Source organism: Ursus americanus, chromosome 35, assembly GCF_024610735.1.
Source record: "Ursus americanus isolate L20-20 chromosome 35, mUrsAme1.1.p, whole genome shotgun sequence".
Taxonomy (NCBI): domain Eukaryota; kingdom Metazoa; phylum Chordata; class Mammalia; order Carnivora; family Ursidae; genus Ursus; species Ursus americanus.
Genome location: NC_142161.1, coordinates 27,727,115 through 27,871,293, shown reverse-complemented (window position 1 = coordinate 27,871,293; position 144,179 = coordinate 27,727,115). Strand labels below are relative to the sequence as shown.

Genomic DNA, 144,179 nt, shown 5'->3' with positions numbered 1-144,179 from the left:
AAAAAAGATAGTTCCTTTCAGTAACTTTAATACCAGAAAAATATTATACTGTCTCTATTCCTAGGGATCTTTGAGTATCTCACCTGGAGGTCCTCCACTGAGATAATTCTCTTCATGATCACCATGGGCAGAGGTGAAAAGGCCAGCTGAATTCGTTCCAGTTGGCCACATGACAAGAAAATCCTGATACTTGATAGGTTTCCAGATCGAGAAGACCAGAGATAAGATGGAAATAGTACGCTGTATGGAATAACAAGGGATTTGGAGTCAATTTGGGGATCCCACTTAGGTTTCTGACACTAAAATCCTCTGTGGCTCGTATTGTCTGAGTCCCCGTCTAACCATCTGAAAATGGGCCTAATAATATCTACATCCTAGTTGAGAAGTTTAAGAGGGAGAATGCTGCAAAGAGCCAGTATGATGTCTCTCAAGAACAGGTGCTCAGGAAGCCATAATTGCTATTGGGTCTATTTCTTTTCCAGAAGAAAGAACACATGTTGAATCCATATTTCTAATAGATGACTCACCAGATGATTTTCAAACCTGAAGGAAGGCCAAGAAGTCGCTCTTGTGTCATATTTCACTCAGAAATCATGTTGTTGGACTGGTGAGGATGATACGATAGCAACATCATCACTAAGAGTGGGAAGCTTCTAATTTCCATACGGCCATGTTGACCCCTTAGCTCAGGGCCACCAGAAAGGACAGCTGGGGGGGGACCATAGGCCAAGTCTGCCAGGTGTGGCTGGGGCAGGCAGAACTCTGGCTTAAGGCTCAACTCCTGTCTAAGTTATTGTAATGCTCTTCACAAATAAAGTGCCATTGTGTGTGAGCCCTGATGTAGAAAAGGTTGAGAATTTCCATTGAGATTCCCTCTCTGACCTTTAGGATATGCAGCAAAGTTACATTTAATTTGTAAACATGCAGGGACTTCCTGGTTTTCTTTTCATTATGACTATGGCTCAATTCCCCTGTGGTCTAAGAATAGAATCTAGTTAATTTCAGGGTTTAAAATTAGTAGACTTGATTCATAGCCTAACTTATTGTCTATTTGGGTAAAGAGTCTATGACCACTTGAAAATATTGTATTCTGTACTTATTAGGTAATGTTCCATATAGGTCAATTAGGTCACATTTGCGACCAACGTTTTGTCTGCTTTTTCTATCAGATACTGAGAAAGGTATATTAAAATCTTCAAACAATGCTGCTCTATTCAACATTGCATTGGAGAATCTACCCAGTGTTGTAAGGCAAGAGAAACAGAAAGTATAAGAATTGAGGGGATAATTGTGACTATTCACAGATAATAGGATGGTGTACATAGAAAATCCAAAATAGTCTGTAAATGCCCTATTAGAGTTAAAAATGGAATTTAGAAATTTGAGATGGATTGTAGCTTCACATTGGACAGTTTCTGGAAGAAAATGTAGAACATGTCAATCTTGGGGTAGGACACAGGGTGCACTAACCACTTAAAAGAATTCAGTGGGACTTCATAAAAATGGGACATTTCTCCTTATCTTATGACCATTAAGAAAATGAAAAGGTGAACCGCAGGCAGGGAAGTAAAGATTTGCAATACACACACTGACAAAGACTTGTCAATAAAGAATTCCTACTCATCGACCATAAAAAGACAGTCTATTTAAAAACAAATACTTCACAAAAGATTTTCTGATGGCCAATAAGAACAGGAAATGGTGCTCAACAGGAGCTTCCAGGCCTTTTCTAAGACAAAAACATACACACAAACCAGTATTCCCTATATGGATGACATCCTTATTACTGAGGACAATTTGGAGAACAGATGAGCATCCAAGTAAAGTGATGAAATTTCTTACACTCAGAGGATGGACAATTGACCTAAGTTAGGGCTGAGGACCTCAAACTACAGTACAATTTCTAGGCATAATTTCATCCTCTGAAGGCAGACAACTATCAGACCACGTCATATACCACATAGATTGCTTACCAACCCCTACCATAAAGGAAGATCAGAAACAGATAGGACTGGTAGGAAAGAGCAGAAATCACATGTGGGGATTATCCTGAAACACACTGATCACATAACTAGTGTAAGGAAGTGTCGGAAACTGACATGGACAGAGACCCACGAGGTAATTCTTTGGGAAATGGTGTCTGAAATCGTCACATTGGTACCAGCTAATGAGGGCTCACAGCATACCCTAGGGTTTGCTCACAAGGGTTTGCAACACCATCGCTGAGGACTGAAACTCTTCAAGACCTCAAAGCTTACCTGATTGACTATTGGACTAAGAAATTCCCATGTTCTGAGAACAGATACCAACTAATTGAAAGGTTCACCTGGCCTCTCTCAGAGGCCCTACAAGAAGCTGAACCATTCACTGAAAATCAATTACACACACACACACACACAACCTGTCATTTGTCTACTTCGCCAATTACTTAAACATTCAGGATTCTTCCTACTGTTTATTTTTTCAGATTGATATTTGTACTCACATGAAATGTCATCATTTCTAATTAACACTGATTCAAAATAGAGATGCATTGACACGATATTCACAAAATGGAACTTCACTGTTGTAATTTTCAATATAGTGTTTTTTAAAGTTCATACATATTTTAGGTTTTTGGTAACTCATACAGGAGAAAATCAGCATTGAAAAACTCTAAATACTGACAATGAGTTTTAAGCCTAGAGAACAAAAATTGTCCAATTTCACAGATAATAAGGAACCAAAGGGAAAGCATGGAAGTTGTAGTCTAATAATTTTACACATATGCATCCTCTATTATTCTACTACTGAGGGGCATGTTTATTACCACTATACATGCATAAATTATCTTCCACATGCACCTGCACAGGTATAATGAATTACTACAGTAGAATGAAATATCTGGAAACTACTTGGCGGCATCTGTAATGAGCAATTAGGTTTTGTTCTTATGTTTGATTAACTTCCACTGTCTGTCCCTTTAGACAATGGACCATAAACAGAAGGGGGAATGAACCATGAGAGACTATTGACTCTGGGAAATAAACTGAGGACTTCAGAGGGGAGGGGGTGGGGGATTGGGATAGGCTGGTGATGAGTATTAAGGAGGGCACATATTGCATGGAGCACTGGGTGTTATACCCAAATAATGACTCATGGAACACTACATCAAAAACTAAGGATGTACTGTATGGGGACTAACATAACATAATAAAAAATTATTATTAGAAAAAAATAAAAAATAAAGTTTTAAAAAAAACCAATACAGCTTTTCCATTTCAAGAACAATCACAATTGAGAAGACACTAACTTCCAATTCCTAAAGCAACACACGGACTGAGTTCCATTTCACTCCCCTTTATTCACATTCTCTGTGGGCTCTAAGCTATTTCCCTACCTCCTTTCCCGCTGAGCAGGGAGCCCAATGCCGGGCTTGATCCCAGAATCCTGGGATCATTATCTGAGCTGAAGGCAGACACTTAACTGGATGAGCCACCCAGAAGCCCCACCCATGTTTCTCTTAAGCAAAAGGACACTTTCTCATGATGACTTCACATGACTTCACATGGTACCAGAGATCTGCACTTTGCCTCCAGGAGGTTGGAGATGAAGGCTATTGCAAACTCTCATGGTGGTTTCCCAGATACAATGACCTGCCTGGTGACAGTGAGCCCCTTATGAGCCCACGAGAGGGGGCTGTGACCTCAGCTGTGGCTGTCCTCAGGGAGAATGAGGATCAAGGACAAGCCAGAGGAGACCTCATCTGTCTCTTTTATATTTTCATATTGTGGACAGTGGACAACTAGCTGCCTACAAGTCCCCAGCTAACTTAGTCTCAGCTGTGAACAACCCAGAGGTTTTACAGAACACTTAAGATTTTGTCCTCACAAGCGCACAAATATTTACATATAGATAAGTAAGAGTGCAATCGGTTCCTTAATTTTAAATGTAAATATGTGAATAAATTCTTATTTCTAAAAAAGATTTATTTATTTTAGAGAGAAGAGAGAGAGAGAGCACAAGCAGGAGGGGCAGGAAGAGGGAGGGAGAATCTCAAGCTGCTCTGAGCACCCAGACCTAAGCAGGGCTCGATCTCATGACCCTGAGATCATGACCTGAGGTGAAACCAGGAGAGGGATACTTAACCGACTACACCACCCAGTTGACCTAATGAATTCTTAATTTCATTCATAACCAACTGCTATGGGATCACAGAGCTAATAATTAGGCACATTCTAATCTTTAGCATGAATACAGAGGAAGACAACCAAATTCTACCAAACTTCTAATGTGGTGAACGGTGACAAAAATCTCAAATCCTCTAAAACGCTCCTCAGGTTATATCCATAGGTTTTAATGATGTGCTCAAACAATTTCAAAAATTATCTCTTTTTAATAAAACATACATGGTTTACTTAAAGTCAACTAGCCTTTGCATTTAAGCTCCAAATGGTTTTGTCCTTACCAGGATAGTTAAAATCATCACTACCGAAAAATGGAAGGAAGTTGTTGGGTGGTTGTAGCCGTTTCTCATAGATTGGTAAGTTCCGGCTTCATTTATCATATTTAGCCTGAAGAGATCACCTACTTCCTGCTACACACCTTCTTCCATTTGAATTTTCTCAGTTATTCCCATACCAGTTAGATTCCATCCTGAGAGTTACAGGGAGAACTGGCAAAGACACTGGACTCTGGGTGTCCTGAAGAGAGAGGGAATGAGCTGCTACTAACACTTTGCATCCAGGCCACGCGCCCTGCTGCCGCCTTACACTGAAACAATATTTCTCACACGGAAGTGCTGAGGAAATGATGCAAGTTACAAAGGACTAGATCTTCCTACATAAGTTCAAACACAGGACAAACAAATAGTTGTTTATGAACTCACATATGGGTGATAAGGCTAGAGTTACAGTCAAAAATTATAGTCACAACTAAAAATGATATCAAAATGCAGATTATAACAAAGTCACCATCGAAGGGAAGAGAAAGATATGGAGTTGGATAGAGGCCATCTGAGGTTCTATCCAGGTTCCTTAACAAGGGTGTCAATATATTGGCCCTTCACTTTTTTATGATTCTTTATTATTTTTTCTCAAGAAATACATTTATTTAGATTCTCTTGGTCACACACAGATATGAATATGTCTAATGAATATCACATTATACATCACGTCACTGTCATTTATGTGTCTATGACTAGAAAAAACCCAGTACATTGGTTTTACATAGTCTTAGTAGACAGTCCAGCTTAGGTCCTCAGTGAAAGCTTGTTGAGTGAAATAACAGCACTGTCAAATGATTGTCTAGTCCATATTTAAACCGACAATCTCTGATAAATCTACAGATCCCTTCATGATGTTGAATGTTCACCATCACGGTGTTACAGGATTTGTGTCCCCTCAGTGCCCGGGTTCTTGGTCATGTTGCTTCCAAGAATGAAGAGGTAGACCAGACGAAGGGTGGTGGGCTGCAAAGCAAAGTTTATTGAGCAAGAGTACAAAGCTCCCAGAGAGGGAGGGGACCCAAGTGGGTTGCACCCGGAGTTTCTACGTTTAGGGGTTTTTATAAGCTCTTTTGTGGAACTTTCTTAAGCGAGCAGGGTGTGCTGAGTTGTGCCAACCAGGGCTTTGGTCACATATCTGTCTCCCTATTAGGTTCATGTCCACATGCTGATGGGTTTTTATTTTCTGACATCTGTGGGCTTAGATCTTAAATGCCCCTTGTCCGTGATATGGACAAATGCTTTTGTGGTTAATTGTCTTATTTTAGGGCTTTGTGCAGAAGTCATTCCTGCAAAGGCTGCAGAGCAGAATGTCAGGGTTGTCCTAAGCTGCAGAATAGGATATCAGTGCTATTTTATTTTAACTGTCCTGACTCCATATTTTCTTGTTGGGGACCCTGACCCTGACTACCTAACTGTCCAACTAACTCCTAACTTTCCCCCTCTGAAGAAGTGACCCTAACTGCCGGTAGGGAAAGGGGGTGATGACTGGTGTAACCGCTTCCTGCTGGTTGGGGGCCTTGTTGAAGAATGGCAGTCAGGGTTTCATCCACAGAGGTCTGTCCAAATGTGCTCGGTAGAAGTCAGTAGGGGCTGTCTCCATTTGTGGCTGCATAGACAGGACCATCTGTAGCCTGATGGACTCTAAACGAGAAGAGACAAATCAGATAAGGGCATTTAGAATACAAAGTGTGGAAAGGAATAGAAGGGAGATGACTAATAGTGGGGCTCTTACACCAACAACACAAGTCAGGTGGTCTCTCATTTGGATTCCTCAGAACCTAGTGGCCCAAATAGACGACCTCTCCTCTTTGTGCATGTCTCTCAGGGCACAGCTGTGAGAGAAGGCATAAATAAATACAGTTAGACATGTGGTAGCAGAATAATGGTCTCCCAAAGTGTGCACATCCTAACCCCCAAATTCAGTGGCTGTGACCTCACATGGTACAAGGGACTCTAAACATAACAGTAGAGAGGGAGGCAAGATGGTGGAAGAGTAGGGGACCTCGTTTCATCTGGTCACTTGAATTTAGCTTGATATCTATCAAATCATTCTGAATACCCACAAAATCAGCCTGAGAGGTAAGAAAATATGTCTGGATCTCTACAAGCAGAAAAGCGACTGGTTTTTTGCAAGGTAGGATGTGCAGAGGCATGAATCTGTGGGGAGATATTGGAAGATAAACAGAAGGGGGAGGGAGTCTCCATCAGCTGGCTACCAAAAAGTGATATAACAATAGAGAGCAAATGAAAACCCTTAGAAATCTGCTCCAGTGAGAAATATCCCTTCCTGAAAGGGGCTCAGGGGATGAAAAGGGCAGAATTCTAGGTGGGTCATTGTGGTCTCAGGATCCCAGGAGATACAGAAAGAACAGGGGTACCTGAACCAATACAGTGCCCAAGAAGTGGAGCAAAGAAACTGGTTGTGGTCAGTAAGCCCAGAAGGGACTCTCAGCTCTGGTCACCATAAACCACAAGATGGCCTAGTATGAAGACCACTCTCTTCCTGACCACCCTGTAAAGGACTGGAACTTGCGGGCTGTTTACCATCCTCTGGGAGGGGCAAAAAGTCTTCGGAGCAGGGTGAGCACAGGAGCCCACAACCACTCACAGTCCCAAAGACACAAAGTGCAGTGATGGTCACGGGTCCCTGGGACTCCCCTGGGGAAAGACTGCAGTAGACACAAACCACGGGAGTCTGAGAACTTTGGTGCACACAGAAGTGGAGACCCTTTCACCTGGAGGGTTTATTGAAGAGGAGGGACCAGGATCTTGCGGCTCTGGGCCAGAGATTCAGGCACAGCCGTTTTTTTTTTTTTTTATGACCCTCAGAATGGTGGAAAGCTTCCAGGGAACAAAAGCCACATAGACGACCAGCTCACCTTCTTGCACACAGAAGTGGAGACCCTTTCACCTGGAGGGTTTATTGAAGAGGAGGGACCAGGATCTTGCGGCTCTGGGCCAGAGATTCAGGCACAGCCGTTTTTTTTTTTTTTTATGACCCTCAGAATGGTGGAAAGCTTCCAGGGAACAAAAGCCACATAGACGACCAGCTCACCTTGAGCTCACATAGACGACCAGCTCACCCCTGACAAGGGGTGGGGCAACTCCGCTGAGGCACAGCAGGCCCCTCCCCCAGAAGGTGGCCTGGATGAAACAAAACAATCATGACCTGATTTAAAAATGGACAAAGGGGGGAGGAGTTAAGATGGCGGAGGAGTAGGGGACCCCTTTTTCAGCTGGTCCCCTGAGTCGAGCTGGATAGGTACCAGACCATCCTGAACACTCACAGAATCAGCCTGAGATGCAGGAAGATACATCTGGATCTCTAAAATTGAACATCTCCAGCGATTAGTATTGAGGTACAAAGCGGGGAACCATGAAGCCACGCACAGATATCGGAAGATAAACAGAAAGGGGAGGTGGCTGCCGCGTTCAGGCGCCGGGAAGCGGTAACCACCTGCACTGGGGACTGGCACCCACGAGAGAGCAGACTGAGACTGTGAGCTGGGGAACGCGTGACCAGTCTGAAAACCGGAGCTCCGGAGTGCGTGCGAACCACACTGAGATGGAGCTCCGGAACGCGGGGGGGGGGGGGGGGGCGGCTGGTGGTGTTAGAAACGCAAACGACAGAGACACACCAGCCCTGGAAGTGAGGGCAGGGATGCCGGGTGTGGGACGCACATCCTGGGACACTGCAGGGTTGAGCAGCACCAACAGAAACAGAGTTAAAGTGGCCAGAACATCAGTGGAGAGCGGTCCGCGATCCCTCTGTTCTGAGACAGAGGCTGAGATCCGGGCACTGCTGCTCTGACTCTCAGAAGAGGCACAGCAAACCACCAGGGAAACCTGCCAGAGAACAAAAGCCTGGAAATACCGGCTCACAGTGTGCCCATCCCCATCTCCCCTCGCAGGGGACGCAGAGACTCTACCCAAACAGGGTTGCCTGAGTATCGGCGCGGCAGGCCCCTCCCCCAGAAGGCAGGCTGAAAAATTCAAGAAGCCCACATCCCTAAGGTCCCTATAAAACAAGGGCACACAGCCTGGGTCCTGGTCAATAATTTGGGCTCTGGGCAACCCCGTAACCACTCCTCATCAGAATGACGAGAAGGAGAAGTCCCCCCCAGCAAAGAAAAGACAATGAGTCTGTGGCCTCTGCAACAGAACTAATGGATATGGATATAACCAAATTATCAGAATGGAGTTCAGAGTAACAATGGTCAAGACGATGTGTAGGCTTGAAAAAAATATTAACGAAAATGTTAATGAGATATAGAATCTCTAAGGGCGGAAATGAGAGCGAATCTGGCAAAAATTAAAAATTCTATGAATCAGGGGCGCCTGGGTAGCACAGTCGTTAAGCGCCTGCCTTCGGCTCAGGGCGTGATCCCGGCGTTCTGGGATCGAGTCCCACATCGGGCTCCTCTGCTATGAGCCTGCTTCTTCCTCTCCCACTCCCCCTGCTGTGTTCCCTCTCTCGCTGGCTGTCTCTCTGTCACATAAATAAATAAAATCTTAAAAAAAAATTCTATGAATCAAATGCAGTCAAAACTAGATGTTCTGACGGCCAGGGTGAATGAGGCAGAAGAACGTATTGGCAAACTGGAGGATGGGTTAGTAGAAAAGAAAGCTAACACAGAAACTGGGCTCAAAAAAATCCAATCTCAAGAATGTAGGTTACGGGAGATTACTGACTTAATGAAATGTTCCAATGTCAGAATCATTGGCATCCCCGAGGGAGTGTAGAAAAACAGAGGTCTAGAAGAGATATTTGAACAAACTGTAGCTGACAACTTCCCTAATCTAGCAAGGGAAACAAGCATTCATGTCCAAGAAGCAGAGTGGACCCCTCCCAAGCTCAACCATGAAAAACCTACGCCACGTCACGTCATAGTGCAATTTGCAAATATTAGATCCAAGGATACAGTACTGAAAGTGGCCAGGGCAAAGAAATTTCTCACATACCAAGGCAAAGTTATCAAAATTACGTCAGACCTGTCTACACAGACCTGGAATGAGAGAAAGGGTTGGGGGGCATTTTTAAAGCTCTTTCAGAGAAATACATGCAGCCAAGGATCCTTTATCCAGCAAGGCTGTCATTCAGAATTGATGGAGAGATAAAAACCTTCCAGAATCGTCAGTCACTGACCAATTTCATAACCACGAAACCAGCCCTACAGGAGATATTAAGGGGGGTTCTATAAAAGTAAAAAGGGCCCAAGAGTGATACAGAACAGAAAGTCACAAACTGTAGAAACAGACTTTACTGGCAACATGGCATCATTAAAATCATATCTCTCAATAATCACTCTCCATGTAAATGGCCTAAATGCTTCCATAAAATGCCACAGGGTTGCAGATTGGATAAAAAGACATGACCCATAAATTTGCTGTCTACAAGAGACTCATTTTGAACCTAAAGATACATTCAGACTGAAAGTAAAGGGATGGAATACCATCCTTCAAGCCAATGGACCTCAAAAGAAAGATGGAGTAGCAATTCTCATATCAGACAGATTGGATTTTAAACTAAAGACTATAGTTAGAGATACAGAAGGACACTATATTATTCTTAAAGGATGTATCCAACAAGTGGATATGACAATTATAAATATCTATGCCCCCAACAGGGGAGCAGCAACATAAACAAGCCAACTCTTAACCAGAATAGAGAGACATATAGATAAAAATACGTTAATACTAGGGGACCTCAACACTCCACTATCAGCAATAGACAGATCACCTAAGCAGAAAATCAACAAAGAAACAAGAGCTTTGAATGTCATATTAGACGAGTTGGACCTCATAGATATGTACAGAACACTACACCCCAGAACCAAAGAATACTCATTCTATTCTAATGCCCATGGAACATTCTCAAGAATAGACCATGTTCTGGGACACAAAACAGGTCTCAACCGATACCAAAAGACTGAAATTATTCCCTGCATATTCTCAGACCACAATGCTTTGAAATTGGAACTCAACCACAAGTAAAAATTTGGAAGAAACTCAAACACTTGGAGACTAAGAACCATCCTGCTCAAAAATGATTCAATAAACCAGAAAATCAAAAATCAATTTAAACAATTTATGGAGACCAACGAGAATGGAAACACAATGGTCCAAAACCTATGGGACACTGCCAAGGCAGTCCTAAGGGGAAAATACATAGTCATCTAAGCCTCACTCAAAAGTATAGAAAAATCTAAAATGCAGTTTTTATATTCTCACCTCAAGAAGCTGGAACAGCAATAGAGGGACAGGCCTAATCCACGCACGAGAAAGCAGTTGATCAAGATTAGAGCAGAAATCAATCAATCAGAAACCAGGAGTACAGTAGAGCAGATCAACGGAACTAGAAGCTGGTTCTTTGAAAGAATAAATAAAATTGAAAAACCACTGGCAAGACTTAACCAAAAGAATAGAGAAAGGACCCAAATTAATAAAATTATGAATGAAAAGGGAGAGGTCACAACCAACACCAATGAAATTGGAAGGATTATTAGAAACTTTCATCAATAGCTTTATGCCAATAAATTAAGCAATCTGGAAGAGATGGAGGCCTTCCTGGAAACCTATAAACTACCAAGACTGAAACAGGAAGAAATTGATTATTTAAACAGGCCAATTAATTATGAAGAGATTGAGTCAGTGATTAACAACCTTCCAAAAAACAAAACTCCAGGGCCTGATGGTTTTCCCAGGGAATTCTACCAAACATCCAAAGAAGAAATAATACCTATTCTCCTAAAGCTTTTTGAAAAAATAGAAACAGAAGGAAAGCTACCAAACTCATTCTATGAGGCCAATATTACCTTGATCCCCAAACCACGCAAAGACCCCATCAAAAAGGAGAATTACAGACTGATTTCCCTAATGAATATGGACGCCAAAATCCTCAACAAGATCCTGGCTAATAGAATCCAACAGTACATTAAAAGGATTATCCATCATGACCAACTGGGATTCATCCCTGGGATGCAAGGGTGGTTCAACATTCGCAAATCTATCAGTGTCTTAGATTTTATCAACAAGAAAAAAGCCAAAAATCATATGATCCTCTCAATAGATGCAGAAAAATCATTTGACAAAATACAGCATCTTTTCCTGATTAAAACCCTTTAGAGTGTAGGGATAGAGGGTACATTCCTCAATCTCATAAAAACCATCAATGAAAAGCCTACAGCAAATATCATTCTCAACGGGGAAAAGCTGAAAGCCTTTCCCTTAAGATCAGGAACACGACAAGGATGCCCACTCTCGCCACTATTATTCAACATAGTACTAGAAGTCCTTGCAACAGCAATCAGACAACAAAAAACGGTTTAAAAAGGTATCCAAATCGGCAAAGAAAAAGTCAAACTGTCTCTCTTCACAGATGACATGATACTCTATATGGAAAACCCAAAAGAATCCAGTCCCAAACTACTAGAAGTTATAGAGCAATTCAGTAATGTGGCAGGATACAAAATTAATGCTCAGAAATCAGTTGCATTTCTATACACGAACAATGAGACTGAAGAAAGAGAAATTAGGGAATCCATCCCATTTACAATAGCACCAAAAATCATTCGTTTCCTTGGAATTAACTTTACCAGAGACGTAAAGGATCTATATTCTAGAAACTACAAATCACTCTTGAAAGACACTGAAGAAGACACAAAAAGATGGAAAAATATTCCATGCTCATGGATCGGAAGAATTAACATAGTTAAAAGGTCCATGCTACCCAGAGCAATCTACACTTTCAATGCTATCCCGATCAAAATACCAATGACATTTTTCAAGAACTGAACAAACAGCCCTTAAATTTGTGTGGAACCAGAAAAGGCCACGAATCACCAAGGAACTGTTGAAAAGGAAAAACTAAGCTGGGGGCATCACATTGCCAGATTTCAAGCTGTACTACAGAGCTGTGATCACAAAGACTGCATGGTACTGGCACAAAAACAGACACATAGACCAATGGAACAGAATAGAGAACCCAGAAATGGACCCTTGGCTCTTTGGGCAACTAATCTTTGATAAAGCAGGAAAAAACATCCGGTGGAAAAAAGACAAGTCTCTTCAATAAATGGTGCTGGGAAAATTGGTCAGCTACATGCAAAAGAATTAAACTTGACCACTCTCTCACACCAGACACAAAGATAAACTCTAAATGGATGAAAGACCTCGATGTGAGACAGGAATCCATCAAAATCCTAGAGGAGAACATAGGCAGCAACCTCTATGACATCGGCCACAGCAACATTTTCATGACACATCTCCAAAGGCAAGAGAAACAAAAGAAAAAATGAACTTGTGGGACTTCATCAAGATAAAAAGCTTCTGCACAGCCAAGGAAATAGTCAAAAAAAACTAAGAGGCAGCCCACAGAATGGGAGAATATATTTGCAAATGATGCTACAGATAAAAGACTGGTATCCAAGATCTACAAAGAACTTCTCAAACTCAGTACATGAGAAACAAATAAATCATAAAATGGGCAGAAGATATGAACAGACACTTTTCCAATGAAGACATACAAATGGCTAACAGACATGAAAAAATGTTCAAAGTCATTAGCCATCAGGGAAATTCAAATCAAAACCACACTAAGAGACCACCTTACGCCAGTTAGAATGGCAAAAATTGACAAAGCAGGAAACAACAATTGCTGGAGAGGATGTGGAGAAAGGGGATCCCTCCTACATTGTTGGTGGGAATGCAAGTTGGTACAGCCACTCTGGAAAACAGTGTGGAGGTCCCTTTAAAAGTTAAAAATTGAGGGGCGCCTGGGTATCGCAGTCGTTAAGTGTCTGCCTTTGGCTCAGGGCGAGATCGAGTCCCACATTGGGCTCCTCCGCTGGGAGCCTGCTTCTTCCTCTCCCACTCCCCCTGCTCGTGATACCCTCTGTCGCTGGCTGTCTCTCTGTCACATAAATAAATAAAATCTTTAAAGAAAAAAAAAGTTAAAAATTGAGCTACCCTATGACCCAGCCATTGTACTACTGGGTATTTACCGCAAAGATACAGACGTAGTGAAGAGAAGGGCCATATGCACCCCAATGTTCATAGCAGCATTGTCCACAATAGCTAAATCATGGAAGGGGCCGAGATGCCCTTCAACAGATGACTGGATTAAGAAGTTGTGGTCCATATATACGATGGAATATTACTCAGCTATCAGAAAGAACGAGTTCTCAACATTTGCTGCAACATGGACGGCACTGGAGGAGATAATGCTAAGTGAAATAAGTCAAGCAGAGAAAGACAATTATCCTATGGTTTCTCTCATCTATGGAACATAAGAACTAGGAAGATCGGTAGGAGAAGAAAGGGATAAAGAAAGGGGGGGTAATCAGAAGAGGGAATGAAGCATGAGAGACTATGGACTCTGAGAAACAAACTGAGGGCTTCAGAGGGGAGGTGGGGTGGGGGAATGGGATAGGCTGGTGATGGGTAGTAAGGAGGGCACGTATTGCATGGTGCACTGGGTGTTATACGCAACTAATGAACCATCGAACTTTACATCAGAAACCAGGGATGTACTGTATGGTGCCTAACATAATATAATAAAAAAATATTATTATAAAACAAAACAAAACAGGTCATGCTAATTAAGTACCTACCTTAAGTCCCTAAGTATGTGTTATATTCATATCTTATTTTTTCCTCACAACAACTCATCCCCATTTTACAGGGGAAACTGAGGCATGGAATGGTAACTTGCCCAAGTCAGCAGTTAGCCAGGTGTTGAACTCAGTGTTTCCAAATCTAGCACCTATGCTGCAAAGCTATGTCTCCCCTCCCCCTCCCCTCTCTTCTGATTCACTGAAGTTTTTCGTTTTTTTATGGATGTTTGCTAAGAAAGCCAAATGGATGATGAAAACTATTAATGAACATTTGTTTTAGCAAAGTTGTATCCAGGACTTAACTATGTACCATGTTACAAATCATTCTACTAGGACCAGGAATGAACGGGGGGGGGGGGCAAGGGAGACATGCGGCCCACGCCCCTAATGAATGTTTTGTCTCCTTGATGGGAGGAGGTGCGGGGGAGAGAGGCCATGTGAAATAAAAGTAGCAGAATATAAGGAAGGGAGGGGGCACCTGGGTGGCTGTCAGTTAAGCGTCTGACTCTTGATTTTCACTCAGGTCATGATCTCAGGGCCATGAAATTGAGCCCCGCATTGGGCCCTGCACTGAGAGTGGAGCCTGCTCAAGATTCTCTCTCTCCCTCTCCTTCTCCCCTCCTCTCTCCCTCTCTCTAAATAAATATATATATATATAGGGAGGATACAGCAGATATGGGAGGGTGATGGGATAGTTTGACCTCACAAGGAAGGTAGGTGTGACTTCTTTGCTTTCACAGCACACTGAGGAAACTGACACTCAGAGACCTTAAAGACTTTATCCTGGAACACTCAGCAAGCCAGCAGGAGAGGTAAGAGTCTAGCATCTAACTCTGAAGCCCACACTCTCCCCATTGCACCATACAACTCCCTACGCCTGAGGGTGTTGAAGACCATGTCCTGAAGAGCCTTAATGTTGCCCTAAGAAGCTTGGGCTTTATTCTCTAATGGGTGGAAGTACCCACAATGCCCCCTCAGCTCTAAATTTAAGAGCATCACCCAGGAATTTCGAGCAGGAAGCAAATCCCACTGGTTTCCCTCCACGGATCCATATATCCCCCCCTCCCGGGTGTCCAGTGAGCTAACCAACCATTTCCTTCTTTCATGCAAACACGGCAGCTGGGTGAGCCGCACCTGCAGCCCCTGCTGTGTCACCCGCGATAAAAGGGTCAAAGCCTGGAATATGACTTCAGACTATAATTTAAGTTAATTAAGATTTTTTTTACCTAAATTACATTTTAACATTTCATGACAGAGCTGTCAAGATTCTATCAAAACTCTATCAAGCAAACAAAAGAGGATAATTATATTTTCAGACACATGTAGTCATCACTCTGCTTGGCTTCTTATAAAAAGACTCCTGTCTTCCTTCACATTCTCATTTTCAAATGCTCTTCCTCTTTCCCACCCACCCTCAGAGCCTCAGACTATACACTCTTAAACAAGTGGAAAATATACCAAAGGAATGTGTAACTCAGGGAATGCAAGTGTTTCTCAGAAGGAGCAACTCTAATTACAACTGCATCTAAAGGAAGTATCTCTTAGTTGGCAAGAGCATCCTCTCACTAAATAGACTCTGATTGGGGATGGAGAAAAGGCAGGATATTAAACTCCTCAAATCAAGAGAACAACGAAGAAATGACAAGCTTCCTACTAGAAGCCGAATTTGCTTTTATCTTGTCCCAATAAGACAGGGAGTTTGTCCTAAGGCCTTTGAGATACCAAGGGAAGAATACTGTCTATTTTGGGTATTGTTGGACGCCTCCTTCTCATTCACTTCACTCCTCCCCTGAACATTATGAAACAGTTATGCTGGTCGGGCAAAAATGACCTTACTAATAATCTTACTCTCTTCAGGTTAGGATTGATTCAGGACTGGGTAGGAACCTTCAGCCAATCAGTGCATGCCATCTCCCCTCCCCCACCCCAGAAACCAATGGGGACAGGGGCACGCGACCTCAGTGGGTCCCATCAGAGTGGAGCCCACAATTTTCGTTGGATGGTGGCGAGGAAAGAAATGCTCTCCTTTTGGACATGTGGGGGGAACAGCACTGGGTCTGGAACTACTGCAGGCATTTTGCTACGAATGAAGGAAGCCCGAGGACAAAGCCAACACACTAAGGAGGGTGAAGCCTAGAGTGTTGCCAGAGAAATGGAATAGGAATAAACTCTGAATGAAAACTGACTCTCAGCCAGTGTGAGGTGGGTATTCTTTTGTTTGCAACCAAGAGCATCCTAACTCAAATAATTCAGTGCTTTGTGTGACCACAGCCCTTTGGAAATCTAACATGGACCGTGATCCTTCTTCCTGGAGAAAGAAAGCCACATGCAGAAAAGCTCCCAGAGAATTTAGGGGAGACAGGGCCACAGACTGAGAGTTCCCAGCAGACTGGTTAGATGTTTAGGCTTTGGGGTAGGACACTCTTGAGTTCAAATCCTGACTTGAATTCAAATCCTAAACTGCATTACCTGGGGTTGCCATACGTAATTCTTCTGATTTCATTTTATTCCTCTATAAAATGAGATTAATGATAATGCCTACTTCATAGAGATGCAAAAATTGAATAAAATTACAGATATCTTGAGATTAGCATGCTGCACAGTCACAGCCAGAACACTAGCATCGAGCAAGTAGGAATAGGACTTCAGGGGCCCCAGAGAGAAAGCCCTTTAGATAAACATCCATGTCACATGTTCAGGCATGCACAAAAGTGCAGCCCTGCCTGCTCTGAAAATATGAAGCAGGTGATCAGGCACTGGCCTAAATTTTGGGGAAAATCTGACCTTTTGGGCCAATACACAGCTTCGTCATCAGAAAAGTACCTTGACAGTGCTCAGAATTATTGTGGGCCCAAGGAGAAAAAAAAAGATTCGATCCTCCTGAGGGAGAATACGGAAGACTTGGTTAACTGTGAAGTTAAAAAAAAAAAGTAGAAAAGGAATAAGAAAGGAATATAACTGCATATCTCCTATAGTCTTTGGAACCCTAAGAGAACAAAAGTAGCAATTTCTCACCCCAGCTGGGCAGAAGTGACTCACTGGGCTGTCCTTTACAGGCCAAACTCCAAAGTTTCTTTTAACAAGGAAAGACCTTGGGCTCCACAGGCATGGCCACTCTATCCAACACCGCTCTCTGCTGTTCCCCTCACGCCCTGCCCACCTCCAGCACCTGCACGCCCTACTCAACCCAGAGGGTTTCCCCAACACTCACATTCCAGCAGAGTCATAAGGCTCTTCAAATACATCCCCTTGACTTTTGACTTAGAAATATCAACAGAAATGGAATATCCAGGGCAGAACCAGGAGGAGCACCATCCTGGGACATTTTAGAGCTGACATGGCCCATCTGGTTAATCTTTCACTGGGGTCCTCTATTCCTACCTTCTACTTATTTTTCTTTCTGCAACAAAACTTTGCTTCTTTTTCCACTCCATTTTCCGAAGTAGGCCAGCCGCAAATAAGCACTTTTTGGAGAACAAATGCAATCCCATCGTTGCATTTCCTGCATTTTTCAGTTATGTAGACCTCAGAGCAACTCCCAGTGAGATGGCCCGGTCCATGGACCCCTCCTCACCACGGGGTTGGCGGCGGTGCGGGGGGTGGTGAAGACTGGACTGGGAGGAATTATGTCCCATCCCAGGCAATTATCCCTATTAAATCAATTCCTTCCTAAGAATCTTCTCCCTCAAGACACCTTCACAGCTCTGGGTAGGGATCACAAATTAACAAGAAAAAGTTAAAAGCTGTTCTGACTTCCCACATCGCAGCCAGTGATGACTCAGCCACAAAGTTCTGCTCCCTCCTAGAAACAACTGAGACCACGAAGGCAACAGGAAAGAAATGCTGACAGAGACCCACAAAGCCCGCTGCAGTTTGGTAAAACGCCAAGCCAGCCTGTAGGCCTTATGGAAAAAGAGAGCCGATGCGACCACAGTTGGCACTGAGAATGGCCAAGCCACAGGGCTGATGATGGTCACCGGCTCACCGAGGAAAACGTAAGTCATGGCTGACTGACAGGAGCGGGGGTCGGGCAGCCCTCAGGGGGCAGCTGCATTATCTGAGGCACACCAAGAGCTCACCCTGAAAGCAGACATTCCACGAACTATGGGCAAGCACTTGAAGAAGCAGGATTCAAAGCCTGTGAAGATTTTAGACAAAACCCTTGGAGATTTTTGTAAATTAATGAGCACCTAATATGAACCTTTTCTTAAAACACAGGATAAATGGATAGAGAATGGAAAATATTAATGCATCAAAATACTAATGCACTATAGCTCAGTCCTGGGGTGGGGTGGGACTGGGCTTTCCTGCCGCCACTGCTTTGGGCAACCTTGAAAGGAAAGAAGATAAACAGGTGACAGAATCTCCACCAGACCCAACTAGCACTAAGGGAACCCCCCTCCCTTTGGGCCACAGGCCCTAATGACCCAGATTGAGGAGAGGGTGTCACACCTGGTCTGGGCCGGTGATTAAGGAGCTCAGTCACATTCCAGTTTGTGTAGCATGGGTTGGCATGACTACAGATGAGAACACCCAAGTATAAGCAGCAAGGCCTTTCCCTATGCACATGAAACAAAGGCCTTCAGGTTTAGCCTCCTTGAAGAGACGGCCCATGATCTGTCTCCCAGCCAAACACAGGTTTATGGGGGGTAGGGCGGGCTCTCGGGACATCCAACTAACTGGAGGATCCAATGCCCTCTGATCCCTCGTGCCCTTCCTGCAGCAGGTAACTTGACAATAAGCTGAGGAGAACATCCTGAGGCCCTGTCTTCCCATCCCTACAGCTGCATGCTCCTCCCCACCGCTCAGCCTTGACTGCTGAAGGAGCTCATGCTCCCAGAGGATGGGCATAGTGGAAAACATAGTAAAGAGAAGATGATGCCAAAAAAAATAAAAATCAGAAAATGTACGATAATACTTCTGCAAGGCTGGTTACTCCCACTTTTTAGAGAAGAAATTGAGGGGCACCTGGGTGGCTCACTGGGTTAAGTTTCTGACTCTTGATCTCAGGTCAGGTCTTAATCTCAGGGTTATGAGTTTAAGCCAAGCTGGCCATGGATCCTACTTAAAAAAAAAAGAAAAGAAAAAAAGAAGAAGGAATTGAAATAGAGAGACTGCTATGCTGAAGTTCAGAGCAACTAATTTTTCCTCCAGATAGCAAGTATATAGTAAATAACCAATCCACATAGAATTATTGATATGCTCAGCACCAGGCACTATTTTACCACCAAGCTACTCAAGTTGAAAAATCCCTCTTTCTGACCTAAACCTCCTTTATTTCTCACCCTACAGCTCTCTAATTCCTACTAAAACTGTCCTCACCTCCTCTGGGCCTCCATTCTCTAGATCCTTCTCTTGTGTCCTCATCCATCAGTGTCCTTCCGACTTCATTTGACCCCTTCCCAGCCTGGACCCATCAGAAAGGACTTCAGCAGGGCTTTCCCCTGAACGTTAGAACTATTTGCAAGCTACCTCCTGTGGCCAGATTTCCACTCATCAAATCCGGGTACTCTCACGTTTCCTCCTCCCCATTCTTTAGCTGCCAAGTGATGTGGGAAAAACACCAAAGCACACAGGTTGCATCCCATGTGCCCATTCTCTCTAAACCCTGGCTGGGTCCTCACTCCTTACTGACAACCTTTTTCATTAACTTTTCCTGTCTCCATGTACCACTTCTAACAGCACTGGTCTCCTCAGACACATGTGACTGCCTTCATAGAGAGACAAACTCATTTATTATTCTGAGAAGATTAGTAGGTCATTGCTTTACTCAAAATTCCCCCGTATTTTTTACTATGGTTTTGCCTTCTCTCCTATTTCAAAGAAAGAGGTATTCCTCTTCCTTTCTATAAAGTTATCCCTAGGCTCCTCATCTTCCAGCTCTTCACCTTCTCCAGGATCTGACTCGACCAATTTTGTGCTTTCTCACTTGAGACTTGTCTCTCTGCTGCTACTGTATTCCCCATTGCAAGAAATACATAACTTTCCCGAAACTGTACTTCAGCTATTCCTTGTAGGGAGACAGAAGTCCCACAAGAAAAAACAAAAACCCTGCTGATAGAGAGCTCAAAATAAAGTATTAAAATCCACAAATGAGGGGCGCCTGGGTGGCGCAGTCATTAAGCGTCTGCCTTCGGGTCAGGGCGTGATCCCAGCGTTCTGGGATGGAGCCCCACATCAGTCTCCTCTGCTATGAGCCTGCTTCTTCCTCTCCCACTCCCCCTGCTTGTGTTCCCTCTCTCGCTGGCTGTCTCTCTCTGTCAAATAAATAAATAAAATCTTAAAAAAAAAATAAAATCCACAAATTAAATTAATAAACCACTAAGAGGGAATGCCAGTGGATGTAATACATGGGGGAAATATCGTTCCTAGTTTCTGACACAGACTACCAAGTTAGTATATCTAAAATGATTAAGATACTTTTTAAAAGAATGGAAATCATAAATAAAAGTATGAAAAAGGACAAATTTTTAAAAAAGGTTTTATTAATTTATCTGACAGAGAGAGAGAGAGCATGAGCAGGGGGGAGGGGCAGAGGGAGAAGCAGACTCCCCACTGAGCAGGGAGCCTGATGTGGGATTTGAGCCCAGAACCACAGGACCATGACCTGAGCCAAAGGCAGACACTTAACTGACTGAGCCACCCAGGCACCCAAAGGACAGATGTTTTTAAATGAAAATTTTAGGAATGGAAAATACAGTGTTAAAAAGGAAAGTTCAAGAGATATAGCAGATTTAATAGAGTTGAAGAGAGCATAAGATAAATGGGAAGTAGATCTAAAGAAATCATGCAGAATACAGTACAGAGCTCAGTTCAGAGAGAGGGACGCTAGAATGTGAAAGTCTAAAATACATCTCCAGAAAGAGAGAAAAGCCGGAAAAAAGGTAAAGAAGGATTTGAAAAGACAATGGTTAAGATTTTTTTTCAGAACTGAATGTTTAATTCCTTAGGATGAAAAACCACCCAAATGCTGAGAGGATAAATAAAAACAAATCTACCAGGAGACACATTGTGGTAAAACTGCAGAATATCAAAATCGATAGGAAACCTTTTGAGCAGAGAAGAGACAACTTACTTACAAGGGAACGACAGGTTGGCAGCCAGCTTCCCACTGGCAACCGCAAATTCCACAGGAAAATGAAACAGTGTTTTCATACCATTGTGAGAAAATAACTGTCAACTTAGACTCCTACACCTGACAAACCCAAAATTCAAGAAGGAGTGAGAGGAAAAAAACGTGTGTGGACAAAGACAAGGAAGCATTTACCACTCAGAGACCCTCACTGAAATAGCTCCTAGAACCACAGCCCACGAAGGAAATGTAGTCCAAAGCAAAGGAGCAAGATGCAGGGTGCGATGAGTGTCAGTGTCTAGAGCAATCAGTCTAAGCAGATTTGCCTATAAAGAAAACAACTAGAATGTGAAGAGCTAGCAGGAAGTTGGAAACAAGATGCAAGAAAACAGCAGGCACCAAGAACGTGAAAACGGGAGAAGAGCAGAGTTTAAAAAGTGGGAGCTCCCCACTCTGCTAACTGAAATAAGCCAGCCACAGAATGACTAATACGTTGTGATTCCACTTCCACAGGGTCCTGAGAGTAGGTAAAATCAGAGAGGCAGAAAGTAGCAAGGTGGCTGCAGCGGGGTGGGGAGGCTGGGAGAGTTGCTTAATGAATACAGACTTCTGGTTTGACAAGACGTGTCCATCCTGGACACGGATGGTGGCGATGGCAGCATATTATGAATGTATTTAATACTACTGAACTGTACACTTAAAAATAGTTAAGAGGAAAAAAATAAAACAAGACAAAACCGAGAGGGAGATCAACCATAAGAGACTCTTAATCATAGGAAACAAACTGAGGGTTGCTGGAAGGGAGAGGGTGGGGGGATGGGGTCACTGGGTGATGGACATTAAGGAGGGCATGCAATGTAATGAGCACTGGGTATTATATAAAACTGATGAATCAACAGGCTTGTACCTCTGAAACTAATAATACATTATATGTCAATTAGTTTAATTTAAATTAAAAATGCTAAAAAATAAAAATAAAACATTCCAGGGAAAAAAATAGTTAAGATGGTAAATTTTACATTATATGTATGTTACCACAATAAAAAAAAATGGGGGGAAATAGTGGAAGTCCTTACACTGCTTGGGAAATGCTCACTTTATACTTAGGTATTGATTGCAAAAATTTAAAGATTACCACCAACAGAAACAAAAAAATATAACTTTCAAGTTAGAAAAGGGGGAGAGAAAATAAAAAATCAGAAGTAAGGACAAAAAGAGCGAAAAGAATAGCAAAGAGAAAAGAGAGTAACACAAAAACAGAAAATTAGATGGAAGTTCCAAATATATCAGTAATAAATGGAAAAAAAACCATTAAAACCACTGGTTATAATATAGTCTCAGACTGGCACTTTTAAAATTCTAACTGTATGATATTCGTAATAGATTTATCAGGCAAACAGTAGCTGCAAGAAAAGCCAGTGGAGCCTTGTTCGTATCAGGCAAAATAGAATTTAAGGCAAATAGAATTATTCATAAAGAAACTAAATGAACTGAGGGTTTTAGAGGGGGAGGGGTGGGGGATGGGCTAGCCCAGTGATGGGTATTAAGGAGGGCACATATTGCATGGAGCACTGGGTGTTACATGCAAACAATGAATCATGGAACACTACATCAAAAGCTAATGATGCATTGTATGGTGACTAACATAAAAAAAAAAAAGGAAAAAAGAAACTAAATGAAAAGGAATTTTGGAGGTGGGGGGGAGATAGAATGTGCCTGATTCTGTTGTGCTGAACAATATGGTCTCAAAATATATAAAGCCAAAGGTTACAAAATTCCAGGAATAAAAAGGAAAATCACAGGGGGAGATTCCAATATGCCTTCCCAGAAAGTGATAAATCACCCAGACCAAAAATTGGTAAGACACAGAAGATTCAAATTACAATTATCAACATTGACCTAAAGGCAGTATAGAATCCTGAATCCCCAAAATGCAGCAGAAAGACATAATTTTGAAACAATGGAACAAAATGTATATCCAAATAATTTGAGTTAACAAGTCACAGTAGGAATTATTAGCATAACTTGCTAATATATATATCTTATCTATATTAGCTAATATATGTAACAACTTGAATGTATATATGTGTGTGTGTATATATATATATATATATATATATATGATGAGCTAATCATTGAAGAAGTCAAAAAAAGGAAAGATAAAACTCAAAGAGAGATGAATGTATACAATAAAGACAACAGGAAGAAACAATAGAAAGGAATGAAAAACTAAGTTTTTTTCTGAAATGGCATATCAAATAGACTATTTTCTGATAAGACTGGTCAGGAAAAAGAGATGGCACAAATTAATCAAGGTTAGAAATAGAAAGGATAATTATTTCAGGTGTAATAGAGACTGAAGAAATAACCTAAGTAAATGCCATAAATCCAAATTTTGAGAACTAAATCTACAATTTTTGGACAAATTTGTCAACATTGACTCAACAAGAAATAAGTTTAAATATATCTATGTATTTTTTAAACAGCAAAAAAAGTATCTATACACATTCCCAGGCCAGATGAGTTTATTTTATTTATTATTTTTATCACCAAAGTTTCAGTGAACATATATCCTAATCCTATATAAGCTATATTGGAGAGTAAAATAAAAGAGACATTTCTCAGTCACCCTTTAGATACTATCACAATGTAGATACCAAAACTACACAAAGAGCATCTAAGAAATAATAGCAATGGGAAGAACAGCAGTTGACATACAGTGAACGTTCACAAAGCACTGGAAACTAATCTAAAAGCTTTACTTGAGGGGCATGGCGGGGGGGGGGGGGCGGTCAGGCGGTGGAACTTGGGACTCTTGCTCTTGGCTCAGGGCAGGATCTCAGGATCCTGAGGCTGAGGCCTGCATTGGGCTCTGGGCTCAGTGCGGAGCCTGCTTGTCCCTCTCCCTTCCCCTCTGCCCTTCCACTCGCTCATGCTTTTTCTCTCTCTAAAATAAATAAATAAAATCTGTAAAAGTTTTACTTGATTATTTCGTTTAATATCTATGTAGTAGGTGTTACTGTTAACTCCACTTGGAGAAGACGGAGAACAGAGAGTTTGAGTAACTTGTCTAAGTTAAGGGTCAGGAAGCGACAGAACAAGAGCTCAAGCCCAGCACGTGCTCACTGCACAGCCTGCAGTCTTAACCATCATGTTATAGTCCCTCCTGTTTACATCCATGTTCCAATAAGTAAATACTAAAGAATGTACACCAAATGAACATAGGTGCAGAAAATAAGTATTAGCACATCTGGTCAAGCCATGTTTATTTTTTAAACACACTTAATAAAACTGGAAAACCACCCATGATATTAAGAATAAGAAAACATTTAGAAAACTAGGAATAGGGGCACCTGGGAGGCTCAGTCCGTTAAGTAGTTAAGCACCTGCCTTCAGCCCAGGTCATGATCTCAGGGTGCTGGAATTGAGTCCTGCATCGGGCTCCCTGCTCAGCGGGGGTCTGCTTCTCCCTCTCACTCTCCCTTGGTGCCTTGCCCCCCTCTCTCTCTTTCTCTTCCTCTTTCTCTCTCTCTCAAATAAATAAATAAAATCTTTAAAAAAAGAGAAAAGAAAACTAGAATTTGCTAAAGGGTATCCATTAAAAGCATACATTTTATGGTGAGACTTTGATTTCCCATTGCATTCCTGAAAAGACACAAATTTCCTCCATCCCTGTTTCTATTCAACATTGTACTGGAAACCATATAAGTAAAATAGGTCATTAAAAAAAATGAAATGCATAAGGATTGGAAAGAAAAAAATAAGCTGATTTTCAGACTATATTATTATATACATAGAAAATCCAAGAAAATCTCCAATATTAGAATTGAAAAAGATGCTTCAGAAAGATTCCTAGATAAAAGACAAAAAAAAATTTTTTGAACTCTTTTTCTTTTCATAATATCCACAAAAATATATTCACTCAGTAAAATTTTTTGAGTATCCAGGCACTGAATCGTACACTGGAGAAACATGTGCAAGTCTTTCACTGGAGAACTTAAACTTTCCTGAAAGATAGATAGAAGACCAAATAAATGGAGAGATATGGACAGGACTCAATATTCTATAGAGATAACTCTCTCCAAATTAATCTACACATTCAGTAAAAATGCAGTAAAACCCTAAAATAATTTTGATTGGAATATGACAATATGATTCTAAAATTAATATAAAAAAATCATAGGAACAAGAATATCTAAAACAATTTTAAAGAAGAAGAACAAGGCACAAGCATTAGCCCTGTAAGATAGCAAAATTTATTTTCAAGTTACATAAAGTAAGAGAGCAAGTTCTTGGCACTAACAGTCACCGAGAGGTGGGAGTGGGCAACCGCCCCAGGACACAGTCCTATGGGCCCTGCACTGACAACACACCTACTGTCAGCTTGATCTTGCCAAATCATAAAATTGAGTTCTCTGCTACCCGCCATGAAGAGCTTTTAGAGAAAACAGAAAATGCATTAATTTCCATGTGTGGACAATGTAAATAGCTTTTGGCAATAGTCTGTAAAACGGAATATCAAATAGAAGAGTCTTTGAGAATCCCACGCAGAACCGGCAGCCTGATCAGGAGACAAAACAGAAGTTGAGATCTGCCCTGGCTGGGCAGGGAGAGACACTTGAGAAATGAAGGCCAATCATGGCGACCTTAAATGGCCTTTGTTAATAAGACGGGGTATGCTTCAGAAAACCAAGAGGAGCCATTTGCCACAAAGTTATTCTGGGCTAAAGGGCAGTGGCATTAATTCTACTCCTTGCAGGGCAGAATCAGTCTTTTCATTTTCTCTGCTCTCACCCTCTTCTCTTCAAATATCTGGAAGAGATGACATGGGGTTGATCCCTTCCTTGAGGCTGAAAAGTAATAGTCAGTGAGTCCAATTAGGGCAAGAACTCAGTTTATTTTGGGCATGAATATTACATGGGATCTATGACAGATGAGAGTTCTTATTTCTTTCTATTAGTGGAGTGATTCATAACAGCAAAGACAGGGCTATCCCTAAACACACAGGGATATCTTTAGTCCCTTCTCTTGGAAAAGACCAATACTGAGCATGTCTCAATCTCCGCCTCTCTCTCAGTCTCTCTGTCTGCAGTGCACATACACAACATATACTCTATACCCTTCATCTAAGGAAACCAAGCTGCCCTAAGCTATGAATCGACAGTTCCCACTGATTCCAGCAGGAATTGTGGGCAGGACTTTGGGAGCCAGAATGTGACCCATGTCCTATTAATCAGTCCTACAGCATAGGAATGGAATTTGAAGTTAACAGAAGAGTCCTGTGCTCTAACTATCTGCTCATTGACTTCAATTCCTTCACATGACAACGAGAACAGCCAGAGGACTGGCTGCTCGTTAGCAAGACTCCTACTTCTAGCCCAGAACCCCCATCTTTTGGTGCTGCCGCATATAAAAAGCATTGGTCAATAGTCCCTCTCCCCAGTGTCTACTATATGACTGCTCTTTGATTAGGCTCTTGAGGTCAGAGGACCCCAGCAACCTCCCCCAGCCCACCTGGAAAAGATAGTTCAGTGTGTGGACACGGACCACTCTACTGCAGGCTCAAGACCAAATAATGCAAGAAGTAGATGCACAAAGCAGACAGCCTCCTTTCTGATGAACAGTTCTCACTTCAGAAACATGAAGGTTAATATAGGTCATGCAAGAGCCTGGGAGAGCCAGAGTAAGAGGCAGGAATGAAAACTACTCACGAGGTTGTAATGACACAGGCCAGCCCATATTCCGACTTGAGTTGCTCCTCTTGAGTAAAGCTGGCATCACTCCATCAAGTCCAACGTACTAGCTCTGGTTTGCTCAGGTCTCCGAGTTCACACAATGACTGAGGAATACTGGCATTTGATGAGTCATCCATTTCTTCATTCTACATTTTACTGAGTGCTGGAAACCAGGTACGGTGCTAGGCTCTGAACAACCCAGGAGGGAAAAGAAACATAATTGCGATGCAGTGTGATCAGTGGCTAGACTAGATACATTCGTGGTGCTGGGGTAGGGTGCAGATAAAGTGCCCCAGGAGAGTGGCTTTTAAGGGGGGGTCTTGAATGATTAGTGTATAGGGTATATTGCTGATTCCTCTCCTGGTTCTTTGGTGTATTTCCCCTTCATCAAAAACAATTCCCAAAGCTTTTTGGCATCACCATAAAGATGAATCTTCAATCTGTTTTTGAAACATTTCATTGTACCAAAATGAAACAATGACTCCAGTAAAAGATGCTCCATTTCTCTGAAATGAAGCAAGTATCCTGAATCTTTAACTGCTTAAAACATTTCAAATCACAAAAGTAATACCTTTTCCATAGAAACTCTGGAAAAACCGGAGAATGACAAGGGAAAAGTAAAAATTACCAAGCATCCAGGTATTAGAGAAAATATCACTGTTTTGGTATTTGGTTTTATTGTCTCTGAACAGACTATTGTTTTGGTTTGGTTTGTGCAAAACTGGGATCACATACTGTACACATAATTTTTTAACTTTTTTTTTAACTGAACATTCTATTCTAAGCAATTGCCACATCCTTAAATACCACTTGAAAATAGTACTTTTAATGGCTTGAAAATGTTCTATCATATGGATAGGCCACAGTTATTTCAGCTATGTCTCCACTGGTGGTAATTTATGTCACACAAGTTCTCTTGCTCTCCATGCTCAATGAACATAAATCTATCTGTGCATCTAGGATATTTCCTTACAACAAATTTCTAAAAGAACCCTAACTGGAACAAAGGTCATGCATATTTTTAGGATTCTTGCTACATGCTGCTGAATTTCTCTCCAGAAATATAGGCATAGTCCCTACTACCCAGTGGGTATTTAATAAATATATATTAGGGTGGCTCAGTCAGTTAAGCATCTTCAGCTCAGGTCATGATCCCGGGGTCCTGGGATCAAGTCCCACATCGGGCTCCCTGCTCAGCAGGGAATCTGCTTCTCCCTCTCTGTGTCAAATAAATAAATAGAATATTTAAATAAAAAATAAATTGGGGCACCTGGGTGGCTCAGTCATTAAGCTTCTGCCTTCGGCTCACGTCCTGATCCCAGGATACTGGGATCAAGCCCTGCGTTGGGCTCCCTACTCAACGGGAAGCCTGCTTCTCCCTCTCCCACTCCTCCTGCTTGTGTTCCTCCTTCTCTCATTGTGTCTGTCAAATAAATAAATAAAATCTTTTAAAAAAAATTAAGATTCAGCTAGATAAATAAATAAATTTATATATATATATATATATATATATATATATATATATATATATATATATATAAATCAATGAATGAATAAATGATATTTACGATTCTCCATAATATTCTTTCTAGAAATTGCCATACTCGAACCACAGGAAACTACATAAACTTTGTGGGATTGAAAAAAGTATTGGATTAGGGGAACTAATAAACTAATAAAATTTTAATTACCTGTGGGAAGAATAGACCAAGTAGTATTTCTAAAGTTGAGCTATGTATTTATCGGATAGAAAATTGGGTTAGCCAAAATAACATCGCAAAAGAACAATTATTGTCATAGGAAAACATGAACTATGTATCAAAAGTAGTCTCCAAAGTCCTAAGTATATGATCCCATTTTTGTGGAATATCATACGTATGTACACATACATAATACATTGCACATAACATTAGAAAACCAAACACCAAAACATTAACAGTGATTCTCTCTGTGTGCTGTATTATGGATCCTTTTTTCCCTTTGTGTGTGTGTGCGTTCTAACTCTTGTGCATGAAGCATGTGTTACTTTTTTTTGAGAGAGAGAGGAGAGAGAGAGAATCCTAAGCAGGCTCCACTCCCAGTACAGAGCCTGACACAGGGCTCAAGCTCACAACCCTGAGATCATGACCTCAGCCAAAATTAAGAGTCGGACACTTAACAGACTAAGCCACCCGCACACCCCTACTTTTTTTAATTAAGGAAAAACAAATGTTTTTAAATGCTGAGTTACCATGGAACTAAAAGAAATGTTTTTTACAGCTAGAAACCGGACTTAGAGACAGTAAACAACATGATAACTAGGCAGGTCTTCCTCTGAAGGTCTATGAGTCCCCGTGGCTGCCATAACGAAATACCATAGACTGGGTGGTTTCAACAACAGAAGGGAACTTTCTCACAGTGTTGGAGGCTAAGGTCTGTTAGCGTGGCAACTTCTCATGAGGACTCTCCCTCGCTTGCAAACAGCCACCCTCTCCCTGAATGCTCACGTGGCCCTTCTTTGGCGTATGCTCTTGGAGAGAGAGCAAGCTCTCTGATGTCTTTCCTTATAAAAGTAACAATCCCATCATGGGGGTCCAACCCTGACAGCCTCATCTAACCCTAATTACCTCCCAAAGACCTCATCTCCAAATACCATCACACTGTGGGGTAGGGCTGCAATGTATGAATTTTGGAGGGACACAAACATTCATCCAAAGCAGAGGGTATCCTCCAGAGATTAACAGTGTGATAAATTCAAGTTTACGTTTTTTTAAATAAAATACTTAGAAGAGTGCTAGATGATATAACACAGGGAAAGAAAAAAGCCATGAACAGGATACAGTCCTGTCCATCAGAGACACATTCTTGTAGTGGAAGACAGAATATGACCACCAGTGCAACAGAATTCTAACAAAAATACATACTAGCACATATTGGAGTGAAGAAGGGGAACATAGAGCGCTCTTAGTCTGGGAACAATCAGGAAATGTTTCTAAAAAGAAGTGAAATTTAAGCTGAGGTTTTTGGGGGGAAAAAAAGTAGGACGAGTCAAGAGTGTGGAAGTCTGTGCCAGACAGAGGGAACAGCTTGTAGCAAGGCGCAGAGGTGCTGGAAAACATCACTGCACACATGTGGGTGGGGGGGGTGAGGCAGGAGGGGCTCAAGGAAGAACTCCCATCTCTAACGTACATCTGAACAGAGATTCAGTGAGCTCAACTGGACTGAACTAGTGTGCCATGCTAAGTTCAAACCTTACCTCAAGAACCATGCAAAACACTAACTTTTAAGGAGAGAGGAGCAAGAAATGACTGAAGATTGAGAAATATCCCTCAGGTAATGAAGTGGAAGAGAATGGTTTAGACACCATTTTATAGAATGGAGAAAGAAAGCTGGTTTAGAGGTTCTCCTAAAAATTCAGAAGAAAAACGATGAAGAGCTTGACCCAGGCACAGATATTTATCAGAAAAATAAATGAGGTAGTTATTATCAAATAGCCAATATGGTTCCAGAAATTTCTGTGGTAAAGCTACAAATTTTATGTGGTTGAGGTACTTAATGACAAAAGAGGTGGCCATATGGTTTGTGTGGGACAGTCCTGGATTTCACAGCACAATTATTCATAGCACCCCTTTCCTTTTCAAGAGCATCCCAATTTGGGTAATAAATTAATGTGCACCCTACAGTGACTCCCCTCTCCCAGCTCCGTGAGTACCTAGTCTGAAGGCCCTACTGTAGACACCACTCCTTGGATTCCTCTTTGTTTGTTTTCACCATCTTGCCACCTTCCAGATCACACTTTTGGCCACCACAGAAAAAACCTGCCTCTTTCTCTGGACCCCAGGATCAGCCTTTTTTTAAGATTGTCTGTCTTACACTTATCTAAATCCCCCCGTTTCTGACCACACAAATTCTCTGGATGAAACACTTCCGTTATGGATCCCAAGCCTGCTTCCAAATCAGCTGCTTCTGCCCAAACTCTTCATTCTTCCTTTATCACTGGCTGAGTGCCCTGGCCTTTACGGCCCCAGGCATTTCACTGGCTACACTGCCCTTCATTATACCATCTTGGGCCCATGGATCGTCTAAACTAAAATGTTAAATTCCTTCCCAACTTTGCCTCACATTACCTGGTCCTCTATTTGGCCAGAGTCTCAAACTCCTATCACAGACACCTCACCTTTTTCTCCACCATGGCCAACCTTTAGTGGGCATGTTAGTCTGCCACGTGACCTCCACTCCCTCATTCAGAACTAACCAGAATGTAAATAGTTGTTTATGGGATGATTTTTATAGCTCTTTATTCCTCCACTTCTTTGTATATTCCAAATTTTCTACAGTGTATAATGAAATACATTTATTTAAAACAAAAACAATTTACCTTTATTCCCTTCAAAATTCAACCACGCTTTCCTCTCACCTTCCAAGTCCCACTGAGGCTACTTACCTCACCACCAGGAGCTTTCCATTTAGGATGAGATTTGGCTAGGATCAAGGGCTAGCCATTGTGCCAAGCTCTCTGCTAGAGTCTTCTCACAAACTTTTTGGAGAAGAGCTAGCAATTTGAACATAACGGCAAAAGAACCCTATTTCTGACAGTAAATACTTTTGACTCCCTACAAAAGTTTAAAAGGTTCTAAGAAGTTTAAAAGAATGGGTAGAGAAAGGGCAAAGATCAAAGAAATAAGAGTCGGTTACAGTGGAATGTTACTATCGATCCAGAGATGAAAGCACCATCGTTGCTATGCTCTCCAAAACATCGACTATCAGAGCAGAATTCACAGACCAAGTAGACTGAATGAGGTGGAAGGCCTGGATTAGAAAGGGGGGCAACTACATTAGAGACAAGATTACTTAAGCGACACACCGATCAACCAGTATATTACAATGTGTATTGAATCATCTTTGTGTAAATGGATCACAGTTGCAATGATTCAGTGTTGTGAGATAAAGTTTTGTGTACCTACTGACCTGAACCAGGGCCTTTCAGTTTATGCTATGAGGCTACTGCGTGAAGAGAGGGGAGGGTAGAAACAGGTAAATGGCTAAGTCTCCTGCCTCCTACTCACATCAGCCAGTCTTTGTTACCTTAGAAGATAAAATGTATTTGAAAGCCACCAAATAAATCGGCATGAAAACTAAATACATGAATAAATAAATAGGTTTTGTTATGGAATGCATAGCCTAACACTTTTCATAGGACCAAAATCTAACTAAACATGCATCACCTTTGGCATATTAACCAGCACGTATGTTTTTGTTCTTGCTCACAGGAAGTAGAAATATTTCATTGGGAGGCTTAAAAATGCCTCTTTTTAATAAGCTCATATTCACACTTCTAATCCACATATGAACTCATCTACTTTCACTAAATAAATTCCTTGAAGAGAGGGGTCCCTTCCCTCTCACTGCCTCGTACAGACTTCACAAATAGGATGTTCAATAGATATTTGCCGGTTAAAAAGAACACTGAAGGCAGAATACATTTTTAAAATACATAAGCAAAGAAATTCTCTCATAGACCCAAAAGCAACTTGAAAAATATGTCCAGGGGTCAAATTGTTATCTACAAGCATAGAGAGAATGCTAATTATCAGGATAATGATTTTGCTGTAAGGGTATAACAATGATAATGAAGTCCACATACCATGACCCCAGTTGACAACACAAACATCTTAGGAGGTGGTAAAAACAGAGCACATCAGAGTAGTTCGCCCTTACGTTAAGGAATTATACCAGCTCATTACCTTCTAAATGACTGTGGTAAAAAATGCTTCCCATGCTACATTTTCTCTTTATGTTAAAACACACCCACCCACCCCCTCCAACACACTCACCCTCCGAATCAAAGGGTCAAGTTAAGCCAACCTCATTGTCTCTGTGATGCCTTTATATATAATGATAAATACAAATGAGATGAGAGGCTTATCTTGGTTCAGTCCATAGGAATTAAAAACTAACGAACAAGGAAGCATGATGGTTGTGCTGACTGCCTCAGACACTGGACCTAATATCTCACTTAAAATTTCAGAGTACCAGAGAAAACACCACCTGCACTGATTCTGTGGGTTCAACGAAAAGGTCAGATGGAGCATGACCTTGTCTTAATAAGCACTTGAGAAGTATATAGGGAAGACAGACAAAACTCACACAGGAAATTAACGGGCCATGTTGGTGTCAGCCGTCTGCGCCAGCCGTCTGACTGATGCTGTGAGGAAAAAGTTATAAACCGAACGACGACTTGGTGACCTGCCCTGGCATAATTAAATTCATGACTATAAATTATGCATAGTATTATTTTATAAAGCCTCTCAAAAGCAAGCGGAGTAAGGGAAAAACAGCTTAGTTGCCCATGGACAATTTTTCTTTGATGCCCGTTTGAATAAAACAAGAACCTTTTGCTGGATTTATAACGTGACCGTGTGACTCGGGCAGGGGACGGATTAAAGGTGACATGACAGGTGGCGTGTCGTCCGTGCATGGGGAGCGTCACACTGACAGCGCTGCCTGCGGGAAAAGGCAGAGGATGTGGAAAGCGACTGTGCAGGAAGGCGGAGGTAATGGAGCTCAGCGACACGCTGGGTATTTGTGAAGGAGAACTTCTTCACGGGGGATATAAATCCAATCTGTAACTTTCCATTTTTCTTAGTATGTCCATAAATTTAACACACTATTATTTGAAAAGTAGAGTCACAGTAGATCTGAGATCACATTATATCTTGTTCAGCAAGCTCTGTGAGCCCAGCAGGGGTGGCTATGGATAGCACACAGGGGGCCGGGGATGGGCCACCACAACAGGTCCGTGGAGGCGTCTGCCACGGAGCCCACACACTGTCCTGTTCCACAGCTTCTCTCACACCGAGTTACTTCATCCACGTCATCCTCACCATGCTGTTTCCACACCTTACACTTGTCAATCTCTCCTTTTTATGCCCACAAATAATTTCGCAATCCTGTTTCTCAGCTTTTTGCCTTTTCAGTTACCTCTCTTGAGAGTAGGTTTCCATTCAACAACCAGTGTCCTCTTCACCCTAATCGTGGGAAATGGTAAGGAGATATTCACCTGCCCTCAACGGAATAGCGCGAGAAGAGGATGTGAATCCAGGAAAGAATGAGTACCAACAGAGAAGAAAAGTAAGCAATGGCTTGAAGAGGGGGGGGAAATCCACCTTTATCCTGTTAGACAACTTCGGATGCAAACCTGGAAGAAAGCGGCCACGTTCCCGTGAGTGTTTCAACATGGCTGGAATAGCGCAAAGTAAAATAAAGCTAGTTATCACTGATGAATGTATGCTATTTACCTTTAGTGCCTTTTTCTGAACTCAAGCAATGCATTTCCAATATTTATCATTAGGCTGATTTTTATTAAAAGTTCAGAGAGACTCTGGATCAAAAGTGCCGTGCCCACTCAAAATATTCATAGTCCTGACTTTAACAAATGAATGTGAAAGGCTGCACGAGGTAAGCCCAGAATTCAGTGCTCAGTTTGATATCCCAGAATGCTATCTGTGAGAACGGAACAGATTGGTGAGGCTGTGAGTGCCGTTGCAGACTGTAGTAACAAGTGCATCCCATCTCTCCCCATAAGGCCTTCTGGGGGATGCGTTACTATCCTTCCACATTTATTACTCGTATTATGTTCCCAGCTAGAGTCTCGGAGGCTCGATGGTCGAGTACACAAAGTGCTGCTACAACAAGCAGGCTGATCTCAGACAGTTGTGTGTGTCTCTCGTTCATGGATGACAACTAAATGAGCAGAATGTCCAACACCATGCCCACTGTTATTGGCTTGATTTATCATGAACCACAAGACTTTTTTTCCTGGCCCTATAACAAGTCTAACACCAACAACTGCAGTGAACAGTAAACAGCACAGGTGTAAGAACAGAGAGTAATTTCTGTTTGAGAGGCAGAGTCAGGTGTACCCAGGGCAGGTGTGCCCAGAAGGCACGATTCCAAACCAAAGCAGGAGAGAGCATGTGGTGGAGTGGGTTTGAACGAGCAGCTAGTCCCCTACTGCCATCCTCTAAGTCAGAACTTTTTAAATTGCCACTTGCTTAAAGCCACATCAAGAGTCTTCCCATGATTCTCTCACCTCCCTAGATTTCTATTCTTGGGACTGGATGCAAAGCCAGAAAATTGAAGGGATTCCTTCTCCTCTCTATAAACCACCAACTAGACAAAAAATAGAACCTATTCACCAGTTACTCTTCTCTTCTCAAAGGGCTTTATTTACATGGCTTTATCAAGTGAGTTATAAGAGAAAAGGCTTCGGAAAGTTGGCCAAACTCAGTAACTATCTTTTATGGTTTTATTGGAGTTAAACAGTTGGAACAGGCAGGTAGCATATCATCAGGAAGGATGCCAGGCTGAAACTACAAAACCTCTTGGTAGATGTCTTGGTCCTAATATACAAACATTGAACCCAAAGAATAAACAAAACTGCAAGGTTGCAGTTTGAGTTACTCAATTTATTCCAGAATCACAAATACAGTAAGTGATTAAGGAAAAGAATAAAGTTTCTACCAGGATGTGTTGGACACAAATAGCTCTTGCATTGTGCGTTACCCAACTGAGATTTCACTATGATGGAACTTCTTGACTTCCTGGACCACTGCTCACCTCCTTAATGCTTTATTTAAGAATAACAGCAATTCAAACTATCACAAAATGACCCATTGTTGTTTCTTAAGAAAAGAGCAGCTCTTTGTTTCTAAAATGCTCAGTTATGCAATGAATGACTTTGGACTTGCAGGGAAATGTTCACCTCATTATGTGATACAATTGTAGGACATGAATCCAGCAGGAGTGATTAAATCTTAAACACAAATGTGGAACAATTGCTCAAAGAGCATGCAAAGTCCTTTGTGATTAAATTAAGCAGGGATTGGAAAAATAGTGTATAAGAATAATGGCTCTGCCTGAAAATTTTCTGGGAAAATCAACATATCACAGAATCTCTAAATTGGAAGAGACCTTAGATGACATTAAAGGCAACCCTCTTTGGTAGAGTGACCACTTTATTCAGGTTTGCCTGGGATTTTTCTGATTTTGGCACTCAACAGCCCAGGTCTTAGAAAACTCCTCAGTCTTGGGGAACCTGGGTGGTGCAGTCAGTTAAGCATCCGACTCTTGGTTTCATCTCAAGTCCTGATCTCAGGGTCTTCAGATCAAGACCTGCATTGGGCACTCAGCAAGGAGTCTGCTTGAGGTTCTCTCTTCCTCTCCCTCTGTCCCTCCTGCTCATGTGTACATGCTCTCTCTCAAATAAATAAATAACTCTTAAAAAAAAAACATCCTCAGCCTTGAGCAAACCAGGTAGTCACTCTACTCTTTGGATTCATAAATCCCCTTGATGACATGACCTACAAGAGACTTAACTTTCACAGGGTTCTGCTCCTGATCATGAGTCAAAGTCAGTGGCCCTATAACCTATCCTTTTTCTTTCTTCTGTAGCAAAATAAATTCCCTCCTCCAACTGGTAGCCTTCTGATTATCTGAAGACTACCCCTCCCCATCCCATACTTCTCCAACCCAGTCTCTCCATTCTCTGGGTTAGATTTACCCAGCTCCTTCATCTACTCCTTGACTGTTCTTGTTCCATTGGTGACCAAATGACTCTCCTCTGGGTAAGCTCATCTGTCAAGGCCCCCAAATGGTGACATCCCAAACTGAGTTCAGGCTTCCATGCACCATATGAGTAGAGTCCTTTAGCCCTCCCCCTGTCCTGGGCATGATGGGAATGTGGACATTCTATTAGTTCATCTGGCTACCACATCCCACTACTAAATAACAGTACAATTTATGTCAACAGAAGGCCGTGGAGATTTTTCATACATGTTGTTGTTCGAAGACCTGCCATCCTGTAGTTATGCAATTGGTCTTTAGACCCAAACATTGCACATTGATCTCTTAGAGTGAACCCATTATTCAGCCCAGAATTCCAGCTTTGAATAATAACTCCATCACCCAAATCATTCACTCCCCTTCTAGGTTCATGTAGTAGACAAATGTTTTCTGGATGTCAGCATCTGCCTTCACTGAAATCATTGGCAGGAATGTTTACTAAGTCAGGGTGTGGGGCCAAATCATTAGTGTACGCATAGCTATCTGTTGCATAAAGGCGGGTATTCATATGGGTCCTTTATTTTGAAATATTCTTTAGAGCTTTCCCTATTTCCAGATTTTAGAAGGGAAGCTGAAACCAGGAGAATGCAAATACACTATAGCAATGCTTTCTTCATTTTCAACCACACCTGCCTTCTCCTTTACCTTTAGCCCACATATAGCCCTTCAGTGTCTCCAAACTTCAGTAAGCGAGTAGGATGGAGTTCCCACCATGAGCCTCGGAACGGAGCAGGGCTCTGCAGGCATCAAGTGGGAATCATTGGTGCAGTTCATCCAGTGTCCCTGACTACCCTGTTCCAGGGACATGTTAGGGTTTCACTTGCCCACCTCTTTTGAAGTCAGGCATAGCCACGTGACTTGTTTTAGCAAACTACACATATATGGAATAATAAGTGTTACATCCTGGCAGAAGCTTTAAAAGCCGCTGTGTGGTTTGCCCTGTTTCCTTCCCACTGTTGTTTTCATCAGGGATGTGGGGGAAGATGAAAAGCCTTCCATTAGCCTAGGTCCCTGAGAGGACACATGATCAGAGCCCCCTGCTGGCCCACATTAGACATGCAGGTGGAGTAGGAAAGAAAGCCCCTGAGATTTTGGACATTTTGTGACTGCTACATGATTCACCTTGACCTGACTGTTACACTGAGGACACTGAGGATACTGAGGGTCTGAAAGGGCAAAAGGAAGGCATCGGCATAAACAGCAAGTACGAAGGCTTGAGATGGGAAAGAGCAGAGCTAGTCCATGGAACAGAAGGGCCACTGAGCTGGAGCTCAGAGGACAAGGTTTAGGATGAGGACAGAGAAGAGACAGGCTCTGACCATACAGGGCCTTGGATGCTGAGGTGAGGTGTCGGTACTTCATTCTGTGCCCCGTGAGAAGACTTTGGACCATGTAGACAGGTGATCTAACCCTGCTCTGCTTCCCGTGTGGAGCAAGCACTGTAGGGGTGGTGATGGAGGATGTAGAAGCAATTGGCGCAGCGGGGTTGCCATGACCTCAACCCAGAACCCAAATGTGTGGAGAAATTAGACTTCCACTTGGTTGAGAGCCGATCTCTTCTTGCTCACTAGCTCCTATCAACTATAGCAAAATAAAAGGAACAGGGAGATTACCCTTAGACCGACACAGTGATTTAAGGAGTCTTTTTAGTAAAACTCAGCCTATTTGGTTAGACATGGTAAGTCTCTAGATTTTGGCCCCACCCCTGCCCTCCAGGATGGTGTATGGAGGGAGAGAAGCATGCATGACCTTATGGATTTGGGGGAAAAGAGTCCTCAAAACCATGCAGGGTCCTCTGGCTCCCCAGCAACGTCCCTTGTCCCCCACGTCATTAGCCTACAATGGTGTCATTAGGGGCTGCAGCTGAGGCTGAGCTGGTCTACACATCTTGGTCTACACCAAGCTCTCAGCCGGGTGGGACTAGTAGTCACCTCTGCTCTCGCTGGCATTACAGGCCCCTCTGAATGCCTCGCAGCCCCTATCTCAACACGCCCACAACCGCGCTGGTGGCTCGCAAGTCCATGTTCATGCCTTGGAAGAATAGAGGGAGGCTTGGGGATACAAATGAGATCCTCACTCTCTCTGACCACATCTCTGAATTTACTTACTTGGGATCACCCTCCAGGCTGGCCAGGAAGACCAGTCACAGGGCCTCCGGGTGACTTCTCCCAGTGTCCCAGACTAGAAGCCGAGGAGGAACCCCTCTGCACTCTCTCCAGGTATTTAGTTCACTTCCCTCTCTCTCTGGGCTGCAGCCCCCAGGGAAGATTAAGAGTCCCTCGCTGGCCATTATCTCCTGTTCTCTTTCTGTCTTCCTCCTCCAAAAATCAATGTGGGCAGGTATGCAGGCTTCATTACCATAGCCCCATCATCTGAACAGCCTTCTCACTCACTCAGCATGAATGGGGAATAGTACAGACGTTCGATGTGTTACGGGAGAAATTTATAACCTAGTCTTTTAGTCCTGATCTCTGCTATGTAAATGGGCACTAAAAACATTTATAAAATCCTTTCTCTCCCTACAGACTAGCTTTCAAGGCTACTGTCTTTCTGTACAACCCTATTTTTTTATGTCAGAAGCCAAATCTTAGCTTTTTCAGCATGTATTCTTTTTTTTTTTTAAGAGATTTTATTTATTTGTTTGAGAGAGAAAGAGTGAGTACAAGTGGGGGAGAAGGGCAGAGGAGAGGGAGAAGCAGGGAGCCTGACTTGGGGCCTGATCCCAGGATCCTGAGATCATGACATGAGCCATAGGCAGATCTTAACCAACTGAACCACCCAGGTGCCCCTCGGTTTATATTAACCAACTGAACCACCCAGGTGCCCCTCGGTTTATATTTCTTTATCCCCTCTCTGAGCAGGTATATTTGGGAAGAAGAGAAAAGCACATTAAATTTTTCCAAGTCATCGCCATCATTACACCTGTTAGGAATCTATCTTAATGGTCTGGATGAGAGAGAAACATACCACGCTGAAGTGAAGTAGAGAGCAGGAGAGAGAGAGCAAAGTAGGCATATGCAGGAAATATTCTGGAATTAAAATAGAATCGGCTGAAGGATGAGATCATAGGTGGTGAAGAATATGCAGGACCAAGAAGGAGTCCTAAGTGATAACAGACAGATTGTCCATTTGGGAATACTAGAGAAGAAACAGCTTTGGGGCAGGAAAAGTCAAGGATTGTTTTGCACCCAGTAAATTTGAAATTTCAGTTAAACATCTCAGTGATCATGTCAAACAGGCCACTTAGCAGGGCCCGGAGACGACGACCAAAACTGAAGTCAGTTTTGCGGGGGGAAGCTTCCGTAGGCCAAGCCACATTAGGACAAGGGGGACAAGAAGAACAATCCTGACCCAATCCAAAGCTCCCTCAAGGCAAGCTCTTAAGATTCAGCATAACATTTAAGGTCCAGACTCAGGCACTGCAAACCCTAGATTTCAGCTATAACCACAGAGGAGAGAGAAAAGGTGTATGTGGGAACTAGGTAATCGTTTTTGTACAGACTTTTATCTGAGAGAAAGTAACAAACACTTGGGATCCTTCATCGTGGAGATCATGGAGAAACAAAGCACTCCCTAATAACTGACCTTTCTATCAACAAAAGATCTTGTGATGGACCAGTTTTTCAGCCCAGAAGCCACCCAGAGAGTGGGCTCTCTGACTACCCAAAACGAACCTGTGGTTTAGAGTTTCACCATACACCCTAACATTTCTGCTGTTGGGTAGGAATAGGGGAAAAAAGAATGGGTAGGCTCCTCTAACTGAATGGGGGAGGGGTAGAGAGCAGTGATGGGGGTGAAAGGACCCCCAAAGAAATATCCCCAATTCTGAAACAAATATCTGTCTGGGTTCCTTCAGAATCACTCTTTTGAAACAGCAAGGCACCCCTCCACCATAGGAGAATGGAAAGCTGACAACTAGAAGACAGATATGCTTAATTAATAAGGGTTGAGGGAAACCTACACGGATGTCACACAAAAGGAGCAGGAAAATAGAAAATGATAAAGAAGACATGATTCTTCAAAATCAACATGTTTGTATAGGTAGGGTAAAAGAGAAAGGGAAGACAAGAGGGAGAGGAGGGGTAAGAACAAGGGAGGAGAAAGTTCTTTTTCAGGACCGATTACTATTCAACTATAACCCTCTTGCTCCCTCTGGAGGTCAAGGGTGTGAATAACATGTCTGCAAAAAAAATCACTACTAGAAGCCTCGGCTTCATTTGGACGGCAATTTTCTTCACTCTAAAATAAGTCAGAAAAAAATAATAAAATAAAATCAGTATTAAGATAAAAGGACAAAATAAGGGCAAGAAATAAAATTTCCTCTGGCTTTTGGGAACTTTCCATATATTCTGAAATTTGAAGCCCAAAAATTTGAGGTGCTTTGTAAGCAAAGCTAGGGTAAAGCCCTAATCAAATACTTAAGACAGGCCTTAATAGGATGGGGAAAAGGTACAATACGGCATTAGCCTACATTAATCTATTTCCCCAAACAGTTTCTTTTGTAAACAGGAAGATTCTTTAGGATGGTGGGGTTTTTTTAAAGGTTTTATTTTTAACTAATCTCCTGACACCCAACACGGGGCTTGAACTCACAACCTCAAGATCAAGAATCACGTGCTCCACCGACTGAGCCCGCCAGGCGCCGGTAGGATAGCGTTTCTCCTCACATCAATGTAAAGTCCTCTTGGAAGGGCAATGTCTGGCCTTTGTTTCAGATTTTTTGTATTTTAACAAGGATGTCATTGTCACCAGGCAACTCTGTACTCCAGATGTAGGTATCCGCGAAAGTTAAATTACCTCCTATTTCTAATGACTAGTCTGGCAGTAATCACAGTATTACAATTTGTCTCCCAAGATCTAGCAGCTGAATCAGGAAAACAAGTCAAGGAGCCAAAGGCAATGAACCTTCATAAACCGAGTGCTCACGAGGCCTTTCTTCAAGGTCCCAACACACCAGTTCCAAACGAGCAGCCCTGAGACTCATTTCAGGAAGCTTCACTTCAGCGTAATGATTTTATAATACAACAGAGACGGACTCTGATTAACATTTGGGCAGGAGCAATGCAATGCTTCATAGCTGTGGGTTCAATTTGGGTAACGGTGTTTAACAAATACATAGCCAGAAGGTAAATTGCTCTGGCTTAATTAACTATTCTTTCAGAAGAACAAACACCAGTCTGGAGCATTATCTGTGGCCACAGGCAGTGAGTAGATAACATAACACCAACCACACCACGACAAAGTGCAAAAAGAGCAAAAGTGAATTTTTAAAGGTGATTTGATACTATTTAGTATATGCTAAAAGTGACATCTCAAATCACTTTTGAATGGTGTCAGGACAAGGGAGCCATTTGGAACAAAAGGTAAAATCAGATCTGTATGACACTCCATACAAAAGAATGAACTCTAAATGTATCAGATATCTGACAAATAAAACTATCCAGGTACTAGAAGAAAATACGAGGAAATTCCTCTTCAATTTTGGTGAGAAACAAAGACTTAAAATAAAGAGGCAATAAAAGACTGATAATCTGACCACATAAAAATAAATACAATACATAACAAAAACAAACAAACAAAAAACCCACCCACAATAAACAAAGACAGAAGACAACTGACTGGGAGAAAATATTTGCAAGACATATCTGTAATATGTAAAGAGCTCTTGAAAATCGAGAAAGGACCAAAAACCCAGTAGAAAAAAGGGAAAAAAGATATAGAGGCAATTCACCTCCAAAAAATAAAATAGTCCTTAAAAATGTGAAAAAAAAATCAGAGAAATATAATTAAAAAAAAAACAAAACAGAATACTGAGATACCATTTTTATCTATCAAAAATTAGAAAGTATGATAATACATTCTGTTGGCAAAACTGTGGGGAAATATTCTTATAAATTGCCGGTGGGAACGAAGATTGATACAACCCTTTGTGGAATGAAATCTGACAACACTTAACAAAAGCTACAGATGCACTTAACTCCTGCCCCAAAATCCCGCTTTTAGGAGTCTGCTCTGAAGATAACCCTCCAGCAACACAAAATGAATAAGCACAGGAGATTCACTGCAGCACTGTTTGTGACTCAAAACATTAGACGCAACCGAGACGCTCAGTGCCATCAGCATGGGGGTCGCTGAATAAACGGAGACACCCCCACGGTGAAACACTATGCAGCCATAAAAAAGAAGGGAGCTCTCTGTGAATGTACAGGGAGTGATTTCTAGAACATATTAAATTTAAAAAGCAAAGTGAAAAGTATCTACAGTACACTACCTTTTGTGTAAAACAGAGGGGATACAACGATATCTATGTATTCATTATACATATATTCATCCATTTGTTCAAAAGAAATGCTAAAAGGATAAACCATAGATTAATGAGTTTTGCCTATAGAAAGTGAGGGGGGCACCTGGGTGGCTCAGTCGGTTAAGCATCTGCCTCTGGCTCAGGTCATGATCCCAGGGTCCTGGGATGGACCCCACATCAGGCTTGCTGATCTGCGGGGAGCCTGCTTCTCTCACTCCCTCTCCTTGCTGCTGCCCCTGCTTGTGCTCTCCTCTCTCTGTCAAATAAATAAATAAAATCTCTCTAAAAATTAGCATTCTGAGTAATAAATGTGGAAGGGATGAAGGAAACAGAAAGTCACCATTAGGCAAATACCGTATGTAATAACTATTGCATAGAAGATCCATCAATGGATGATAAAATCAGGAGGCAAAAGTATTACGAGAAAAAGGATATTTGCATAGTCTCAAAGTATCTCCCTACAAGATACTAATTACAAAGGCAAAAATAGTTACCTTACAGGGCAGAATCCTGGCGCACAACATCTTAAATAATCAGAGTGAACATCCCCAGAAACAAGGGACAGCAAGATCGCGTGCCCCGGACAGAAGGGTACAACATAACGTCTGTGGTGTTCTCACAAAGAAATACATCCACTCACATCTAATCGTCAGAAAACATCAGACAAACCCAAAGTGGGGGATATTCTAGAAAATAACTGACCAGCACTCTCCAGAAGTGTCAAGGTCGTGAAAGACAAAGGAGACAGAGATGTGACAAATACATGCCGCGTGTGTGTGATCCTGGGTTGATCTGGGGCCGAGGATTACTTCAACCTCAGTGGGAAAACTGCTGAAATTCCAGTAAGGTCTACACATTAGTTAAAAGTCGAGTGTCGATGTTAATTTCCCTATTATTCTGTTGCGTAAGCATCAACATGAAAGAAAGCGGGGTAAAGGTTATATGGGAACTCTGTTATTATCTTTGCCAGTCTTTTCTGTAAGTTCACATTTATATCGAAAAAAGAAAATTTTCAAAGGATTATTTTAAAGCGTTTCTGTTAAGTGAACGCATGTCTACGTGGCACATTTCCGGAAGGTATTACGTGTGCGATGCCTTATTACGACTGCTGGAGGTAAGCTCTGCAGATATTGATGCGCAAAATCTGTAGGAAGAGTGTTGGAACCCAGAAGAAAACATCAGCAGAATAATATCTTGTTTAAAACACTGTAAAATGAAATACAGCCTATTTGTTTAGATTTGGGGAAACAGGAATACGAATGTGCTAAATGTGCTATTTCCACTGGCAGAGACAGAACCGTAACTTTCAAGTCAGTAAGTCGTCACTAGATGCAGAGTTTGCGCTCAGGATCAAGTTTGCAAAATTCTATTGGACACCTCATTCCCACGACTGCAAATCCAGCCTTCACCAATAGGAAGCAGAAACCAGTGGATAAAAGCTTCCCTTTCTTGTCCCCGAGCAAACAGTTCTGAGACACATTTAAAAGAATACCCTAGCAAGACTGTACACGAGTCACCCACAGGAATGGACCCCTCAATAATGTACCACCGTATTAGTTTGCCCTCCATCCCTGTTCAATTCCCCTGGATCCTTATTGCTCAATGGGGTCACTTCCAAAGGAACTTCCTGTTTACCAGTCTTTGTCATGGGTTCTGCTTTGAGGGAGTGTAGGGCAGGGATGGTGGAGACCTAAGCTAAGATAAAGACACATTTGCCCGTAAGTACAAGTTACTGACGTAAATATGAAGGAGATAACAATCAGTGGGAGTCTATTACTAAGTGCATAAAATACCATTAAAGATGTTCACAAATGAGAATTTTATCCATTAAATGATGTGTTCCGGATGGAGCTAGACTGTGAGGTAACCCTTGAGGAGTAATAACTCTTTGAGAGAATCACAGAATGAGCAAAGAGGGTATCCCACATCCATGGACAGACAACGCAGGACCCAAATCAAGCTGAGTTTTCTTTAGCCAACATGGAAAAAAGATTGTTGTAAGACTGCAATCAGCACAGCTCAAGGACTTATACACACGTGCACTCTTGAAGATGTCTATCACTAGCCAGCAAAAAGATGAAAAATGAAAGCATTTTTACCTGGGAATGAGAAAGGTGTATTTCAGGCTTGTTTATAGGAAATGTTAAGTCCTACATTTTTTAAAGGAGAAATTTCTTTTGTGGAATACCAGATAGGAAATATTTGATTTATACAAAGAACAAAAAAGCAGAGGAGCCTAAAAGAAATAGAATTTAGCAAAATTTCCATTTAATTTAATAAAAATGAATTTGGCCCTCTTGATACTTGAAATAATTTTTAACAAAGCAGCTACCTAACGATTTATGCCAATCACATCCTTTTATATTTGGCACACAAAACTTTTGTTGCTCTTTTCCCCATGTTTCCTTTCCTCTAATGTTTGTTTTCTTTAAAGATCTATAAGCTATCTCCCTTAAAAAGAAAAAGTAGAATTGTGAACTAAAACTATGGTTAACCAGTACCCAAGTTTCTTGCCAGTCTGAAATGTCAGCTGGAAAAACAGTCAGCCACTAAGCATGGCACATTTTAAGCCCAGTCTTCGAGAAATCCAGCGAGTTTTTGTTTATTTTTTTAAAGATATTATTTGTCAGAGAGAAAGAGCACAAGCAAAGGGAGAAGTGGGCAGAGGGAGAGGGTGAAGCAGGCTCCCCACTGAGCAAGGAGCCCGATGCGAGACTTGATCCCAGGACCCTGGGATCATGATCTGAGCTGAAGGCAGAGGCCTAACCGACTGAGCCACCCAGGAGTCCCTCTAGCAAGTTTTTAAAGAACTGCAAGGGAGCCACTTCTCCGGGGATGAATAGCCAGCCCCTCCTAGGTGTGGTAAACACATACAAAAGGATGTTAGTATAAACAAAAAAGAAATGTTAACATGAAAAATAAAGTCTGACTGAGAGACTTCACTATTATCACCTCCACACTTAACATACCTGGTAAGGATGACTTTCAGTATTTAAATTCCAACCCCGTAAGACAAGTTTTCCTCAGTATGTCAAATCATGTTGCTTTCATTTATCTTTTTCAGTTTCTCAAACTATGGGATGCAAGCTTTTGGGAAATCTAACTGCCATATACAGTTACACAGTTTGTGCACTGCACAAATGTACCTTATGCCAAAAGGGATGTGAGGGCCAAGGAGGGTTGGGCCCAGGAAAATGCATGAATATAAATATGTATGTAAAACTGTATGTAATTTCAGGGGACCCCAAACCCTATGAAGTCCAGATCACAAGTTCAGACCCTTCTGTTCTATTGGTTTCTACCCAAATAAATGAGGTTTGCATTTTACCATATTGAAAATTTATTGCTGAGTCAGTCCTACCTCAGGCGTAAAACTAATTACAAATGTGCCCTTTCCAAGGTAAAAGAAAATTTATCTTTACCAAGTTAATTAACTATTTTGTCCTTTGTTACAAAACACAGATTTTTATCTGAATAAGATCTTAAGACAGTAACTCTCAAGTATTTTCATTTCTCTTTTGCTCCACGGAAAGGTCACTCTCTGGCCTTTATAAATTTAATAAAGAGCTACCACTATGGAAAGCATATCTAGGAGTAAAATCTCAACATTTATAATTTTATGATATCTACTTTATATCATTTTTAAGTTTCACTAAAATGAGCAGAATTTATCAATTGAATCAATCAGTTATAATAGCTTAACTGAATGAAATGACACAAGAACATACCTTTAGATACACACATTCATCTGCCAAACCCAACTGATCTCATAAAAAATATTTGACAATAAAAGGAACAAAAGCATCACACTTAATTTCAGGATGCAGCTATAAATTTAAATTCAATTCTGTGTCTGTGACATCACCACCCCATGCTTCAGTATACGAAAGTCCCCAATGTAATAGCTACAAGACCTTCCACAATAAAAAGTTTTTGTTAATCTCTGATTCTCTCAAAACACTACTAAAGTAATAGTAAAGAGATTTTTTTTTTTTACATGTGTAAAACCCACAATACCAACAAGAACAGGAGAGTACTTTTGTTTCAGGCAAAGTGATTTAGTGGAATGGAAAACTTGAGAAAAACTCCTGGGATACTTAAAAGTTCTGGATCAAATGGTTTGGTTTTTTTTTAAGTCTCTTCATATTCATGGCTGGGCATTATGAAGAAACACACTCCATAGGCCAAAAATGAAGCAAGAACTTAAGTGAGACAGCTAAGTATAAGAGCTAACAGTTGCCACTGATGTTTCTGATCAGTGCTAGTGGGTTCCAGATTTTTGTCTTTATACAAACAAGGGCACTGGAGAAAAAACCTAGGACCTAGGATGCCAGGTCAGAGGAGATAAGACCCGCCAACAACTCCCTCGGAAATAAGATAAACATAGAAGGAGATAGGAAGGAAATGTGCCTATTTTACCTTAGCTCTGGGAGCAGGAAGATGCCTCTGGGAGTCTCTCCACAAGCTGGCCCTGCGCACAAACAGCATCTGTAGTACCTTTGGGGGAAACAACTCCAAGGTGAGAATGTAAAACACTCCCAAGTGGCCAGCAGAAATAAATGCAAATCCTAGGGGAGGTACCTTAAAGACAGGCCCCCAAGAACTTACAGATAAATTATGAAATTAAGATAAAAAATCCAGGGGCGCCTGGGTGGCGCAGTCGTTGGGCGTCTGTCTTCGGCTCAGGGCGTGATCCCGGCGTTCTGGGATCGAGCCCCACATCAGGCTCCTCCGCTGGGAGCCTGCTTCTTCCTCTCCCACTCCCCCTGCTTGTGTTCCCTCTCTCGCTGGCTGTCTCTATCTCTGTCGAATAAATAAATAAAATCTTTAATTAAAAAAAAAAAAGATAAAAAATGCTAAGACCTAAGAAAAAACAAACCGGCATACGTGACTGACACTCAAACAGAACCCAACCATATCACAGACTCACAATGACTGGAAATTAGTACACTGACTATATTTACATATAAAAAGATAGTACTTAAGAGTATGAACAGGCATATTTCCTAAGTAGAGTGTCTAGAAATTTAAAATATATAATTAGATTTAGAAACTCTAAAGAGATGAAATGAAGATTAGACATTGTTGAAGAATCACTATTAAAGATAATTTAGAAGAAATTATTCAGAATGAAGGAAAGAGTAGTAACAGATAAAAAAGGAAATTTAATAGCTACTAAGAACAGAGGAAAAATGTCTAACACACCTCTAATAAGACTAACAGAAAGGGGCTAATAAATAACATAGCAATGAAGCGATATTCAAAAACATAACCGCTAAAATTTTCCAAAACTGACAGAAGGAACAAATCCTCAGATTCGAGAATCTCGACGAACCCTAAAATGCTTCAATAAAGAGATTCACAGCTAGACATTACAGAACAGCAAAGGGTAGAGACCCTAACGCAGCTGGAGGAAAAGATGACCTCAAAGAAACCAGTTTAATAACTGGCTTCTAGAATTCAGAAGACTTACTCCAGAAAGAGGTAAAATGGACCCTCCCAAAAAATGGTCTGGGATACAAAAACCAACGGTGAGCAAAGCAAGTGGAAAATGCTTAAGAAAGTTGAAACTACTATTGTATAACGCATTGACAACCATACCAAAATTGTGGGGTTAAATAGAGAAGTAAAATAAAAAATAATAGTATATAATTCGGGTGATGGGCAACTATACCAATTAAATTTTGAATCTGTGAAGTTAACATGCTTTTTAGAATTTTGGGGAGCACAAAAAACTTAAAATAGAGAGCATCACTTTCAATGAAGAAAGATGGGATTTAAAAGAAAATTTTAACAATCTCTATCCAAAAGAAAGGGGAAAATATGTATGTGAGAAGAACACTGACAAAGCACAAAATAAGATGGTGGAAAGAACTCCAAAATTAGTAGTAACCAAAATAAATAGTAAAGACTAAACTCCTCAGTAAAAGAAAATGTCCATATCCAGCCACCTGCGAGGAGTCTGCTTCTCCCTCTCCCTCTGCCTGCTTGTGCTCTCTCTCTCTCTTTCTCAAATAAGTAAATAAAATCTTCCAAAAAGAAGGAAAAAGAAAAGAAATCCTTTCTTGCCAGACCTCTAGCTCTACAGTATAAAAAATGTTACCTGATTTCATGCCCCAACATGAGGAATTCCAATCTCTCTAGTGAACAGGGTACCAATATTTCTGGGACTATTATTAAAGAGTTATTACCACTTACTCAGAAAGTCTGCTATGCATTGTCCCCAATTTCCAGGAAAAGTAAAAAGAACAAATGGAATTCTGAAACTCGGTTTAGCAAAGCCCTCAGAGACTCTCCAAGTTCTACGGTTTGAAAATATTCTGATTGGCTTTAATGACTCCTCTGGGGTTCATCAACTCTTGCCTTCTGAGTAATAGGCCTGTTCGAGCATCTAGGAATATTACATCTGATTCTAGAGTCCACATGCTACCAGCAAGGAGACATAACCAAATATTGCAAGGGGCTCATACAATACATCCAATCTTACCATTAACAGGTATGAGGAGACTTGCTCAGAATCCTCCTGAATTGTGCACAACCTAAAACCCAAAGATTTGGCCTTCTGGAGGAGACATATTACCCATGAACTGGTAAACCATACAACCAAACTAACTGTCGGAATTATACACATTTTCCTTTGGGAGGAGCCACTCCATTTCCCTTGATTCCATTTCCTTGAATGAAATCTGATAACTTTCTAGGTAACTAACTCAATCCTTTCATTAGGCAGCTTTTTAGATGCCAAAAAACACACAGATAGCCAAAAATCTAAATTCCTCTATGATATTATATGTAGGAAAAAAGGTTCTGGTATCCACCAAAACTAATATTTGGGACCTTTTGTAGGAGCTAGCTTTGGTATCTGAATTTTCAGATATAGACCCTGGAAGGGAACATATGGTAGAGATTTGGAAGCTGTCTCACTTTATCCAGTCTTACAGGTAAAACACACTATTTCTTTCACTTTAGATATGCCTAACTGATGATCTTGACACTATAAATTTCAATACCTGCAGCCAGACCACTCTTAAGTGGCCCCAAAGCATAAAAAACTATTTTACAACCCCATAGGGATCTTCTGACCAAAAACAGATGACTGGGTGGCCACCAGTAACTCCATTTGTAACATAAAATTGAATTTGTAATACAATTAGATCTGTAACATGAAAGGCTATTGGCTACTAACTGCAATCTAAACAAGGAGCTGTGACCATGGCAAATGGACACCTGTCCTCAGAATAGTCTGATATCAGCCACTCTGACTCATCCATTTGCCTCTTAGAAAAAGAAATTGGGCAAATTAGCAAAAGGAGAAGGAAGTGGGCCTTGTTTTGAAAACTGAAACCTTAACCACTCACAGCGGATTCTAGACTGCTTTCTTTTCTCTGCCAGACTCTTTATTTCACTTTGCAAGAGGCCTAAAAATAGCAAGACATCTTACATGCTGTGGTTAAGAGAAATAAGCAGGAGAGCTAATAAACAAATCCGCTAAGGCTGTAAGGTTCCACCAAGGTAATCCTCATCCAAGATTCAGGAAATTGAACTGAGTAAGAGCCCATTAGATACAATATTGGTGTCTTGAGAGGAAACATGTGTTGTTTTAGGGGAAAATGGTGTGATTATATCCCTGCAGACCTCTTCTGGCATCTTTAATACTTATAAAGAGATCTGATAAGCTAATGAAGAAATCACAAAATTAGGTAATTTGGCTAATAATCTCATGTCCGTTACTGCAGACTCATCACAATGGAAATGAAAACTGTTCTTCCATCTTAATTTGGGTACTCTTGGCTCAGGGTTTAAAAGGTACTCTACAAACTCTCCTAGTGTCTGTTATACAGGGGCTCAGATGGGCGATAGCAAGTTTTAAATGCCGCTGTGCAACTGCTGTCCCATTGCATAATTAAACAAATGATCAACGAAAAGAACAAAAAAACCCTAACACTATGGATGTTGAAACAACCATCTGGGAACCACGATGCCACAAACAGCAGTGAAGATCTGTAGTAAAGATTGTGGGACCACATCCCGTTATGAATCTTTCGGCTCAGACCAAAAAATGGCAATAAGGGGGTGATACTGAGAACTGAAACTATTTGCAATCACACATCTGACTGTCAATATTAACAACTTCACTATTCTACTGTCTTCATTCACATGGCATTAATATTCTAGGAAACTTGCCCAGAAAGCTAAAGTTGAAAATAACTTGATTATTCAAGAACTTCCTCCAAGCCCTTTATCTCAACACTAGACTATTCAACTTCCCTCAGCAAAGTATATACTCCCTTCTTAGAACAGGAAGCATTGAATGACTATTTACTTCTCAAGATTTACCTTAAAATCCTCGTCCCAAATTTGTTCAATCATAAAGACATCAAATCAAGAGACCCACCTTAAACCAGACCCCAAAAGAACTCAAATAACCTGCCTTTGCTCTCCCTCTCCAGAACACAGTATACTGAGACTTTGCCAATGAAGTGACTGTCCTAACCATAGTAAAGAATAAACTCAGCTTTGCTTAATCAATAGGATCATTTAGGTATATTTTCAGGAAGCTAGCCTTCAGCAATTGAGTAGGAAGCTTAAATTATGAGGTACCATGAAGAAAAGCCCCATATAAGATGAGGGTAACATGGTACCAAAGTTCCTACACTAACACTCCCCCAAGTGTACTTTAAGGAGAACTAATGCCTTGAGATGTTTAAAGAATGTTAATTTAAAAGAGGTTCTACGTTCAAATAAAGGGAAGCATCAGGTTAAACAAAGGTAAACTGGTCTTGTTGGTGTAGCGATTTAGTCTGTACTACGAATATCCAGAAGGAACAGCATATACAAGCTTTCCCTAACTCATTCTACCACAAGACTCCATGAAACAGATTGTGGGACGAGTGAGCTAAAGATAATCTGAGAAACACTGAACTCTACTAAAGTACGTGACCCTAGGTTCAAGTCTTAAATCCACCCCTTAATGGTTGTGTAACCTCAAGCAGTTCCTTTGGCTTGAGTTTCAATTTCCGTATCAGTAAAATAATACTTGCCTTTTGCACTCATTAAGGATGTTGTGAGTCAAATGACACGAAGCTTAGGAAAGCCCTTTGTAAACTCGACAGCAGTACACACAAGTGGGCTTTTTTTTTCTTAAATATTTTATTTGAGAGAGCGAGCTTGAGGGAGCACAAGCAGGGGAAAGTCAGAGGGAGAGGGACAAACAGACTCCCCGCTGAGCAGGGAACCCCACCACAAAGACAACGCAGGAATGCAGGGCTCATCCCAGGACCCTGGGATCATGACCTGAGCCAAAGGCAGCCGCTCAACCAACTGAGCCACCCAGGAGCCCCCTGAGTAAAGTGTTATCAATAACTCACAGGAGAGAGAAGGTAAATTCATGGGGATGATGAGACAAAGTATTATTAGTGAAATAAAATGGAAAATAGTCCAATAAAAACTGTTTCGTGCAAAGTCAGAGCTTTCTTTGATTGTCTACCTTGAGATCAGTGGTAAACAACTAAATAAATATACTGAGCAAACATTTACTGAGCTCCTGTAGTGCCAGATCATGAATGTGATTGACAGAAACCTAACCTGGGTGCTTCTCCTTGTTACCAGGTATTGTAATTATGCTATAACCAGAAAAAAACAATAAGGCTACAGAACCTGTGTACCTAATGGTACACTTTCTATTCCTTAGCACCAATACCAGATTTAAATGATCTCCCTATATGAACTGGTGGAAATGTTAGTGACGAAGCTAAGATTCAATTATTCTCCTTGACGATTCCAGCATAACAGAGATGCAGAAAAATGAGGTTACTACAGGCTTACATTGTACGGTAATACAAACCGTGACCTGACAGATCTCCGATAAGCAAACAGCCCTGCCGGATCAGACTTGGGTTCTACTTAACAATGTGAACAGAGCATTTAAGCTTACAGTTGTATAACATGGCCTGGCTTCCAATAACTTCCCTCAGAAAAAACTTTATGAAGAAAGAAGAAATCAACTGCGAGGACACCGGAATTCTTACTCTCTATTTGCCCTTCATGAGCTGTCTAGGGAAGAAACTTCAGTTTACTCATCTTGAGTGGTTCCCAGATTTCAAAATTTTATGGTCCAGTAAAATTCTCCAAATTTAAGATACTCACAAGAGACTGTCAATGCTTAACTTTACCAAGGTAAGGTCATTTTTAAAAATCTGTCATTTTTAATTTTAAAACATTAGGAAGGATACAATCCCAGAAAAGACAGTCCTTTAATGAAAACCTCATCACACGGTCCTGTCTTTGTATACTATGACTTCTCTGTGAGCTCATATCCGAGGGTGAGAATAGGTAACACATCATTTTACGCAATTTGCGTACCTCCAGATTAAAAATCAGCCTGGAGTCTGGAGCCATTTAACAATATGGACTCATACATAAACACTGAAATTAACTAAACATTTTTACATGCAGCATATAACTCAAAGTTAGCAAGTAGTCTGGCTCCTCCAACAATGAGGAATCAAAGCATACGCTGACAAGGAGCTCAGACATCAAAAAAAGCAACTGCATTCTGAGGTTTGCAAAATAAACACTTCAAACTCCAGTGCAAGTCACAGTCTATTACTCAGTAGGGTTATTCGGCTGGAATCCCGTCATGAACATCAGATTAAGAAACACTCCATACCAAGCTGTTTGCACATGCTAAGTTATGACTGGCGTCTTCACATACATTCTCATTTAATCTTGACAGTGTACACACGATAAACTGAGAAAAGAGAGGAACATTCCAGACGTCACCCTTTACTACCTCCTCCTCTATTTGCTCCTCCTCAAACGGCATAGAACGGCAAAATAATTCCTTACTATCTCCAAACTTACATTGTTCTCATTCTTAGCAGAAAACTCAATTACTGTCAAAAACGGTAACTAGAAATTTGCTCACTAAACACAAAATCCAAATAAGAGGATTTTACAAGCCCAACAAGGCTATTTTAGGCTCAAAGCCTGAGTTAACACTGAATAGCTAGCTATACTTACACTCAACACACTATTTTTTGCTTCCAGGACTTCACCTCTAATGCTTACAGATCCTGACATTTATGTAATAAAATGAGAGAAAAAAAGATAGCTGCCAAAAAAGGAAAACTATACTCACTTAACCTTCCACTACCAAGTCTGTTTGGAGTTCATGTCTGACTTACCCCATTAATTAGTTTCAACCACATATATAAAGGTCTTTTTCCTGACCTTGGCTGACCTTGGAAGGTCAATAGGGAGAAAAGTAAACCACAGCTTGAGGTACACAATCTGAAAATGACATGGAATTGAGGTGAATTAAGCCAAATCAAGACCCCATTGTTCACAGTCCGGAAAGGTGACAACCATGCTGATACTTTAGTTACAAGTAATTGAAAAGCCTTATTCAACATGGTAAGATAATAAGGAAAATTATCTCTAATAACAAGATGTCCAGAGGTAGGATGTGCACTGGCAAAGCTCCTGATTCTCTTGGCTCTGCCCTCCTGTTTGTTCATTTCATCCTCAGGCTGTGAGATGGTCATCTCCTTTGAGTCCTAATTTTTAAGCAGAGACCTTACGAGAAGAAGCCCCTACATCCTCACTGGCTCAAACCAGACCACATATTCGATCACTGTTTTGGATTATCTTGTGTCTTAATAATCCAAACCCAACCCTAGTAGGTGAGGAGGGAGTCAGCTTGTCTTGAAGCACATGGCTGCAGAGAATGAGATGGAGAACAGAAAATCCGCATTCTGCTGGGAAGGATGTGAATGTTAGAAAGTAGAGTGGACATCAGGGCTTATGACAGTGAAGGCAGAACAGCCTTTTCTTTTCCTGCTCCCCCATCTCAGACTGAGGACCAGGATGGTGTCTAGTGACACCCACAGTTTACTGTCAATGTGAACAACTTGACTATTCAACTGTCTTCATTCCCATGGCATTAAAATTCTAGGAAACCTGCCCAGGAAGCTAAAGTTGCAAATAACTACATTGTTCAAGAACTTCCTCGAAGTAATTTATCCAACAACTAGACTACTCGACTTACATTCATGTCACAAAAATGAAAAATCAGTGTACAGAGAGGTGGTAGGCACATTCCTACTCAGGGGCACAAACAAGACTTGTGCCAAGTCTCCACACAACAGTATGCTGCCTCAAACTATTTTCAGGGCTCAAGGTGATGACAGTCAGGTTTTAGAGACAACTCAGGAACGCAGTGACTCTCTTGTTAAAGGTAGAGAACTCCAGAAATCACTTAAGTCATAAATTGAGGCCAAAGGCTGTATTGTGATTTGCTCTGTGTCACTCAGTCAATTGGTATAATAAATGTGAGAACAAATATTACAAGACAGAATGTAATTTAACTGCCAAGGAATGATGAAAACCTACATTTTAGTTTAGTGTGTGGGCCAGAAAGGACTTAAGGGATTTGAGCTGACTCTTAAACCAACAGACAGAATGTGAGACACGTTCACTGGAACAAAAGATTTGTTAAAATAGTTTCAGGGGTATTAGTTGGGTTGGGGCGGGGGAGATAAAGTTGATTGCATTTAAAATTTACAACAAAGTATATAGTATACATGCTTCTGTGGAAGCCGAAACATCTGAAGTTTAGAGAAATTTTCTTCGGAATGCCCAGGTAGCAATAAGCTGAATCCTCCTAAGTACTGGACTTGATACATTCCAATCTACTAGTAACCTTATTTCTGTGACATGCTGTATTAAAAACACTGAACCTAGGATAGTTTTTTAAAAATAATTACTTCAGTTATTCTTAAAAATTAAGTATTTCACTCAGTTCAAAACTGACTCTTAGAAAATTATATTCAGATTTGAAAGAAATTTCAGAGAATCAAACCTCTATTTGGTCAATTGACTTCTTATATTTTCATCTTTCATATTTTCGTTTTCAGGATACAACCAGTCTGAGTTGTCAAAACACAACCAAAATAGGTGTAAAAATAATGTCACACATAGCCAAGTGGGTAAAAAGGATAGACAGAGCTGATTTCATTAATGGCCACAAAACTGATATTACCACCATTTGTAATTAATGAGTTGAAAGAAACAATCATTAAAAGAAAGGATATATTTTAGATCTGTTCAAGTATATAATTTGACCTTACTACTTATATATTACCAAAGTTCCAATTTAAATGTATTGTTCTAGTTTTGATGGTTTTAAAACAAATGCAAAAGTTGCTAGATATACAATACAAATCTAAATCTACAAGATACTTAAAATTTTACTTTAACAATTACAAAATTACTCAGTAGGACCACTCATTTAAATTCCACCCAAGTCAATTATTTTGTTAATAAAAGAGCCTTATCAAAAGTAATTTGTTTTTTTAATTCATACCTCACTAAAACTGGAAAAAATAATTTATTGAAAGACTTCTACCTTAAACTTGTGATGGATCAGAATATCCTGTAACACTAAAATGAGTAAAAACGTTTATTTCAATGTTAATCTCATAACGTAACTGCATCCATGACTATGCCTTTGGTGCACTCGGCTGAATAAGGACACAACCAACTTGACGGAAAACTGCTTTCAAAAGCATCATTTACAAATGAAACTGGGCTACTTTCTCATACCATACATAAAAATAAACTCTAAACAGATTCAAGACGTCAATGTAAGACCTGAAAACATAAAATTTCTAGAAGAAAACATAGGCAGTAATTTCTCTGACACTGGCCTTCGCAACATTTTCTAGATGTTTCCTCAGACAAGGGAAACAAAAGCAAAAATAAACTATTGGGACTATCTAAAAAAAAAAGAGCTTTTGCACAGCGAAGGAAACCATCGACAAAGTGAAAAGGCAACCTACTGAATGGAAGGAGTTACCTGCAAATGATCTAACCAGTAATGGGCTAATATCCAAAATACATAAAGAATTATACAAGTCGACACCAAAAACACCCAAACAATCCGATTAAAATGGGCAGAGGACCTGACCTGACCAATTTTCCAAAGACAACATCCAGACGGCCAACAGACACGTGAAAAGATACTCAACATCACTCATCCTCAGGGAAATGCAAATCAACACCACAATGAGGTATCACCTTACACCTGTCAGAACGGCTAGACTCAGAGAGACAACAGATAACAAATGCTGGCAGGAATGTGGAGAAAAAAGAACCCCGGTGAATGGAAGCTATCATTACATGCACAGGACTCTTCATTATAACTCTTGTCATTCTTGCTGATTATCTAGGCGGTATGTGGGAGAACTGCATTTTCCATTGGAGTGATCAGATTTTACACTTCCATGGTAGCACTGAGTAATTAATGGGAGTGGGAGCAGCGGGGCGCAGAGTTCTCCAGGATGCTGATATTGCACCTTAATCTCTCCTAAGCTGCCATATGGAGTACCCTTAGCCCAATAATGGAAACAAAGGGGTCTGTTAAAGGTAAAATCATCCTGCATAGTTTCTGTGCACCACTGGTGTGAAAGAAATTGATTATTCAGATGTCTGGAGTGACTGAAGAGTCACTGGAGAGATGCGGGAGTCCTGGTGAAATACAAGATCAACTGTTTTCTGAAATATCATGGCTCTACCCATTCGGGCTACTTTTAATTTTCTACATATATAGTATTTTCTAGATCACTTAGAAACTTAAAATCTATGTCGTGTATACTAGAACACTAGAAAACAGCATGCCTGATTAATGAGTACTATTGTCCTCTATCATCTCAAGTAACAGAAAAAGAGGTGTAGGACTCTAGCCTTTTGACTGTACAGACCAAGAACACACACAGTGACACAATGATTCATCTGAACATCGTTAAATACAAAGTAATTAAGCTTTTCTAAATATGCAACCAGAAATCACACTTGTATCCAGCTTTAGTGACGTGCTTAGAAAAGTTTATTTTGTGCTTAGACTATTTTCCTAAAGCATCACAAAATTATTATACATCCAAAACTCTTCAATGGTAGAATATTTAGTATTCTAAAGGCAAGGCCTTTCAAGAAAGCTGTTGTACATTATGATACTGTAGAAGTCTACTGGAGTCACACAGCAGCAGAGTCTAGACAAAGGGGACATTACAGAAATTGTCTATTACATACAGGACAAATGATTCACTCTGAGTTACGGTTTATCCCCTTCTTATAGATAATACAGTTCTTACTGCCACCCAGCACCCTTCCCCACTTTTGCCGTAAGGTGAAAAACTCTGTGCTCTAACTCGCTGAGGAGTAAAAACATCTCAAATGTCCCATCCTGCTGATGCCCACCTGTGAAATACTACACAATAAAAAGTACAGCAGAATATGGATTGTGTGTGTTCAAAATGTAAGAATGCTATGATTTTTAAACATCAAGCATATACAGACTTTGTAAAATTAATTAAGAATTTCCTGTGTGAGGATGAATATACACTGGAAACATACACTATAAGATACTTTTTCCTGAGTAGAATACTAGCTTTATTTTATATCAAATTAAGTTTCTATGAACTTTCAGAATTTAAAACATCAAGGCTTTTCCGCAACATCAAATGAAAATCAGGAATGTTCACCTTCATATCCAAAAGAAAAAAAGAAGTTCGAGCAGAGTTCCACAGAATGATACAAAATCTGAAATGAACGTCCAAAATTTAAGTGATCGGTAGACAGCTCTTCAATTTTAAGGATCCCTCAGTAAACTTCGGTTTGAAACAACAAAAAGGGACTATTTATTAAAGAATGAAAAACACTTCCAGAAAATTATCCAATTTGGAAAATAAAAAATGTAACCCATGGTTAAGTACAAATCATACAGAGAACAGAGGGGAACAAAAAAGGTAACTGACCTTTACTGGAATCAAGACTTACATAAAAACTTCCTACATCAGTAGCATATCCTGTATTATCACATGTAGAAAACTGTAATTAAGCAAGGTGGTTCTTATTAGTTGCATAATCTAAAAATATGAAGAAATTTTGGACTATATCTCTAAAATGACCAGAGTTGTCACTGAAATACACATTTCTTGAGACAATGGGCAGAAAGTTCCCATTTATGGGAAATATGTTCTTTTTTTCACACAGTGAAACTGAGAAAAATTATATCAAATGAGAAATCTTTTTCTCCAAAGTAATCTCCTTAAATACCTCAATAATGCAATATTTGGGAAATGTAATCTTTCAACTAAGAAAACTTGAAACAGATTACTAAACACGCTCAAATCTTATTGCTTGGCACCAGATTTTTCAAAAGTTAAAGAATTGTTTAAACCATCGTACTGCCATTCTTATATCCTATTTCAAACGTTTTTACGTAGTGCTACTTTTATTTTCTGAAGGTAGTCTGTTCAATCTGATGACAATCTCGACTGAACCCTGCAATGTACAAGCATGTCACAGCTCACTTCAAACCAAAAGAAATGATCAATCTTCTCTTTTTGCCAAAATAGTATTATGATATTAATAAAAATTAACTAGGATCTATCTGTGGCCAATGAAGGACCCACAGGACGTTGTCTTATGGCATTCTGTGCAAAGTCTTTCTTTGTTCCTTCTTTACTTCCTGCTTCCTCTTCTGACACATCTTCTTCATCAGCCTCTTGTTCCTCCTCCACTTTTTGCAAAGGTTGAGAAGATTCTGGTAATAATTTTTCTTAAAGATAAAAACCAGAGGGAATTAAGAGGTACGAACTTCCAGTTATAAAATAAACGAGTCACTGAGATGAAAAGTACAGCATAAGGAATATAGTCAGTAATACTGTAATAATATCGTTTGGCAACAGACAACATTCATGGTGAGCATTAAAAAAAAAAAAAAAAGATCAAGACCAAAAATGGGTTTTTTTTGTTGCTGTAATACATTTGCACTGGAGTAAAATCAAGACACAATTCATACACCCATAAACTGCTTTGCCACTTATTTATCAATCACAAGGTCAGATTTCCAAAAGGAAAAAGTTATCTTTAAGAGTGACGACATAAAAGTGAAAATTGGTTTGAAAGATCCATTTTACTTACCAAATTTATTATAATTACCTGCCTGTTTATAACTGAACTGAAATAAACCAAAATTAATGCTGTGAATGAAGATGCTGTAAGAAAATACACTGCATTCAACAGAACCATCTTAATTTGCTATTAAATCTTCCAGTGAACAAGTACAACTGAAACAAACTCCAACACTACCCTTGTTTCAGTTCCCAGGTGAACAGGAATCAGACATTTACAACTGAAGGTTATATTCCTACCCAGGTTGTTTCCAAGGAGTTTCACAAATGTTCTTCCTTACATATATAACTTTATTAAGACATAATTACAAATAATAAAATGTACAAATCTTAAGTGTACAGCTCAGTGAATTTTTAACTCTGTCCACACACACACACCCTTTCCATTTTTTTAACAAGGCCTACTGATAGATAACTTAAACTTGGAACACACCACGTTACTGAGAGATACAGAACACAGAATTGGGCCAATGAGCTTCAGCCTGTTCAGTGATCCTAGACTGCCCCTAACCTTAGGCAATCCAGAAGAGAGTAGGGAGACGCAAGGGTGCAAGGCAGAAGAAAACACCGGAAGCAACTACCACATGGTAGACAATCTGTCGTTTGGTCTGGCATCCCTCTTTCTGTTGGGTTCCTTGTACCACATCCCATGTAGCTGTGGTGAGCACTAGAGTTCACAGCAGTGGTTCTCCCAGGGGGATTCTGCTGCTCACTCCACCACCCCAGCCAAAAGAACAGTCAGCAATGTCTGGAGATATTTTTGGTTGTCACAACTAAGAGGAGCGGTGTTACTGCCAAGCAGTGGGAAGCTGCCAAACATCCAACAATGTACAAAAGACAGTCTGTCACAATTAAGAATTAACCAGCCCAAATGTGAGAAGTGGCCAGGTTGAGAAACGGCAGTTTACAGTGACGATACCAAACAAGTGAGCTCTCTACACCAGCGGAGTGCACCAGAGTTTTTCTAAAAGATAGGTGGGTGCAGGGGAAAAGTGTATTTTCTTCTTACTCTGGATTGTGAGCTACAGCTTTCTTATCACTTTAACGCTAAGGACTGGAAGGAGCCAAAAATGGCTTTCCAAGCTACAGCACGGAAAACTAAGCAGTTCGGAAACACAACACCTTAACATTTGAGCCCTAGGATCCAGCCATCTCTGCTCTCAGACTTCCTCGCTACCTTGAAGCAATAAACTTCTATTTCGCTTAAAGCTGGACTGAGTTGGGTCTTTCCCTAGCAACTCAAAATCTAAGCTAAATACATCCTGGAAAACAACTCAGATCACGTGGCCTGCTATAAAAGGGGTGGTATCCCATTCAAGTATGGGTTACTATCTATCAGTCGTGCCACAGATTACTTAAGAGACAAATTTGTTGTTAATGTTTTTCAAATGATATAAATATTAAACGTACATTCAGCAAATTTTAAATTGTCTTTTAAGGAACCATTTCTTTCCCTACAGGTCAGTGGCTCTTGTTGGATAAAATGATTCCTTCCCCTGTATATGTCCTTTTCAGTATTGATGTAACGATCTAAGAAATGAGAAGATAACCTGTCAGTTATCAGCAATCTCCACTGAGTTCATTTCACGAGCGCTGACCTCAATAAATCCTAAGTCATGAAAGGCAGCACAATGAAAATGTCATGCCAACAGTCTAATTTAGGCTCTATTCTCCACTCTGTCACTTCTGTGTGACCCTGGAAAAATAGTTCATCTCTCTGAGCCTTTCTTTCCTCGACCACAAAATGGAAGAGTATCACTTATGAAATCTAGAGTGTTACGGAAGTGGGATGAATGGGATGGCGTAAAGTGAAAGTTCTTTATAAACAGCAAACTGGAGGGCTTCCATAGCACTGCAACTTTCAACATTAAATGCATGTTTGAGAGGCAATTATACTAAGACAGACACCAGTGAATACTTAATTATATAAACGCGTCTTGCAGTACAGTGTCAATGCCACTCCTAAATCAGCTATGGGAATTACTTTTCCCAATATCCTACCATAAAAACTTAGACTTGGCTAGCATACAAAGAAAATTCTTCAAATGTGGTCACTGTAATAATGAATGACTTCAAGAGCAGAACATATTCAACTTCTGATTTAAGTAAACTCAAATGGATCCAGGAATATGATGGTTCACATAAAATGACATCAGATCAATGTCATTAAATACCTACAAGTTATATGCAGTGTTAAAATTCTCCACACTACAAAAACCAAGAAAGTAACTATGTTCCAAATCCACCAGGTTGTCATTCTTAAATGAAATAAATATCCCCCTACCCCTTCCAATATAACCTACTACTCCACATTTAGAAAGCTAAGCTGGAAGGGGAACCTATTACATGTGTGATTGCATTCGCAGAAATGAACAGAATTACAGTGAATAAAAAATAAACACTAAAAAATATACTCACTGGAAGGGTATGGCTGTGGTCTGCGCCTTTTTGAAGGAAAAAGGCAATCTGCCACAAATATCATACACTGCAAAAATAAACACAAGAAATCTGAATGTATATGAAAGAACTAGTTTAACTATATTAAATTATCAGATGTAAAAGTTTTTTTCCCCTAGTACTCTGAAAAATAAAATACTTACGAGTCCTAGTAATAGTCCTGAAAGCAGAGTTGCTAAAGCAAAAACTGTATAGGATCCCCAAACTGGTAATCCAAGGTCTTCAATAAAATAGTTATGGCAAGTCTGAAATCAAAAGAAAAAAAAAATAAACTAAAAACCTCATTGTTTAAAATAAACGGGTAGTGTCAAAATGTTTAAAATAGAAATAAAACTTTAGCCCATACCCGGATCCACATAGATAGCTGAAAGAGGGCAGACATACTACTCATCCTGAAAGAAAGGAGAGAGGACTGAAAAACTGAGTAAGACACACAATTCTGAAGTAAAATGTGCTCTGTCTTCTAGTTTTCAGTCTACAATTTCCCCAATGTGACAGATTTTATTGCTGGTAGTAATCAAGATTAGTGATACATCACTGATTTCAAGCCTGTATTAAGAAGTCTTGTTAATGGGGTCGCCTGGGTGGCTCAGTCGTTAAGCGTCTGCCTTTGGCTCAGGGCGTGATCCCGGCGTTATGGGATCGAGCCCCACATCAGGCTCCTCCGCTATGAGCCAGCTTCTTCCTCTCCCACTCCCCCTGCTTGTGTTCCCTCTCTCGCTGGCTGTCTCTATCTCTGTCGAATAAATAAATAAAATCTTTAAAAAAAAAAAAAAAAAGAAGAAGTCTTGTTAATGAAAATTAAGTTTTTGAATTGCTGTCACTATGTGATGTCCTCATAAATAAAACACTTGATAACTTTTTTCCTTTTCCCTACTGCTTTGATATTAGCCTTTTACCTTTCACCTGATGATTTCTCTAATATACTCTGAATAACAGCTTATAAGCTCTATAGAACCAGTTAAAGTCAAGTGTACTGTAAGCAAATGGCAACTCTTATTGACCCTTAAAATTCTCCAAAGAATGAGCAGAGATGGGAGCCTGAAGGAAGAACTGAGAGCACTTGTTGAACTGATCCTTCCCACCTAAGAATTACCCTTTTGAATTAAAATTAAATAAAACTTACAATAGCATTAGTTTGATATACTTTAATGATATACAAACAAATTACACAGAAAATAAATACTAAGTAATAATATAAATAAAAATAATTATTATTTTCACATAAACCCAATAGTTTAGACAGGCATTTAGAAAAAAGGCATGCTCCAGAACTAAAAAGGGTTTGTGGGTTCCCGACTGCTTCCCTCTAGCGCAAGCGTTGCCACCAACACACAAACTAATTCACACCTAAGCCAAAGTTCACGAACTCAGGATGACCTAATTCATTGCCCATCATCGGGTGGGTGAATGTACTAACACTGGAAGTACCTCTTATTCAGACCGCCAATACAAAAGGCATGGACTGCTGGACCCCTGAGGACTCAACAAAGACTTACAAGCAACTCCTTCTTCTGCTGGAGAGGGGAGAAGTTATTTATGCGACTTCAACTTAATAAAAATCAGTCGTATTTTCAGTTCAACATAGAAAGGTGGTTCAATCATGTTACTTCTGTTGTTTAAATTGCAAAATGGGAATAGGAACAAGAACTGAAACATAAAGCACTGCGTAGCCTCACTATAGTCAGCACTAATTAGGTTCTATCAGGAATATTAAGTGCCTTATCTGGGTTGGCGTGTTGGTTCAGCAGGCGGAATCCTGACAGATACAGGACAATTCAATTCAGAGATTTTCACAGGAAGAGAGGTTAAGGGAAAGGTGCTAAAGACAAAATTCTATTTCAAAATACCGCTTACGGCTGATCTTTCCTCCACTCCCAGAATCCATAGTATTTTTAGCTCTTATACCATTGGTGTAACAACCCTACATTCTCCAAGAGCAAGTGTGGTGAGGAGACAGGAAGAGAAAGCTTAGCCACACCAGGATGAGTCCATGGGGACCTCAGCAAAACTCAGTATTTCCAGATGGCTCTCAAATGACCTGTGAGGCCTTACACCCCAGGAGCTAGCAGGAAATATGCTAGCTATCTCCAACCCTTACTACTCCATATATCTAGCTATTTATAAAGCCCAGGGGTTACTCATGCCAGTAAGGTCACTTGTTCAACCATACGAGTCAACCAAAACACTATCAGATGGGTAGAGTAATTCAATCACATTAAGAAGTGAAATCTAAAGGTAGCCAGAGGAGGTATATGTCTGAGGCTTCTCATTCAAATATTAAGCTCAAATGATAACTTTACCCTTGTATTGCTCATGAAGATGGATTAGTTTTTGATGATAGAAATGACCATGATCTACAGAGCTAAAATATTCCTGAAAAGGCTCCCAATTCTAGTGAATGCCTCCTTCTAGCTTAACAAGAATCAACGTATCTGACTTAGAAGAAAAGTCAACCTAAAAATATCACAGTAAATATGAATGTACCTTAAGGGCCCAAGAATTAAAATCCAGTATAAATGCTTTATTTCCACAAAATTAATTGGTCCAATTAATTCTGAAATAAGTAAAAGAAAAATCCTCATACTTACAGAACAGAACCTGGACCAAACCATGATGAAACAGGTTCAATACTCTTCCACTCTTTCTCACTTATAAAGTTTATGAAGTCCTTCTTAGTCCTTGGGCCCTGATAGCGCCTAAATTCACCACCTTTACAACTAAAGAGGGTCAGAATCACACATTAAGCAGAACCAAATAAATAAATTTTGTATTTGTTTTGCTATTTCTTAAACCTCATTTTACAGTCAATCCTTACATTCAAAATCATTAGTAATGCACAAGTAACAAATTATACTAATTGCCTACTCAACATCTTAGATCCAAATTTGTTTAAACAATGGGGTTATAAACAATCATAAGCCTTAAGACTGTTATTACCTTTACAAATAATATAACAATGAAACACCAGAGTTATACGTCAATTATAACTCAATAAATGTGTAATGCACATATCAAAAGAATAACTACATGAAAAGTCATTAATATAGTGTCTGGTACTTATTAATTATTAGCTATTTTTAAGCTACATAGGTTAAAAATTTAAGGCATTTTTCTGGTATTTTCAGTCCTAATCACATCATCTTAACCATGCTACTTTGAACTGCTAGAGGTATCTGGTCAGATTTCCTTTCCTCCTATTTCAGTGATTCTATTTACAATCTACTTTGCATTCTTCCTGACCGCCCCCTCCCTACCTCCCATTCCCAATGTATGGAGTTCTCATAGGTTCAAAAATGCTCTGTCTGCTCCCATTTCTTCACTATTTTCAAACTACCCTCAATAATACTGCCAGTCTAATCCCATATAATACTTCTATTTTTACTGCTTAAGTACAAACACTTTCAAGAGCTTCCTACTACCTATAGTAGGGTTAGAGGATCCTTTAGCCATCCAGAGCCAAAGACCACAAGAAAGCCCCCACTCAAAAAAAAAACAACGTTTTTATAAAGGCAATGGCATTTGTGCTGTTTTTCAAGAATAGGCAGGAGTTCAACGGGCCAAAGATTGGGCATGATAAACAAGTGAGTTAAAAAAAGGACAGGAAATTCCATATAAGTTCAGGGGGTGTTAAGAAGTGAGAAGGAAAATGAGAGACACAATCAGAACCAGTTAAGGGACATGTGGAGAAAAAGATTGAGTGAAAAGGGACAGTGCTACTTATGGTGACAGAGAATATGCCTACAAATAGACACAAGGGGAGTAGGGATGAATACAAAGGTAGAGGGAGGGGCGCCTGGGTGGCTCAGTCCTTAAGCGTCTGCGTTCTCTGCCTTCGGCTCAGGGCATGATCCCGGCATTCTGGGATCCAGCCCCACGTCAGGCTCCTCCGCTATGAGCCTGCTTCTTCCTCTCCCACTCCCCCTTGCTTGTGTTCCCTCTCTCACTGGCTGTTTCTATCTCTGTCAAATAAATAAAAAAAATCTTTAACAAAAACAAAAACAAAGGTAGAGAGAAACAGACATAAACAAGAAAAAAAAAAAAGAAACAAAGAAAAGCGAGATACAGACACACAAAAAATTGCCAGGTTGCTTCCAAACTTTAAATGAGAAGTACCTCCTGGCATTCAACCCACCAGCTAGATGAACTTTAAGGTACAGGGCAGGTACAGGCCTACCTCAGAGATATCATGGTACCACCCCAGTAAAACAATTATCACAATAAAGAAAGTCACAAGACTTTGGTTTCCGAGTACATAAAAATATTTACTATACTGTAGTCTGTTAACTATGCAGTAGCATTATGTCTAAAAAAAATTTACATACCTTCATTTAAAAATATTTTATTGCAAAAAAATGTAAACCAACATCTGAGCTTTCAGCAAGTTGTAATCACTTATTATGGGCCACCATAAGAAACAGAGTATTGAAAAAGTTTGAAATACTGCAAGAATTACCAAAATGTGACACAGAGACACAAAGTGAGCAGATGCTGTTGGAGAAATGGTGGATTCACTTGACACAAGGTTGCCACAAACCTTCAATCTGTAAAAAACTGCAGTCTCTGGGAAGCACAATAAAATGAGGTGTACCTGTACAGATCTGAGATTTCCTATCCCCGGTTTAGAAGATAAATTCAAACTAAAAGACCTGATACTGAAGACTAAACAATCTTGCTCATTCTGACTTAGCACTCAATCATTTCACCTGCTACTGTCCAAAGACTGAGCTACAGCCCTCTCTTAACTAATTTTTGAACATACCATAACCCAATTTATGACTGTTCGTGAGATTATTCCAAGGATGAAACACTTACTTCTGCACTCTTCTGAAAATTCAGGGTTGTGTTTACATCCCCATATTCTCCAGGAACCACCCTAGCCCAGTGATTTTTCCCTTACCAAACTTTCTACAGACTTAACACTTTAACTCTGGGCTCATAATCATTTACTATGCTATATGGTATCACACTATTTCATGTGACCACCGCCCTCCAAAATAATTACAAAGCTCTGAGACCAGGGGCTGTCTCAGATCTCATCCATCTACCTAAAGACACCTAGGAAAACGCAAAACGCAAAATGAGTCTTACTGAATATAATGTTCCTTAAGCATGATCCAGGCCAGAGGCCTAGTATTCTGATTATGCTATGCTGCATCCTTCTCCTTAACTACAGACTATTTAAATACTTACTGATAAATAGTAGGAAGAGCAGTTATGATAAATCGTCCACTCAGCCCTAAAAATGATAAAGAAAGATTAGAAATAAATACAAGAAAGAACAGAGAGCAGGTTTTATATGAGCCAACAATCACCACTTAAAAGTCGATTCTGAATTATTTAAATACTAACGGGGAAAGCATATGAAATTATACCTAAAAATAGCTGAGCTTTGTAGCAAACAATGAAAAAAACCCCAGTTATGTAGTGAAAGCAACTTTAAAAAAAATCAACCCTATTGCACATTATCTCAACTAAAAGTATGTAAAAGCTTGAATACTGAAGATATCTGTGAAAATATATTTATATATATTAACATTTGATCAATTATACCACTGTATGATAAGACTATTAGCTATGAGTAATGGGGCAGCACACTATAACAGTAGTCTTAGAAAGGTCTAAAATCATATGAAATTGCATTTGACATTCAAAAGACAAAGGCAGAGTCTAATGTGTTGTTAAAAATGGAAAATATTTTGAACCTTTCATAAGATGAGCAATAACAAAAACAACATTATTAACCATGTGTTAGGCAATAATATAACTAAGGATTATTCTCTCTATGCCTCAGTTTTCTTATCTGTAAAATGGGGGATATTACCTATCTCACAGGGTTATAGTTTTGTATAGGATAAATGCAAAACACCTGGAGCAATATCCGTACTAGGTAAGCACTCAATAAATACTAGCTATTATTACTATCTGGGGTGGGAACAGAGTCAACATTCCAGGTTTACTGTGAACAAGAACAAGTAAGATGAGGCTGGTCTAAGAAAGGAGCATCCTTAAGAACAGGCCTGCCACTTATTCAGGGGGCCAAGTCAGGAGTGTATGTGACCCCACAACTATGAGGTCTTTGTATTAAAAGCATGTCCTCAAATTACAAGTATTAAATTTGAAACCCAATTAAGAGATTGGGATCACTCGTCAGGGAATGTGCCCTTGGCTCTATAAAGAACCTCAACCACATGCTCCTTATTCTGAAGCTTGGTATGGATGCAAATGATGGCCTGGCCAATGTCCATCTAAACCACATTATTCTAGGACTTCTCAAAGGCATTTTACACGCTAGTCTGGGGTCTGGGATACAAAGGAAAAAAAGATCAGAGGCAGTTAAATGGGCAAGAATGGGGAGAGGGCAATGTCTCCAAGGTCCCTTAGAGCAACACATAAAAGGAATGAGCTGCATATACAACCACGGAATCTGCTTTCTGTAGCCACAGCACAAGGATCCCTCATCGGAGAGGTGGATGAGTCAGCTCACATACTACAGTTATGTTTTCAAAACGTAATGAAAGGCAGTTAAGACCAAATGATGTGGCAAACAGGATGAACACACGGAGCCAATCTGCAAACACTACCCACAACGTACAGTACCTGGCTGCTCTGTGACATCTACTTTTGCAACATTAACCTCAAGATCCTCTCCCCATTCAGCAAAACTTTCCCATTCTGGTTGAAGATTCTGACAAGCAGGACACCACGGAGCATAACTAAGAAACAGAATATTAAAAAAGTTAAAGCAATCTAATATGACCGTATGGAGATAAAAATTCTAAGTGTATAATTTATGAAGAATATCTTATACTAAAAACAAAATAGCAAAATGATTAATTTTGTGAAGATGAAAAAGCTTTAACTGTGGGTCTAACATTCTGGAAATCAAAACTACCTGATAATGCTAATCACAGAAAAGTAATTCTGAGAGTAAGCTCTTAAGACAAAAATAAGTTCGTAAGTTCACATGCAAAACAGCTCTTTAAAAACCTTTGAATTTCTCGGGGTGCCTGGGTGGCTCAGTCGGTTAAGCACCTGTCTTTGGCTCAGGTCATGATCCCAGGGTCCTGAGATGGAGCCCCAAGTCAAGATCTCTGCTCAGCAGCGAGAAGTAGGCTTCTCCCTCTGCCCCTTCCCCTATATGTGCCCTCTCTTTTTCTCTCAATAAATAAATAAAGTCTTTGAATTTCTCCAAAAATATGTGGCCACCAGAAACCTCAAAACCAAATCTGGAGTTCACCAGTTTTAATAATTTGCACTACAGGAGTCACAAATGAGAAAAATAGCAAGTGCCCAGGGCTGAGGTGAACAAGGAAATGCATGCCCCTACTTCAGAGGGGAACCATCACTCAGCAAGACCACCAGGAAGGGATTTACAGCTAGGTAGCAGGCTCTATCTTATTTAAAAGAAGCTGAAAATCTGCATTTTTATGTTAAAATGTTACTTCAAAACTTAACCCAGAAACAAACACTAGGCAAGCCAAACAAAATTCCTTTGGCCAGCCCTTGGTCAGCCAGTTTCTAAGACCTCAGGTTTATAAATGTATGGGTAAATTTATTAGCTTTTTAATTACTCCTCTGATATTCCGCATCTTTCAAGGCCCTGACCTCTTCCTAGGATTTCATTTTTCGCTTTATTGTATATCATCTTTTAATGTGCTTCAGTTTTTTTTTTAATAGAGCCAAGAAGAATAAAGCATGTACTTGCTGAACACCAGAGTACAGTTTCTACATTTCATTATATTGAACTTTTTTTTTATGAAAATAAAATTCCTAAAAGTAATCGGCCCTGTGGAACAAGACTAGTACCATACATAAAAGGGAAAGTCCTTAACAAGAGATTGTATTTCAATGAAAATATCTCTGTGACAAAACTGATCAGGATGGATGTAATGCAGATAACAGACTTGTAATAAGAGCAGACTATCGTTAGGACTAGTACTAGATCCCTCTTTCAAGCTCCTTTTGTTTCTTAGGTGCTTTTTAAAGTCTTAACCTCAAACTCAGTAAGCTAAAAGAACAAAAAAAAAAGAAGCACTACAGTATATTCCAATTTCACAAAGTTGTTCTAATTCAAATCCCTAATAAATTTTTGACCACTGTATTTATACAGTTTGATCAAATGTGTTTAAAAAAAAAAACCTCCTTATGGGGCGCCTGGGTGGCACAGCGGTTAAGCGCCTGCCTTCGGCTCAGGGCGTGATCCTGGCGTTCTGGGATCGAGCCCCACATCAGGCTCCTCTGCTATGAGCCTGCTTCTTCCTCTCCCACTCCCCCTGCTTGTGTTCCCTCTCTCACTGGCTGTCTCTATCTCTGTCAAATAAATAAATAAAATCTTTAAAAAAAAAAAAAAAAAACCTCCTTTTTACTTGGCTGTATTTTGCATATAAATTCATAATCACTATTGTTTACTATTCATGAAACTGTGAATATTTTATTGGCACAATCTAAAACAAGTTATTCACAACAATAAAAAACAAATGTTGTCTCTGGTTATATTTCCTCTCCACTGCAGCTCAATGGGTGCCCGAAAATTCATTTCACTAAGTTACAGATTATATGTATACTACATAAACATTTTCCCCTATCTTTTCCTCCACTCCTTGATTTTATGACTCAAGAGTTACTGATTTGGCCTTTTGCGCTCTCCTTTAGGGACATCCACCTCCATCCATTAACTGGCAACCCAAGCATACAGGAAAACACTCACCTGATCTCTGTTAAAGAAGGGGGCTGTTCTAACAATTATTGCATACCTACTCTTATTTAGGCTTTGAAAACAGAAAGGAAGCCAGTATAGCAATACCGGGCCAGATTAATTAAAGCCTTTAGGTATTTCTCTCACTTGTAAAATGCAGGAAATAATACCCATTTATAGAATCTGTAGAGAATTAAATCGGATAATGTATATAAAGTGCTTAGCAGTGTTTAGTACAGTTAACACTCAACAGTGGTGTTTGTTACTAATACTGCTAACACCACTATTATCAATAGTACTACAACCATCATCACCACCACCACCAATTTAGCAACTAAAACAAAAACAGGCAGTTATTTTCTACCCATGCAGAAGAGACATTATAACAGAATCACCACAGATACATGATTTCCTCTGACCAGTAAATGATGACCTACCTGGTGGTCTTAAGAGTTTATAATCGCACTCATACATTAATTTTATTTTTTAATGCAATAACACTTGGACGTAAGAGTAACAATCCAAGATATTCAGTACTTTGCAAAAACACACATCCAAAGAAAAATTGAGATGCGGAGAAAGAGAAAAGAAAAAAAAAGGATAAAGAAAATTTAACAATAATTCAACCTGAATTTATTCAGCAGCTAAAATAAAAATATACCCAACCCATAAAATAAAATTTAAAATAAAAGAGTCTCAAATTCCAACACTGTAAATGGACTTTTAAAGGATAATTAGACAAAAGGAGAAGGGAGGTTCTGCTCATTTGCTGTTTTGTAAAGTTTGGTGAAAAGTAAGTCTAGAAGTTCGTGAAGGATCATTCTAAAATAAGTAACTGTATAGAAACTAGTCAGACGAATCACCTCCACCCCCACAGTCATGAAAAGTTGAGAAAATTCCAAGTTGAACGCCGCCTCTTAGGAGCACCACAGCGCTAGAAACGAAACTAGGGTGCACACTTGAGAAGAAACTTAACACGCCCCGGTAAGAAATGAGAAGGGGGTGGGACCAAGCTGATCCGAAGAGGAGTTTAGGCATCTCGAGGAGTCAGGGGCGCCGGCTCCACGGCACGGAGTGGAGTACCGGCGAACCTGGGACCCGCAGGAGGTGGTGAAGGGACGTGAAGTCGGGTGTCCAGACCTGGATCTAGGACACGGACCTTCCGGCCCACCGAAGGGACCCGAGACAACCGCCCCCCACTCACAATTCTATCATCCACTCTCCTTCCAGCAACTCTTTCCAATTCTCGTCCGTGATGACGCGCACGTCGCTCCGCCGCGCGTGGGTCCAGGGAGCCCCCCAAAGCAAGAGCAGCAACACTGCTACGGGAACCACGGGACTCCCGCAGGGCGTCATTTCTGCAGCCTGCCCACCCCACAGCAAGCGCAGCAGCCCCCACCTCCGCGCAGCCGCTCCTCACTTCCGCCCTCGCGGGCTTATCTGCTCATGCGCCTGACCGCGCGGCCCAGCGCGCGCGCGCGCGCGCGCGCGCTCCTGGGATCTCTGAATGCGCATGACAAGGTCGGGTCCTAGTGAGTTGGTTTGTGGAAAAGACGGAAGCGCGCCTATGCCTAGTGCGCATGACAGAAAAGCGGTCCCTTTCCACCGGCTGGTGAGCCCCAGAACTTTTGGAAAGGAGAAAAGCAAACAGGGGGCGTGGCGTAGGAAGTGGGGCGGGGCTTCGGAGATGACTAGCTTCAAAATTGCTTCAGCATTTTGGCGCCAAATAATTGCTATTCATACTTACTCAAGCCAATTGGTAAGTTTACAGAAAAGCAGTTTCCAGTTAACTGCCCTTTAGAGTTTTCATTTGTTTCTTTCGAAAATTTTGGGGGTAAAGCTTACATAAATGTTTATGTAAATCAGAATATTGGTTTACTTCTGGGGGATTACAGACTGGAAAGGTGCACAAGGAAACTTCAGGGGAGGCTTTTCACATTCTTTATCTTGGTCTCAACAGTTAGTTACACGAGCGTACACAGGTAAAAAACCATCAGGCTGTGCATGTTGAGGCGAGTGCCCTTCATGCACTTCAGGGTGTACGTTGTCCCTAATTTGTTTTTAAATGTAGTAGTTACAGAGATGCGAGATCTGAAATTCAACATGGGCACAAAACACATAGGCTTATAACAAATATTTGAGATTTTTTTCTTTCAAGCATTTGTAAATGCTAATCAAAATGTGCCCTGTCTCTAGAAAGTATTCGTCAAACGACAGGTAGTAGTTGCCGTTACATCTCCTCACCTCACATTCTCGCTTAAACTCACTCCAGTTGGCTGACTTCCTCACCCCTCCCTCCATTGAAAGGCTCTTTCTAGGACACTAGTGATCTGCATATTAACAAAGCCCCAGGCTTCTTCTCAGTATTCATCTTACTCCCCTGGCCAGCAGCATTCTACAGTCACCACACCCTCCTTGAAGCTGCTTTACTGTCTTGCCTTCAGTTGAGCCTCACTTGATTGTTTTTTCTCCTTCCTCACTAGCTGCTGCTTCTTGGCTGGTCCTCCTCTGTGTGATTTCTAGACATCGGTTTGCCCCAGGATGCCGTACTGGCCCTTCCTTCTCTTTGTATCCATACTCCTCCAGGTAACCTCAATCTGGCTGTATACCTGTCATTCCCGCTATGACCCTTCTTGGAACTTTGGACATTTGTATTCAACTCTTTGCTGGACATCTCTTGGATATCAAATAGGCAGTTTAAACATAACGTGGCCAAAAAAAACCCAATTCTTGATTCTCCCTCTCCTAGTCTTCTGTCTCAGTAAAGAGCCCCAAGGTCCATCAGGTTGCTCAAGACAAAAATTTACATTTTAATTCTTGTTGCTTTCTCTCTTCATCCTCCCTCCTGTACTCCATCAGCAAGGACCAAAACCTCGACCTCCAAAACATACCATGAATCTGACCACTAATTTCCATCTCCACAGCCAACACCCTAGTCCAAGTTTATCATCTCTTGCCTCTACTATAATAACAGATTCCTAACTGATCTCCCTGTGTCCTCTCTTGCTTCTCAAAATAAGATCAAGCCATTTCTCTTTAAAACCCTCCAAGTGCTCCCCACTTTACTTAAAATAAATCCAAACTTCTTAAACTCCTTACAATCACTTAAGAAGTCCTGCATGATCTGAAACCTGCCTAACTGCTCCCTCGTGTAGTACTTGCTCTCCTCCTCCTTACCCTGCTACACCCCAGTGTTTCCCTGAAGATGCCAAACTCATTCCCATGCTAGAAAATTGGCATTGGCATTCCCTGTGCCTAGACTACTTATCCACTAGTCTTAATGTCACTCCATTTTGTCATTGATCTCAAATGTTACCTCTTAAAAGTCATATTATCCATCATATTACTCCACTCTAAATCTCTGCATAATATTAAACTGATGTCCTTATTTATGATTTCATTTCTTTCTTCACTCAATAAGAATATAAGTTTTGGGGTGCCAGGGTGGCTCAGTCGGTTGAGTGAGTGACTTGATTTGAGTTCAGGTCGTGATCTCAGGGTCGTGGGACAGAGCCCCACATCTGGCTCCACACTCAGCATGGAGTCTGCTTATCCCCTTCCCTCTGTTCTTCCCCTCCCCACTTCCTGCCCCCATGCTCATGCTTGCTCTCCGTCACTCTCTCTCAAATACATAAATAAATAAAATCTTTAAAAATATATATATATAAGCTTCATGACAGTGAAAAACTTCTCTATTTTGTTCACTACTATAATCTCTAAGGTATAGAACCCAGCCACTATAGAACTTGGTACATAATAAATGCTCAATAAATATTTGTTGAATGAATGAATGAGGAAAATCATAATTGTAGATATGCCATGCTTTTATTATAATGTATGAGCTGTATTAAGAAAGAATGTAAATATATTCTTATGTGTAATATAGAGGTAATACCTGCTGTTTATATCCACAGGGTTAAGAGGATAAAATGAGTATTCTTTTTAAACTGTAAGTCTTTTAAGGTAATTTATTAAAATTTCATTTTAAAGGAATTTTTTATATTACAAAAAAATGCACTTATGACTAAAATGTGCAAAGTACCAAAGACTGTAAAGTGAAAAGAAATACCCTCTAAAATCTTTTCCCATCTCCCGTGAGAATTTGCACCCCGTAGGCAACTGCTATTAACATTTTCTTTTGTGTACTTTCAGAATTTTCTATGCACATAAACTATTACAAAAAAAAAAAAAAAGCCACATACACAAGGGCACCTGGGTGGCTCAGCCAATTAAGCATCTTCCTGCAGCTCAGGTCATGATCTCAGGGTCCTGGGATCGAGCCCAGGGATGGAGCCCCGCATTGGGCTCCAGGCAGCAGGTATTTACCAACCAAGTATTTCAATATTTTAACAACTGGTGCAGCTTCACTGTCACAGTGTAACTGAAGACTTACCCCAGGCTAGGGCTGTTCCTCTTCCTCTGAGAGCTAGTTTTTCACTGTTCTGGTTTATTTCATTCGGCTTAGGGGGAGGAGCCACTGATGATCTAGCTTCACTGCTACGGTGACTTACCACAAAAGCTCTCAAAGAAATACTCTTAAATTTAAGTTACCAAAACCAGATTAACCCTCCTAATCAAGCAACCATATCATCAAGTCCTGTTGGTTTTAACAACTAAACTCATCTCAAATCTATCTCTTCATCCCGCTGTCACAGCCCTGATATATGCCATCATCTTTTTTCTTCTGGAATCTTGAAGGGTTTCTTTTTTCCTTTTTTATAATAATCTCATTATTGATGTGTAATTCATGTACCATACAGCACAGCCATTAAAAATGTGCAATTTAATGGTTTTTAGTATATTCACAGAGTTGTGCAACCATCACCACAGTCAAATTTAGAACATATTTATCACCTCGAACAGAAACCCCATATTCATTAGCAGTCATTCCCCATTTCCACCCAACTACTCTTTTGCCCGGCTCTAACAACCACCAGTCTCCTTTCTGCCTCTATGGTTTTGTGTACTCTGGATAGTTCACAGAAATGGAATAATATAATATGTGGTCCTTTGTGACTAACTTCTTTCATTTAGCATAATGTATTCAAAGTTCACCCATGTTGTAGCGTGTTTCAGTACTTCATTTCTATTTTTTGCTGAATAACATTCCGTTGTATGAATAGAACATATTTGGGTATCCATTCATCAGTTGATAGACATCTGATTTGTTCTACTCTTTGGTTATTAGGAATAGTGCTGCTATGAACATTCATGTACAAGTTTTTGTGTGGACATGTTCTCATTTTTCATGGGCACCCACCTTGAAATGAAAGTGTGTATGATACAATATCTAAGAAACTATTGCCTAATCCAGGGTTACCTAGGTTTCATATAAGAATTTTATAGTTTGGGGCGCCTCGGTGGCTCAGTTGGTTAAGTGTCAGACTCTCGATTTCAGTTCAGGTCGTGATCTCAGGGTTGTGGGATTGAGCCCCAGCATGGACCCTGCTTAAAAGTCTCTCTCTCCCTCTCCCTCAACCCCTCCCCCACCTCTCTCTCTCCCTCTCTTAAAAAAAGAATTCTATAGTTTTAGCTCATTCATTTAGATCTTTGATTCCTTTTGAGTTAATTTTTATATATGGTGTGGGATAAGAGGTCCAACTTCATTCTGTAGGATGTGGATATCCAGTTGTCCTAAAACCATTTGTTGAAAAGACTATTCTTTCACCATTGAATGTTCTTGGCAACTTTGTCAGAAATCAGTTGGTCATAAATGTATGAGGCTGTTTTTTTATTTTTCCCTGAATTTTCAGTTCTGTTCTATTGATCTATGTGTCTCCCTTGATGCCATTACTATACATTTTTTTTTATGTCATTTCTATAGTTTTGAAATCAGGAAGTGTGAGTCTTCCAACTATGTTCTTCTTTTTTAAGATTGTTTTAGCTATTCTGGGACTCTTGAATTTCCATATAAATTTTTAAATCAGTTTGCTGATTTCTATAAAAAAACAACCTGGAATTTTGCAAGAAGCTACATGAAATCTGTAGGTCAATTTGGGGAGTATTGCCCTTTTAACAATATTAAGCTTTACAGTCTATGAACATGGGATGTCTTTCCATTGATTTGTCTTCTTAATTTTTTTCAGCAAAATTTTGGAGTTTTCAAATTATAAGCTTTGTAGTTTCATTAAATTTATTCTTTATTCTTTTTGATGCTAATATTAATGCAGTTGTTTTCTTAATTTCATTTTTGGTTTGTTCATTGCAGCTGTATAGAAATGTAATAAGGGGCGCCTGGGTGGCACAGCGGTTAAGCGTCTGCCTTTGGCTCAGGGCGTGATCCCGGCGTTCTGGGATCGAGCCCCACATCAGGCTTCTCCACTATGAGCCTGCTTCTTCCTCTCCCATTCCCCCTGCTTGTGTTCCCTTTCTCGCTGGCTGTCTCTATCTCTGTCGAATAAATAAATAAAATCTTTAAAAAAAAAAAAAAAAAAAGAAATGTAATAGAATTTATATTTATCTTGTATCCTGCAATTTTGCTGGATGTGTTTACTAATTCTAATACTTTTTAGTGGATTTCTTAGGATTTTTTTTTTTTTTTTTGTATATAAGGTTATGTGATCTAAAGGTAGAGATGGTTTTACTTCTTTTTTTCCACTCCAGATGCCTTTTATTTAATTTTCCTACCTAATTTTCCTGGCTAGACCTCCGGTACAATGTTGAATAGAAATGGCAAGACTAGAGAACTCTGTCTTGCTACTATTCTTAGGAGGAAAGCATTCAGTTTTCATCATTAAGTATAATGTGAGTTTGGGTTTTTCACAAATGCCTTTTATTAGCTTGAAGAGGTTTCCTTCTATCCTAGGTGGTTGTGTATTTTTATCATGAAGGAATGTTGAATTTTGTCATATGGTTTTTCTGCGTTTATTGAGATGGTCAATAGTTTCTGTCTTTTATTCTATTGATATAGTGTATTATATTAATTGATTTTAGGCAACCTTGCATTCCTAGTATAAATCCCACCTGGTTATGGTGTTTAGTTCTTTTTATATATAGCTAGATTCATTTGCTAGTATTTTATTGAGGATTTTTGCATCTATATTCATAAGAGATATTGATCCGTAGTTTTCTTTTCTTACGATGTCTTTGCCTGGTTTTGATATCAGAATACTACTAGCCTGGTAAAATGAAGGAGAAGTTGTTCCCTCCTTTTCTACATTTTGGAAGTGTTTATAAAGAATTTTGTTCTTTAAATGTTTGGTGGAATTCAACAGTGGAGTCATCTAGGTCCGGGCTTTGCTTTGTGGGTAGCTTTTAAGTTACTAATCCAATCTTTTGTTATAGATCTACTCAGATTTTCTGCCTTTTCTTGTGTCAGTTGGGTAGTTTGCATCTTTCTAGGAATATGTCTGTTTCATATAAATCATCTAATTTGTTGGCCTACAGTAGTTCATAGTATCCCATTATAATCCTTTTTATATTTGTAAGGTCAATATTGTCTCTTCTTTCATTCCTAATTTTACTAATTAATAATTTAATAATGTGAGTTTTTTCTCTTCTTTCTTAGTCAATTTAGCTAAAGGTTTGTCAATTTTATTGATCTTTTCAGAGAACCAACTTTTAGTTTCATTGATTTTTTTCTATTTTTAAAAAATTATTTCTCTTTCATTATTTCCTTCCTCTTCCATCTTTGGATTTAGTTTTCTTACCCCCTCCGTCTAAAGTATTTTAAGGGGGAAGATTTGGTTATTGATTTGAGATGTTTCTGCTTTTTCTAATGTTGGCATTGAACCCCTTAGTTACCCTCTAAACACCGCTTTAGCTGCATCCCCTAACTGTTGTCATGTTGTATCATCATTTCATCGATGTCAATGTATTTACTAATCTTCCTTTTGATATCTTCTTTGTCCATTGTTTACTTAGAACTGTGTTGGTCATTTCCACATATTTTTGAATTTCCCAGATTCCTTTCTGTTATTAATTTCTAATTTCATTCTATTGTCATTAAAGAGCATACTTCGTGTGATTTCAGTTTTTCCTAACTTATTGAGATTTGGTTTATGGCCTAGCATATGGTCTAGTCCACAGAATATTCCAGCCCTTGAGAAGAATTTGCATTCTTCTGTTGTTAGGTCAGTGCTCTATAGATGTCTATTAGGTCTAGGTGGTATATATTGTTTAAGTCTTTTAATTCCTTGCTGATCTTCTTCCTAAGTGTTCTATCCACTATTGAAAATGGGGTATTGAAGTCTCCAGCTCGTATTGTTGAACTGTCTGCTTCTTTCTTCAATTCCGAAAGTTTGTATTTCACGTATTTTAGAGCTCTGTTGTAAATATTTTTATAATTGTTACACATTTCTGATGGATTGGCTCTTTTATTATTATGAAATTTCCCTGTATATCTAGTAACTTTTTTGTTTTATAGTCTATTTTGTCTGATATTAGTATAGATACTTGTTGTGACTTTAATTAATACTTGTTATCAGACGACAAGTTGCAGTTTAATGAAAGACCACAAGGGAAATTGAAATAGAGAAGTTTATTACTTGCAAGTCCTGGAAGAAGAACACAGTACGCCTTGAGGGTTGGTGGGTTGAGTGCTTTGGGGTTCCTGGGGTAAGGCCAAATTGGTCGACTCACACCAGAAAAAGCAGGGTTTTGTAAATTTCACAGGGTTTTTATCTAAGGGGATGCACAGAGTGGAAGTCCTGGGAAGAGGGTGGGGGACTGTTTATCACAAGGGCCATTGAGGGAGTCATATCAGGAACTTACATTTACTTATGACTCTATGGGCTGTTATCTAGGGCTAACGCTCACAGGAGGGCCTACTGTCAGCTCAAGGCCCCTGCAGGCTGCCTCCCCACCCCAATAGATGCCAAAACAGTAATATTATGGAGTAGCTTAGGTAAACTCTCTAACAACTACACTGTCTGTGAGATAACATCCTTAGATGGTCTCACAGCTCTCTAAGCCAAGATTAGGAAGATTAATTATTCTCCTTTCCCATCTAGATGCAGAAAGGCAAATGTGAGGACCATTCTAAATTTATGAGGTTGACTTTAAAATTTAACTTTAAAGAAGCATATTAAATATTTTATAATGTTCTCATTCATGCATAAAATTTTTAAATGAGACTAGAGAAAATTCCAAATGTTCAAAGGGATACTATCACGTGAAACACTAAATTAGAGTTAAATGAAGATTTGGCCATCTGAAGGATTATAATCACTGACATAATTACTTGGCAAGTTAGAAGGGATTTGTAGCTTGAGATTAGCTTAAGGTATATATTATTGCAGATGTCCACAAGGCACGAGGAAAGCTAAAGCCACAGACACCAGACTTAAATTTTGAAATCTGGTCAATTTCAAAAGAAGAAGGAGAAGTGTGTTCACTTAGCATTGAAATCTTTGACACAAATAGCAGCTCTTTCTGCACAGATGGCCAAAGGCAGAGAAAGGATTGTAAATGATAGAGTCAGGACAACAAGAAATGCTTGAACTGAACCTGGACAGAGATGGTTAAGTATCAAATTTCATATATGTATACTGATATACCACACTCACACTTAAGTATCTCTCTGAAACTCCGCAATTATAGAAAATGACCTCTTTATTTTTGTTATGGACTAAGTGCTTGTATCTCTCCAAAGTTCGTATGTTGAAGCCTTAAGCCCCCATGCAATGGTATTAAGAAGTGGGGTCATTGGGAGATCATTTGGTTAGATAAGTTTATGAGAATGGAATCCTGATGATGAGCTGAGTGCTTTTATATGAAGAGAAAGAGACACCAGAGCTGGTTTTCTCTGCCATGTGAGGATACAGCAAGAAGGCAGACATCTGTAAATGAGGAAGAGGGCCCTCACCAAGAACCAAAAGTGTCCACAACTTAATCTTAGATTCTCCAGCCTCCAAAACTGTGAGAAATAAATGTCTGTTGTTTAAGCCACCAAAGCTATGGTATTTTCTTGTAGCAGCCTAAGAAGATTAGGACAGTCATTTTAAAAAATTAAAAGGAGCAAGTCAATATGCATTTGGTTTTTGTTTTGTTTTGTTTTAATTTTACTTATTTATTTGAGAGAGAGAGAGAGAAAGCATGAGTGCACAGCAGAGGTGGGGAGGGGCAGAAGGAGAGGGAGGGGCGTCTGGGTGGCTCAGTTGTTAAGCGTCTGCCTTCTGCCCAGGTCATGATCCCAGGGTCCTGGGATCCAGCCCCGCATCAGGCTCCCTGCTCAGTGGGAAGCCTGCTTCTCCCTCTTCCACCCCCCGCCCCTGCTGGTGTTCCCTCTCTCACTGTGTCTTTCTCTGTCCAATAAATAAAATCTTTTAAAAAAAAAAAAAAAGGAGAGGGATAGAGAGAATCTCAAGCAGACTTCGTGCTAAGCATGGAACCCAACACAGGGTTTGATCCTGTGACCCACTCTCACAGTTTCTGTGTGTCAGGACTTCAGGAATGACTTAATCCCTGGTGGTTCTGGCAATGACTTAATCCCTTGTGGTTCTGGCTCAGAGTCTTTCATGAGGTTGCTGACAAGGTGTTGATCGAGGGACATTCATCAAGGTTTAACTGGTGCTGGAGGATACACTTCCAAAGTGGCTTTCATGTGGCTGACATATGGGAGGTACTGGCTGGTGGGAGGCTTCAGCACCTTTCCATGAAGGCCTCTCCATAGGCCACTTCAGGTTTTCATAACTGGCTTCCTCCATAGTGAGCCATCCAAGAAAGCAAGGCAGAAGCAGTGATGTCTTTTATGACCTGGCCTCAGAGGCTACTTACTGTTGGTCACTTCCACAACATCCTATCGGTCCTAAAGGTCAGTCCTGTTCATTGTGGGAGAGGACCACACGAGAGTATGATACAAACAGGCAGGGATTACTGGGGGACATCTTGGAGGCTGGCTGCCACACCTAACAGATCCCTTTTAATGGTCATGGTAGCTTAGGTCTGGTGGCTAAGAACCTGGTTCTGGAGTCAGACAGACCAGCATTACCTACGTACATTTTCCAGTCCTCTGTTTCCTCATCTGTTGTGTGGAAATGATAGAGCCACCTCATAGGTTTGCTGTCAGCATTAAATGAATGTGTCTGCAGAATAATCCTTTCTGTCAGATCATGTCATTTCCCAACTCAAAATCTTCAGACTTAGAAATTCAACTGGTCTACCAGATCCTGACCTACCTGCACCTGGCTTAGCTACTACCACTATTACTGCTACTACTACTGGCACCACCACCAACTGATGTTGTTTCTTCTTGCTATCTCCTTTCCTCACTCCACTCTATCCACTGGTCTCCTTAGTCTTCAAACATGCTAAGCACTCTCCTACCTCAGGGCCTTTGCACTTGCTGTCCCTCTGCCTGGAACACTTTTCCCTTATGTTTTCATGGATCATTTGCCCATTTCATTCGGATCTCTACCAAATTGCTTCCTCCTCAAAGACCTTCCCTGACCATTCCTTTTATCCCTTAATCCTTCTTTACTTTTCTATTTATAACATTTACCACTACTTGATATTATATGTCTGCTTATTTTGATTATCGTGGCTTTCCTTTATTAGTGTGTCACTTCCATGAGGACTGTCTCATTCACCATCTTATCTTTAGTGTTTAGAAGTATGCCCAGCTTACTACAGTAGGTGTTCCAAAAATATTTGTTTAAAAATTAAATAATGCGTATGAATTACTCAGCACATTGCTTGACTCACGGCATCATGAAAATTCAATAAATCTTAGCGGACTTCAGCTTCATCATCATCAACATCTCATCGGCAACATCCTTCCCATCATCCCTTGACCATCCTAGTCTCTCACATATACATGTACTTTACAGTTTTCAAATTCTTTTGTTATTTATAGAGAATATGTTATAATACTTTTAAAGCAAAGCTGAAATTGTGTAGGTATAGTTGAAATGATTTGACAAGTAATAAAACTGGGAAGTACAAGGGGAGGATTTGTCTCCTATATGTGGCTTTTTTTCAGATGGCCTTGCCTGAGAATTTGTCTCCCCATCCCCCCTTGTCCCCCCGCAAATAAGCAGGCTTTCCTTAGGACAAATGAGTCTGTTATGAACAGATCATTTTAAGTTCATTTAAGATTTGACTCTTAAAAGAGTCTTTAGTGATTAAGTAGTGCCCTGGATCTTTCTTGGCCAAACTTTGAAACAGAGAATCATGTTGTATGACTCTTTGACCTTGGAGTTGTCCTAGAAGCTTAGTGATTTTTTCCATACACTGACTATCCCCTTCACCTACCCTTGCTGTCCCCGGCAAATCAGATCCCCATGCAAAGCTGCTTGCCTATACTGTGCATTTGTTAATTAGGAAAAGGCAAACTTTTGTCCTGGCAAAGAACCCCGCAGGGGACCTGATTTGGTGTGGGCAATAGCCAGGGCACGTGGCTTTGCCAAAGCACGGGCTGAATTTGAGTCCCACTCAACCCTTGGCTGGAGGCTCTAGAGCACAGTGGCAGGCCAGGGACATCTCTTGTTCCCTCTGTGCTGCTTGCAGGCTGCATATATCTCCACTGTCATCCTAGGAGGTGATCACCCTGCTAAATCATACTGAGTACAGCAGTCTTCACTGCGAGGCAATCTAGCACAGTGGGGACTGCAGAGCAAAACACTTAAGAGTGAGGGTTCCAAAGTCAGATGCTCTGGCCTTGAATCCTGCCTCTACCAGTTAATAACCTGGGACCTTAGGCAAGTGATGTAATCTCTCTTGCCTCAGTCTTGGGTCATTGTGAGGCTTACATGAGCTAATGTATAAAATCCATACTCAACACATGTTATTTATTAATATAGGGTAGACTAGAAAACCTAGGAAGCTTGTTCAAAATGCTTCCTCATGCATTTAGGAAAATGCAGTTCCAAGAATGCTTCACTTCAGTGCCTTCTACCCACCCTTTCTGGACTCAGCGTTGAGTCATTCAGCAAGCATCTGAACACTTACTGTGCACAGTGATAGACAAAAACATTTGAAGAGACAGTCCCCAGCCCCAGAGTATGCTCCCGAATTCTCAAAAAATCAATCAAAAGAAGAAGATGCTACATAATGTCCTAAAACAAATGTGACCATATCAGGAAGCATGGCATATGCCTTCTGGTTTACTGGCATGGAGTCATGCTTTAGAGACAGATCATCTCTGAATTCAGGCTCCTTCACTTATTGGCTGTGTGACTTCAACTAAGTGACTTAACTTCTATGAGCCTCAGTTTTCCAATAGGTAAAATGACGGGGGAATGTTTCAAGGGTTATTGTAAAGGCTGAGATAATTTTAGAACAAAAGGGGTCTGGCACATGGGAGGTGATTATTTAGTGGTAGCTTTCATCCTTACAGTATTTTCTGCTGTCAAGTTCTATGATGGTTCCTTATCCCACAGGTTAAAGTCAAGATACCTCACATTCCACACTTTTGGGAATCGGACCCCACCCACCATTTTACCCACATCTTTCACCTTGAATCTTGTAGCGCAAATATGTAGAACGACTTGTGGTTTCCAAAACCTGGTATTACATATACCCAGCCTTTGCCTCCAGTGTCCCTCTGTCTAGATGACCCTTTTTGCCTCTTTTGCCCAATCAACTATCATTTTTACATAACATATATATAATTAGTTTAAAAAAGAGTAGTAAAATAAACATTTTCTTACCCCCAAGTTATGAAACAGAAATAGAAGTCTCCTGAGCATCCCACATTTTTTTAAAAATCAGCATTTGTGATATTTAAATTTTAAAAGAATGGCAGAGGGGTGCCTGGGTGGCTCAGTCGGTTAAGCATCTGCCTATCTTCTAAGGTCATGATCCCAGGGTCCTGGGATCAAGCCCCGCATCGGGCTCCCTGCTCAGTGGGGAGCCTGCTTCTCCCTCTCCCCCCCTGCTCATGCTCTCTCTCTCTCTCTCTCTCTCGCTATCTCTCTCTCTCAAATAAATAAAATCTTTAAAATAAAATAAAAGCATAGCAGATAAAATCCTTATGTTTATGTACCACCTGTGCCATGAAGAAACCAAGGAATTTAAATGCGGCATAAAAGCCATAAGGACTACTAACCACTCTGCAGAAATGCTGTTAGCAATTAAATGTTCAAATGCAATTTGACTGATATATTTTGGAGAAAAAATATTTCAGTATTTTAAATTTAAGGAGTTTTTCCTACTATGTCTTGTTTCTTTTGAAAATCTACAGCACAATTCCTTTGTTTAAAATAAGTATGGTGGGGTTTTTTGCTTGCTTTTGGGAGGTGGGGGTAGATGACTTTTACGTTTTTCTTGACTGGTCATAAGGAGCCACTAGGTGGCAGAGGATACTTTTTTTACTACAGTGAGAAAACATTTAAAAAATTTCAGTGGGAAACAGGTTTTGGAAAACACAGAAAGCATCATACTATAGACTTCATAGGTTAACATGTTGCACTAGTACCCCATGGCCTTGCAATTAGCAATTTTGGCTTATTGGCTATATTTTAGTAACAACCACAATAATACCAAAACCACAAAGATTTATTGAATAATTATTGTATACCAGACTAAGAGGTGCCCACACATTTTGCTGTTTAATCCTCACAGCAGCTGGAAGAGGTCAGATTCAAACCAGGTTTGTTGGATTCCAGACACTGAGGGATTAACAACTTCACACTCTCAGCACTGGGAGAATATTTAAATCTTTTTAGAAGGATTAACTATGATATAATTAGTTTTAGACATGTGTTGACTTCAGATACTTTCTAATATTTTAGACATCACATCAATATCTGTGAGCTTAATCCTTAAAGACCTTACAAAATAAAAAGTTTATTAAGGACTTTACAAGTGGGTAGGCCCAATCTCTTATCTCTTCCCATTTAGTGACCATTTGAACCCAATTCCTACTCCTCATGTATTCCCTCAAAACCTCCTTTCCATTATACCTGAATGCCAGGAAAAGTCAATTTATGAATGAAAGCCAATTTTTCCATTGTTTTATAGATCTTTCTCTAACTTGTCGGGTTTGGCCAACAAACCCTGAGACGGCAAATGAAAAGATTACTCCAGACACCTCAGTAGGAGAAAGGAGAGACCTGAGGACCAGATCCTCTAGTAGCGAACGGCCTCGAACCAAGCCTTGTCTCCGGTTTTACTGGGGTCTTCTCAATACACCAGGCGCAAGCGCAAAACAAGGAGGCAAGGAGTCCGTGAGGTACGTGACCACCACAGGTGCCTGTTTGTCTTCAAAACTGACACATTGACTCCCTAGATGAGAACCTTGAGCCGCAGTAAGAATCTGGCGGCTTCCAGCCAAGAAATGTCAAAGGAGGCCCAGCGTTCCAGGCACTCCTCCTTTGCTTTTCAATTAGTCCCATCCAGGGAGGCATATACAAGTCAAATGCTGTCTGTCCAGGCACTGTGAATTCCCACATTTCCCCCTTTTTTCTTATTAATAGAGCGAAGGTCTCGTTGCATCTGTGGCAGATATAACTCCTGGGTTTTTCCAGGTCGGGAAAGCACCTTACTCCGATTTTGCAGACTGTGCAAAGAAACACCAAAGTGAGCAAGACAATAGACAGGCTGGTAAGTACCCATTTGGTGGGAGAAAACCAATTTCTGGGGTTCAACCATTGTAAATTATCTGAAAGGACACTCCAGGTATCTCGGTCATAGTCATGTTTATTATTAGCGGGAAGGGAGGCTAAAATCTGCTCCTTGAGATTGTGAATATCCAGGGCTAAATTTATCGTGAAGAGAACCTTGAGGGTATTTAATTCTTTTCCCAATCATGTAATGAATTGTTCCAGAGCAGGGGTGTTATACAAATGGCCTTATGGGCCCAATCACAGTTAAGGCTTTGGCGGAAGGTGAGTGCTTCCTGTTTTTCTCCCAGATACTCTATTGTGGCCTCCAAAGTTGGAGCCTCCCTAATATTTTTTTGGTCAATAGTTTGCTGCAATTGGAATTTTTGGGTCATGTTATAGGCTATTTGATTGACATATTGAGCCGTTTGAATAGTATGAGTAAGGGCACTAGTAGCTATTAAAATGGAGACAGCAAGTTATGGTGCTGGCTATAAGCAATCCTAGAAGCCTACATGGCATTCTTAATTCACTAACGGCCTGATTAAGAATTGTAGCCATAGCTCCTGGAATAAGACAGTAAAATATACCCACCATGACAGAAGTTGTACTTATCACTGACAGCATGGTCAGAAACAGGTTTTCATGTGTGTAGGCCTATCCTGTTATCTGTAGGATTTCTTCAGCCTTTTGAGTCGTTTTCTTTAGGTTTCCCCAAGTGATTTGGGTGGCATGTTGTGTCTTCAGCAATGAGCGATTCTGGAGTGGAGGCTCGCCCAGCATTAGCTGATTCATCTGGGACTTGGACTTGATTCTTGCCAGGGTTTGATCCTTGCCAGGCCATGATATGGCTTGATGTTCTGCGCTGGAGCCAAAGTGGTCCTATCTGTGAGGAGACACAAGCATAGCCTTTGCCCCAAGTGATGAGTTCACAGGGACCTTGCCATAGATTAGAGTTGGGGGTCCCTCCAAAGGACCAAGGGGCGCAGTCCTGGGAATTTTTTCGTAAGGTGTTTTAGGGCAGGAGTTAGAAAGTGATCATTCAAGTCGAAAAGATTTAAAGTTAGGAGTGCTTTGTGTAATCGTGTGGCAGGGTCTGGATTGCTCTGGCCCATAGTCCCCCTTTTTTGTTTATTTAACATGTTTTTGAGGGTAGAGTATGTACGTTTAATAATGGCTTGTCTTTGTGGGTTATAAGGGATGCCTGTATGATGTGTGATTCCCCAAAGAGTGTAAAAATTTTTTAAAGCTTTTTGGTCAAATTTGAGTCTATGCATGTCTTTCTCAAGGAGGACATATTAGTGAAAGCCTTGGTAAAATAACCAGTGTTTTTAATGGTGTCCTGTTACAAGGAGAACGGATTGTTATTGAATTTATATAAATGATTAGGATTGTCATGGAAGAAATATTGAGACGTTTTAACTAAGTAATCAAAGACTTGAAAAGACAAAATATAGAAACTGGTGTTTTGGGCAGACAAAAGAGGAAAAAAAAACCCTTTGTTATATATGTATTATATATATAAAATACATGTATATAAAATATATGTGTATTTTTATCAACAGTAGACCAGTAATTTAAAACTTTTTGAACAGAGAGAAAAGCATGTACTTTTAAAATCCCTTCATTTTAATCTTAGTCCATCCTGACCGTATGTAAAATTCCTTTCCAAAGATTTCCTTTCACAAAACTTTTAGTTTTTATTTTTATTTTTTTGCATTTAGATTTTGTCCCAAAGCCATTTTTTGCAAACAAGCAGTCTTATTTAGGGCAAAATTACCTTCTTTTACCTTCAACAAAAATGCATTTCCATTCCTTACATCTTTTTTATATATCTCCTACTTTTCTACATATAGAGTTGCTTTCTTTATTTTTATTAGTCTTACTCATACTTAGCAGAATTCTGGACGTTTAGAAACCTTAGTGTCCAGTGAAAACTAAATGGTAACTAATTGTGAACTCTTATACCAGAATTCTTTAGATGACAATTTAAGAATCAGCTAAGTATAAAATATGTTTACCAACAGACTCAAATATCTTTAGTTTCTTAGTAGTAAGAAGTCAAAAGCACAAGCCTAAGTCCAGTAATCAATGCTTTAGTACTTTATCCTGTTTGGAAAAGACCTAGATGTCCAATGAATTTAATCCCATTTATCATCCAAGCAAAACTTTAAAGCTTCAGGTTACCAAAGACTTTGAAAGCTATCTTAACAATTACTCGTGAAAACTTGGAGACAGAAAATTAAGTTCCTTTTGCTAACAAATTGCAACAGGGATAACATGAGCTTATTTGACCTTTAGTAAATCTTGGCAGAAAAAGTTTTACTTTTAATGTTGATAACTTTACAAACATTTTCATTTTAATTAAACCAACGAACTTAAACTAGTTTAGATAGCAAATTATATTTCACTTTTAGAAGTCAGTCAGTTTGTTTCCCATGGTCAGTTTTCATCTGAGACACTGGTGAGGAAATCTGAAGTGAGCAGTGTTATGTAGGCTGCACCCAAGTGGTGCAGAAACAGGAGGGGGAGACCGAAGAGGTGGAGTGCTGCCAGAAAACAGAGAGAGGTTTCCTGGCTTAGAGCCTGTCAGCTCAGACAGATAAGCAGACGTAGATTTTTGTTTTCTCACCAAGGTGGAAATAAGCAGTCCATGTCAGGCCAGAGAAGACGGAGAACTTCCCCAGAATGAAGAGAGTTTTGGCAGCTGCTTGGAACTATTCTGTAAAGTCCCTGTCTTGAGGTGGACTAACCAGAGACAATGGGTTCTAATTATAGCCATGGCCGGGGAAAGGAGGGAGAAGCCCCCACATCTATTGGGAGGAACAGAGAGAGTCCCCTGTTTAATATTAGCAAAGAAGCCCTTGGCCACAAAGGCTGTGGTGCCTAGTAATTATCTTTAAAGCAGATTACATATCATTTTTTTTTTGAAAGTTGAAGTACAGAGAAGACTATGAAAAGTAGTGAGAGAAAAGCATACCATTAAAACAGAAACATAGGTTGTGATGTTTAAATTTAGAGAAAAGTTGATTTTGTTGATCAATCATTACTGGGAAGGTAGAGAGGTTCCCTGTAAGTCCTGCTTTCCCAACGTAGCCCCCGAGTAGTGATCAATTAAGTGGGGGCTCCCCCTTAATTAAGGGGAGATGGTGGTGGAATTTCTTAGTTGGGAATTCCTTCCAGCTTAGCCTGCTGGGGTGGGAGCTAACAGGAGGGATTGAGGAGCAGGGAGTGTAGGGCCAGGAGTCCTCTTTTTGTTTCTTTTAGACCCATTGGCATATCTTCAATATGTAATGGAGCTGAAGCGGGTCTCATCAGCCCCCACAATGTAAGGGAGGCGAGAGGTACCCTCTTTCCTTGTTCATGACTCTGTTTTAGATTTTTCCAACTCTTTGCCATACTTCTAAATCTCAAGGTCCTTGATCCGGGAACCATGGGTTATGTTCAGTAACAGTCTTTAACAAACCCCAAAGTTGGCCCTCTGATACAGAGGCCCCACTCCCCTTAAGGAGCTGCTTAAGCACCTTAATGTATTGCTTTTGTTCAGTGGAGAAATGCTGACCCATGACAGAGATAGGAAACCGGAGCCCGAAATTTCCCTGGAATTCTGCAAACCCAAGTGGGTTTGCGATGACTTACTGCAGAGTCCTTTCCTTTTCATTTCCGAGGGCTCTGCCGCCAACCATCACAAGTCCTCACAGAGGGCACCACTTGTCAGGTTTGGCCAACAAACCCTGAGATGGCAAATGAAAAGATTACTCCAGACACCTCAGTAGGAGAAAGGAGAGACCTGAGGACCAGATCCTCTAGTAGCGAATGGCCTCGAACCAAGCCTTGTCTCCACTTTTATTGGGGTCTTCTCAATACACCAGGCGCAAGCGCAAAACAAGGAGGCAAGGAGTGCGTGAGGTACGTGACCACCACAGGTGCCTGTTTGTCTTCAAAACTGACACATTGACTCCCTAGATGAGAACCTTGAGCCGCAGTAAGAATCTGGCAGCTTTCAGCCAAGAAATGTCAAAGGAGGCCCAGCGTTCCAGGCACTCCTCCTTTGCTTTTCAATTAGTCCATCCGGGGAGGCACATACAAGTCAGATGTCGTCTATCCAGGCCCTGTGAATTCCCACACTAACCAAAAATGTTTAAGTTCCCTGCCACAGCGTAATTGACAAGAACAATGTTACCATGGTGTCGATAGCCACATGTAGAAAATAAAGTGAAATCAAGTAACACAGTCATTAATAGTTTTTGTAATCCAGTCTGTTCATCTTCGGAAAACTGCACCATGTTCTAAAAGTTCTAGCTGACATAAGGCATCAAAGAAGCATTTTTAAAAATTTCCTAAATAACACTTAATAACAGTCTTAAAGATATACACCTGTAATGGGAAAAGGGAGAAACTATAGACACAATATTAGTTAATGTTAAGCTTTGTGGCAATATGTGACATTTCAATCTGAAATGGGGCAGTGATCATGTAGAAATTTCATAGAGCTATGGCTGGTCCTCCTTCTAATTGGTAAAGTTTTACTTAGTGTCTTTATCCTTGTGTTTCTTTTGATGTTTTCTTCTTTGGAAAAAGAAAAGATCAGGTGAGGGGGAGGAGTGGAGGTGATATCCCGTACCTACACAGCTGTTACTTGAATCAAAGAAGGAACATCTTCAAATCTTCATGTTCTTAGACGTGAAGGTGGGAGTGCAGGCCAACAGAAGAAAGTTTGAGTCTCATAGGTCTTCATTACTGGTTAAATTATGATATAATCCTCCAATCATCTAGATTGAATGGTGATATTTTACATTACATTCATAAAATGCTTTATAGTCTAGAAGATGCTTTCAAAGCCGTCGGCTTACCCTTTGAAACAGGGACAGAAGTGAAGCAAACAGATTAGAATGGTAATTAGTAGTTCATTGGATGTTGGTAGTTTGTGGGATGTTAACTATAACACTTATTTGTATTATTATTAAAGCTAGATTTTAGCGTTTTTTATTTTTCATTTTGAAGATCTTCCAATTATAATAGGCAAAATGAAAATTCAAAAATAATACTCCTCTTTTGGTTTCCTTTTAAATATTCAAACTTTATGTTGGTCAAACTTAAATGTCTACTATGGCCGTACATTTTAAATGTGCCACTAAGTTGTGAATGTATCTAATGAGGAACTTTTCTAAAGACAAAACAAAATAGATTAATAGAACTTTTAAGAATCCAATATCATAGGAATTTGGGAGAAAAGATTCCTATCACGCTGATTATAAATTTTACTGAAAACTTTTTAATATTACTATTTCCTTAAGTTAAAGAAATAAACAAGTATGTTAGGAATTAGTGGTTTATGGCTATTTACTGCTGCTTACTTGATTAATTGATTTTTCATAAGTGGTTTACAGGCTCCTTTTTTCCTTTTTTTTTTAAAGAGGTCATGATTACCACAGCAATTTTGAGACTTATGTCAAAAGAAATATCTCTTCTAATTTTACAATTTAAAATACCATGCATCTAGAACGTAATTATCCTGCATCATATTATTTTAGCCTACTTACTTCCTCTAGCGGTTCGATAATATTCTACTCTACCCATTAATCGTTCAGGAAGAGGTTACTGCCTGCATTTTTATGTTTTGCATGATTTGTGTATGTGTACGGTTATACAATAAATCACTAAGAGTCAGACTTTTTATTCGTACCTTTCTCCCTTTCTCTGAACCTCTGTAATGCCTTTTGTCTTCCTACTAAAAATAGCTATTTTTAGTTACCCAATAAGCATCAGGAGCCATCTCTCCATTGAAAATAGTAGTGTAGTTTTAACAAACAGGGGGCAGCCTTGGCAAAAGCAACAAAGATAAAAAATTTCATGTTATATAAGACTGCTTCCCCTTTCCCAAGATACTAGAGTAAGTAAAGCTAACTGCTATGACAATCAAATCTCCAAATGTCAGTGACTTAACACAAAAGAAGTTTATTTTTTGCTCTTGAGTAAAGTGTAAGGATGTTCTGGGTTGGAGGACAACCTTCAGTGTAGCCACTCAGGGAAGCCGTCTCCTTCCCATGTATGGCTCCACCGTCTGCTAGGATCTCAGACTTCTCTGCTGGATGCTCTGCATCCAGCTGGCAAACAGGGACTGAGATGTAGAGAATCACTTAGGAAGTTTGTGGGACAGGCCTGGAAATGGACCACATTGTTTGGCCTTCGTTCCATTGGCCATCACTGAGTCACGTGCAAGGGAGGCTGGGAGATGTTGTTTAGCCGTGTGAGGGAGGTAAAGGAAAAGTTTTGTTAGGCGCGTGGCAATCCTTGCCGAGTCCATGGTAGTAGTCCTATGAAAGAAGTTACTTTCAGCAGCTCTCATGTCTACCTCATGCAGAAGCAATTTGAGTTTGGGACTGCAGGATTTTCAAGCCACATCCTTGCCCTGCTACCATGCCTGATCTTTGAACCTTTAGAGTAGTGAAATCTAGTCTAGTGAAATCTGTCACTGAGAGGCCTCACAGAGGCTTTAAAGTAGACAGTGGTTGATGGGGCGCCTGGGTGGCACAGCGGTTAAGCGTCTGCCTTCGGCTCAGGGCGTGATCCCGGCCTTGTGGGATCGAGCCCCACATCAGGCTCCTCCGCTGTGGGCCTGCTTCTTCCTCTCCCACTCCCCCTGCTGTGTTCCCTCTCTCGCTGGCTGTCTCTATGTCAAATAAATAAATAAATAAATCTTTAAAAAAAATAAATAAAAAAAGTAGACAGTGGTTGGGTAGAGGCATGAGAGAGGGAAAATGGACATCCAGTAGCTGAAGCAGCAGCTCAGATTTACCTGACTCCACTGAGGGCAGCACCCAACACCATAATGAGAGCTCTACTGCCATCTTTCCAGCTCTCCTCCGAATCCATTTTCCAGTGCCTCTAGCGTGACCTGGCCTCCACCTCTGACAGCCAGAGAACTCATGATCGATGTGGCCAATATCCATTAGTAGAATGAAATCTGAAAAACTAGACAAGAAAATTAGTAAGGTTATAGGTTCATTAAGCAAATGTATTAATGCATAGTTTAGTGATATTTGCAATAGACTAAAACATTGTTTTTAGCCTTATGCCATGAAGGACTTGTGCCTAGCACTGAATTTGGTAATTGGGTTGTTGGTTGTTGAAAACTACATCCAAGTATATTAATCACCTTTTTAATCTTTGAAGCTGACTGATTGTAAATTTGATTTGATGGCTTAAATTTGAATATGTCATAAAAGGGCCTTAACCTCTTTTATGGGGATTAAGAGAACCTCTTCTGTTAACTTGTTTTATTGTTGTTACCATGGAGACCACAGGAGACATATAAATGTATAAATTCGTAAACCAAATGAATTAGCCTCCAAGTAATGAATGTTCTTGTACTTTATTTGCTTCAAATAATTTTTGAAATGCTTTACATTTTTCTCAAAAATGAATATGGATTTTTTTTTTTACTTGCCTGAGTTTCATAAATATGCAGGTCAGGATCATAGGTTATAAGTATAAAATTAATTCACTGAAATATTCATTTTATGAGCCAAAAGTTATGAATTACTTCATCACAAAATGTCATAACAAAAAAAAGCAATTTATTGGTATCACTGCTTTTATCAGTTGCAGATGATTAAAATGTGCAGTTGTAATGAAAAATCTTATACATAATGTCAAGATTAATGTTAATATGCTATTCAAAATTACCTAATATTCTATAGGACATGTATTATTCTGTTCTAAATCTCAGAATAATAATTATTATTCAAAATATATACGTAAAATGAGAACCACTAAAAGTCATGCCAGAAAGTAATTGACTATTGTCAGTGCAGTGTTAGTAATGGTTATGACCAGCAATATTTAATTAATTCTCATAACAAACTCTTTGCTTGAATGGTAACATTTTCTTCCCCTAATATTGTGTCTTTCTAATTTGGAATTATGACTGACTCAGAAATCTCTATGAGGATTCTAAAGAAAATATGGATTTAGCCTAAATGACTATTATGAAAATTAAATTACATAATTTAATAAATGAGTCATGTTAAATCAAAGGTAATCTTCAAAACTTATCATTTCCTAGTTATTTTACCATTATCTATGTTTTTAAAGTTACTTGTATCTGTTGTATCTGTATGGCCCCAAAGCATTTAATGGTGGCTTCTGCAAATTTCAATCCAACTCCTATGTTCTGTGACATCAGATTTGTTGCTTGAAATTGGCTTTGGTGGCAGAGTATTTACACATGGAAATTGACAAATGTTACAAATCAGGCCTTTTTTTAGGGAGCTGGTTGTTAAACATTTATCAGTACACCAAGACATCACTCTTCATAGTGTTTTTAGGGTTTGTCATCCTAAAAAACATTTGTTAAATATATGTTATTATATATAATATATAGTATAATGTAAATATATTAGATTTGTGTGTACCTATAAGAGCAAAATAGCATGCTGGGCACTGTAAGTTTTCAAAATGGGTTAGCCATTATTACTTCTGAGTTGTGTTTATCTTATTAATGGCGTCTATATTCTTTCCTCCCTTACTCCTCCAGTTCTACTTCTTTCTCCTTCCCTCACCCCCAGACCTGAAGCACAGTGTGTGGGGAGATGCGACCATGAATGGCAACCCTTGTAGTTCCGTTTCTTTCCTCCTGATCTCTACTAACTTGACTTTCACCCCAACTGCATCAGACCAGGGACTGCACATCTCTGCTTTAGCAGTGGGTCCCCAGCACCAAACAAGGAGCCTGCCTAGCAGCAGCCCTCAGATAATCCCAGCTGTGTAGACCGATCCTGGGAGCTAGCCAGGAGACTGGAGTTCTAGAAGTCAAAGCTGCAGTTAGAACTGCTGCGTGTCCACACTGTTGTCCTTCCCAGACCACTCCCAAGATTCACTAGACAGGTTTTAGGAAATGTCTTCCAGAGCAGATTTGTTTAAAATGACCTCAGACAGTTGTAAACAGATGTAGACTACTCTGGGAAGAAGTATGCAAATATAATGACTTAATAAGATTTTCCTTTGTCCTCAGTTCTGACAGCCCTTCATCTTTGCCCTTCATCCTCTATTTTATATGTCTAGTCAAGAGCTTTTTGATGTGGCGATTGTTATCAAACTGGCTCTGCTTTAGAGAATCAGATATTCATCCTGTTTGTCAATGTAATGACCCTCTTTAGTGCATTTGACAGTTAGAATTCCCTCTGCCCCGTGGCCTAATTCAGTTTTCATTAATTTGCCTTTTAATGAGGAACTTTGAGTTTTAGTTTTTACCATGTCTTGGCTGTGTTCTATTTTAAATTATAGGTTACCATTTTGTCCTAATTCAAACTAACAGTGAGACCTGAATCCTGAGTTGCAGTTGAGTATGTAAAAATACTGATTTGCTATGGTATAGCTAACTGTAATTATACTTTTAGTAAACAGAGTCATTTATAGATTCTAAAATTTAGAGAGAAATCTCCAGGGGATTTTTATGCATGACTTGTGCCACAGTCCCCAGTGATCTTCCTAATGTTCTTTGTGATCAAAATAGTTCAGGGATCTGTAACTGGCTCTTTTATTTGTGCCACTGGGCCAATTTATCTAAATATGTAAACCTATGTCTTCAAATAGTTGTAGATTAAAAAAATGAAATTCTAAGATAAGAACTTTTTTTTAATGACCTAGTCCCTTAAATGTTTTTTAAAAATCAAATACTTTTATCTCAATTTTGCTGCCCAAATCATCTTAAATAGGCTATGGATTGGCATTAACCCACCATCTGGGCCTACTTGGTTGCTTTTTAGGTTAAAGGTGGCCCTCCGCAGCGCTAAGTTATTTGTCTAATGCAGCCCCTGCTATTGTCCCAGCTGCAAAACAGATGGTGCAGTGAGCAGAGGGCAGCCGCGGGGTGCCTGCCCTCCATTTCATCTGCTTACAAGCCACAACACACACTCTCTCACTCTACTCTCTCTCTCACTCTCTCAAAAACATTCTCTTCCATCTCTACCTCCCCAACTCCCAATAGATATATGAAATATTAATTTGTATGTATGTGTAATAAAAGATCATAGAATGACTTCCGCACAAAATTGAAAAAAAATTCCTTGAGTTTAGGAGAAGGCCTGGGTTAGAAGTCCCCTAAAGAACAGGTGTTGCAGTGTGTTTCAGTGGTGGACCATCTGCTAGGCTATGGGAACCTGCTGGGTACAGCTGGCTGCCTGACACATAAGAATGTCACTGATTAATACACAACATGAAATACATTAACACCATAGTTGTAAGAAATGGTGTCCAATGTGGTATGAAGCTGAAATTAGAAAGAGAGATCTGTAACTTGTTGGTTCTGCTTGGTGTGGCCTAACGTGAGATTTAGTGTGTCATATTTGGGAGTATAGGTAATACCCATTCCATTCACTTATTACTTTTTCTTATATACCATGAAGATCCAATGACATTAATCTTTCAAAATGTAAAATATCCTCCTCTATAAAATACAGTGCAAACAATATTCTACCTGAAAGCACATCTCCCAAAGATCAGATGTTCTCTTTAGTAAAAGGTTCTTCTACCTTAACCCGTATATTTTTATAGTATCACCAGAATTCAGTATTCTATTTCATTAATGTAGTATATATCCAAAATGCATTACTTTGTCTTGGCTTCCTTTGAATGACATTTCTGTCTCATGGAAGTTATTAATATTTTTGAGGAAAGTAGGTGTAGAACCATTTGCAGCCATTATATTGTTTTTTGAAGTGTGTTATGTGTTTTCTGAGTGATCTGCTGTTACATCTTTCAAACAGGCTGGCAAAATACTATAATGCTCTCCATCTTGAAAAACAGTTGACAGAAACTAAAGGAAACACTTTACAACTACTGGGGAAAATGTTATAATCAGATTATAATTTCCCTTTCTGAAGGGAAAATGCCATTGAGACATAGGAAATAGGCTGGGAGATATAAACTGAGCTCAGGAGTAATGGGATCTGTAATACGTTGACAGCTCTTGGTAATCTTCAGTGAAATCAGAAAATCTCTTCTTCATGAAGGAAGTCATATGAAAACAGAGTTGGGTTTTCTGTATTTTCCTTTGCTGGGTCTCCAGTTCTCATAGGAATTATATAAGTGAATCGTAATGATGTTCTAATAGTCCTAGAAACCAGAAGCATCATCAGTAATATTGTTGGTTTATGCACATTTATTGCAAGGTCCATCTCAAAACTCAAGTCATTGTCTGGGGCTTTGCTTCTCCTTCTTGCAAAGGACACAGGAGCTGAGATCAGACTCCTGGGGTTCTGGCAAGTTGAAGGGTATTTGCCCATTTAAATGCTTTGTGGGCTCCTGTCTTATCAGTCTGAGCCTGAAGACACAATTGGTCTGGGCCTTCAGGAAGCAGCAGTTGGGATGAAGAGAGAGGACAGAGAAAGAGAAGAAGACAGGCAGCATGGGCCCAGCAGCCACTGTCCATGGGAAGAGCCCATCCTGATCCTGGACAGGAGAGGAGAGTTCTTGCAGTCAGACCAGAGAGGAGGCCCTATTTATATGTACACAAAGTCTATAGAACAGATACTGACACTTTAGCAACTCCCTGCATGAATTAAAATCCAAACTCCCAAACAAAAGACCTGCTCCTCTTCACAGAGGCCTACAGTCTGCTAGCAAATCAGTGGGCTTCCCCTTGCAGCATCAGCCTGTGATGACAGTCCACGTTCCAGATAATTGTCATTCGTAAGAAGTGAAAGAACAGTTTAAAGATTTGTTAGACGCTCCTTTGTGAGATGATGCGATTCTACAGAAATTCTGGTTCACCCTGATGCAATGCAAGGTTTATTAAAATTAGATAAACTAAAAATAGTGCTGAAAACAAAAAAAAGTTTAAGATGCTGCATGCATCCTGCTAAGAACAAAAATCTGAGCTGTGTTTTTGGAGGTATTTTTTACAAAAGCAAGGAGAGAGATATAAAAATAGAAACTTGAGCAGTGGCTCACAGCCAATTTTATATCATTTGGACTGAGAACAAATTGTGCCACATCTATCATTAGAAAAGAACATATCCTGCCCAAATGGGAGAATGGGTAAAAGTGATTTATGAGGTACTTTTGAAGAAAACACACATTCTGGAAAACAAATGTGAGACAATCAATGAAACTGCTATAAAAGGTGACTATTAGAATTCAGGAATGGACCCTGCAAACTGACACATGAGCATAAGATGAATAGGTGAGAGAATATACGGTCGATACTCATCTCAGGCTCTTTGTATTCAAATGACCTTAACTAAGTTAAGTCTCTGCTCTTTCATTTTCCCAACATATGTAAACCGTAGCTGCCAGTGACCTACACCTGAAGTTATTTCATCTTTGTATGTGCTCAAGAAACAATGCAATTCTCAAAGAAAAATCACCCACTAAAAGGAGGTCTCTTGGCCACCTAGAACCTTCGAGTTCAGAAACACTAAGTTACCTGAATTGCTGTCTAAGGAGATGGTAATGTTTATTAATCTGGAAACTAGTGCCTTCTGCTAGCACTAACTTCTGAGATAACCCAAGAGGTGTGCCTGATATTACATTAGGTATTGAATGTAGGAAGTACAGAGTACATCTCCATTTTTCAAGCTGGGCCACAGTGATATGTTCCCTGGGCAGAGTAGATGTGATCCTTCATCACATCCCTTCTCTCCTGCCATCTCTAGCCCATGTGGCCACTGGTGCAGCCTATGTTAATATGGAATTGAAAGCAGCAAAGAGTGAGAAGGAATGAGCTTTAGCGGGGAATGGAGACTGCTATTCTTCACCATACGATTCGCCCCTACTCTTGACCTGCCTTTGGTATGGCTCCTCCTGGGGGAGACTGGCTGGCCCAGAGCAGCAGGTGGGTCTGGGCATCCCAGCCCTCTGCCATGTTATGTGCTGGATGTTGGGAGGCATTCATTCCATGCAGAGGTGTACATTGTTGCCACCATGGCTTTAAGAGATCTCCATTTCACTTCTATTGAGAGGGGACTGCTGTGCTCAAATACTACTGAAACCAGGGAGCACACACAGATAGCTATAAGCTGACCACCAACATGCTTGCCATGCCCAAGAGTCTACCATTTCTGTTTTAATAATAATTTTAAAAAGATGCTCTATGCAAAAATTGTTTAGCCAAGAAAAGTGGGCATTTCTGTCTCATTATAGAAAAAAAAAAGAGTGCTGGACTTCAAATGTGATAAATGGATGAATTGGCCCAATCATTAGTTTTTCTTAAGTGACGAAGGAGGGGCGCCTGGGTGGCACAGTCAGTTGAGCGACCAACTCTTGGCTTCAGCTCAGGTCCTGATCTCAGAATTGTGAGATCAAGCCCCACATCAGGCTCTGTGCTCAGCATGGAGTCTGCTTCAGATTCTCTCTCCCTCTGCCCCTCCTGCTTGTGCTTTCTCTCTCTCTCAGATAAATAAATAAATCTTAAAAATAAATAAATTAAGTAACTAAACAAACAAATAAATAGCTGACCGACAAAGGAAATTTGTGCAGATTAAACTTAGTTTTCACTGACACTTCTTTCTGTTTGGAATTTTCACAAAGTGAAACATCTTATACTTAAAATGCATTTTATTAAAGCTTGTAAAAGTTCCTAATACAAATTGTATCATTTTCTATAAATATAATAAGTGTAATAAAAATAATATGCAATCATTTATACTTAGTTAATGCAAAATAACAGTGACAGACAGCAATTAAATTAATCAAGAGAAATATTAAGTAGGGTAATCATCCTTCAATGAGATGCTATATAAGATATTTATATACTGCATTCAATCCAAGTTTGTAGGGAGAAATCTGGACTCATTTAAAGGTTTAATTTTCAAAAACAAAAATAAAGCAAACAATAAAAGGAATAAAAATAGAGATTAACTGTGATTTTACATATCAAAACTGAGCAAGATTATGTAGGAATTCCAGAGTCCCTGGTCACAGAATCCAAAAATCAACCTTTCTACTACACAAATATTTGAACCTATATATTTTTTCTTAAAGTATATAGGGGGAAATCCCACATAAATTTCATTTGTAGAGCCTCATATAACAATTAACTAATGACAATTAGTTACAATTTTTTACATCTTAAATTTCAATATCTTTAGGGAGAGAAGGAAAATTATACAATAGTTTATTCTGCCATTTAATGCCAAATTAGAATACTTTATTAAGGTTCTCTAAATGAAAGAGCTCTAACTTATGAAATGGGAAGAAAAGATCCTGTATTTTATGTTCAGTGGATTATGCTGCATACTTTTAAAATCATTTTCTTAAAATTCCATAAGTTATGATAAATGAAAATATTATCCTACATACATGTTGACAGTCTGTGGAAATCTATCAGCCATTTGAAATTTAGTTCTGAAAGGCTTTATTCAGCTCACCCACACTTCACCTCACCAGGGATAATTAACAAGAGAGCTGGTAAGTTCTACATTCACCCACTTACCATTTTTACAGGTCTTTTTTTTATATATAACATGGTGTTTATTGTTAAGAGCAATGTTCCCTCTGGAAATAATACATGAAAAACTGTCAAAAATTATTAGCTACAGGGGAGTATTGGATTACAGATAGGAAACCTTGGAGATTTAAAGCCTTCCATGGGGGTTAAACTCTCAGGAGACACAGCCACCTCCTCCATCTTTATTTCCTTCTGTCTTCCCACAAGTTCTGCCTTGCTTCTTCCATCAGGAGAGTCCTGCTTTGCCTCCTGTGGTATATAGATGGGTAAGAAAGGTCTGGCAAGTTTCAAGTTCAATCAGAAAACTATCAAGTAGTTGTGAATATGGGAACATACATTGTCCTATAGCCACATGTTACCAAAGTCATTCTTGAAAGAATGTATAGAGGACACATGGGTGGATCAGTCTGTTGAGCCACCGACTCTTGGTTTCTGCTCAGGTCATGATCTCAAGGGCTCCCTGCTCAGTGGGGAATCTGCTTGTCTCCCTTTCCCTGTGCCCCTCCCCCATCTCCAGTGCATGTGCACACTCTCTCTCTTTCTCAAATAAATTAATCTTGAAAAAGGAAAGTTATATGAAGGGATTCGATGATTACCTGAAAACCTCAAGCTGGGCATACAAAGAATTTCATGGAGGCATGATTGATTATACCCTGAAACTGGCTGTTGAATGAGGTCATGAGATAGCTATCTAATAGAAGGCATTTTTCATATAACTTTTATTAAAAATATGACAGTGTTTTTATGACATAGTAGCAACTTGACTACAGGCAGAAACACTGGATAATGGGTTATCAGATCAAAAGTGGTTTTTTGCAGTAAATATGATTTTGTAAAAAAATACCTCTGATCTCTCTTTTTCAAAAAGCCAGGAAAACCTGCCCATGTTCATGAAAGACGCTCTAATCATAAAGCATTTGGACCCTGTTGGACCTCCACTTTTTTAGCCCAGTTGATTGCTGAATGATTGGAACAATGGATTTCTCAGACTGTTTTCTTAAAACATAATAGATTCAAAAAGGGAAAAAAATGTTTTTACCATAGGCAAGAATATCTAGCATTCCTCAGACTTATATTTATTCCAATCTATTTTTTATTCATCTAGTCCATTCATTTGCCAAAGGATTATTTCCTAATACGCCATAAAGTATGAAATAAATGAATGAATAATGAAGTGAAGATGACTAATAATTATACCCAAAGTATCAATCACAGAAATTATAAAAGGCACAGATTTGAAATCCCCTGTGAGATAAACATTCCTTCCTTCTCCTCTGTGTTCCACTACAGAGAAAATTAACATTGTGGGGCTAACTCGCTGCTTGAATCATGACTGGTGGCATTTTTGAAAAGAAAATGACAAACTGTTTTAAGAAGATTTCAGACAACAGAAGAACCAAGGGAGAATCAGGACTAAAATTGGGGTAGAAAGAAATCCCTGTCACTAAGACATTGACGCTTTCATTCATCTCCTAATTATTTCCATCAGAAATGTCTGTCTTCCATTATACACGGCCTTAGTCACATCAGTTATCTCTGCTCTGGAATTAACATTGAATCCCTCCTACTCTTTTCTGCACATTATCATCCATATATTACTAATTTTATTCTTGGCATCCTTCTAATTACCCAAATTCTGCCCTATGAAAGAAGTTAAGGTGAGTACTCTTCCCAAGGAATTATCTGGTTCCAATCTATTGCCTTCAGGTAAACAAATAATGAAACCAGCCATCCGAACATTCACATCTTGATCTTCTTCATACTAATAAGCTCTACACTGGGAGAACCATATTAAGTTTGTTCCAGGATAGGGTCTGATGTTCAAAATTGTGCTAACATAACATGCTTTGTCTGATATGATCAGCTTTAGTGACTTCTAGTTCATTCTTAAGCCCAGCCATTTGGTATATTTTTAGATTCACAGATTTATTCACCATCCTGTTTAATCAAGAGCCTTTTGTATGTATCTTATATTTCAATAGGAGACATAATTTTCTCAAAGTATCTGGAGTAAAGAATAATTTTTAAAAATTTTCACACTGTGGGGCACCTGGGTGGCTCAGTTGGTTAAGAGGTTAAGTGTCTGACTTCAGCTCAGGTCATGATCTCAGGGTCCTGGGATGGAGCCCTGCATCAGGCTCCCTGCTCAGTGGGGAGTCTGCTTCTCCCTCTCTCTCTCTGCCCCTCCCCCTGCTCCTGATCTCTCTCTCCCTCTCTCTCTCAAATAAATAAATAAAATCTTTTTTTAAGATTTTAAAGATTTTTTTATATTTTTTTATTTACTTATTTGAGAGAGAGAGAGAGAGTGAGAGAGAGAACAAGCAAAGGGAGCAGCAGAAGGAGAGGGAGAAGCAGGGAGCCCGATTCAGGGCCCCATCCCAGGACCCCGGGATCATGACCTGAGTCAAAGGCAGACACCTAACTGACTGAGCCACCCAGGCTCCCCAATAAATAAAATCTTCAAAAAAAAAAAACATTTTTTGCATTGTTATAGACCAGTAGTTCTGTGAAATACAAAGAAAATTAATTACTAGAAGATAATACTGGATATCAGCAAAATCAAATTGCTATAAGAAACAGCTAAGATCTTGGGTGCTTGAGTGGCTCAGTCAGTTAAGCGTCTGCCTTCAGCTCAGGTCATGATCCCTGGACCCTGGGATCAAGCCCTGCATCGGGCTCCTTGCTCAGCAAGGGAGCCTGCTTCTCCCTCTCCCTCTGCCCCTGCTCGCATGTGCTCCCTCTCTCACTCACTCTATCTCTCAAATAAACGAATAAAATCTTAAAAAAGAAGAAGAAGAAGAAGAAGAAGAAAGAAACAGCTAAGATCTTATTCTCAATTTCTGTACTTACCTTGTCATAAACCAGCATCACAACGTAGGCCGTGTCTTGCATAGCACTATTCTCGAACAGTCTTGTGACTTTATCTCAGTCTTTTGTCACGTGTGTGCATCACTGTCATGCCAAGAGCAGGGGTTTGGGACCAGACCACCTGGGCATATGCAATAGAAGTTGTAGAGAATTTTTAAACAATCATAAAACTGATTAAAAATCAGCCTGATTTTTCTTATTATTCACCATTTGATCATTGACAATTCTAAACAAAGTCAGTGATAAAGTTTCCCTGAAAAAGATACTTCTCTCCCCCCAAAAATCTTTTCCACACACACAGAATCTTCAGTCAATTTTAGGACTGTATCATACATGGTCTCTAGTTTCTCCACACTCTCTGTTAACCAAATAGGGTATACTATTTTATTAAGAGTCTGACCAATTCAGAAAATACTGGAAGACTTGTTCTTGACTGTTCAGACATCAAATTTCTTCAACATATCTCTGTTTTTAACAATATTTTAAACAATAACACTGTCACTGCTAATTAATATTTGGTTTTTGATATCAACTGTTAGTTCTTTTTTTCTCCAGTGTTTAGGCTTAACCTGTATTTCTGTGGGTTTAATATCTGTTTGGAGGGGAGGTATTTTTTTTTTAACTCTTGTAATTATACCATGGGAATGTCTTCTCTTCTAAAATCCACCCATCGTTGAATTAGCGTTGCACTTGGTCTGAGTCAACTTAAAAATAGTTTCTGCCTCCTGGAGTCAGAAATGACACAGTATCAGGTAAGGTTCTCTAACAGCAGAGGCTGCGATAGGGGCTTGGGTCAAGTGTTTTACTAAGGGAATGCTGTTCAGGAAAAGAAATCTGTGAGGGAAGAGGGAGGCAGGATAGGGAGGGGGAAGGAGTTGAGCAAGGATGTGGTCTCGGGTAGTCTCACTTTGGCCTGATTCATTTGGGGGTGTGTGTGTGTGTGTGTGTGTGTGTGTGTGTGTGTGTGAGAAGATAGAGGTGGGGAGGGGGTGCTCCGGAGTAAAATCACGTAGAGTTGTACTGCCTATAACAGACTATCATTGTCTGTCCCCAGGAAGGGAGTATATAACCTCTCAAGCATCCTAGCCACGGGCCTTGATGAAGGCAGAATATATGTGCACCAGTCTAGTATAGGTTATCCGAGTAGAACACCAGTAGCACCTACTCCTGCAGTACTCAGATCCACTGGCTTCCCACATTAAGTTCATTCCATCTAGATGCAACTTCTCCAGGGTTCGGGTTGGTCACAATTTCTTTGGAAGCTTTGAAGAGGAAGGTTAGAGGAAGAAAGCAGATTTCTGCTGCGGCATTTGGTCCCAAGCTATAACTGATGTTCATTACCACCCTCTAGATACCCCTCATCCTTGGCTAGTACTTTTCCTCAGTGGCTTGCCCGTGCTCTAGATCCACATCACGAAGGGTCTGTGCTCCACCCTACTGTCTTATGCTTGCCCATTTTCAGTTAAAATTGGATGGGGGAGAACCACAGGATGCCTCGGTAGATCACCTGAGTACCACATATATTCCTTCCTCCCCCATTTTGTATCAGGCTTACGTCCTCATAATGAGCAGGGTTGAGCATATCTGGCAGTGTGAGAACTCTTGTGTATGTCTGCTGGCCTACTGGCACAAGGAGCCTTAAGTGACCAGATGGCAGCAATAGCAGTAAGTTTAGTGGGTATCTTGATATACTCCGTATTGGAAACATCCTCTAAATGTGAAGGACTTCTAGACCCACAGGGCCAAAAGTTGTGAGAATGGGAAGCACAAAGTCCCCAAGGGGGTCGTTGGTAATGATGGAGAGAGGTGCTGTTCCTACTGCTGTCCGTTGGCTTCCTACCCCATGTGGTCTCCCTGTTTGGGACATGGTACTATAAAATGGCTTTGATTTATATCCTGAAGGATAGCACTCCCTCATCACAGAGCATCTATCTCCAACCTGGCATCAGCTATGCCTCCTAATGTCTTTTTGTGACAGAGGGAGAGGGAGAGAAGCAGACTCCTCACTGAGTGCGGTGCCCAACACAGGGCTTGATCCCATGACCCTGAGATCATGACCTGAGCTGAAATCAAGAGTTGGATGCTCAACTGACTCAGCCACCCAGGTGCCCCATATTAAATTACCTGTATTGTAACAGACAGTATACAAAATTCCTTGAGTATAAAAGATCACACACAAAGTAATCACAAAGGCCATATGTGATGGATGAGACTTGCCTTTAGTAATAGCTTTTTAATTTCCATTCCACAACTCAACACCATAATAATTGCACTTTTCATTTTATTATTCCACGTAATCCTGGAAATACTTCAGTTTCAAAAGAAAAAGAGGGAAAACTTTCTCAAATGAAGTACATCTGCTGTAATAATTGCATTTTTACCATAAATGATGAGATTATGCCCATATCTCTTTGGCCTTAAGAGCTGAAAATGGAAATTGAACTGCAGTTATTGGTGGTAGGCCAGTCACATAATAAAAGCAGATTTTAAAGTGGGTTAAGACCAGGGCCACCAGATAAAATATAGTTTATCCAGTTAATTTTGAATTTCAGATAAGCAATGAATACTTTTAGCACAACTGTGTCCCAGATATTACACGGGACATACTTATAGTAAAAAATTATTTGCTGTTTATCTGAAATTCAGACTTAACAGTGTGTCGTATATTTTTGTCTGCTAAATCTGGCAACCCTAGATAAGAAGAGAAACCAAAAAAGTTCTTGTCTATTTGTTTTTCTAAAGCCTCGGAATAATCCCAACCACTTTACCAAAGAAAGAAAACGTAACCCAGATAAAAATAATTGGCACTAGGGGTGCCTTGGGTTGCTCAGTTGGTTTGGCATCTGACTCTGGATTTTGGCAGGGGTCCTGATCTCAGGGTTGTGGAACTGAGCCCTGCATTGCCTCCACTCCACGCTCAACAGGGAGTCTGCTTCTCTCCCTCTCCCTATGCCCCACCCTCCTCTCTCTCAAATAAATAAATAGAAAAACAAACAAACAAACAAAACTGACACTAAGCTGCGAGTCTTTCCAGATGTTACCAGAACTGAAATTAATTGGTAAAAATGGAAGAAACGTATTAGGGGAGTATCCCAACCCTAGGAGAGGTAGAGGAAAAAAAGAGGGAGAAACCAAGAAGACAGAAGATAGAAGGAAATACAAGGAAGAGAAAAGAGAACAAGAAAGAAGAGGACAGAAGAGGAATGACAGAAACTAAAAGGAGGAGGATGGAGCCACCAAATGGTTGGTGAAAACACAGCCATTTCGCTGGCTCAGCAGGAAGAGAATGGAGCCCATGCCCACCAAAAGGGAAATACATAGCCATTCCATCTCTGGCTCCAAAACAAAGACATCACCCATCTCAAAATTCATGATCCGATGCTTATCAGAGGAAGAATCTGATAAACTTGATGATCCACCCCCCAAAAGGAGTAACTGGACAAACATTTACATCTGGCTCTCTGGTCAAGCTGTAGGCCCAGAATTTCTTATTATGAAAAATGTTTTTGTAACATCTCCCAGTATCCAATTTCTCCAAAATGAGCCTCTATAAATATGTAAGAAACATCTTTTCTTACCCATGGCTTAGGAAATTATTGTAATAAAATGTACTAGGATAGTGCCATAATAACATCCCAAAAGATCCTACCAAGAAATCAGATATATTGATACTGTATACCACAAATAATATCCTAGAACTTAAGTTTCCCTTCATAGCAGAAGCATTAGGCATTCCATTTATATTGTAATAGTAACAGCAAGCAGACATTAACTCTGGCCGCAGAATTTAGGCAGATAAAGAAACCGAAGAATATCACAGAAACTTTAGAAAACATTTGACCAGGGGCGCCTGGGTGGCACAGCGGTTAAGCATCTGCCTTCGGCTCAGGGTGTGATCCCAGAGTCCTGGGATCGAGCCCCACATCAGGCTCCTCCGCTGGGAGCCTGCTTCTTCCTCTCCCACTCCCCCTGCTTGTGTTCCCTCTCTCGCTGGCTGTCTCTCTCTCTGTCAAATAAATAAAATCTTAAAAAAAAAAAAAAAAACATTTGACCAAAACATATTTCTCCTAATAGATAAAGAGATTAACTACTAGGTCAACATCTTGTGTAAGTCAAGTTTTAAGAGTTCAGTTAGGAATCAAGGTAGCAGACACTCAGCGTTCTACCCACAGTCCCTGTACTCACCAAGTTACTCTAGCATGATTTCCAAATGCCAGCACCTCCATTTCTTTTCTTGAGGACAAGAACTCTTACTACTAGAACCAGCCAGATGAAACTTTACTATCCACTTTGCGATAGTCAGCAGGCAGGAAAATGAACACTCCCTGGGAGCAGCCCTCAAGCACTCCCTCACTCCTTAGGTAAGATAACTCTGAGGTGTGTGTGAGATCTAAGCTGGCTCCCCAAGTTCCTCCAGTGGGATTGAGCTCAGCCTTCCACATTGATAGCTGGCTTGATAACACATCCTTTATTAGCTGCCCTCCCTTCTTTGTCTCATTTCTTCACTCGGATCAAATCAACTGTGTGTACTTGAGTCATGGTCTGCTATTGGGGAACCCAAACTAAGGCAGTCAAAGTTTTCGAATTTTGCTGTATCTCCAAATTTCTGCTCAATATAACAGATTATTTGAATGCATTTGGTTAATAAATCTCATTTTATTATACTTTGATAAAATGGTATTGTGCATAACAATAATTGCTATTTTAAACACTTAATGTTTTCAAAGAACGTTTTTTATTATGCTCAGTGTTCCTTCATTCATTTATATTTTCTCTCTTAGATGAATATATAAATTAGTAAAACATCAATAAGAATAGTGAAATTTTACAATCAGTAGGTAGCTATCAGTAGGCTCTAGATGAAATGACAGAAAGAAAAACATAACTGCCTTTTTTTTTTTTTAAAGTGAGGTGAGGAGGACAGAGGAGAGACTGGAGTCCATTTAAAGATTCTGGCACCATTTAGGTTACTAATTACTTCTTATAGCAGCTAAATGGGCTAGGTTACCTTTGTCTGTGTCCTACTAAATCAATGCCAAAAAAATGTAGAATTGGAAACTTCCGAGATTTCTTTGAAATCTAGAAATTTCTTCTTAATCAGCCACTGGAAAGTCATCTCAATATTTCAGACAATCTACTTCTCAGGCTAAAAAGGTTTTAGGAAAGTTAGAAGGAAAAAAACACCTTATTCAAGCCTCCATGGGGTAGACGGTTAATATATTTTTGGCTGCCCTACTCCTTGGAACACCCTTCCAATGTTGGGAAGTTTTCCATTTCTTGAGTCCTGTCCTTCTCATGACAGAAGACAGAAGCTCTTTCCCACCTTGCATGCAGCCAGGCACCAGCATGTGAGAAAATGGTAGAGGCCACCACAATCAGAAACATGTGACACCCCAGGTCAGAAACTGGTGCCCCACCTAAGCTAGTGCTATACAGATTCATTCTGGGGAATGTGACTGCAAAGACGTGGGCATCCAGAGGCAGCCAGGGCCAAGGTTCAGCTATAAGCTAGCTTGTTCTCACAGGTAGCAGTGAGCTGTGGTGTTGCCTCCATCTGGTAAACCCCACAGGACCATCCTGTGGTAGGATTTGCACATCGCTCCAGTTTGCGTAACCTTCAACCCAATACTCTGGCCTTCGGGAAGAGTATGTATGCTACTCATATCATTTGCTACCTTTATTTTCTGCTTAAACTAGCTAGAGTTTGCAACTCTGTCCCTTGCAACTAAGAACTAACCGCCTCACCCTTTATAAGCAAAGCTACAATGCAGGAAATTTAAAAGTTTATATAGCACAGTGGAGAGAAAAAAAGTAAATGACCACAATATACAGTAGACTCTGAGAAGGCAGAAGACTATTGTAGCTAAGAGCAAACCCTTTGGAGCCATTCTACCTGGCCTCACCATTGTTTACTTAGTTTACCTGGGCAAGTTAGTTAACCCCTCTGTGCTTCAGTTTTGTTTTGTTTTGTTTTATCTGCACAACGGGGTTAATAATATGACTGTCTTACATGGCATCATGATAGAGAGTCCTGAGTGTCTTATCACATCCATTCTCTTTCTGGGCACACAGCTGATCAACTAAAGATTATATTTTCAACCCCCTTCAGAGCCAATTCAGTGCACCTATATGACTAAGTGTTAACCAGTGGAATGAGAGCAGAAGCAGTAGGTACAGCCCTGGCTTTACTTAGTTAAAAAGAAATTCCTTGTCCTGGACTTATACTGTGTCGTCCCTTTCTTCTCAGCTGTTTGCAAATGGTGATTACTGGTGATGAATGGTAATGGTAAAGCTTGATGTGGAGGATAGCAGTGCCATCTTGCTTGCCTGCATTTCTGGATGACTCTGGAGAATAGCCCATCTACCACCATTGCATTGTTGTAAGAGAAATCAGTGTCTATGTTAGTCAGGGTTCTCCAGATAAACAGCCAACAGGGTATGTACAGATATATAAGAGGAGATTTATTATGGGAATTGGTTTGTGCAATTATGGAGGCTGAGAGATGCCATAATATGCCATCTGCAACTGGAGAACCAGTTTTCAGTAATTCAGTCCAAGTCCAAAGGCCTGAGAATGGGTGAGGGAGTGCACTGATGTAAGTCCAATTCAGTCTAAGTCCAAAGGCTTGAAAATCAGGAGCTCTGATGTCTGAGGGCAGAAGATGGACATCCCAGGGGTGCTCAAGTGGCTCAGTCAATTAAGCATACGATCTTGATTTCAGATTAAGTCGTGATCTCCAGGTTGTAAGATTGAGCCCCATGTCAGGCTCTACACTGGGTGTGGAGCCTGCTTGGGATTCTCTCTCTCTCCCTCTCCCTTTGCCCCTCCCTGCCTTGCTCCTGCTCTCTCTCTCTCTCTCTCTCTCTCTCTCTCAAAAAAAAAAAAAAAAAGAGGGAAGATGGACATCCCAGCTCAAGAAGAGATAGAGAATTTGCCCTTCCTCCATCTTTTCAGTCTATTTGGGTTCTCAGTGGACTGGATGATGCCATTCCCATTAGCGAGGGCAGATTTTCTTTACTCAGACTGCTGATTCAAATGCTAATACCCTCACAGACACACCCAGAAATGTTTTACCAGCTATCCTGGTGTCCCTAGCCCAGTGAAGTAAAATTAGCCATCATGATGTCTTTATTCTTTAAGCTTCTGCATCAGTGGGACTCTTTGTCACAGCAACTCTGGCTTTTACCCTATGGACTATAGTTATTACAAGGATAAAATACATACGTTTTATATAGAGCTTAGAATAGTACCTGGCTTAAAGTTAAGTACTATACATGTTTTAGCTACTATTCCTTTTTTTTTGTCATATAAGGAAACTGAGGCCTAGATGGATTAAGCAGATGACCCATGGCTACACTTGAAGTGTGAGAACTAGGATTGAAACCCAGGTCTGTCTGCCACAGAACTATAATGAGTTTCAAAATACAAGTGTCTGTTATTTAAACAAGATTCACACTTACATGAAAATGAGGCCCTAAGCAATATTATCATCCCTGAGAATTTATAATTATTAGATGCCCTTGAAGGTCAAGACGGGTCCTTTCTATCCCAGTCTCCCATTATCCTCTTTTAACACTGAAATGAGCAATCAGGGGAATGGATTGGCATTGTCTCTAGAGTTGAGGCAAAGGGGGGTGATCATGAGAGAAGGAGTCTAAGCCTCACTGAAAAGGCTGTTGGTGGGGTCCAAGCAGGTAGGAAGACAGTGAGGGCCAAAGGACCAAAGGGCTTTGAGCTCAGGAACTAATTGCCTGTCCCTCTAGGGGTATAAGGAAGAGGGAGGCACAGTGAAGGCCGGGAAAGATAGAAGGGTGAGAAGTAGCAGTCACAACAGAGATGGGCACAAGACTATTTCAACCTCTGCCTCTATGGCATGTACATATTTATTTTTTCCTTCCATTTTTAACAGTCAGCGAGATTTCCGTAGTACCTCCTTGGAGGAGGTAAATCCTTTTATGTTAACAGCTCGTATCATTTCACTATATTCTGCCTGCAAAGGATTTAGTCATTTAATGGTTCATTTGCTCAGACTAACTATTTAATATCTGTACAGGCAGCTTCTCCAGGCTTGATTGCACATGGATCTAAGGTGACGTTTGATTGACAGCTCCGCCATACAATGCTGGTGGGGCCTCTAGGACCGCAAGGGAAGGGAAGGAGAACTAGGGTTTATTGAGCGCCCACTACACATTTGACATTTTAAGCATGTACTTTGCTTGACTTTTACTAACTCATGACATTTTATTAACCCAGTTTTTAGAGACTGGAAACATGAAGTTTAAAGAGGTTACATAACTTATCCGAGCTCACGGGTTTAGCAAGTGGAGGAACTGGTTCAAGTTCACCCCCTCCCCCGACTCCGGAGTCTACGCCCTTGCCACTCGCCTGTGTGCACATGCCCGTGAGGGTGCTGCCGTTCACGCTGAACTGAACTCCCTCTGTGTAATGGGGGTAACAAATACCTCATGGAACTGGACAAGATGAAATAATGCATGCACTAGGCACAGTGCCTGGCACATGGTAGATACTGAGTGCGCTTGGGAACACATACCATTCTCTGCATGTGGTCATGAAACAATATCGTTTTAATGGCGTTTCATTTTGCACTGAAGCCAGAGATCTGTGGAATTTCAGCTTGTTGAGCCTCCCTGAGCTATGAGTAGACACTTGGGTTAATTGTTCCATTTTGGTAGTAAGTGAAGAATTATCATGTGAAGACCAAAAAAGTAAGGTGACAATTGACTGTCCTTGGTTGCTCTAGAGGGTAAACAAAAGCAAGTGAGTGGACATTACAGAAAGGCAGACTCCAACAATATTTAGAGAAGTCCTGTTTTTAGATGTTTCTAAACATCTAACTGAACGTGTCCAAACTGAACATGTTACTGAACATGTCCAAACTGACTCGGGGACCACCTGACAAAAGACAGCCTCCTGTACTGGGCAAGACATCAGGCTACAATGTTCTGATCCAGATTCTTGGCCAAGTTTCTGTGGCTTTTTTGTAGGTTAGGAAGAACAGACTATTTCCTCCCTGGGTAATTTCAGGACATCCCAACTTTGAAATTTATGTGAATTATGCTTGATTCAAGACTGTGTTCTTCTTCAAAAGCCACTTTTCCCATTTGTCTTTCCCTGCACCTTTTGAGGGAGGAGCCATGTTGAGCATCTGCTCCCGGATTTCTGTCCTGTCCTCCAGCGATGAAGAACACCCCCGTGACTGTGGGGGCGGGAGGCTTGGCTCTCCTTTTAGAAATTCCCTTCTGTGCTGCACTAATCACACCCTCGGTACATTTTACATCTTATTTTTAGGAGCAAAGTATAAAGACTCCTAGCACCAACAGTAGTTTCTGTGGCAACCTGCATCGCCCCCTTGCTTGTCCAGCTGTGTAGAATTAAATTCTAAAAGAAGCCGTTTTACATCATGTAAGGGAGATCCACAGAGAAGGTGCTTTTCTAATGAAGGTTTTCTTCTGAGTTACGTGGGAACTAGCTTGGAATTAGGTTGGGGGCGAATAAAAGAAACAGAACCTTTACTGAGAACTAGAGCTGTTATAAAGTCCCAGGTGTTCACGGCCATGCCCTAGTTGCCCTGATTTTTTTCCCACAGGGCATCATTTTAGACACAAAAATAGCACTTAGACCAATGAAAACTAGGTTTGAATATTAATATCAGAGGAGTTTGTTGATAAGCTCCCCTTCCCCCTACCTACCCCCCCCAGGGTCTTCCTGAAAAACCTTCTAGACTAGACTAGATTATAAATTAACATGCTTTCTACGTTCATCTTGAATAGCTCTTTCAAACCAACTATCCCAGCTCCCAGGAGGCTTTCACCAAACTTTCCCTACCTAACAAAGGCAAAAAAAGGCAGAATCCACCTGGGCCAGGCCTAAGAGCTGAGCTATGTAAGGCAGCGCCCTGAGACTGTGATTTGGGGGACACCAAAAACCAGCAGTCCAAAATAACCTCCAAGGCCATGTCATGCCCCCATTATCATAATAACCACTGCTTTGTGTTTAGTCATTTGCTGCCATGTGATTCTGGGAAATTGCAAGTATGCTTCTGGGAGGAATAACATTTTACAATCAATTTTATATTTTATATTACATTTACTTCTAGGAAAACATGAGGGGGCACATAACAAAAAAGACATTACTCCTAAAACCATTAGTGTAGAGACCACAGAAAGGAATAAATAAATATGCCCGAAACCTAGACTATGCTTACACATTGATTGAGCTCCAAGTTTCCTGAAACTAGTCAAACGAATTTTTTATTACGATTCGTTATTTGATTATCGCCTGTTAAAAGACACCAGTTTTTCAGGAGAGAGACATTTTTCTGATACTAAATTTTTAAAATAAACCCCTGTCTTTAGGAAACAGAAAGGGGAACTCCTTTTCTTTCTTTTTTTTTCTTAAAGATTTTATTTATTTGAGAGAGAGAGAGAGCACATGAGAGAGTGCAGGCAGTGGGGAGGGAGAAGCAGGCAGAGAGCCTGATGTGGGGCTCAATCCAGGACCCTGGGATCATGACCTGAGGTGAAGGCTGACGCTTAATCAACTGAGCACCCCAAACGCCCCAAGTGAACTCTTTTTTAACAGTAATTTAGGAAAAGGTGTAAAATCATTCTCCCACGGTCATTTATTTATGCTGACCTTTGACCAAATCTGAGGTATAACCTCAAAATAAAACTCAGGAAAGCCACCAGTGCAGTGCTTTAAAACATTTAACCTGACCTACCTGAGCAGATTGGCTCCAGGAATATTGGAGGAGAATGGGCTTTCAGGGAATATGACATAAGCTAGATTTTGTTAGGAACAAGTGGCAGTGAAAGCCAATCTGATGGGGTTGACGAGATGTAGTGGGGTTGGGGCTGGCAGTCAAGCATGGGAAGACTGGTTATATTAAAGAAGAGTGATGGCTAACTAGTGAAAGGGAGGGAGGACTGGAAAGAGGGATGAGAAGGATCCAAGATAACTTAACTTCCTTGGCAATTTTGCCCAAGACCATCCCTACAACATGCAACCCTGTGATGAAAAATTTGACAGTTGTCAGCAGAGGGGGACAACCATCATGATGCAAAGGACTTTGACTTGGTTCTCTTAAGCATAAAACACTTCGGTTGTGGGTCAGATAGGACTCTGAAAGTGGTAGATGAAACTCAAAATTGCTCCTCTAAGACAGGAAAATTTGTCCCAAAACTACTTGATCAACCTTCCTTCCTTTCACTGAAAGTTTGAAAGTAGAGGGTTTTTGGGGGGAGGAGGGCTTTTTGTTTGTTTGTTTGTTTTTTCAGAGAGCCATTAGGAATCCAGAAACAAATAAGCTAAAACTCTCTAAAGCACTTGAAAGTGAGTTCAGGTCCCTTCCGTACTGAAATGTGATTTTTCATGAGTATACTACTCAGTCAGTATGCGTTGGGTGCCAGAAAATGTTAGAACCAGTTTCAAGAAAAATAGCACAAATTAATTACTGACTTTAAGGGACACATAACTGACTTTATTTATTATTTAAGATTTTATTTATTTATTAGAGAGAGAGTACGAGCCAGTGGGGGGGGGGTTGCGGGTAGGGACAGAGGGACAAGCAGACTCCCCACTGAGCCAGGAGCCAGATGCAGGGCTTGATCCCAGGACCCTGATATCATGACCTGAGCTGAAGCCAGAGGCTTAGCCGACTGAGCCATCCGGGTACCCCGATTTTATTTTTTTAAATCAGACAAAATTTTCCCTTTACCCTTAATTTTTAGGAATGCTAAAATATCAGCAAAACAGATTTAGCTTATAACAGCACAAGACCCTTATTATCTGTACCCTTGCTTCCAAAGACAGCTGGCTCTAGAAGCATGAAGGGACCCATGGTTTCTAGGGTCCACTCCAACCTAAGTATTGTAATAGCTATAGAACTAAATGTGGTGACCCCAGTCAGCACCCCGATGCATATTTGCCTATAGTTGTGCATTAGGGGAAAGTGGCAGGGCGAGATTGGAGGGAATTTTATCCTTGAATTTTCTTCTCTCCATTAGATGTTCATCAAAGGCAGGGGACACGTTTTTATCCATCTTGGCGTCTTCAGTACTTAACATACCACCTTACATACAGGTGACATTTAGGATATGCTTATTGAATTGAACTAATAATAAGAGCAGTTCTTCACATTATAACCTCTAATATCCCAGAAAAAATCACCATAACACTGGATTTAAAGTGTTACTGAGGGGCGCCTGGGTAGCGCAGTCGTTTAGCGTCTGCCTTCGGCTCAGGGCGTGATCCCGGCGTTATGGGATCGAGCCCCACATCAGGCTCCTCCGCTATGAGCCTGCGTCTTCCTCTCCCACTCCCCCTGCTTGTGTTCCCTCTCTCGCTGGCTGTCTCTCTGTCACATAAATAAATAAAAAATCTTTAAAAAAAAAATAAAAATAAAAAAATAAAGTGTTACTGAATCACGAATTTGGAAGACCCCTAGTTCTCAGGAGGGTTAGCATGAGAGGGGAGTCAGGGTGCCCTGTCTGCATCCCCCGCCCCCACCATGCCTGTCCCAGCAGCTGCTCCACTCCTGTCAGCATCCGTCATTTGGCTCTGTAGATAATTGGGGAATTTGTGTAATCTTTTCTGGTAGAAATGATTGAGTCTGGGGAGATGACATCATAGCAGGTGTTGGCATGAGGAGGCAGTCCAGTCAAGTGCCCCCTGAAAGAAGGCAGGACCGAGGCCGCAGTCAGTGACAAGAATGTCTAGCATACTCCCTCCGGCAACACAAACACAAAAGAAGCCCAGAGAAGCTCCAAGACAGAAGGCTTCCTCACCATTTCCGCCTTTGGGTAACCCCAGAGGAGGAGAGTTTGTTCCTTACCGTACGTCAGTGGAATCATGACTCCTTCTCAGCATTTCTCCAGTGGTAAGAGCTCTTCAGTATACTTAAGTATTCGATTTTTTATTCAATGTAAAGGAATAAATTCGGCATATAGTATATACTAATTAGATGATTCCCAGCCCTTAATCCCACCAATCGACTGGGCATGTGTTTTTGGTAGAACTGACTTTTGTGTCGCTTCCACCCCTCCTGTAGCCGCTCTGCCCTGAGACTATTTCACCAAGGGCTGTTGGAACACTGAGGAGGCAAGGCGGGCTTTCTCCCCGTCTTTTTCTCTTCGGCTGAAATGGTTACTGATTCTCTTAGCTTACTAGCAGCTACCTGGAACTTTTCTCACAGAATTTCTTGAAAGTAGAGTTCCTCTTCTCCTGGGAAAATTCTACCTACACCAAATCCCTTCTGTTGTTGCCCCTCTGAAATCCTTTATCCAAATGCCCCGGATTTCCTGACAGCCCAGACTTGACTCACTGTCTTACCTGATGAATGTCAACATGTTTGGTGGAGGACTTCAGCCCACTCACGTTTATTTTAAACACCAATCCGTTTAGTCATATTCCTGACTTTTTATTTTAAATTCTCTTCTTCTTGATTTGCTATTTGCTGTTGTTTCTCCGTCTTTCCTGACTCGTACTGGATAACCAGGTTTTCTTGTTATCTATAGCATGGACATTTTTTCTGTTATGGGCCAGACACTATGTATTTTAGGCTCAGTAGGCCATACGGTCTCTGGCACAGCTCCTCAGTTCCGACGTTATAGTGCGGAAGCGCCAGAGACAATATACACAGGAATGAACAGGACTGTGTTTCAGTAAAACGTTGTTTACAAAAACAAGCTGCAGGCCAGATTTGGCCTGGGGCTGTCATTTACTAACCCTTGTAGAGGATTAAAAGTTCTACCTCCTTCATTTTAAACAAGCATTCCTTGCAACAATAGAGCATGCATTCATCTTCTCTGACGGGTAGTCCTAACACTATAACTTAAACAAGACAGTTTATTTCTCTGATTATACGTGAGTAGTCAGCGGCTGCTTCGACAGCACCCGTCTCAGGACACTGGAGTCTGCCTTACTGGTCCTCATCACTAAGGTGTTGCCCTCAACTGTACCTACATCCTCATGCATGTTTCAGCCTGTGGACATGAGCGGGGGAAGTGGAGGGCATGCTCCTTCTCTTCAGGGGACAGCCTGGGAGGTGCACGGACCACTTCTGCCTGTATCCCTCTTAACGGTAGTTTGTCCTAGGTCACAGCTGGCTTATTGGGAGCCTGGGCTATGTAAGCAAACTGGTGGGCTGTGTAGTCAGCTACAAATCCTATATTATAGAAGATGAGAGGATAGATATTGGGGAGCATCTGACAATCCCTACTACAACTAAAATTTTGATTTTTTTGATTTGCTTCAAGGATCGATTACAATCTATAACCATCATCCAGTCAAAACAAACCCTTTAGCATGTATTTATTGAGCACATTTAAAATCCAGCTATGTGTGTAATGCTGTCATCTCCCTAGATTCAGTTTCTCTAAGCTCCCATACGAGTTTTGGTGCTCCACACACCCTTTTTTCCTTCACCCCTTTTTTAACAGATGTAGCTGCTTTACTGATGATTATTTTCTAAGATCTGACCTCCAAACTTTGGGGACCATTATTCTACATCTTTCTCCTTTTTTTCATGGAGAAAGAGGGAGCAGCACAAGGGAAGGGCTTACTGTTTCTGCTTAGAAAAACATGGGTTTTAATTACTGCGTGAGAGTCTGTGTTTAGTGGTGGACAACATGAGATGAAATACCTGTTAGCGTGACATGACACTAAGGGAAGGAACAGCTCTCCGCGGACGACATGTCAGTGAATTAATTCCCTGCTGTTATAACTGTTCTGAGAACCTCAGTCATCAGCCCCCTTTGTGAATAATTTCCCATTCTTATGTATGGGTGTCTGACAGTTTGTTTACATGAACGTTGGGAAGAAGAGCCAAAATTGTTTGGCTTGGCGTCAAAAACTGTCTCTATTTTTGTTGTCTGCAGTGCTCTGATTCAGTGCATTTTAATAAGTTTTTAACAATGCATGAATTTGAGTCAGAGGAACTGGAGGAAAGGCTGGGATGACACACAATTATTATAGGATATAAAGGGATGGTACGTCATCTATTGTTCCCCATGCCAACAATCCTTAAATCAATGCCCCTTCTCCTTTGGAACTGAATTGTTCTCATTAGGACTGGGCACAAGCAACTTGGCATAACTTGGTGTTTTCCTTTAAGAGGTTTTAAATCTGAAGTCATGCTTGAGTTTATTTCCAAGTTCTGTCTCACCCAGATTTCATCCACTTTCTGTAGGGTCTGGGCTTTGGAAGGCTTCTTTCCTACACAGCCATTAGAGGTTTGTACTTTATTGTGTAGGGATATATCCTGATCCGAGTGAGGGTAGACAAGATATGCAGTATTGTTTTTTTAGAGTCTGGAATAATCATTTTTTCTGCATGCTCTCCTCCTGCTCTTTGGCTTACAACATTGAACTGACAATGAGACTAAACTAGAATTTGAAAGCATTGGAGTATATTCATTTTTTTTCTTAAGTGAAGCAGAAATTTGGACTCTCTCATGGAAGTCCTATATCAGGGACAAATCAGTATATTTAAGCTGCCTGAAGTTTCTTCCTGTTGCCGGAGGGAGACTTTGAATTCTAAGTTGCTGAAATGGAAAAGCTGCTATCTGGGGGCCCATAACCAATTTCTGCATTTTAAAATGGAAACTGGAATCTATTCTGTGGGCAGGCCTTTGCTAGGTTCTGCATTGCAGATAGATGTAAAGCAAATAACTCCACATTAATTTTGGGAGCACTGAACCACTGAAATAGCACAAATATAAATGCCTCAGACTAAGATGTTTTCATTCAGTTTAGAAATAGGAATTGGCTATGTCTTTAGCAAGACTGTGTCCTTGCAGAAAAATGTCTTTTTTCTAAATATATATTTGTGTCCCAAAAGAGTAGTTATTTAGGACTGAATAACCTACTCTTTAGTTAATATGTTGCTCATTAATGACTGTGATTGCCCTGCAGTAGAGTGAGTGGGGCATCAGACCACACTGTGTTTCCCCCCATCAGTCATACTGGGGTGGATAAAAGAAAAGTAGACTTTGGAATGATAGAAGGAGAACTCTGTCTGAATGGCTGAGAGGGGTGGGAAATGAGGCTCTTAGGAGAAAGGACATGAACTGTGCTATTTGTGGGACATAAGCAGGTTCCTGAAAATAGTGATAGATCAGGAGAAATGACCTGCAGGGGACCTCTGTGAGCATGGTGCATGAGTTCTACCTAGTTTTTTTAGCTCAAAATTTCCCAAATGCATTCAAAATAAAGAACTCTGTTGCATAACACTTGTTAATTTGCCACAGAATACTTTCTTTCTTTTTTTTTTTTTTAAAGATTTTATTTATTTATTCGACAGAGATAGAAACAGCCAGCGAGAGAGGGAACACAAACAGGGGGAGTGGGAGAGGAAGAAGCAGGCTCATAGCGGAGGAGCCTGATGTGGGGCTCGATCCCACAACGCCGGGACCACGCCCTGAGCCAAAGGCAGACGCTTAACCGCTGTGCCACCCAGGCACCCCCACAGAATACTTTCTGAAGAATGTACATGGGAAATGGTATTAGCCAGACTTCTCCTAGCATGCCTCAAATCACCTGGATGAGTTGTTAGAGCACAGATTGCTGACTCTAACTCCCAAGTTTCAGATTCATTAGGTCTGAGGTGGACCTGAGGATTTGCACTTCTAACAAGTTCCTGGGTGCATGCTGATGCTACTAGGTCCAGGAGCCACACCTTGAGAATGAATCACAGACTGAAAGGGTCTGATCCTCTTTCTCTTCAAGAAGTATAGTCATTGAAATAAAGGCCAAATATTAAAAGCCCACAGCTAACAGCATACTCAATGGTAAAAAAACTGAAAACTTTTCCTCTAATGTCAGGAACAAGGCAAGGATGCCCACTTTTGCCACTTTCATTCAATATAGTTTATTGGAAGTCCTAGCCAGAGCAATTAAGCAAGAAAAAGAATAAAAACACACCGAAATCAGAAAGGAAGAAGTAATAGTATCCCTGTTTGCCGATAACATATTCTTATCATATATAGAAAACCCTATAGACTCCACAAGAAAACTGTTAGAACTAATAAACGCTTTCAGTAATGTTGCAGGGTACAAAAGCAGCATACAAAATTCACCTGTGTTTCTATGCATGAACAAAAATAATCTGAAAGGGAAACTGAAAACATTCAATTTATAATAGCACCAAAAAATATAAAATACTTAGGAATAAGTTTAACCAAGGAGATGAAAGACCTGTATGCTGAAACTACAATGCATTGATGAAATGAATTAATGAAGACACAAATGGAAAGACATCCTGTGTTCATGGGTTGGAAGACTTAATATTTTTAAAATATCATGGCTATCCAAAATGATCTACAGATTCATCCCTATCATAATCCCATTGGAATTTTTTACATAAATAGAAAAAATAATTCTATAATTCATATGGAACCACAAAAGACCATGAATGAGCAAATCAGTCTTGAGAAAGAAGGAAAAAACCAGAGGCATCACAGTTCTTGATTTCAAAATATATTACAAAGCAACTGTAACCAAAACAATATGGTACTGGCATAAAGATAGACATATAGATCAATGGGACAGAATAGAGAGCCCCATAATGAATCCGTGCATGTATGATTAAATGAACTTCAACAAGAGTGCCAAGAATACACAATGGGAGAAGGACAGTCTTGTCAACCTGAAAAATGGTGTAGCCACTATGGAAATGGGTATGAAGATTCCTCACTTCGTGATATTTATTCTAAAGAATTGAAATCAGGGTCTTGAAGAGATACTAGCACGTCCATGTTCATTGCCTGCACTAGTCACAAAATGTGGAAACAACCTAAATGGCATTCAGTGGATGAAAGGATAAAGAAAATGTGGTATATACATAAGTGGAGTATTATTCAGCCTTTAAAAAGAAGGGAATTCTGAAATACGCAACAACATGGATGAACCTAGAGGACAATATGCTAAGTGAAATAAGCCAATCATGGAAGACAAATACTGCATGATTCCACTTATATTAGTTACCTAAAAAAGTCAAATTCATAGACTTGAAGAGTAGAATGGTGGTTGCCAGGGACTGGGAATTACTAATCAACAGTCATAAAGTTGCAGTTAAGCAAAATAAATAAGCTCTAGAGAGCTGCCGTCCAACATTGTGCCTATAGTCATCGATAATGTATTGTGCACTTAAAAATTTAAGAGAGTAGATTGCATGTTAAGTGTTTTTCCCACAATAATTTTTTTAAAAAGGACCACTTTCTTACACCATACACAACAATAAACTCAGAATGAATTAGAAACCTAAATGTGAGACCTGAAACCATAAAACTCCCGGATAAAACATAGGCAATAATCTCTTTGACATTGACCTTAACAACACTTATCTAGGTATGTCTCCTCAGGCAAAAGAAACAAAAGCAAAAATAAACTGTCAGGACTATAGCAGAATAAAAAGTGTTTGCATGGCAAAGGAAACCATCAACAAAACAAAAAGGCAACCTACTGAATGGGAGAACATATTTGCAAATGATATATCCGATAAGAGGTTAATGTCCAAAATACATAAAGAACTTCTACAACTCAACGCCAAAAAAACCCCCAAATAATTAGATTAAAAATGGGCAGAGGTCCTGAATAGACATTTCCCCAAAGAAGATATACAGAAGGTCAACAGACACATGAAAAGATGCTCAACATCACTAATCATCAAAGTAATGCAAATCAAAACCACAGTGAGATATCACCTTATACCAGTTAAAATGGCTATCATCAAAAATACAAGAAACTTCAAGTGTTGGTGAGGATTTGGAGAAAAAGGAGCCCTTGCGCACAATTGGTGGGAATGTAATTTGGTGCAGCCACTGTGGAAAATAGTATGGAGTTTCCCCAAAAAAATTAAAAATAGAAATCCCCTATGATCCAGTAATTCCACTATTAGGTATTTGTCAAAGAAAACAAAAACACTAATTCAAAAGGATATATGCACCCCTAAGTTTATTACAGCTTTATTTACAATAGCCAAGACATGAACGTAACCCAAGTATCGATCTCTAGAAGAATGATAAAGAAGATGTGGTATACATAGGTATGTATATATATGTATGTATACACATACGTACAATGGAATATTACTCAGCCATAAGAAAGAATGAGGTTTTTCCCTTTGTAATAACACGGATGGACCTAAGAGGGTATTACGCTCAGTAAAATAAGTCAGAGAAAGACAAAATACCATGTGATTTGACTTATATGTTAAATCTAAAAAAGAAAAAAATGAACAAACAAAACAAGCAGAAACAGACCCATAAACAAAGAGAACAAACTGGGGGTTGCCAGAGAGGAGGGGGGTGGGAGATGGGCAAAATTGGTGAGCTGGAGGTACAGAGTGCGTAAATCACAGGGATGAAAAGTACACGGGAGGGAATGTAGTCAGTGGTATTGTAATAGCATTATACGGTGACAGATGGTAGCTACGCTTGTGGTGAACACAGCATCAAGTATAGAGTTGTAGAATCACTGTGCTGTACACCTGAAACTAATGTAACATTGGCTAGCAACCACACTTAAGTTAAAAAAAAAAAAAAGAAGTAGTCACTGAACTACCATGAGCAGGGCATACAGGGTTTATTCTGCCCCAGTAACACAAAGGCACACTGAAAAAGAAGATTCCAGAGGCAAAAATTTAAGTCCCTCCTCAGTTATTGCAAGGTAATTTTAAAAATTAATAAACACTTATATTATCCAAGCTTACTGGCTATTTTGACCATTTTACAATTCAATAGTGTTTCTCAAAGTGTAAAATAACTGACAGGAGTTTTACTCATGAATATTAGCTATAGTGAGTTCTCAGCAGTCTTGCCACCTTAAAAGCCATTTGGGTATGCTGGTACATGTTATCACAGCAGTTCAACATCCAGTCAATTAAAACTGAAGAAACCCAGTTAGCCAGTAGGCAGTTTGGACCGTGTAACAATAAACAACTGGTTTTGTTGATTGCTTCAGCTGAATTGATTACATGCCTCAGAGAAATAGTAGAAACACTTCAATTTGTATGACAGCTTTACATTTCTGCTTTCCAGTAATTATAATCTCTGTTGAGCCAATACTTCCAAAGGAAATACTGCAAAATGTTCTGAATTGGTATCTCGTTTGCAATGTATTATTATCTTCATTATATTTACCTGAAATAGAGAATTAGAGAAAAAAAACCAAAGTACAGCAGAATTGATGAGCTGTGTATCCCCAGCCAAAGTTCATCCGGAGAAGTTAAATATGCACACGGTAACTATTTTCTGCATATGTGAGGCGATTAGAAGGTGACATGCATTATCACCACCAATTCAGATGTGCTTCACTCTAAGTCACTTGAGGCATTGCCTCATAGCATACCTGCAGATACTGATGAGCTTCTAGAAAATGTCAAGGTCAGGCATTCTGTGTTTCAAAGACTTAGGGAGCCATCCAGCTAGCCATCTTCTTGTAATATGTGTCCTCATGACTGTGGTGGCCCTGAACTTGTGCTGGCCAGATACCCAGCTGTGATGAGCATAATTGACTCTGGCCCTAATAGCCACCCCTCTGAATGTACCAGTGATCGGGGTCCAAGGTCACAATTCCCACAGGCTGCCCCCAGGCAGTGACTGAGCACGATGAGGTACAAACGTGTCCCTATTCAGGTGAAACTCAAGACTCCTTCAGTGGGTAGTTTGGCTCGAGGACTGCCCCTCGGCCTGGCTGAACCTCTCTTGGAACCGCACTGTTCTGAGGCTCTTACTGCCCAACCTCGCCTTCCTCTCTGCTTCCACAGGAGTTGGACCTTTGTTTCCATCTGAAGACTCCTCTTGCCTGGTCCTCTCTCCCCTCCTCATCCTTGACAGCCATTACCTTCTCTTGCACATCTAACCCCATCTTGGAACCTGAGCTCACAATGATTTTCATACCATCACACAAGATAAAATCAAGATGTTTATGAATGGTGCTCGCTTCAGCAGCACATATACTAAAATTGGAACGATACAGAGAAGATTAGCATGGCCCCTACACAAGGATGACACGCAAATTCATGAAGCGTTCCATATTTTTCTACCCCAAAGATACAGACGTAGTGAAGATAAGGACCATATGCACCCCAATGTTCATAGCAGCATTGTCCACAATAGCTAAATCGTGGAAGGAGCCGAGATGCCCTCCGACAGATGACTGGATTAAGAAGATGTGGTCCATATATACAATGGAATATTACTCAGCTATCAAAAAGAACGATTTCTCAACATTTGCTCCAACATGGACAGGACTGGAGGAGATAATGCTAATTGAAATAAGTCAAGCAGAGAACGACAATTATCATATGGTTTCTCTCATCTATGGAACATAAGAAATAGCAGGGAGATCGGTAGGGGAAGAAAGGAAAGAACAAAGAGGGGGTAAACAGAAGGGGGAATGAAGCATGAGAGACTATGGACTCTGAGAAACAAACAGGGCTTCAGAGGGGAGGGGGGTGGGGGAATGGGATAGGCTGGTGATGGGTAGTAAGGAGGGTACGTATTGCATGGTGCACTGGGTGTTATATGCAAGTAATGAATCATGGAACTTTACATCAAAAACTAGGGATATACTGTATGGTGACTAACATAATATAATAAAAAATATTATTTAAAAAAGATGTTTATGGGGGCGCCTGGGTGGCACAGCGGTTAGGCGTCTGCCTTCGGCTCAGGGCGTGATCCCGGCGTTATGGGATCGAGCCCCACATCAGGCTTCTCCACTGGGAGCCTGCTTCTTCCTCTCCCACTCCCCCTGCTTGTGTTCCCTCTCTCGCTGGCTGTCTCTATCTCTGTCGAATAAATAAATAAAATCTTAAAAAAAAAAAAAAGATGTTATTTTTGACATCAAGGAATTTCTAGTGGAAAAGCACAACAGTGAGGGCAAGGAACATCTAAACAATCAGTCTGAAACTCACTGCCCGCCTGGAGTTAAGGGCCTCTCCTGGGGCATCAGGAAAGGAGGGCTCTAAGGAATTCTGAGTTTGGAGACGCTGGAGCCAGTGCGATACTGTACGCCTAAGAGAAGATAATGTGGACAAGTGAGATTCTGGAAGCTTTCAAATGAAATGGAAAGGCTTGGGTCTACCAGAGAGAGAATATTTCAAGATCTGAGATGTAAATCAGGAACGATTTGTTTCCTGATAAAGATGGAAACAGACGTCTGAAAGCAAGTACAGGTACAAACTCTAACAGATGATAATAATTCAGGCCAAGTGCGTCTTAGCAAATGGCAGTGCAAATAAGTGATGGGAGTTAGCGTGGAAAACTAAGGCTCAGTGCGCGGACACACTGAAGTGCTTACATGAGAAAATGCAATTGCTTTCAATTGCACTAAACCTAATTAGGTACCCTTATTGCTTTTAATAACGGCTGGTCTGTATGAAATTTAGTGGTTCCGGCTCTTTGCTCACTCATATTGTGAGCTTTATCTGGCTTTGTTACCGGATCCCCAAGCCCAGGTTCTTGAGTCTCAGTGTCACAGGAATGAACACTGAACGTGAGATGAAGAACACAGGTGGGGTTTATGAGAGATAGCTTACATACAAGAGAGCCAATGAGAAAGAGGAATGTCACTCCCTGAAGGGGTAGCTTGCAAGGCTTGTAAAGGCGCTTTTCCAAATGGTGAAGGGTTCTGAGTAGGGAAGTGTCCTTCAGTCCCACGGTCATTATCTTGTGGCTGTTACTTTTTAGTGGACACAAGACGGTCACAGGATGCCTTTCTTTGTGGTTGATGTTCTTTAGGGCTCCTGGAAAATAGAAATACTTGTGCAAGCAGGCTTTGAATTGTTACTTCTTATTTTGCCCAGACAACCATTACTCCCTGGTGGCTGTTATCTGTCATTTGTTCTTTTCCCAGAAGGAGGTATTTGTCTCTAAGCCTGTGGAAATTTCAACCCTTGCCTCAGACCAGCAACTTTACAGGAGTTACGTCCCTCTTGCTTTCCCTATATTGTCTCAGCTTTGCTATCAAGAACTTTCTGTGGGGCTTGGGGAATATCTGTAGGAAAAATATTGCCTCCCCCCTAAATGGACTTGAGGTAGAGAGAGTGAAATGAAGTACAATTTTGAGAATGCCAATATTACCAAGAATCAGCTAATGCAAAGCTAGGATATGTTTTCCAAATGAGGATATTTTAATAGGCTAACTGGTGCCCAGCGTACTATGCTACCCAGACATGAATTTTAGGAACTTGAAATTCTAGCACAGAAGAGCCTTAGTTTGAGCTCCCCTAAAAGCAAAGTGTGAGACAAGAACTGGGGTGTGGTAGTTGAACTGGGAGGTGATTCCAGGGAGCAGGAGTGCGGCTGCCGAGATAGGGAGACAGAACAGGAGAAAGAATAACACATGGTGACTTTCTGAGGAAAAAAGAGGCCAAAACAGGGAGGCTTTTTACTGCTGTGGACATTGGTGACTCAGTCCCATTACAGACCCTCAAAGGAACTGTAGAGAATGTGTCTCAGAATTATCCCACTGAAGGACAGGGAGGCTGGGGGAGTCACTCCCTAACTTCTTCCTCATTCATTGAAGTTTGTCCCCTAAGGCATTAATTTCCCCCACACTTCTGGGTCGCATCTATGTGGACCAAAAAGACTTTGGAGGAAGTCCTAAAGCAAAAGTAGAGCAATCCCCTGGCCCATGCCTGAGGTGAGACGTTGGCCATTTACAGGGACTGTCCACTGACTAGCTACTGTGTCCCGTCCTGAGGTCTGAGGGTTGGAGGGCTGTGGATTGAGGCCTGTGGAGCACAGCCACCATTGACTTCATGAAGCCACTGCCACTCTCATTAGTGTGTTCCTTCTTGTCTTAGCAAAGGGTCCCTCTTCCTGGGCAACACAGCCATTGGTTAGGTTCTCTGGTGCCCTTTCATAAACCAATTCGAACATGCCCTTCTGACTCTTCTTTCCATACTTTGCCCAGGCAGTTGTGGCATTTCTGCCACATTTATTGTAAGCTATTGTCATGTCCAACCATCAAAGAACCAAGCTAGCAACCTATTAAGGGCCCTTACCAGGAAGTTAAATCCTGCGTCATGGGAAGGTGCTTCCAGGTCAATAAATGTTTCCCTACAGAACTTGACGATCCACTCCCTCTATCCAGCACCCTCAAGATCTACTCTCACACACATTTCTAGGTTCCTGCCAGGTCATATTAGTAAGATCTGCAGTTCTTCCAGGAGTGCGCTGTCTGCTCCTGCAGCAGGGACTGCTTGGGCTATGCCAAGATGGCAATGGTAGAAGGTATGGGTAGACCTGGAAAAGGATGAGCATCATCTTACTTCTGCCTCAGGTGAAGGCTTTGTGTCATCTGTTGGCCAAGTGAGGGGGGCTGCTCTTCTCTAGCAAGATGGAGGGGACTGTTTCTTCCCACTCCGAAGAATCTAGGGCTTCAGAATTCTCAGGTACATCCATGAACTATGCCATCCCATGTCTCAGGATCCTACTCCTTTCTTATAAGGGCTCTGATCTTACCAAAAGGAAACCTGTCAATGACAAGCATTCTCCTAACTAGCACATCTGTCACCCACCAGTTGAAGATAAGCAGCTCTGTATTGCTGCCGTGAACACTTTCTGGGCTTCACAGCATGCCCTGAATTGATAGTTAGACCATTCTCTTTCTTCCAGGTTTGTAGAGAAGATAATAAAAGTCAGCCGACTTCATAATCCTCATACTTACCCTCATAAGGACTAGAGCTACCACTGTGGAAGTCAGTGCTTTCCCCTTCTACCTAAACCTCATGCCAGTCCTCCATTAGTGAGATTCTTAGCAGTTATGAGGATGAGCTCACCAGAGTTTCTCTCATGCCACATACCACCGGCACTAGGGTCCTTGCTTTCATCTCACCAGTTTCAGTGTCCCATCCTGAGGGGCTGCTTTTTCTAGCACTTCCATTTCCAATGGTCTTGCCTTAGGTCCCCCTAAACCCACATACCAGTTGAGCAAAGTCCCACAGCTTCTGAGAAAGCACTAAAAAAGCAGAGAGACACCATGCAAACACTTGAGATAGGATGTTGTCTATGTGCATGGAATTTTTCATATGACTACTGAAATCAGGCAGGCCCAGAGTGTGGCTTAGGGCGGTCCAGCTGTCTGTGTACGACAAGATGTTAGTGAACTAGAGGGAACTCAGGAAAACTGACAGACATTTTAGAGCCTTGGATAATCAACCCATTCCCCAAAACTATCATATCAAGAATAGATATAAAATTCATTAAAATAACTTCTCTAGTCAAAACCTGAGGTATGCCCATAATTTAAAGCTAAGACCCATGAAGAAAAGTGTTTTACTTTCCCAGGGACCAAACAGACAAACAAACAAAACCCTCAAAAAACGCCTGAAAGACATAGCTCAGACATTTTAGAATAAACCAGAAAGAGGGGACAGTGATCATTCCATCTGAATGGGATGAAAAAGAACAGGAAGTGACTGGAAGATTCCAGGCAATGCTTTCCTGCTGAGGTACACTAATAAAGTCGGGAGGCTAGGAGTCTATGTATTAAGATTATTTTGAATATAGTTTTACCCAGAAGGCCCTGCCACTGTAGCAGAAGCACCTTCCGTGGTGCCGTGCCTGGGAAGTCCTGCACAGAGGGGCAAAGCATCCCTAGCATCTAAAGTCTGTAAATCTAGAGTCTTATTCAAGGTAGGGAAGGCCTTGTTCTCTCACCCCCAGCAAACCCCAGGAGGGAGCAGCAGAAAGTTGTGCAGGAAAAGCAGCAACACCATCTGTCCAAGGAGCTGTCTACCTGGGACTCAGTGTAGGGATGTTTGCTTTACACATAACTGGAAAAGAAATAGCTTCCAGCTGGCTTCAGCTCTATGTTAGGATAGGATACGTGTTAGAATTGGCTAATTGCTGTGACAAACCACCCCAAATCTCAATGGCTTACAACCACACAAAAGGTTTAATTCTTGCTCATCTCATACCGCCGTCAAGTTGGCAGGGACTCAGGGACCCCGGCTTCTTTCATATTGTGGCTGCTCTGTCCCCTGAGCCTTGGAGTCCTCCACTAGATCCTCTGCCTCTATCCCACCCAAGTGCAGAGGGAGAGAGAATGATGAAGGAAGGTGGAGGACCACTCGGCAGGTGGAGACCTGGTGGCCTACATGACTTCTATCTGCATTGCTTTACCGAGAACTAATCACATGGTCCCACCTAGACGTGGGTCTGGGAAAAGTGGTCTTCCTGTGAGCCCAGGAGGGAAATGATAGAGTCCAGCATATACAGAGAAATGTCTCTGCCACAAACTGTATTCTATACATAATTGCACTAAATGATATCCCCCAGAGAAAATATCATCACTGACATAATCCTAAAAACTCAATTCTTTACACATTTCTAGTTTTGGTTAAGAAATCACTCAGATTGATGCTCTTATCATTTCTCCCTGATGGCTGAATAGAACTTATGTTCTGGGCTCTCCTCCCTAAGCTCTGTCAAGGTTCTGCCCATCCTGGGCATCCCATTTAAAATTGCAACCCACCCATCTCATCTTATCACTCTAACTCTGCCCTATTTTTCCCCAAGGCATGTATCATAATCTCATAATACATTATTTATTATATTTCTTTTTTATGGAATGCCTTTCCTCCTTGAAATTTTTTTTTTTTAAAGATTTTATTTATTTATTTGACAGAGATAGACAGCCAGCGAGAGAGGGAACACAAGCAGGGGGAGTGGGAGAGGAAGAAGCAGGCTCATAGCGGAGGAGCCTGATGTGGGGCTCGATCCCGGAACACCAGGATCACGCCCTGAGCCGAAGGCAGACGCTTTAACCGCTGTGCCACCCAGGCGCCCCTCCTCCTTGAAATTTAACCTCTAATAGGGCAGGTGCTTTTGTCTAATTTGATAACTGAGGTATCCTGATGCCTACAACTGTTCCTGGGACATAGTAGGCATAATGAATGAACAAATGAATAATGAACAAATGAACAGGGAGATACAGGCATTCATCAAGAAGGAACCCAGAAACAGATCTGTACACGCATGTTCATGGTAGCATTATTCACCATACCCAAAAGATGGAAAACACCTCAAATGTCCATGGAGGGATGAATGGGTAAACAAAATGTGGTATACACATACAATGGAATATTATTCAACCTTAAGACGGAAGGAAAGACTCCAGAAATCCCACTTCTGGGTACATATCCAAAAGAACTGAAAGCAGGGTCTTGAAGAAGTATCTGCACATCCATGTTCATAGCAGTACCATTCACAATAGCCCAGAGGTGAAAGCAATCCACATGTCCATTGACTAATAAATGAGTAAAAACATGTATATACATACAATGGGGTATTATTCAGCCTTAAAAAAAAGAAGGAAATCCTTTTTCGTGCTACCACGTGCATGAACCTTGGGAACATTATGCTAAGTGAAATAAGCCACTCTTTGGGCTCTCAATCTTCCTTCTGGAGCCATTTCAGGAGTGAACTTGATTGATATATATGCGGACAAAGAGTTCAATCAGAACCCAGAGTTCAGCAATACAGATCAGATTGACCTGTATGATGCCGTGTCGATGGCCACCTCACTGCCCTCAGATGACAGGAGCAGCAACACAGAGTCACCTCCTCCTGTTTGCCAGGAGCCATCTCCAAGCCCAGCAACAAGACCCCTGCAATTCTGGGTACCTACAGTGGCCTATGAAATAGGGGAACTATGCAGGCAACTTCTCCTGGTGGACCACAGACCAGTAGCAGCCCCGGGTTATTCACTTGGTAGGAATCTATGATGTGGTAGAGTTGAAATTTGCAGAGAATGGAGCAAATGGCCAATCCAAAGGGTATGCTGAGGTGGTAAATCTTCTGAAAACTCTGTTCACAAATTGTTGGAGTTCCTCCCAAGGAAAGTTCTTAGTAGAAAAAAAGTGGATGTGAGGCCAGCCACCTGGTAGAACCTGTCACAGTTTGAGGCATAGTCTCAGGAGGAGGGCTCTCTCCATGGAACCACTCCTGAGATTCTAGCGATTCAGCTGATGGGTGGATCACCCTCAGAATCTTGTACCCTCATCTACCTGGAACATAGGCCCCAAATGTGCTGCCCCACCTCAGTTGCCCTCCTTTGCCCTTCACCTGTTGGATCTGCCCCACCCCCAATTCCATCCCCACTTCCTCCCTCCTCAAGCTTTGGAGTCCCTCCTTTTCCTCCTGGCATCCACTATAAGCATCTCATGTCTTTTTAAAATGCAGAGACAACCAAGTAAGGTGATAGTTTAAGGGAAAAAAATATATAGAATGTGAGAAAAAACATTTACCTGGGGAATTCTTTTCTCCCCATTTTTTGTTTTGTTTTTACTCAATGATACAATTTTTAGTTTTAATTCCTGACAGCAAACAAGAAAAAAAAGGCCTTGTTCCCCATGTTGTCAGTGATTTATTTGTCTTTCTGATAAGTTGAAAACTGTGTAATAAATTTGATGATGCTATCGATCTTTTATACTGCTTTGCATTTTTTTCCTTTTGCAAAAAAAATTTTTTAAATAATAAAATAGGGTTGTGAGCTGTTAAAAACTAAAAACAAAACACAAATATTCTATGATTCCACTTACTGAAGTATCTAAAGTAGTCAAGTTCATAGAAACAGAAGTGGAATGGTGGTTACCAGGGACTGGGGGCGAAGAAAATGAGGAGTTAGTGTTTTAATGGGTATAGAGTTTGAGTTTAAGAAGATGAAAATGCTCTTCACTGGCTTGACTCCCACTAAGAATGGACATGATTCAGGAGTGTGCAAGTTTGGTTCATTTCAATATGATACCGGTCACTATGCCCAATATTGGTATATGATGTATGACCTAACATTATGCATTTCTGTCTCTGTCTAAAATAAATAAATAAAATCTTTAAACATAAATAAATAAATAAAGCTTATAAATATATCAATAAATCAAGGATCTGTCTTTCCTGTATGAACTATACAACTGGGTTGCCAAATAATACATTAGGGAAGTATCTCTTTATAAGTAATATTTAACAAATGAAATAGAAATTATTAAAATTAGAATATGTTCATTTTATAAATGAGATTAACTACTAGATAAAGGCAGTAATCGTCAGGGACTGTTAACATCCCTCTGAGGGATACAACTGGATATGCCTCCTATAGAACTGCCCAGCACCCCCTGTGCTCTTGCCTAAAGGATCAAACGTGAGACTGATCCAGTCCCTGGACCCAGCTGTCAATTTGCAGGAAATAGGACAGAGGAACATGTGGAATTATACCGTGAGTTTATAATCAGCAAAATTCAGGCTGTGGGAAACTCTGCCAGTGAAAGGACCCAAATAAAAGGTAAGAAAAAGACAGAGATGATTAGGTTAAAACTTAAAAGACATCTTTTTTCTTTTTTTTAATGGGCAAAGCTAAATTATAACATCCAGAAACATTTTATCACTCCTGGGGGATGAAACTATTTGCAAAGAAGCAATTTCTATAAAAGTAATTGGGGAAAACAGTGTTCATCATTGGGATGAGTCTCATGGAAAGGGGTCCTGAAGTGGAAGGCAAAGTTTTATACTTTCACCTGGGTTATAGTTACAAAGGTGTTCACGTTTATAAAAATTCATTGCCATGTATTCGCTTTGTGTAGTTTTCTGTATCTTCATTTTACACTCCAAAAACATCACAAGTTCTAAAAAAGAGAAAGATGCTTAGGAGACACAATAACAAATATAATATGTAGACCTTATTTGGATCCTGATTTAAACAAGCCAGTTATAAAATATTTATGAGATAATCAGGAAAATTAGAACAGTGACTGGATCTTTGATGACATTTGGGATTATTGTTTAATTATAGATGTGATAATTCTGTGTGTTTTAGAAAAAGAGTCATTATTTAAAGATACACATTGAAATATTTTGGATAATGTTTGAGATTTACTTTAATCCATTGAGAGTGGAAATGGCAGTAGGGGTATAAATGAAACAAATTGGCCAATGTTGCTAATTGGTGAGACTGGTTTCAGAGTACATGTGGGCTCATTATATTATTCCCGCAACTTTTTAAATTAATTAATTATTTAAAATATTTTATCTTATTTATTTGAGAGAGAACAAGCACAAGCAAGGAGAGGGGCAGAAGGAGAAGCAGACTTCCCACTGAGCAGGGAGCCCAATGTGGGGCTCGATCCCAGGACCTTGAGATCATGACCTGAGCCAAAGGCAGACGCTTCACTGATTGAGCCACCCAGGCGCCCCCATTGCCTCAATTTTCATGCATATTTGAAATTTTCCATAACAAAAAATTTCTTTTATTGTTGTGATTTGGATGAGTAGTTCGTAAGCAAAGGAAACACGGACCCATAAGATCTGTATGTCGATTGCACGAGCAGCTTTCTCTCTTTTCAATGACTGTTGTGAAAATTCTCTCTACAGGGGATGATTATGTAAGTAAGACCAAAACTTCAGAGCCAGGTGAATAGCAAATATCCCAATACTTCTTTCAGACCGAACTGGCAAAATCAAACATGTTTTAACTTCTCTCTGGAGGTCTGGAGACCATGAGGCACAAGCTAAATTGTAGTGAATGTACTGTCTGGGAGCTGACGCCCAGAGTGGTGCACCTGATAGGACAGAACCTTCCATATTCTGCAGAGTTTCAGGCCCAGACCCAAAATCTGTCTTTGAAACACCTCCCACACTTGTTGAACAGCTGCTCAATCTGAAGTTAGCACCCAAAGGAAAACATAATAATATGGGTTGTTTTTTAAGGCCTTGCTGTCTCAATTTTATCATGCTGGCATCAGCACCATATGCCTACTGCTGTGGCAAATTGAGAAGAAAATGTTTCTATGACCATGCTGCTGATTTTAAAAATAACATATCTAATGAGCCAGCTGTGATTAGACCAAAAAAATTAATAATCATTTCTGCAGTTTATTTCATCCTAAACAGTTCTCAAATATTATTCTCTCTTTACAAAACTCTTATACAGATATCCTACAGATGGTCCATTTGATGGGTTCTATTTTAAACAAACCAACAGAGAGATCATTGTTTTTATCAAGCGGTAGGAAAAATAGTTTATTACAGGTCAAATGGGCAGAACTAAAAAGGAAGTATGACTTTGACAAAATGACGTGTGTTTTATAGGGCAGTGTTGTCAGTTAATCGAGATACAATGCGCTGTCGCCTTGGAAGTTGTAAATACAGGAAATAAAGATTGACTTGAGCGCTAAACCATGCAATCAATATATAGTGATCAGAGCTGACAGTGCAAATCTGCTTAGAGACCAAGCAGCTGTCAGGTCAGCAAGACTGGGCTATGAAAAATGAATATATTATGATACCTAAAGAATGTGTTCATCCAAAGGTGTGTGGGAGGGGGTCACAGAAATGTAGAAAAGCAAGTGTCACTAAGTTAAGTGTTGGCTGTGCGTGTCTAAACAGCATTCAGAGGACAGAGAACCTTATTAACCAGTGGTTCTCTGGGTTACTGGAGTCTTCCTGTGAGCCAGAAGCATCAGGCTATGGAAACTCAAGGCTGAGGTCACACACACCTAGCCTGGCTCACAGATAGATTTCTCTGGATCCTGTAGGTTTTCTTTTTAATATTCAAACTAACTAGAAACATTTTTTTTTAAGATTTTGTGTAAGAATCTCCATTTATGGCTGTTCTTGAAAAAGCCCATATTCTCATGCGGCAAAAATCAGCTAGAACTGAATAAAAGCTGTCACCTTCGCTCCCCAATCAGTCACCTTCACTCAGCTCTCTTACCTGCCTAGACCCCAAAGGCATCTGTGTTGGCCGCACACCCTGCCCCCTCCCCCCCACTGTGGAATACCTTCAGCTAATCCATTGGTCTCACTTCCTGCGTGCTAACTCCATGCTCAATCTTCTGGTGCCAGCCTGACTTCTCCTCTTGGTCTTTTTACAGGGATGAGCCTGTCGTGTTGATGTCATCTTCAAGGCTAAGGATTGAAACACCATTGCTGCTAAATTCACAGTGGCGAGCACCCTGGTTCAGTGACATGGGATTGAACTACCCAATGTCACCATATGGAATCCTCTGCAAAGAGGACATTGTTCAATTTTCATCTTATATTTAGAAGGTACTTTTTGGTCTAATTTTGTTTTATAAATCACATATGCTCACATTATACTTTTGTATATAGCCGTGTGTGCGTGTGTGTGTGTGCGTGTGTGTGAAATCTGAAAATAGGACTTAGGTTAGTGGAAGAGCAACCAAAATAAAAGTTTGGGTTCAAAAATAAAATGATATTTGCCTTCCCAGCACTTCCTGTAGCGTGCTGGCTGTACACTTATGGTTGCTTTATCCTTTCTACTAATATCACGTTTCATGGTTCTTTATTTGTTGTGAAAGAATTCTTGCGTTATCTGACTCTCAAGCCTTACCTTCTCTACTTAGTTAATGTCATTGCCTCTGCAGTCACCCACTAGCCTCCTTTATTTTATAATTTAGAAAATGTCCACCTACATATTGTACCTCAATTGTGTCATCTGCCAAAAAGCAAGATGATTGGGAAAGAAAATCTTAAAAACACTTCCTACACGTTCACACATTGCAGAGGCTTTACATCACAGGCATTTGGGAGCCCCACTGTGTCTGGGAGAACTTTAGAATGATTCATGCAGGAAACAACTTGGGGGAAGATGAACTCCAAAAGATTCTCTTTAGCATGCGTGTGGCAATGCTGCCTCGTGGAACAGCTCTGAAATGCTTTAAGATCTTCCAACTCTTTCCGCATTTCAGTCAGAAACATAGAATGCTCATTCATTCATTCATTCAAAAAGTGGGTGTCAAGCATCTACCATGTGCCAGTGACCAAAGACACCCCTAAAGCCAAGAGAAAGCAGTTCTCCTAAACGGAGTCTCAATGATCATAATGATGATGACAATAATAAAACAGACAGGACATTTTTTGCCTTTGCAGCCAGTCCCATGAGGGGCTTTCCATTGTGTTGTTTTCTGCATTACAGGATAGGACTATTTGGCAGCTTGTAAGAATTTCCAGGAAGTGTCACATAGATCTATACTTATGATTTGTGTGTTTTCCTCCTGTAGGGAGGTGTCTTTGGACACCAAATTAGAGTTTCCTACAAAATGCAGGCGGAAAGCTGGCAACTACTTAGGGAATATTTCTCAGTATTGCTTCCAAGTAATTTTAAAAGCATACCAGAATGTCAGAAACTCAGTTTCTATCTCATCTTACAGTGAACAATGAATATGTGGTGTACTGAGAAATAATAAATAAGTAGATCTCTTAAAGTTATGTTTTTGAAATCACACATGCATTTGACTGATAAATCAGTCACACATAAAAGTATTTTGAGAAGCTTCTCAGTTTCATTTCTACAAAATGTAATACTTCCAAGGCTGACATTTCAATAACTAAAATATATCTTCAACGACAGAAAGAAGAGTTTGGATCAACTCTTTACCTGGGTTACAAACTAAATTTACTTTGAATTTTGCTTTCTAAGAATCAAAGAGAATGACAGCAGAAAATTGAAATGATGACATTTTTGAAGGGCCAAATACTGATGTTTTAATTACAGAGTTGGCAGTCTAGGCTCCAACAACTCAAATAAGACACTGGCATTGGCCTGGGAATGGGTTTTATTCCATAAAGATACTATGTGACCTCTAATGAGTACTTAGAATTTAGATAGAGATAGGAATATCAGAGATATAATTTTAATGTAAACATTATTGTAAATAGGATCTACTTCACTAAAAACCTGTTTCTTCTCCTGCAAACTCTGTTGGCAACAAGCCAAGGAACTTAAAAGCCTGACAGATAGTGTTGTGGAAGCTGTGTGTGTGTTGTGGTGATTGTGTGTTGTTGAAACTGTTAACTTTTAAATGACAGCTCTAGTATTTTATGCTAGTAACAAAATGATGACTCTGTGAGTTCCATGTGGGAACCCTGTAATTAATTTTAAAATTGCCCAGCAACCTACAGGTAGGCTTAGGCATATGACAGCCAATGAGGACATTTGATGGCCTCACAGGAGTGGGTTTGATATGGTATTTTTTAATAGAAGGGGAAAAATATTGAGCCAAATGCCAAGTACCTTGCATTCTCTAAGTAATCACAGAATGGCATTCCGGGAGATAACATACATATTTACCTGTCCTACCCAAAGTCACTACCAAGCTGTTCTAAACTTGAAGGACAGAAGGCAAACGACTCACCTGCCTGGTACTTATTTTGCAAAAAGCAAGGACTACAGTGCGTCTATTCCACTCCAGAACCTCAGGCTTCAGAGTAGCTACTTAGGGTCTGTGTAACCTTGGCCAGTTTCCACAACCTGAGTGTATAATTTTTATCTATAAAATTAACAAAAGTACCCTATGAAAACAGAATAGAAATACCTATCCCACAACAACTAGTGTTGTTAGAAAGGTCCAGGGAGATAATGTGCTTTAGCAGTGTGCCCGAGGGATGGTAAGAGCTCAGGGAACAAGAGGACTTTGTACTACCCTCCCTGCACACTGTCTGCCACTGCATGAAGCAGACGAATTGAGCTGCTCCTGCTTTGCCTCTCTACCTCACAGATGTGGTCACCGCAGCGGAAATGCAGCAGTTCCTTCTGGGTTCTTCCTAGAGGACGGAAGTTGTTCATCAGCAACATAAAATGCATGAGTCCCCCTTCCTGACCCTGGTGAGATGCCAAGAAAGAAAGGTGGTTTTCTGGAGGAGGATTGCTTGGGCGGAAGTGTCTGTATCCACTTCTGTGACATAGAGTGCCAGCCTGTAATTGAGAATTGTATGTAATTGAGAATGAATGCCACCTGTGTATACACAGGAAACAGGTGAAATCATTTTTCTCATGAATGGGATTGAACTATTCTCCCCCACAAGGATTTCTCAAGTCCTTGCTTAAATATCACCTCCTCGACAAGGGCTCCTCTGACTATCATGTTGAAAATAGCAACCCACCTCCCCATATTGAATCTTCCTTAATGTTTTCTTCTTCCTTAACCCCATTAATTTAGTGGAATATGTTGTTTTCAGATTTATTATGTCTATTGATTATTGTCTATCTCTTCTAGCTAGAACGCAATCTTTTTGGGGACAGGAATGTGTGTTTGTTTTTTGCCTAAAGAGTTGATAATTTGTTGAATGAACAAATAAATACATAGATTTATTCACCTTTGCTTGTCTATGCACAGAGAAGTTCTAGAAACTTCCTGAAAAAATAATAACAGTTGTTCCTAGGAAAAGGAAAATGGGGAGAGGTGGTCTGGATGAACTGGGGGTGGGGTGGGAGGGAGATTTCAATTTTTGATTTTTGAACCATGGGAATTTTTGAGGTGTGTGTGTGTGTGTGTTCAGAAATCACTGTTTCTAAAGTCACCCGCCATCTCTCACAGGCCTGACTTCCACCTCTCCATTCTCTCAAAAGAGATCTCTCTTCCTTCTTCTTCCTGTGCCTCTTTAATTTCTCTGTAAAGCCTTGAAACAGTACATTTTTCCCACCACACGTACATATGCATCAGCACATACCCTTTCTGTGTAAACGAGTCTGTAAGAAAAGTGTAAAATCGAACTTCGGTTTCAAAGCAGAGCTATCCTACTCAAACACAGAATGTAACCAAGTGTTTAGTAAAGGCTTCTTGTTCAACAGCAACAACAAAAAGTTGACTCCAGGAAGAGTGATGGTGACCTTAGAGGGTTGGATAAACTGATGGTTCATGCTGGCAACTGCTTTGTCGGGCATTAGCCCTCTCTCCCAGGGTCACCTAGCAGAAGGTCCATTGGGTAGCAGGTGAAGTGACTCCTGTGCTGGAAAGACATGCTCAGGGGTTCTCCCTGCTGAGTGTTTCCCTGAGGCCAGATATTGGCTTCCAGGCTGCACCCTCCACCGTTTTAATGGAAGGACTTACTCGTGTTAGCCATCTGAGGGGAATGCCTCAGAGAGACTGAGAGAACACAAACAAGCAGATCTGCAATGTGGTGTGAAGAAAACAGAAGAGCACGTGAGTTGGGATGTGTTAAACATGAGGAATTCATTTACACAGGCACCAGCACAATCTAAAATCAAGACAAAGCCAGGAGCCTTGCCTTCAAATCGCCAGTGTGTGGAACACAAGTAAAAACTTAAGATATAGATGCTTTCTTCTTCCCCTCCAGCCACTTTTTCACCTCCCCACACATTTTCCAGCCAGCTGTAGGCAAGTGAATTATTATTTGGGCCAAATTCTTCTAGGAAGGAAGGAGTAAACTCAATCCATCTTCATTCCTCTCCTCTGACAAGGTAGGTAAGACAGTGATGATATCAGTCTTTAAACTCACTGGATTTTGTTCAGAGGGATTTAATGAATATTCGTTAATACACTGTGGTAAGCAATGAGAAATTATGAAGCATAGCAAAGTGATAAAGGCCATGAATTATAAATTCCTAAACCCTTATGCAGAAAACTCATTTCTTCTTAGTGCATTAAGATCTGACCATCCCCAGATGCAGTGCCTTTTGAGTACATCTATGAATTTTAATTCAGTAAATAATTAAAATCTGAAGAAAGAAGTCATTTTTAAAATATTATATATTTTTAGTCAAAGTACAGTTGACTAGTTGACATACAGTATTATGTTAGTTTCATGTATACCAGTGATTTGACGTTGATACCCATTACAAAATGCTCGTGAGGTATAGTTACCATCTATCACCATACAAAGTTATTACCACATTATTGACTCTATTCCCTATGCTGTACTTTCATCCCACGACTTATTTTTTTTATAACTGGAACTTTGTACCTCTTCATTTCTTCGCCTATTTCTCCCACCCCTAACCCCTCCCCTCTGGCAGCCACCAGTTTGTTTTCTGTGTTTATGAGTCTATTTCCATTTTGTTCGTTTGTTTTTTAGATTCCACATATAAGTGAAATCACATGGCATTCTGTCTGACTTACTTTACTTAGCATAATACCCTCTAGGTCTATCCAGAAAGGAGTTATTTTAAGTATAAAGATTTATTCCTAGTTTTTCACAAAATCCTTTCCCTTTATACAAAATATTAGTGAACAGTAGTCCTCCAGGATTGAAAATTGTGAAAGTCACATATCACAATGCCCTGTAAATGTCTTATATTAAAACGAAGCCTAAAAAGATTTTTTTTTAAAGATTTTATTTATTTGAGAGAGAGCGCACGTGCCCATGCACAAGCAAGGGGGCAGAGAGAAAGGGAGAAGCAGGCTCTCCGCTGAGCCAGGAGCCCAACACGGGACTCGATCTCAGGACCCTGGGATCATGACCTGAGCCAAAGGCAGACACTTAACTGACTGAGCCACCCAGGTGTTCCCTAAAAAGATTTTTTAATCGATTTGTTAAGATTATATATTCTATTTAATCCACTGACCTAGAAAGTCATGTTAATGTAATTGGAGGTTGAAAGCAACATTTTCAAAATTGTTGCTCGATATTTCTCAGTGTTGGTTGTTGCTTCTGTCCTAAAAGATTATAATGGCACCAGCCCTTGAGATCCAGCCCCCAAACAAGCCCGTCTGGCCTATGACACCAGAGCAGCAGGTAGTTGACCTTGTTGCTGCTTACCACCATGACTATAGTTCTCTCTCCACTGTAGGGGTCATACGATGAAAGAAGTAGACCCCATCCCACCTCCAGGTGACATAAGCACCCAGCCCAAAGGGAGCAGCTCAGACCCTCTGAGCGGCACCCACAGAGAGAGGACGTCAGACCCCAAATAACAACTTTGCTGTGAGCAGCAAAAAGAAGGCACAATTCCGCTTATAATATTCAGAGAGTGCAGTATAGTCTATGAAACTGGGCTTTCCAGAGCACTAAACAGAAGTCACGCTTCAGCGGTCAAGAGCTAGAGGAAGGGCCAAGGCAGAGGCAAAAGCTCTAGCAGTTGCCATGGCAGCGGCGACAGGACTGGAGGTTTCCAGATGCAGGTCTGTCTCGAAAGTGTGTGATGCAATCCCATGCTGTCTGTGTTTACCACCTCGGAATGAAGACAGAGACAAGTCTGTTTTCCATCTCCCTCAGTCATTTCGCAGTAAGATAACCTGGTGAAATTCTGGAGGGGCAAGTTTGATGAGCCGTCTGCCCTGGGTCTTCAAGTTAGTCTGCAGTAAAGAAGGGTCGGGCCCTTCCCGGCTTGAGCAGGAAATGTAGCAGAAACCAATCACTGGGGGCGCCTGGGTGGCACAGCGGTTAAGCGTCTGCCTTCGGCTCAGGGCGTGATCCCGGTGCTATGGGATCGAGCCCCACATCAGGCTCCTCCGCTGGGAGCCTGTTTCTTCCTCTCCCACTCCCCCTACTGTGTTCCCTCTCTCGCTGGCTGTCTCTCTGTTAAATAAATAAATAAAATCTTAAAAAAAAAAAAAAAAAAAGAAGCCAATCACTGAGGCAGGTTTAGCCTGGTCGGCTGAAATCTCCAGCTACACTATAACTTTTACCAGGCTCCACCTGCAGAATGATTGATCCAATAGTAAAACTGATTTGGTCACTGGGCGCCTGGCTGGCTCAGTCCGTAAAGCGTGACTCTCGATCGCACAGTCGTGAGTTCCAGCCCCACGTTGGGCGTGGAGCCTACGTCAAAACAAAGCAAAACGAAAATCTGATTTGGTCACCGTATACTATTATTTGGAAATATTAAGAACTATTCCAGGTAGTGCAGGGGCATTGAATCTGAATTCATTTCAGAAAAAGCAACAAGAGGATATTTCTTTTTCTCTTTATTCCTTTAAGTAATTTGCAGAGGAAAATAGGCTCTCATTGCAGATGTCAACTCTTTCCCTGGGACAAGAGGCCAGATGCTGAGATGTGGGTCCATTCTCTAGATAAATTTTACCCTTCCCACACCCCAGGGGAGATGAAGTTACTTTTTTTATTGTGGTGAAGTATACATAACTTAAAATTGACCGTTTTCGCCATTTTAAGGGTACAATTCAGTAGCAACCACTGTGCACACACACACAGTGTTGTGTGACCAACCATCGGCACTATCCATTTCCAGAACTTTTTCAACATCCAAAACAGAAACTCTGTACCCATTAAAAAATAACCTCCCAGGGGCATCTGTGTGGCTCAGTAGGTTTGGTGGCTGGCTCTCGATTTCGGCTCAGGTCATGATCTCAGGGCCATGAGGTCGAGCCTCGAGTCAGGCTCTGGACTCAGCGGAGAGTCTGCTCGAGGATTTTCTCTCTTCCTCTCCCCTTGCCCCTACTTCCTGCTTAGGTGCACACACACACGCGTGCTCTCTCTCTCTCTCTCTAAATAATTCCCCATTAGTCCCTCTCCTCAGCCCCTCGCAACCGCTATTCTACTTTCTGTCTCAATGAATTTGCTTATTCTAGGTACCTATGTAAGTGAGGTCATGCAATATTTGCCTTTCTATGGCTGGCTTTCAGTTAGTATAATGTTTTCAAGATTCTTCCGTGTTGTTGCATGTGTCAGAACCCTCCTTTTAAAGGCTGAATGATATTCCATTGTATGTATGGACGACATAAACACATTTTATGTGTATTTTCTTTATCTCTTCCTCTGTCAATGGACATTTGGTTTGTTTCTACCTTTTGGCTGTTGTGAATAATGCTGTTACATCGGTGCCAAGTATCTGTTTGAGTCCCTGCTTTCAGTTCTTTGGGGTGTATACCCAGAAGTGGAAAATGGTAATTATGTTTAACTTTGTTCCCCACAGTTTGCACATTGGGGCAATGCGCATTGGCACGACATTGGATGTACCATTTTACATTCCCTCCAAGTGTCTCCTTTGAATGATTTTGGGAAGATATAACCTCTGTGTTACTTTCTCAAATTTCAAAGTGCAGGGGGAAGGTTGCCAGTAGAGCCAACCCTGTGAGTCAACGGTCAGTACGTTTCCTTCATGTCATGCTGAAGCCCTGATAATTTAAAGCCAGAAAACCCTTGTTGCTTGCCTGCTATGAACCAGGCAATGTACCAAGCATTAGAGATACAAAGAGCTCATAGCTTAGTGAGGACGATAGACATGTATGTTCAAAAGTGTAGTGTGATGAATGCAGTAATAGAAAGATGTGCAAGGCAGTTAAAGGGCAGGAGAAAGTTTGCAGAAAGGATCATTGAACTGGGTTTTGAGGGATGAACAGGATTTTGCCAGGTGAGAGGAAAGAGACTAGCCCAAATAGGAAATAGTAAGTTCAAAGAAGATCCAAGAGAACATGAGAACATGGCATTCTCAGGGAATGAAGTGTAGTTCCTTCTGGCTGCAGGTTACTCCCTGGTTTCTGGCATGTTGGTGTCCCCGCAGAAACTCTGGATAGGAGAGGAAGACGTGTGTATGTGGAGGCATGTGCTCCCATATGGACTTGTGTCTGAGGGTAGGAAGCAGTGGGACTTCATCAGGGAGCATCTGGTCTTATGATCTGTGGTCAAACGTAGGAGCATAGAGATGCTGAGTTAGAAAGGTGACTGCTGGGTGCTTTCTGACTCCTTGA

General features: G+C 40.5%; 1 protein-coding gene, 1 long non-coding RNA gene, 2 other non-coding genes and 1 pseudogene across 4 annotated transcripts; 3 read left to right on the top strand and 2 right to left on the bottom strand.

The window, feature by feature from the left end:
• Positions 1 to 57,678: 57,678 nt before the first annotated feature.
• TMX1 (thioredoxin related transmembrane protein 1) lies at positions 57,679 to 72,385 on the bottom strand. The gene is made up of 8 exons (XM_045798634.2): positions 72,150 to 72,385; positions 68,848 to 68,963; positions 67,441 to 67,486; positions 64,839 to 64,967; positions 62,594 to 62,639; positions 62,391 to 62,492; positions 62,209 to 62,275; positions 57,679 to 59,435 (listed from the first exon to the last, which is right to left on the bottom strand). The coding sequence occupies exons 1-8, from the start codon at positions 72,299 to 72,301 to the stop codon at positions 59,257 to 59,259; spliced, it is 837 nt and encodes a 278-aa protein (XP_045654590.1). The 5' UTR covers positions 72,302 to 72,385; the 3' UTR covers positions 57,679 to 59,256.
• On the bottom strand, positions 68,610 to 68,743 carry LOC123794325 (small nucleolar RNA SNORA70). Its single transcript, XR_006780182.1, has one exon. It is a non-coding gene; the product is annotated as a small nucleolar RNA SNORA70 (small nucleolar RNA).
• Positions 72,386 to 72,461: 76 nt separating the features above from the next.
• On the top strand, positions 72,462 to 138,892 carry LOC148107149 (uncharacterized). Its single transcript, XR_015723060.1, has 6 exons — positions 72,462 to 72,704; positions 73,429 to 73,531; positions 85,847 to 86,057; positions 86,302 to 86,428; positions 135,645 to 135,819; positions 138,291 to 138,892. It is a non-coding gene; the product is annotated as an uncharacterized LOC148107149 (long non-coding RNA).
• LOC123794285 (U6 spliceosomal RNA) lies at positions 124,701 to 124,807 on the top strand. Its single transcript, XR_006780170.1, has one exon. It is a non-coding gene; the product is annotated as a U6 spliceosomal RNA (small nuclear RNA).
• On the top strand, positions 127,992 to 131,954 carry LOC123794036 (cleavage and polyadenylation specificity factor subunit 7 pseudogene; annotated as a pseudogene).
• Positions 138,893 to 144,179: the final 5,287 nt, after the last annotated feature.

What these genes read in the sequence shown, in the direction of transcription:
- TMX1 (XM_045798634.2), bottom strand. Translation starts at nt 72,301, where the DNA reads ATGACGCCCTGCGGGAGTCCCGTGGTTCCCGTAGCAGTGTTGCTGCTC. An exon ending in AGCTATCTATGTGGATCCGG is followed by an intron (nt 62,493 to 62,593) that starts GTATGGGCTAAA and finishes TTTTGATTTCAG; the next exon opens with ACTTGCCATAACTATTTTAT. An exon ending in CAGGACTATTACTAGGACTC is followed by an intron (nt 62,276 to 62,390) that starts GTAAGTATTTTA and finishes TTATTTTTGCAG; the next exon opens with TGTATGATATTTGTGGCAGA.